The 137129-nt window shown below is 41.6% G+C and overlaps 1 protein-coding gene and 2 long non-coding RNA genes across 3 annotated transcripts; 1 reads left to right on the plus strand and 2 right to left on the minus strand.

Annotated features, from left to right (window-relative positions):
- Nucleotides 1-13670: 13670 nt before the first annotated feature.
- KLHL14 (kelch like family member 14) lies at nucleotides 13671-76028 on the minus strand. Its single transcript, XM_052703937.1, has 9 exons — nucleotides 75906-76028; nucleotides 74208-75180; nucleotides 58758-58879; nucleotides 30839-30928; nucleotides 26337-26415; nucleotides 20294-20484; nucleotides 19824-19982; nucleotides 17021-17178; nucleotides 13671-16355 (listed from the first exon to the last, which is right to left on the minus strand). The coding sequence occupies exons 2-9, from the start codon at nucleotides 75134-75136 to the stop codon at nucleotides 16215-16217; spliced, it is 1869 nt and encodes a 622-aa protein (XP_052559897.1). The 5' UTR covers nucleotides 75137-75180; nucleotides 75906-76028; the 3' UTR covers nucleotides 13671-16214.
- LOC128091045 (uncharacterized) lies at nucleotides 23218-26330 on the minus strand. The gene is made up of 2 exons (XR_008211201.1): nucleotides 23610-26330; nucleotides 23218-23431 (listed from the first exon to the last, which is right to left on the minus strand). It is a non-coding gene; the product is annotated as an uncharacterized LOC128091045 (long non-coding RNA).
- A 373-nt stretch (nucleotides 76029-76401) lies between the features above and the next one.
- LOC128091044 (uncharacterized) lies at nucleotides 76402-77351 on the plus strand. Its single transcript, XR_008211200.1, has 2 exons — nucleotides 76402-76507; nucleotides 77225-77351. It is a non-coding gene; the product is annotated as an uncharacterized LOC128091044 (long non-coding RNA).
- The last annotated feature ends 59778 nt before the right edge of the window (nucleotides 77352-137129 follow it).

Consider the following 137129-nt stretch of genomic DNA (forward strand, 5'->3'; position numbering starts at 1 on the left):
TATGGAGAAGATCTTGAAGTTAAAGATGCATGTTACAGCAAAAAGGTAAACACTGTACCTGTCTGTATATAAAAAAGAGCTCTTTGTCTGCAATATATATGATGTTTTCTCCCTCTGCTCAATGCAGATGTGGTGTCAGCTGGAGAACAGTGTCTGGTGTTGAGCCCACGCAGGTGAAGGGAGCTAGGTCAGCCTTTTTCTTGTTTTTGTTTTTTTTCTTTTTTTTGTCTCTATGTCATGATTAAAGGAACTTGGTTTGTTCTGTCTAAAGAAAAGAGGAACTGAAGCAAGCACATAAACTATCTTTAAAAAGCACATAAACGATTATAACTGGCAAAGAGGGCAGGAAAAAATCTAAAACGGCAAAAATAAAGTCAACAAGCAGTAAGTAGTCTACCTGCATTATGGGAGATTTAGTTTTCATATTAAGAAATATCTGAAAGCAACAGCTATGAGACAGTATCATAGGTCATCTAGGAAGATACTGACTTCTTCATTGTTGGGATTAGGATGTGGTTGGAAAAGATTGCTCAGGAATGATTAGGTGTAGCTGATGAGTGGATTGACGGCCTTTCCAAATCCCTTTCTGTTTATAACAGCGTTAGGACACCAAACCCAGCAAAACAGCCCAATCCTGCTATCTCCTGCTTACTCCTAGAAACTCAGTTTGGAGAGGGCGAGGTAGCTGCACCCAGCTTATGTTGGTTGAAGGACCCTTCCATCGCCTCTGTCCTCTGGAATAAGAGGGCGTAACAGAACCTTGGCTCCAATCCAGCACTGTCCTTTTCTTTCCCTTTCCTATTCCTGAGGCAGGATTAGAAATGTGCTTGTATTATGTTGAGAAGCCTGTGCCATCCTTACAGAAATGAGAGATACTGTTCTTAGTAAACCTTCTGTGATTATCTCAGCAGTACAAATTCAGCAATTCTTTGGCTAGTCATCTTTGTCTAGGGAATACAGACATCTCAAGAGAGAATTTGAGGATGTATAATGAAGTCCTTGTGATCATCTGTTATGAGCCAACTGGATTGTGAATTGAAGATAATTGGATGCACTGATATAATGAGTTGAAAACCCATATGACAATTAATAATTCTATCTAAATAAAGTCCTAATTCAATATTTTTTGTAATGTTATAGTAAATGTAATAGAAGAGAATAATATCTTCCTTCTCAGCTTTTCACAAAGGAGTTAAACTAGCCCTGCAAACTCATGCCTGTGTGCTCATCCTGACTTCTGCCAGGCTGTTGGCAGGTATGTGAGCCTAGGTGGATGAACAGGCATGGAGTTACTGTCAGGTTTCAGTACAGCAAGAAAAACACATGCTCATGTCTTGTAGTGTTTCAACAGTCATATAACTGTAGCCCCTTTGCACTCCCCATTTTGATCAGAGATGCAAGTCCTCATACATACAGTAGACTTGCTTGAAGGCTGGTACCACTGAGCAATCACCCTAGCACCTCTCATCTCTAAACAAGGTGAAGGCTTTTCAACAGACTTCTTTCTTGTCTTGTAGCCACAGATATGGTTCATGTTTGTAATGCAATCATATGGTACTCCTTGTGCCAGAGTATTGCAGTGAAGGATTGAAAAACTGCTGAAGCCTTATGGTTCCTCTGTGTCCCTGGTAGACAAACAAAAAGTTGAAAGCTGGGATTGATTTTAGGTTTCTGAGGGACTTATCTGGTGATTAAAGATTCTAGGTCTTTACTAAAATTTTGGATAATATTTCTAACATCAAAACTCTCTGGGAAAGACTGATTTGTTATGGATCTATAAGAGGAATGACCTTTGCAGTCACATGTTAAAGATGAAGTGGAGATATTTCTATCAAAACATTTCTTTTGAGAAACTCCTTAGTCACTTTGCTGCTGTCCTATCATTAATAATTAAATATAAATAACATAGATGCTTCTCTCATACTGATCCCATCCCTGCACATCCCAACAATATCTCTATATTCTTCCCAGGCCCCTGTTCCTGCTTCCACTGCTTATTCTTTTCCTTTTATATCCTTCACTCTGGCCAGAAGAAGCATTTCAGATCCTGCATTAAGCAGACCTTATTTCCACAAAATACAGTCTACATGTCCCTTTTTTGACCTCTTTTCTAAATTTAGTCAGACTTGAACTTGTGCTAAATGCAGAAGTGGGAAAATTTTCAGTGCTGAGTCAAATTCATAATGAGGAAAATAACAAAAGCTGTAAGAGGAAGAGTCCTCCCTATGGTTCCTTTTGTGGTAAGGCCCTTTACAGTAAGGACAGGGTGTAAATTGTAAGGAGGACGTGACACTGCTGTTCTGTGGTGAGTCTGTATGGGGACTGCAGCTGGTGCACACAGAACTATTTCATTCTGGAGCTGCTTCCACCCCTGTTGTTTGTTCCCTGTGCACTGTTCTGGGTCATAGCACAGAAGCATCAGTTTGTACAGCAAGCTGGTGTCAGAGGAGCCAGGCATTTTCCAAGATGGTGATGGTGCTCAGAAGGCTGTACTCCCTGGGGGCTGCTTTTTTTAGAGCGAAAAGTGTCAGTCTGTGCCCAAAGCAAGGACTTTGCCTTGCACCAGAGCAGTTGCCTCGGCCCTCCTATTATAGGACGCCAAAGTAATATTGCTCTCCGCTGGTCCTGAAACTAGTTTAGCTGCTAATGTAAAATCATTGTCAGTCTCACCAGGGACACTCTGGAAGCCAGGCTGGAGATCCTGAGTTGTACAGGTGCTGCTGTCTCTGCTAGGAGCTCTCACTGCCCAGCAGCACCTACGGCAGGGCCATGGCATGAGAGTGAGCTGAGACCCAACCATGTGCTGCAGAAACCTGCACTCTGCAGGAGGAATTTGGTCACTGAATTTATTGTTCCACTTCTGCCCAGGGCAGGGGGAAGCTTTCCTCAGTGTGAGCTCCATCGTTGACCAGCTAGGTGATTGAGGTCCCTTCCAACCCAAGCTATTCTGTGATTCTATGAACAAAGGCCTCCCTAAGTAATGGAGTGTCTCAGGAAAAACCCGCAGATCTCCTTAACATTTCAGGTCGCTAGAGCCTGCATCATTACATACATCCACGTTTTCATGTATTGTATCTGCGCTGGTAAGGAGGAGGTGGGGAACTTGGGAAACCTTTGGAGCTCACCCCTCCAGCACTGGCTCCAAGACACTGAGTAGGGCCAGCATCAGCCCATCCTTTTGGCTCTGTGCAATTCCTGAGTAATACGAAGCGGAATGTATCCAAATATGAACATCCACCAGTTTCATACTTAGATCAAGGGAGGTTAAATATTTCCCATGTGGAACCTGGGCCTTTCTCTTGCTTGCTGATGACGCTGGGGATATGTGCTAGTTAGGCACTCTTGGAGTACTGCAGTGGAGTGATTAAATGTCCTGGCATTTAGGTGGTCATAATTAGGCTTTCTGAGAACAGCCCTTGCAGATAAATAATAGAAATTCACACCAATCTTGCTCCTGCAGGTTTTTTTTCACCCTGTTTGGAGGCAGGCTTAATGTGAGAGTGGGAAATTAGGTGTGTAAATCTTCTTGAGTGCTTTGAGCAATTGCCAATTGCCTTCAGGAGCTCTGGAAGTGGCTGCCTTGGCTTCCCTATCTCAGTCTTTTAACTTGCTGTTCTCAGCATCACTTCTGGAAATAAAACCATTGCTGGCATGCAGTGCGGCTTCCTGAAGAGTTGTTCATCTAAAGACACAGATCTTAGTCATAGAATCACAGAACCATTAAGGTTGGAAAAGACCTCTAAGATCATCTAGTCCAACTGCCAACCCACCACCATGCCCACTAACTTCCATCCAAGCATGACTGCTCCTGAGTATGGAATATCAGTGGGAAGTAAGTTCAAGACCACAGTGGCTGGCTGAAATGCAAAAGTTTTTAATAGCAATGCTCTTAGTGAAAATCACCCTACATAAGTATAACTTATTTGATTTCCACCATCATTTTTTAATTCAATGAAGTTTGAAGAGATGCATGAGAGCAGCTTGGATTCCAGAGAGCTTTCTTGCAGAGTTAAGGACTTAATTTTAGAATAATTTCCAGTAAGTCACTGGAAAAGATTATGGGCTGTGAGGTTTTGCAGGGTATTAAGAATTATATTGCCCTTTCCAACGTTATCTGCAAATCCTGCGTTGGTGTGATAAATAACCTCGTGGTTAACAGAAGACAGGGAGCAACAAATGTCCTTGCGAAGTAGGAGAGATCTGTTTTCCAGACTGTGAGGTAGTGAGAGCTACAGTTGTTGTTCTAATGCTGTTAATGGGCGACAGTATGCTAATTAGTCAGATTAACTAAGCGGGTGAGTCATGCACTAACCCCTTCTTGAAAGGAAGTGCCCATTTTGAGATGCTAAATGAGAACATAAATGCAATCAGGCATACAATTCTTGAAAGATAAGACGAGTGCAGACCTGCTTGTTAATGTAGCCAGTAAAATTAATGCTGTTCTGAAGCGGGGTGCACTTTTTCTCATTCAGGGTTCATTTTAACAGAAAGGGTAGGAAACCTTCAGATACATGCAGTACATTTCACTTTGGTCTAAGTATCTCGAATGACCTAGCATTTCAAGGTATTTCTGATATTCTTTGCTGGGTATTTCTGATATTCTTTGCACCTTTGGGCAGAATTCTTTTTTTTTTTTTTTTTTTTTTTAATTAGAGGCGTTCAAATGTTTCAAATGAAGACAAAACTATAATATCCTGAAAAGAAAAACAAAAAACAAAAAACAAAAACACCCACAAAGCCTTTCATCTATAATTGAAGAAAAAAAATCTTAGAAATGTTTATTGCAAATGCTCAAGAACTTACACTACATGATTGCCATCTCCTACATTTGAAAATAGAGCTCTGATGTGTGAAGGGACCATAGATGTGGTACTGCCATGGGACAAAGTGCCCTTTTATGGAGGTTGGTGCTGCTTTTTGTGCGAGATACAGCCATAATTGGTGGTCACCTTCTATGTGTGTGTTAGCCTACTGTAGCCTTTCTCTCTTCATCACTCACGGAACCACAGAATCACAGAACCGTGAACTCAGCAAGAGGCCATTAAGCCCAGCCCCTGCTCAGTCAGGGACACTTAGTGCCTAGGTCCTCATCCAGGCAGATCTGAAGATCTCCAAGAAGGAGAATGCACAGCCTCTGGGCAACTTGTTCCAGTGAAGCAGGATTCTGTAAGCTTACTCTTCGCAGTGCCCTACCCTCACTATTACAGTGATAAATGGTCAGAGTCTCTATCAACCCCAGACGTAGCCCATGGTCAAGGTGTGTACCAGCCCTCCCTACAGCTACAGGTAGGGAGACAAAATTGTTTGTCTTATCTGAAGTCCATTTTGTCCAAACGGCCTGCTCAGGCAGCCCTGAGTACAGCGCTCTGGCAAGAGCCTGGCTCCAACCTCTCTGTTCCTCCCTTCAGGTATTCAGGTGTATGGATGGTATCCCCTTGAGCCTCCTCATCTCAAGCTGAGCAGTCCCAGCTCTCAGCCTCTCTGCAAGAAGTATTCCAGGCCCTTTAGCATCTTAATGGCCCTCTGGACTCTCTTCTATGTGACCAGATCAGTCTTGCAGAGGAAAGCCCAGCCCTGGGCCCAGCACTTCAGACGTGGCTTCCTCAGATCTGAGCAGAGGGACAGGATCTGTCCCAGACATGCTGTCAGCACTTGACCTCATGCAACCCAAGACACCATTTGCCTTAGTTTCCAGTTTCTGAGTTTCATTGCTGGCTCAGTTCAATTTGGAGTCCAGTAGGACTGCTAGATCCTTTCCAGCTCAGTAGCCACAGCATGTCATGGTGCCTGGGGTTGTTCCTCCCCAGGTGAAGGAATTTGCCCTTCCCCTCACTGAGGCCTTTGGGGGTTCCTGTCAAAGAAGAAGTACAGGAAGGGTAAGATTTCATTAAAAATCTCTGGCAAACATCTTGAGAATTCACTAAGATCTGCAGGCACCACCACGGAACCTGGATGATGTGTTAATTTCACAAAAATGGTCACCTATCTCACTGGTTTTATGTTGTGTCGCTCTCTTTTGTTCTAATAAAAAATATTTTAAAATAAGCTTTGTTAATTATGTACATTAACTATATTATGTATTTTTCACGAGGCCTAAGACAGTTCCTCTTCATTCAGTGTGGCCCAGGAAAGCCAAAAGGTTGGACGCTCAACCTTCTGATAGAGATGCTTTGGTCCTATACTAAACATGGTGTCCAGTCTGAAATCTGTGCCAGCTTTCCAAATGTCTGACATGGACAATGGTACTTGTGAGGTGTATGTGGCCGTCAGGACTCTGAGAAGAAAATACAGGCCTCCCCACAGCTCACGTGGGTACTGAATTCACGAGGCTGGTTTTCTATGTCTCACACTCGTTTTCAAATCCACTCTGTTAACTCATAATTGGTGTGAACTGGTAATTTTTCTTAACGATTTCCTTCACCTCCAGTCTGATTCCAAGGCAGCTCCTGGGCAGTAGGATTGCAGAAATGTCGACTCCATCAGTCTTCCTTCCCTGCTAACCCAAAAGATTTCCAGTGCTATTGCAGTGGCTGCTGTTTCCACCCTAAAGGTGGCTGCACTTAGGTGACTGGTGAAGTGATCCCCGTATATATTTGCAGTTCTCTGAAGTGCCTCGAGGCTTGCAAAAGGCACTATATAAATCAATTAATAACAATATCAGAGGTCAGTCAGCCAATAAGAATACAATTTAGTTTAATGAGAGATAAATAAGACAGACAGAGTGAGAGGGGAAGGGAACCACAATGCTCCTCGCTCTGTGCCAGGCTCAGAATATGCCAGCTCCTCGCTTTATCACAGTGATCATCAGAAACACGAAAGATAATTGTGTCATTGCCATTTCTTAGTCCAGTGTAATATCTATTACTGGTTTTGATGTCTTACTCAGCGCTGTACCAGTTTGATTTTAGGAAGAGTGTACATTATTTTCATGAAAACAAATATGAGCGTGAGGAAGCATTTTTCCCTTGCGTGCAATTCCTACTAAAGAATTTACATTCTTCTAATTTACTGGTTTACTGCACCACTTAGTGCACTCCTGAGATGTGCAGAATGTCCTCGCCGCTAAGAATGTGCAGATGAAATTTACCCTTTTTGCACTGAATCACTCACTCTTCCCTTGGAAGTCACCATGCTCCTTCCTCCCTCTAAATCTCCTTTAACCATTCTAATAAAAGAGTAGATCATTCTGCACAGTTACAAAATAGATCCCGAACACTGGCTAGCAATTTATATGGATTTTAGGACCTTGGTGTTTTTGTGACCACTCTTGTTTTAAGCAGGTGGATGGAACAACATTGCTTTACATTTGATTCTTCCTATTAGGTGGGACTACAGATGTAGAAATGAAAACTGTCCAATGTAGCCCTGAACAGAAGGCTGGGCTGCTGTCTTCAACAGCAGTATTTGATAGCTTGCCAGAAGATGCAGAGGACATGGGGAGATATCCCTTAATGGATAGGGGAGGGGATGGAGGAGTCCTATGTGGAAAGAAGCAGATGTGTTTTGTGCTTGTGCCCTACACAAGCTGCAATGCCTCTTGTTGTGTCTGTGTCCACATAGACATGGTGGGATGCACTGGGTGATGCTGGAGGTGGCAGCTCCTGCCCACCCCCTGCATGGGCCCTTCCTGGGGTCCCCCAGGGTCTTGATGGAGCATCCTCGTGAATGCAGGGAACTGAGGAAAGTTCCAAGGCTTGGCTTTACAGAAAAAGCCATTAGTAGCAAATCATGAAATATGTATCTGAAGCAGAGTAAAGCAGCATGAATCATTCCCAGCAAGTGAGCTCATAGCTGTACTCGGGTTAAAATCTGACACGGTTTAGTGTAGCACCATTATGTACAAAATCTGCTCACCTGGCTGCTTCCCAACACCTCTGCCCCTCACTGCGTCTGCACACTGTGTCTGGCAGTTGCCTATACCCTGTGCTAGTGAGGTTCTTCAGACCTCAGGCCCTATGGCATGGCTGAAGGATGCGAATGTGGTGGAAGAGATGTTCTTAAATCTCTCTGGCAAAAGCTGAGGCCAAACGGAGCTGACTGTGCACATCGGCACATCCAAGATTGCATCCCCAAAAGTGCCACTTACATTTTTGTGTGCCTTTGAATAATTGCCTGTGCAAATCTGGGACTGTCTGCTTTAAACTTCCTGAATCCACATGCAGCAGCTCGGATCTGGACATGAAAGCATTGCTTCTGCAAGAGGGGCTGTTCTTTGTTCTCTCCTCCATCTCCCCCCAGAAGCCCCAGCCCTGAAAAGCCTAACAAAAGATTAGCTCAGGCTGTGATGTAAATAGCCAGACAGAGAACAGAATGGCTTCTTTTATCAAACTTAACATCCCAAAGCTCTACTGATTTCATTGTCATTATGGTAGTGATTAATTTGACCCAAAGTACTGCCACCCACTGTTAAAGCCTTCGCTGCATCCCTGTTGATAGCTCTCATGACAGAGATTACAGTCTGCCACTGCCTTGTCCATAATTAGTACTTGTCAAAATGAGATTTCCTATGGTAGCCCACTGCCCATGAGAAACCCATTCAAAATTATAACACGCTTTGGAAAATAGAGGACAGTTCATCCTCTAATTGGAACCAATGAGTAGAGGATGTCATCCATCGAGTGTTGCTCCAGATCTAAAAAATGATTCTCGGAGTCCTCTCTGTCAGTACCTGTCCTTTGGCCCAGGGAACACTGGGGTGAGCTGCACACTGCAGACAGTGGAAGAGGGAAGAAAGTGGGAAGCCACACAGTGCTGAGCTGTCTGATTACACTCTATTTACACTCTGAACTATAGAGCCAGTGCATGGCATTTGCCAACATGAAACATGCAACGAGGCAGAAGTATCTGGTCTTGCCATTGCCAGATCAAGAAGTAGCAATGTTAAGGAGGAACAAAGAAGGGGAAACAGGTCTGGGGAAATGAGGTGTTGGCAGCGGCTGTGCTAGGGGCTTTATTTGCACCATGGCAGTACTATCAACCAGTCAATCATAGAATGGCCTGAGCTGAAAAGGACCTCAAAAATTATCTGGTTTCAACCCCCCTGCTGTGGGCAGGGTTACCAACCATTAGACCAGGCTGCCCATTATACATTTCATAGGATGAATTTGGGATGGGCACAGACATGGTAAACACTATCAGAATAAACAACCACACTGGAATCAACCAAGGCTCATCTCTGGTCACATTCCTCACAGGGCAAAGGGAAGAGCTGGTGTTTTCATGATCAGAAGGACAAATTCCTATAGCTCCCAGCTTTATTTTCACTTGAGGCCCATTCTGAAAATAAGAAGAGGGAATCCAGAGAATGGCACCTTTGTTCTAGCCAAAATAAAGCACAGCTGGAAAATCTTCTGTCTTTTCATTTTGGGTACTGACAGTGTTCAGTTGCTTATGAAACTGATGGAGAACATATTGTGGCAAAAGTGTACTGTTGTAGAATAATTCACAAGATGTGGAAGAAGAAGTGTGCCAGGCAGATGTGTTTTTCACAAATGCATTTAATGTCTTTCCACTAAAAGAAGCAAAAGAGCTTAAAAGACAACAGAATTTTTTTGCTGGAGGTACTCAAGAAGTTTGTAGATGTGGCACTGAGGGACATGGATAGTGGGCATGGTGGGAATGGGCTGACGATTGGACTATGTGATCTCAGTGGTCTCTTCCAACCTTAATGATTCTGTGATTCTACTACTTTCCTGCAGTGAGTTGATGAATCTTTTGTGCAGCCTGTAAGTAAAAACTATTCAGTAAAACTTATCATGCTGTACTCTTTACACCCAAATCCTGCATAACCAGATGATGGTTTTCACCCTCCAAATACTGTTAAGAAGAGTACGTTCATCCTGAGCAGTGCCACAATATCAGTTCTATCATATCCTGACTGGGGCAAGGCTTGTTGGTGAAGGGAAAACCCCACTGCAAAGCTTCAACGTATTGCAGCTCTAGGCTGCAGTTCTGTAGGTCTGAAAGAATCACAGAATCACAGAATCACAGAATTGTAGGGGTTGGAAGGGACCTCCAGAGATCATCGAGTCCAACCCCCCTGCCAAAGCAGGTTCCCTATAGCAGGTCGCACAGGTAGGCACCCAGGCAGGTCTTGAACATCTCCAGAGAAGGAGACTCCACCACCTCCCTGGGCAGCCTGTTCCAGTGCTCCGTCACCTCACTGTAAAGAAGTTCTTGTGCACATTTGTGCGGAACTTCCTATGCTGCAGTTTCCAGCCGTTTCCCCTTGTCCTGTCACTTCACTACTCTCTTCACAAGGAGAGTAGTTAGGCCCTGGAACGGGCTGCCCAGGGAGGTTGTGGATGCCCCGTCCTTGGACGTGTTCAAGGCCAGGTTGGACGGGGTCCTGGGCAACCTGATCTGAATGTGTATGTTTGGTGGCCCTGCTAGGCAGGGGGGTTGGAACTACATGATCCTTGAGGTCCCTTCCAACCCAGGTGATTCTGTGATTCTGTGATTCTGTGATTCTGTCTCCACTCACCACTGAAAACAGTCTGGCCTCGCCATTCTGCCCCCCACACCTTGGATATTTATAGACCTGGATCAGGTCCCCTCTCAGTCTCCTTTTCTCAAGGCTGAACAGACCCAGTTCACTCAGCCTTTCCTCATAGCAGAGATGCTCCAGGCCCTTCACCATCTTTGTGGCCCTCCGCTGGACTCTTTCCAAGAGATCCTTGTCTTTTTTGTACTGGGGAGCCCAGAACTGGACACAGTACTCCAGATGAGGCCTTAGCAAGGCAGAGTAGAGGGGGAGGATCACCTCCCTCGACCTGCTGGCCACGCTCTTTTTAATGCACCCCAGGATGCCATTGGCCCTCTTGGCCACAAGGGCACACTGCTGGCTCATGGCCAACCTGTCATCCACCAGGACACCCAGGTCCCTTTCCGCAGGGCTCCCCTCCAGCAGCTCATCCCCCAACCTGTACTGGTGTATGGAATTATTCCTCCCCATCTCCTGATCGTCTCTGTACTGGCAGAGAAGGAAGCTGGAAAGAAGTTGGAAACAGAAGGATTTTGAAGGTGTTTTTCATAGTACAACTTTTGAAATTGCAATGAATGCTTTTAGAAAACACTGCAGTGATTGAAGGATCTTCCAAATGGAAGAAGAGCCTTTTAGATGAAGTGCTGATACCACTTTAAATGAATCCAACTGATTTTCTGTGTGCGTGTGCAGATGCTGAAGGAAAAGAAATACTTGGGAAAAATGCTGCATTTTTGAATCTCCTTCCCTTGTTTTTAATTTCTAAATAGATTCCCTCTTATCTGTTCACTTGTAAGGACAACTAAATTCAAGTACAACTTGAATCAGAACTAAAATGAAATGCTACTTGACCAGGGCTCTGGGCAGAGGGAGCACTCCGTGTGCCAAGAAACTGGGGGAAAATAGCTCCAGTTCTGCCTTTCTTCTCCGGATAAACCCACAGACGTCATTTGGATGCTAATTGGAGTCATTGTAGAACCGTGTTAGATGCTCATCCAATATTGTGGCAGGTAACACAGTACCTGTGTTCTTCAAGAAAAGGATCAATGACACAAAGGTAGTTTTCTGCTGCAGGGAGAAAACAGACAATTAGAAAATCACTATTTGTATTTAATTTCTGTTTACACTGGTTGACCACATCTCTTGTAAAAGCAGATTTCTCTCTAGCTTCAGAAATACACAAATACAGCAGCACCAGAAGTCTCCTCTCGTTTTTTACTTTGCAATTCAGGAATGCTTTATTAATCAACGCAAGATGCATTCATTGAACTGGATTAATCCTGCATAAGTAATTTTGAAATTTCCTGCTGAAGTTATTTTTCATTTCTGGGAACAAATCATTTATTTGGATTTTCATATATCAGGATCACAGAGATTTGCCACAGTCAGATTTTAATTTTAGTTACATATGAGCTGACTTATATATTAGGGCATATAGTTTTGCATGAGAGCATCTTCTAAAATCTGTAATTGGTGTGGAACACTGACATGCACAGAATACATCTGACAAGGTCCAGAGAGTTAGGTTCAGTTTTGCTGATCAACATCTATGCTGCAGATTAACTGAATCTTTTATGGCATTACAAACCCACCAGAATTCATTAGTGTACTTTTCCTTCCTGCTCTGACCTCCAGCACTGCTATCACTCCATCCCTGCCTTGAACACAAGAGACCAAAGCTCTGATGTCTTCCTGCTGCTGCATTAACAACAGAAATGAGAATGTATATCTTTAAGTGCTGCCAGGCATTACTACCTTGCCCTCATCAGCAATCACCTCACTGTGATTTCTGCCTTTGTCTGTACCTGGAAAGCTCCATGTAAATAGGAAGCTGAAACATGGTCTGTTCCTTAAAAACAAAGCAACTACGGTACTTTACTGGTGACAGATTACAATATAAAGAAGGGCATATGAAGAGATTTGGTATGGATTTTTCTCATAAACTGGCTCCCAAATGCAGTTAACCTTACTAAATCACTGTGTTAAAAGCAGGAAGGAGAGCAAATATGACAGAAAACAATGGCAGCTTCAGGGAGAAAGGGGCACAGCACCTTTGAAGACAATGCTATCATCAGTGAAAAGCGATTTCTAAATCTCTGCCCTCCCTAAGGGCAGGCATACGAGTTGCATGTCAGCAGCTATCTGGCCATCTCACACTGCTTGGGTCACGAATGGGGTTCACGGCTGGGAGTGAAGAGATGTCTCCATTCACTGGTCAGTGGGTTATCCGTGCCCAGCTTACAGAAGTGCTTAGGCAAGAGCGTTGTCCTGAGGGGCAAGAGGAGATTCATGCTTGGCAGGAAGGGTGGCAGGGCAAGAGGAGAACAGAGGAGCAGGCTCAGTGCGGAACTCCTGCAGAAGATGCTCATCTATGAACCAGCAACGGAAAAGATGTTCCCTTTGGCCCGATTGGGGCCGGAACCTGAGACACATCTGCTCTGTTTGTGCCTTACTGCCAGCAGGAGTTCTCCTCCACTGTCACAGAGGCGGGCTTCAGCTTGACGCTCATCTCAGCCCACACACCACAGAAATGCAGGGCACTCATGCATTGTAAACCTGAGCACTGTAGCACCCAAGTATTCTCCTGACCTAACCTTTTGGGATCCAAAGAACGCCTGCTTAGGGAGGCGAGGCGAGTGCCCGGAAAGAGCAGACAGCAAGCAGAAAGCCGGTGCAGATCCTCCTGTCATTTCATTCAGTAATAGGATGAGAGGTGATGGCCTTCAGTTGCACCAGGGCTGGATATTAGGAAAAATTTCTTCTCAGAAAGAGCAGTGAGGCAGCGGTGGCACAGGCTGCCCATAGAGGTGGTGCAGTCACTGTCCTTGGAGGTGTTCAAGAAACGTGGAGGTGTGGCACTGAGGGACCTGCTTAGTGGGCATGGTGGGGGTGGGCTGATGGTTGGACATCTTACAGGTCTTTTCCAATGATAACGATGCTAAGACTCTGTGATGAGTCCAACTCCTCCATTACACCCTCAGCCATGCCCCAGCACAGCTCTCACTTGCTCCAAACCAAGGGGCCAGGTCTGCCTTGCCTCTGCTCCGTGTTGAGGCCAAGCACTGCGCTTGGGGGAAGGTGCTGCTTCTCTGTATTGTCACGATGCCATTTAGAAACACTGAGCAACGGCACTTGGAGGCAACAAGACTGTTACGTATGGCCACAAAATAAAGGAAGTTTACACATCTACATGATAAAAAAGTTCCAAAGAATTTAATGTAGTTATTATTTATACATACACTTTATAAGTAGGAATATGGCAGACAGTTGAATTAGTACATAAAGTTTTATTTAAAGTTTTCCCCCTACGAGCAAGCTTCATTTACACAGTCTAATACTGTACAAAATTTACATTCTTTTTGTGACTTATTCAGTTAGCACTTTCCTTGGTCATGCCTTCCTGAAGGATAGAAAGATTTACATAGAGACCTCTTAAATCTTTAAATTATCTTGATAAAAAAAAGAACCACTTAAAAGGACAACAAATGTCCTTTAAGATGGTGCATTTCAGTAGAGACAAGTGACAGTCAGTGTTTAGTGGCAGACCTTAGCGTGATCTTAAATGTTGTTCTAAGTTTCCTCGCTTAGTATCTTGACAGTTTCCTTTTAATATATATTTATATTTATATACTTTCAACAGGAAAAAAAAAGTCATGATTGCACCAAATATATTTTACAAGGGATCCCTTGGATCTGAACAATATAAATAAATACAAAACCAACTAAGATTGCACTATATAGTAGAAATGGATTGAGATTTCAGGATATACACTCCACCTTTACGAGTTCCTTAGTGATGCTCACTGGAAAATTCCCCAACGACACATTCAAATATTAGCATCTTCAGATAATTATTTTGTTTAAACATTTTCCAGGCATGCAGCTACTTCATCAACTGGTTTATTGCATGTGTATGCTTATCAGTCTTCACTGCATTACTCCAATTTTACATCTGTGTAATTCTGCAGGAGTTGTACTGCAATAAAACTGGACTGATGCCAGAAAGAAACAGTCCCGCAGTATTTGCTCTCCATTATTTATATTGCTCTCAAGCTTCAATATATGGTGTAATTTCTGAATACATTCGTCCTCTTTCTATTTTGCAAAGCAAATAATGAGTTCCTCCTCACGTCTATTGCCTCTGCAGTAGAAACCAACCTCCAGCAGTCATCTGCTCCTTGCTTAATGCATTAGCATTACAACCTATCATGAAAGATATGCACAAGCTTGAAAATGCAGCATGTGAGATTGCTTTGCCTCTTACTTGGTGCAGCCAGTTAAAACTAAGCAAATTAAAGGCCAGATTCTTATCTGACACGAGCCAGAAGCACATCAAAGCACACTGGCTTCAGTGGAGCAATATCACTTTATATCAGTGAGGAAGATGGTCTTGAGAGTAATGGATGTAGCATCAGTAAACCACAATAGAAGAATTCCGCATATATTTTGCTGAGGTGTAGATGATTATTTTAAATACCAGACTTCAGATTTTGTCACTGCTTCTGCAATGCCAGGACAGAAAGACATAAGCTTAAAAACATGGACAGTCTGATTTGTGCAAGCAACTAAAAGTTCATAAAGCGAGTCTGAAATAAAGCACTCTGAACTTGCTTTGCATTGTGTAAATGATTACACGAGCTACAAGGCAGTGGAAAGTCCAGCCTCATGTTGCTTTGGATCATTAATACAAATCTTTCATTTAAGACCAGTCACATGGGAGTATTTTAACTACTCAGCAGTCCCCCTCTAAAATTGTGTGCAATCATTTAATAGTCCAAAGTAATACATTTACAGTTAAATGCAGTCTTGTTGTCTTTGGAAGCAACTAGCACATGTGCTCCTAATGGGGGGGTGAGAAAAAGTAAGGAAGGGTTCTGGTGCTTTGTTACTTGGTTATGGAAATAACTTACTTTATGAACCCAGAATTTAAGGTGTAGGACTGAATTTCTGCTATACTAACATGAAAGTCGTCATTCCATGTGATTTCAGTGAAACAACTCTGACTTTACACAAGTGTGACAAGGAGAATTTGACCCTAATCCCCAAATTGGCTACTGAAAGAAGTGCTCTGTAAAGCATGGGTTTCAGTGTAGTCTTGGTTTCCACAACACTTACACATGGGGTCTTTGAAGGCAGAGTGTATTTGATGACAAGCTGTGCAAAAACTGAACGACATTTCTTTACCTTCTATAATCTTCTGATCCTGTGTTGCTTGCAGAGCATGTGTAGTAGCTGTAGGTTAGGATTTCAGGAGGAGACAATTCTGCAATGCAGAGTGAGCTTTTCACTATCTGAATTCTGAAGCATTCATGAAAACAACATCCTCATGACTTCAACACAGATCACATGCAGGTAGATACAATGCACAATACTGATCTTGTCTCTTCAGGCTGTGTCTGAACATTTAGCCTTCATACTTTTAAAGTTAGAGTTGACGTGAGGAATCTTTCTGCAGCAGGAAAAAGTTAAAATCAGTCTGAAATGGCAGTCTGTCAGCATGTAATGTTCGGTGTGTTTTAGCTACTTGCTTCATAAGACACTGGCTTCTATCTGAGATGGGACAACGCTTTCTTTTTGTTCTCTTTTAGTTTGCTCCTAAAGCGTAAATATGGAATAAAGGGTCAATTACAGTAGATTTGTTTAACAGGAATCCTGTTCTAAGAAAATATTTACGTCACCCGTCATTATTTTCCCAAATGCAATCAGTGTCCGTGTCAGTGCTCCTCCACTATCATTTGTTGTACGGCACACAGGCTGGCAATATCACAGTGGAACAAGCAGGACCTGCAAGTGGCTCAGCAACATCTCCTTCTAGCTCTGTCCAAGTCCCCTTCTCAGGGCTATAGCAAATAGTAGAAGATTTGTAGGCGCCCTGAAACAGAACCAAAAGTTGTACTGAAAGTGTCCTAGGTGAAGTCCAAGTTATCTGGGAGCATTAAAGATGCAAAGCTATTTCTTTTTTCAAAAGTGATTCACAGTTTTGGGCCTTAACTTAAGAACCCTTAGGAAGGTTTGGTTTTCCTACAGGCAGAGCATCCAGCTTCTGAAAACCAGGCTCCTTTACAAAGCTCCTTATAAGCAGAGCTAGAGGCATTCAATCCCTACCAAATTACATCTTATTTTTATATTACTACTTATCAGTGAGTATAATTTGGTAATAATTCATTGAAATAGAAAAGCACAGAGGTAAAAAGGCACTACATGTTCTCCACAAGTTGAAAACCAAACCAAAACTTGTCTCTGCAGCTACTTCCACAGAATTATAGAATGTTTTGGGCTGGAAGGGATCTAAAAGATCATCTACTCCCAACTTCTTTCTGCAAGTAGGGTTGCCAACCACTAGTCAGGAACTAGACCAGGCTGCCCAGGGCCCCATCCAACCTTGCCTTCAACACCTCCAGGCATGGGGAATCCACAATTTCTCTAGGCAGCCTGTTCTTCAGCCCTTTCTTTTTCTATGTCCCTTGTGACAAATATACACTCTGGGTGCAATAGCTCAGCAGGAATGAAAGATCACTGCAGAAAGCAAGTACGCACCATGCTCCAGCTGTATCCTCCTACAAGGTAAATACTGTCATCAAGGACTGCACAGCCAGGACCACTGCGGCCCTCCAGAATGGGAGTCTGGAGGATATTCCACTGGTCACCTTTAGGGTCATAGCATTCCACAAGCATTACATCGAGGTGGGAGAAACCTGAGTAGCAGCATTGAGAAAGAAGAACATGAATTACGGCATACTATTTTAGATATATATATTTTTACTGTTAAATATATTAACTTATAGTTGCAATTGCATTGTTACAATATCACTATCCAATTTTCTTCCAGAAAATATTACCATATACACCTAAGCCATCTTCTATAATGATAATATCCCATTACTTCAGTTCAAATGAATCTGTTAAAAGCTTTTACCATTAGTTCCACAGTCTTCTACAAATCACAAGCACACTCAATAAAAATGAACAAAGCAAATTCAAGCAATATTCCTCCTCATCCATCAGTGCTAATGCACGTTTGAGCATGTAGGAAAAGACTATCCAGGCAGTCTTTCCCAAAGGTCAGCAGATATAAACTACTGAAAAATCAACAGGTTAAGTTTTGCTCAGGAATCAATGTCTCCCAAGTGAAGGTGGAGCTTAGACAGTTGATGCCACTTGGTCCAAGAACAACATAGTATTCAGGATCAGTTGCAAGTTGTTTTAAGGTGTACCCTAAGCACGTATCTGTGATGTGACAACATCTTCAAGGCAACAGAAATGTCACCAAAAGAACTGCAGTGCCACTCTTCCATGTCTGAGAGAGAAAATGGCTCCAAGCAACAGCTGCTTTGTAATCACCAAAGGGCAGATACATCTCAAGACTCTCAAGCAGTGATGCTCAGTAACAAATAAGTGAGCTGAATGCAGACATAGAACCCAAGTGTCCAGGTTCCTGCTGTAGTACTTAGACATTTCCCTAGCTCAAACAACCTTTTTTTTTTTTTTTTAATCAGGGTATTGAAAAAAGATTATGGTCTTCTTAACCTGTTAGGATGCTTTACTTGACATTGCTATGTTCTCCATCAAGGCAAAGTAGAAAAGAGAAGTCTGATTTTCTGGAAAAGGGCATCTGGTGTTATTGATATTTCAAAATGAAGTTTCTTGCAGGAGGGAACAAATAGCTGTAATGAAATGATTTTTCTGTCAATGTTTTCTAGGAGCCATAGAAAGGCCACTGCTGTGTGCCAGAATCTGTCAGAGAGCTCTGTAATAAACTGCAGCATATACACACCTAGCTGTGTTGCAGCAAATGCACTGCTGACAGAGGCATGCCAATCCGGCCTTAAAAAGAAGTGCTTGGCCACGGAGCTATCAGAGCCTTGCAGTTCTGACCCAGTGGAGAACTTACTACATTTCATCTGCACTTCAGCCCGCTTCCTCCTCTTTGCTTCACTTTACAGAAGAAGACATATTCCTGAATGGCCCTCCTTCCAGAGACCTTTTCCAAAAGTCTACATGTTAACTGCCTCTCACAACAAACAGCAAGCAATTCGAAGGGCAGCAATGCAGGGCAGCAGCTAAAGAGGCAAAAATGCAATGCTTGTCTTCCCAGAGATGAAACTGGGTGAAGAAGGGAGATGGAAACAATTCAAGCTTGTGCAAATCAAGGTAAGTGTTATACCTATTGGAGGTCTGGGATGTGTTAAATAGGTTAACTGAGTAGGAAACAAAACCAACACTGTGGTGCTCTGCAACCTCTACAAATTTTGCAGATGTTGGCAGATTTTACCCCTGTTACTTTTTGAAGTTCAGCCCACAAAGACCCATTATAACTGAGTGTGGGGAACAGAGGCACATCAGCCCAGCTGCAAGGGATTGTGCCCCAGTACTCTTAATGGGAAACTACGTAGACTTTGTTCTCTGTATGGACATTCAGATCTTGAAAAGCGGCATGAGATGTCACAGTCTCACTGGGACTTGGGTGCCAGAGTCATTCAGGCACATGGCATGGTATCACTGTCTGTTAACATCACCATTCCTACTATTCCTTTTGCATTACAATTTTCTCTTTTAATTTTCTCTTTTGCTGTTTTTGTTGGTTTTTTTTTTCCTAGTTGTTTCTTTTCCTTAAGTAAGAAAGCAAAAGGAAAAAAATAAAGTGATTATACTGTCAAATATTTTCAGAGAACAATGAATAGGAGCTGTGTTTTTTGTTTGAGTGGTTGGATTAAACAGAATAACAGAATCTCTCTACTTTAACAGTAATAGTTACGGCATGTGAGTATTAAGACAAAAGTACCAGGTGCCCAAGCAGTAGTTAGCTTAACATGAAATCTTTTCAGAAGATGAAAACAAGAGATCTCTAAAACGAATCATAATTAACAAGCTATATTTAATACTAAAAAGGGATCTAAAGAGCTTAGTCCTAATATTTAATGGCTGAGTTTTTTTTCTCTCATTAAATCTGGAGCTTGTTTTTTGTATGTTGCTCTGAATAAAGCTCTCTCTAACTGCACAATTTGGAAAATGATTTACAGAGGAAAATATTGCTGGTACTTTCGGGTCAAAGAATAATCTGTTTGTTTCATTGAATTCTTGGTAATGACAAATTGTCCGTGCCTTTGAGTAATGGAAGCTCCCATTTTTATTATCTAAAAGATTCATTACTCATATATTTAATGTACTGTTATAATTTTAAAATAATTTGCATAAAATGTTTTTAAAATTGCTGGCTCAAGTGTCCTGTTAAATTGTGTTGCCTGTATTTTAATGCATTTAACAATGACTGTCTAACAAAAATACTCTTTATCAGGAGATGGGTGACACTGAAATGCTTTTTCACTGTTAGAAATGCGACCTTTCAAATGGTTTCCTCCAATGGCATACAGTCGGTCATTCATTACAGCCAAAGCGTGGATGGCTCGTTTTGTGTTCATGTCCTGTTTTCGGGCCCAGACGTCCATCACAGGGTCATAGCAGTACAGCCAGGGGACATATTCTCCATTGTGAACACCTCCTGCAAAATAAATGCACCTCTGTTGATTATTGTAAATAAAGATGCTGTTCTCCAGCAGGAATTTAGCCCTGGGTTTTGTTTTTTTTAATATCTTCTTATGTATATATGTATATGTATATATATATATATGTATATATATATATATATATATAGGTGTAGATGTAGATGTATCTATCTCAACTTATACATATATATATATATATATAAATATTAGATGTAGATGTAGATGTAGATGTATGTATCTCAACTTATATATGTATATATATATATATAAAAATATTTCTATAGTGGGAACTGTAAAAGATACTGGCCTGAAATGTATATCTTGCCATTGTGAACGGCTCCTGCATGGGCTGCCAAAGGTTGTGGTAAGGAAGACACGTAACGCCACTCATTTGTCTCCAGGTTGTAGCACTCCACACTGGACAAATAGCCAGTTTCATTTCTTCCACCAATTACATATAAGTTCTTGTCCAGGCGGCAGGCATAGAAGCTGGCTCTCCTGGAGGACAGGGCAAAAGAAAACAACATGAGCCAACAACCAATGAGCCACTCCCTCTTTAAAATCCAGCTGACGCCCTCAACAAAGATAGCTGCTATTCCAAATGATACTTTCTGAAGTGCCCAGAAGCTTCTCATGCTTGCATTTATCCTAAAGACTTTGCTAATCAAACACACATTCTACGTCAAATGAATACCTTACACATTATTTTTGGTGTCAAAACAATTAAGCACACATAAGTCTGACAGAAAATTCCTTTTTTTTTAAAGCTGTTTGTTGCTTTTTCACACCCGTAAAAGATAAAAAGGTGCTCATTAATGTTCGGGGCAATACCTTGTAAGAGATATAACAACTCAGTAAGACACAGTGAAAAATGAGGTAGATAATGTAACAATAATAAATTATCTTGACATTCACTTTCTTTATGGTCCTTCAAGGGTCATTGTTCCCAATTTACTAAGAGAACCACATCATCAAAATTTTTCTTCAATTATAATTTTTTTCTTCTTTCTGCAGTATTGCAAATAGAACAACTTTCCTTAACCTGGGCACAGTGTTACATTTCTACCCTTTAAACTCAAAAAAGGTCTGGCTCCATCCAGCTAACTCTGAGAAAAGTTTTAGCCACCTGTTTGGTTTTGCATGCAACTCAGGTATGCAGGGAAATAATTATTTTTTTCTGGTTATGACTACTAGACATATATTAGCTTGTCTTTCTCGTGACTCTAAAGTTAATGGTGTCTGTTACTGAAGGAAAAATAGAGCAGAAGATCATTTTGTGAGACCCTACTTGGTGTAAGCAATGGTCAGGGAACGCTCCCCTGATTATTCAGTGGTAGGTAGTTTTGCCAGGGTAGAGGCCTCTAATTCTAAGTTACAATGATATGAGAAAAAATGGCAAAAAAAAAAGCACAGCACAAAAACTAGATTTGAATCATAGAAGCATTAAGGTTGGAAACAATCCTTAAAATCACCAAATCCAACCATAACCTAATATTACCAAGTCCACCTCTAAACCACGTCACTTAGCACTCCACCTACCTATTTCTTAAACACCTCCAGGGATGGAGACTCCATCACTTCCCTGGTCATCCTATTCCAATGCCCAACCACCCTTTCCATGAAGAAATTCTTCCTGATACACAATGTAATGACCATGAAACTTGTATTGCAACTTGAGGATGTTTCCTTCCTATCACTTGTCACCTGAGAAAAGAGATGGACATCCTCCCTGCTGCAGCCTCGTTTCAGATAGCTGTGGGAATAATGAGGTCTCACTTCAGCCTCCTCTTCTCCAGACTAAACAAATCCAACTCCCCCAGCCCCTCCTCGTAATTCTTGTTTTCTTGTCCTCTCAGCAGCTTTGTTCTTCTCTGCACACGCTCAAGCAACTCTGCATCCTTCTCATAGTGAGGAGCCCCAAACTGAACACAGAATTTGAGCAAATGTTGGTTCCAAACCAGAACCTGGACTAAACAAGTCAGAGTCATAGAATGGCTTGGGTTGGAAGGCACCTTAAAGCACAGCCAGTTCCAGCTTTGCCATAGACGGACACATCCCACCAGCCTAGGCCACCCTGGACCCCATTCAACCTGACCTTGAGCACCTCCAGAGATGGAGAACCCACAGCTTCTCTAGGCAGCTTGTGTCAGTGCCTCACCACCCTTTCACTTTGTGTGAGCCCAGAGCCTTGCAGTCAGGCCAGGCTGGGTCACAAGCCTACCTCTGTAGCTAACATGGTGCTCTCTGGCTTCTGAGTACTTCCTCAAGAATATGCCTAGAGAAAGGAAGGATGCAAACAGGAGGAAGTGAATGTCGCTAAGTGCCTCCAACTACACTGACGAATTAAATAAGACCATTTAATTTATCTGTCAATGGGTAGATAGAAGCTGATGGCATGTATTGCTCTGCATGGTCGGGCAGCAAATTGTGCATCTATGTTTTTAGCCCGATTTTCTATGGAAACAAAGCTTATTTGATTACACTGTACGTGTATCCATGTCTGTCTGAATGTTGTCTCCTCACCAAAAACCTGCTGGCTGATTTCACTCTAATTTGACAGCGGGTAAAAGCGTTAGAGGAAACCAAGTGCCTATATGCTTCCTGAGAGCATATGACAGGCAAGACAGCCCGCATTCCCCCCCAGGGAGCAGGAAAAGCTACAGAGGTCACATCCAGTTAGACATCCTACACAGGCATGTGCTGTGAAATGTGCTGAGAAATGCTCAGCTAGAGCTCACATCTCCTCTGGCCCTGCTGTTGTTGGCAAAAACCTGCAGCGCTACCAGCATCCATACTTGGAGTGCTCTTGTGCCCATCAATCTGTCCTTAGCCATCTCCTTTGACAAACCATGAACAATCTGCTCTTGCAGTTCTTGACATATTTTAGTCAGATTTTCAGTAACAAACCTAATAAAAAGTGCAACAGAATGAATTTTCAAAACCAAACTCTACTGCAATTAGTGGGTATATAGTATTATATAGGAATAGCGGATTCTCTCTCTTTTTTATTATTATTATTTTTTCAGTTCAAATTCAACAAAGGGGTAGGTATTACTGGTAGGCACTACTGTTACAACTGAGATTTTGTGAACATCCCTCTGTAGGTGTACTCCTGGTTTCATCCACACAGTGTCACTATAAGGAGCAAAAATGAGAGCATCAGCATGCTTCACTCTTCTGCTTGGAGGTGAATATTTATTTACCCAGTAGCTCCTGCCACTGATATGTTAAGGTTTTTAACTTCTCAGTAATAGAGCACACGAGGGATGTGCTGTTATGGGAAGGCTATTTAAATTGCTGTAAATTCAGATTAAAACATAATGCAGCAGTCTTCAAAAGACAACTTTTCCTACAAAACTGGGAAGAGACTACCCACTCTAATTAAGTAGCTGGAATGCACCTTAGAATGTGAATATGGACAATAAGACAATTATTTGGGGATTTTCTTCAGAGCTTGCAAGTGTCTGACATTTTCTGGTCTCTGAAATGCTTTTCCTTCCAACCCTCTCCCTCAATAAGCAACCTAAGTAACTTTTCTCATAATGCACAAAAAGGGAAACATTTCTAACACTTCCTTCTAGTTTCTACCAAAAATGAATCCATGCTCTGGAACACAAAATAACGGTCTGAGGTATAAAACTGTGAGTGATCAACAGAACAGGACAGAACATTCACAACAGAATCTGGATCTTACTACATGGTTGCTGTTAGAGTGTTTGGTTTGCTTTTAAAAAGCAAAAGCCATTTTAACAAAGGTTAATGCTATTATTGAAGTCAGAGGCTAAAATAAAACATAAAATTATTTTCTGTCTTTTTCTTGTTTGTTTGGTTGGTTTTTTTTGCAGTTTCTTTTATCACTCCACTCAGCTTAATTAGAGAAGGCAGCCTGGATCAGATCCACTTGTGCTTGCTTCTCCGTGCCCTGGCAGAATACAGTCTTTTTAAATAAAAACTTTAATTGGAATGTAAGAAGAACAGAAAGTTATAAATTTTCTCCACCCCTGCCCTGTCCTGCTCTAGGCTGATTTGGTAGGCTGGAACAGCACTGGATAGAGGTGCTCAGTTGCAACTCACTCTACAAGTTCAGAGATTGGTTCTCCATTAAACTTGTTAGTGTAACCAGACTGCTCTCCAAACTGTATCCCACTCTCATTGCATGCTTGGGCCAATCAGTATTTCAATAACTGATGACTCATTTGCTGCTTTTCTCAGCAACACACACCTGAAAACACTGCACACTTTTCAAAAGCAACTATTTTTGAGATATGCTGCAAATGAAAAGAAGCCAAACGTGGCGTTAAAGCAAAACACGCTGACGGCTCTGAATCCATACAGGGATTAGATTTTTCTTTATAGCTCAAACAGTAAAATCAATCAGATATGGATTTTAGTATATGAAATAAAAGTTTACTCATCAAATATTTCATACAGATTTTCAACTTGAGAATGTACTGCCTGTGAATGAGACCCACATTTACCTGGCAGTCATTTCAAAGGAGTCTATCCAGCCAATTATTCTCAGACTAAAATTCCTAAGTGGGTTTTGACTTGATGGACCATAATGACTCAGAAGAACCCATTAAACAGTCTGTCTTGTCAAGGTGCCTGCATTATAACAGCAGATACAGGGCGTGACCCTGTACTCCTAGAGGGAGAAAAGTAGCCTATTGACTTTAATGAGAACTTTATCTGACTAAGGAGCTGGGAAAGAGACTGCATAAAAGATCCCTGTAGTTTGTATGACCTAAAAACTGTCAGGGCCAGGCCCTACCTCTAAAGGCTGTAACAACTCCGAGAAAGTCATTAATGATAAGCAAATTAACTTTTAAAAGCATTTCAGAAACTTGAAAATCACTGTTTTCCAACAACAGCCCCTATGCCAAGGAGTCTTTATAGAAAAATAACGGACAAATCTACATCCTATGTATCCTGAATAGAAGAGATGACAAAGTACAGTCCGCAGCTGAAGGAACTATGTATGAGTAGGTCGTTACCTTTAATTAAAACTGTAATGTGCCAAACCCCATCCCAGGAAGCGTTCAGGGACAGGCTGGATGGGGCTCTGGGCAGCCTGATGCAGTGAGAAGTGTTCCTGACTCCGGCAGAGGGGCTGGAACTGGATGGTCTTCAAGGTCCCTCCCAACCTAAACCCTTATAGATCGTATGTCTCTTAAGACACTAACATGTTGCAGTTTACTGCTGGGCAGCTGCTAAGCAACCATCAAGCTCAGCAGACTTTCTAAATCTTGGATAAAGGTGGCAGCACCCTGCAGGATATGACACAAGTTGTATTCAGCACCTGGAATTACCAACCACATTTACCAGTACCACACAACTGCCCACTGCGGAGGTGAAAGAACTCCTTTCTTTGCTCTCCAACCTTCAATCACCTACCTGCTTTCTGACCTTTGTCAAACAAACCCAACCCTTCAGCCAGCCACATGAGCTCCTTGGGACTTTGTTTGCAGATACTCAGAGAGCCAGTCACCTGAACACTGTGGACAACTGAAAAATGGTAATACTGATGGCATAGGAAATACGGAGAGCGTCCCAGGAGAGTGATGTGGGATATCTTGTACAGTGGTTCTATGAAAAGACGGGTGCTCATCTGAAAGATGGATGGTCTTTGGAATAGTTTTTCATAAAAACATGATTACTTGTGATCTTCTGCCTTTGATATTCTTCCTATGAAACACACATAATTCAGATCAGGTTTAGGGGACTTTTTTCCTGTTAGGTTAGGATTTGGGATCCAGAGTTAAGTCTATGCCATCTTTACACGCCCTTGCTCAAGTCCACACGCAGCTCTGCTCTTCGGTACACAGCAGGATTAAAATGTATGCTACTCTAATATGCATTGGCTGACAGCAACTTCATTCAAAGACCACCCAGGATTCTGAGTCTTCTGACAAGATAAGTCATGTTGAGGAGAGATCTCCATGGCTGGTGTGGTGAGACGGGATGTGGTCAACATATGAAGGTTTCAGCTCTCTGTACGATATCTGTCTATAATTACTGCTTGTTTACTGCAAACTCATCATAACACTTCAGTCAGGTAACATGACAGGATACTACAGAGACTTCAGCAAAACCCTTCAGACTGCACTCGGACAACCAGTAATTGCACAAAGTTCATGGTTATTTTGCACGAGTTAGCACTGCAGGGTTTGGCATGTGGAGTTTTGAATCTGGAATGTTTAAAAAAATTAGGAGACAAATGGGAAGCAACTGCACGCTGCAGTTTTATCTCAGAATTTGTAAAGTAGGCATCCTTATATCCCCACACTAAGACAAACTTCTGCTGTTCTTAGGATGATAAAACATACATTGAAAAACATGTAGGTTTTTACCTCTCTTGCATGGGTGGAAGTTGTATCCAGCTGTTAAACCTGGGATCGTATCGGCTAACAAAGTTTGTGCTGTGCTTCCCTGTGAAGATAGATTATTTTGACACTCAGCTGTTTGTTTCATGTATTTAACATCATGATTGTATTATAAATTACGTATATTTCACAAGTTGCCAGCTTTTATGAAGGGTTACCCCGTTTACAACAATGTATGATTACACGATGTGTACAGTAATAATTCAACAAATGGGGCACTACAAGGTTTGAATTAGCAATTGTTAGCAGTAAAAGTGGATAGAGATTATTCTTGCTCTCTGTAATAAGATCTTGAAAACATGTATTTAAATTTACTTATAGATGCTGTGGTACTTTCACAGCCACAGTAAATCACAGCACTATACAAAATTACTGCCCAAAAGAGAATATCCCTATAGCATTTTATGGTTAGAGTGTTTTGTGTCAGGTAAAATATCATAGGGAGAACACGTGCGTTTCTTTCTCTTCACCTTTATGTGGAACACAGTAAAAAACAGTGAGCAAATAACTAGAAGGCTCATAAGCCATCAGCATGGGGTATGCAGTATTTGCACTAGATGGCTTATTCTACCATGTACTTTCAGTGTTAAGTTAGGAGTTACACATGTGCATCGAAGGGGGAATATACTCTTAGAATCTCATCCAGATGTGTTAGCAAAAATGTGAAACATGAGCAACATACGCTGGCTAACTAGCTTATCCTTGCTGTCAAACCCAAGAACTGTATGCATGTCTTCACGATACTAAGATTTCATTTTATTTTACATGCAGATTGACATCACAGCGAGAAAACTGAAGCAAGAGAGTGTACGGCAATTTCTTGTAACACCTGAGACTTCAACAGATGAGGACCTTTGAAAAAGAAACCTTTGTTTATGTAAGTGTGACTAAAAAATTGAATTAGAGGCTTCAAAGGACAGCAGAATAACCCAACTGCGTATGTCACAGTTCTATAAATGGTCACTGGGTATTCTACAAGGTGAATATTTTTGCATTGGAAAAGCCTCTGTAGGACTGGTTCACTTTACTTGCTGCATTCTACTCTTAGTTCAGCATATGCAAATAGATCATCAGGAGACTGATGAGAAGAAAAATTATACAGCTAGAATCTGGTTTCATAATCATTTAAGATCACGTTCTACAAGATTACAGATAAAGAAAGCATTGAGTACTCTATCTGGAAGCAAACTCATTCTCTCGCCATGTATCATGTTCCAAATCCAGCATGGTGCCTACTGAGGACCAAACTTGCTGCATGCTGAGCACTGCTCAAATGCATCTCAGAGTATAGGGTGAGAGCCCCATAAGCTAAAGAAAAATGGGATTCTTCCACCGGGTTTAGAAAAGGCAGACTTTGCTCTTGGTCCCTATCTGAATTCCTTTAGTCTACAATGACAATTTAGAAGAATAGATATTGAGAGTTACAAATTCAATGAAGAGTAACATAGCAGGATCTGACCAGCTCGGTCTCACTGTTTAGGACATGCATTCATCTACTTCTACTATGAAAGCGGGATTACAATACAAGGTAAGTATTGATCACAAGTTTCAAGTCCTGTGAGGAGGTTTCTGCTCTTACCGCGTCTTTCAGAGTTGCTTGGGACTTCAGAAGTCATTGGCCATATGGCAGCTTTTTCACTCATGTCTTACAAAGCTCTGATCTGGAGACCTTGGCCTCTTAACATACTGTGTCATGCACATATTCGGTATAAATCCCACATATGTAGAAGATTGTGCAGCACGAAGTAGAATGAGATTTTATTGGGAATAGAGTGGGATGCAGGATACAGATCTGGTCACTTCATAGGAAAGAAGATGAAATCAAACTGGAAGGGGCACAAAGAAGATCCACAAGAATGACAAGAAGAACAAGATGTTTATCTTATGGCAGGAGATAAACTCCAGCAGAACTTGGCTTGTTGCACCCAGCAAAACAAAAGCTGAAAGGGAAGAGGAACGCTGCCTGTAATACATCAGAGGAACAAATCTCCAGGAGGGGAAAAGCTATTAAGCTAAAGGCCAACTCTGGCACGAGAACAAGGTGATTTAGACAGTCAAAGAATACATTTTACTGGAAATTAGAATAAGGCTCCTAGTCATTGAGAGCAATTGGATTCTGTAACAGCTTTCCAACAGGAGTAGAGAAAGCTAAAAATCCAACTGCTTTTCAAATGGAGCTTAGAAAATTTACAAAATGGGACTATATGATGCCTGTGATGGCAGGAAAAGGATTTGATAACCTCCTTAAGCTGCCTGGTATAAATGGTTTCATTCCAATTTAATTTTGGAATTCAGTTTCAAAGACAACTGTATCTATTATTTTTGTCTTGCTCATCAGTCAATAGGGTTGCACATGCCATGAAGCACTTGTCAGAATGCAGAAACTGTGAGAAGTAAACAGAAATCAGGACTAGTAAATTGAGATAATGAGAGAAAAGGAGGCAGATGCTGCTGTGCTCTGTACAGCAAGTTTTCTGCACCCATGCCAAAAGGTGAAGGGCTCTGAAGGTTACAAATGTTTGTCCTAAATCCATGCCATTGCTCTGCAACCTGCTCTCATCAACGTTTACTCAAGCAAAGATCCCTTGTGACCGGAAAGGTGATGCCATAGGAGGATGTAAAAAATGAGAAGAAATATCACCACGCTCCCTAGGTTGTCAGGAAGTCAGAGGAGCAGCACAGAATGTGCATGGTCACTCCTTGGGGTACATCTTGCTTCCCAAGAATTGGCACAGTGCCTAAAGAAATGCATAATGCTCCTTCCATTGCCACTATCCACTGAAACAACACTTGGCACCTTTCCATTTGTATTGGAATCCTTGAAATGCACTGGCAGGAAAGCTCAAGTTAGGTTCATTTGAAGACCCTTCTGTTCTATGAGGATAGCAGTGAAAGGTCTTTATGCAAAAGTGAGTATGTGTGAGCAGTTCTCGTGTAGCTGCATACTTTGAGCAAATCGGTTTCAAAAAAGAACTAGTCCAAAAATATCTCTGAATGTAAATTATGATTTTTAGGTCTACTTTTTGAGACAAATAGGATCCATTTCGCTTGGGGTACGTTTGTAAAGAGATCAGCATCAATAATGTTCCCACTTCCTTCACTGTAACTTCACTACAGACAAATCACAGCTCTGATTCTCACTGATCAAGGAAGCTGTTGGATGTCTGCTGCACGTGCCTTCAGCTCAGGAAATGATCTAGGCAGCCTTAGAATTTGAGTGCTATCTATGTCACAAACCACGTGTTCAAGTCCTGTCTCAGTCACAGGACGTTCACTTCTTCTAACAACTCTCTATTAGCTTGTGACTCAGTTTCCACATCTTTAAATTCTGTACAATTATTCATCTTTTCTTTCGTCCTTCATATGACATGGCTATTTAATTAAAAACTGACTGGTACAAGGTCTGCCTTATGTTATCTGCTTACCACCAAGCACAACAGGGGCCCTCAGTTGTTGGCTGTGGCTGATACTCCTAATAATAATTACCATTAATTATGCCCCTGTACTTCCTGCATAATATAGCATAACACAAAGGAGATTCAAACTGCAGAACTGAAGGGCTCTTCTCCCAAAAGACTTAGTGATATTTTAACTACACCGGAAATATGTTTCTAGGGTGGACTGGATTGTTTGTCTCAGGTTTTAGGAAGTGAACAGATGTAACAATTTTCTATAATTTGGTTTAGTGCAGATGCTGAAATGGGGCATTCACAATAAAATATATGCAGTATATGTAATTTCAGCTGGATCCTCTGGTGTTTTAAAGTAAAAATGTGTACCTGCAAGCTGTTTTATGGTTTCTCAGTCATAATTATCTCTGTTACACAGGCTGCTACAACTACAACTCTTTCTTCATGTGCAAGCTTTTTAACAATGTCTTGACTACTTTGTGAATTTTGCAAGGCATGGTACTCTCCTTTTGCTTTGCTCAGAAGCCTGTTAAATTGTTTAATTTCTCTTTGCAGTAAATTTATGAAGTAATCAAATCAAATAAGGTAGCAGCAGATAATCTATATGAGAAGCTCTTGCACAAGACTAAAAAAGAGCCCAGTTTAAGAATCTCAGTCTAGATAATTAACACATTAACAACTTTAGCTGCGAGTATCTGGTTTGACAATAGAAAGGAAGCATTCATCTACTGCAATTGCATTATTATATTATGACTGGAAGGAGACTGGAAATGAAGGTTAAAATTCTTAACAGCTGCTGCCTGGTGCATGCACTTGAAAGAGTCTGTTCTGCTGCCTGTGGCATTTCTCGAGGGACGTGGGAGCTGATGAATGACAGAGATGCTAATGCTGAAGAACCAGATATTTATTACATCAGTATCTGAAAGTAGCCTTTGGTAGCTCAATAATTTGGCTACAGGTCCTCAAAATAACTTAGTAATGACCACATCAGCTGACCTGACAGACAGACAGACACAGGAAGGCAGATGCTGCCCGTGTCTTTTAATACAGTGTACATACCATTTGGGTTCCATTGGTCTTCTCCTCCGAGTACAAACAAGAAGTTTTCCACTTCCACGACGCAATGATGCGCACTGTTATATGGCATAACTGCAAGCAAAAAGAGAGTTCTTTATCAGCTCGGGGCATGGGTTCCATAAAAACTTCCAAAGGTACAAAATACAACACCATGATGGAATTTGTATATAATTTATGTAACTTGTATAATAGCAGAAGGCATCCACCCCAAGCATGTATGTCTGATGAATTAATAGCAGAAGCAGATGCTTATTAGTAACTTCACATTATTTGATCTTGTAGATAATTGAATAAAGCAGGAATGCTGGCCCTTTGGTTCCTCACCCCCACCCTCTTCCCCCACATATATATGCTGCTCTAAAATGAATCTTGAAATGAGTGAAGTTGTCTGATATTTTCCTGGAATAAGCAGATGTTAGGGATCCTGGTATGCTAGGAAACATTATAAAAACCTCAGCCCAGCTTTGTTCTGTTGGTAATGTTTCCACAAGAAGAGTCAGTGTGTTCAGTAGCTTTCTATTACACAGCAATGAACAAGCTGCATTTCCATACAGTTTTAAGTTTTTAAATTAAGGTCCTGCTGATTTAATGCCTTTTCCAAATGTATACGCTTAATTTCCTGTACAATGTCATTAGCAGCACAATCACACATTTCCTATTCATCTAATCAGGAAGCCCTTTGTTAACAAACATCAAAACTGTGGCATTAGGTTTGCGGCATCCTTTCTTTTTGGAGACACTGGAATTACTGCAGACCAAACACAGTCACAATATTCTATTTTTTTTCAACTTACATTTTCCATTGTAAGTATTAAAACACAAAAATAAGGGCTTATCTATACATAATATGCATATATTATTGTGCTGTGGCATACAGCACCAGTGATTCTATATGGTAAATGAAACTTAGGCAGCATTAGTTATCATACCACATATTGTACTTTTGGCCCAGTGACACCAGTAGGAAAAATGATGTCCTTGTTCAGCTCATCATATGGGTACCTTAAATCTAGGTGAGGACAAATGGGGAGGTGATGTGCATGTACAGGCAGGGAACTTATTGCTTGACACGGATCAACAGAGCACTTAGGAAACCAGTGCAGTGGGAAATCAATATGACTCAGGGCCAGCTCTTACTTTGTGCTCTTTTGCCAATGCCAAAAAAAAAAAAAAAAAAAAAAAAAAAAAAGGCAGCCTATCTCACACTTGGATTATTTTGGTTGATCTATCTCTCATTTCATTTGTTTTATTATCTTTTATTTTTCTCAGAGTGCATTTGTGCAGTACAGCACATGCAAATAAAAATAATAAGAAATGAGCACAGCTTTGTTATTTAGGACACATGCTCTTAAAGATCAAGGGGGCTCATTTAAGCTTCTTCCTGAAGTTTTTGCCAAGGCAATGATGAAAATGTAAGGTTCGTTTTTAGTAAAGGTCAAATATCATTTTCATAGACTGCACTCTTAAAAGTCATGTAAGTGAAGCAATTCTTAAATTGGGCAGCTAAATACAATGGAAGATCATTAACTGTTGTTATTTGTTACATGCAAACTTAACAAAGCTGGAATGTAATCCTATACTAGGCAATGCCAAAGAATTTATACTACCTATAGATTCCCACAGTGGGATAAAGAATGACAGAGATTTTTATTTTCTTAGTACCCATACCGTGCTTTTCCCACTCATTAATCTCAAACATTTTCCCATCTTAAAATCTCTCAAACCCACTGAACTTCCCAGGATTTTGTGGAAGCTTTTACTAAAGAATGAATCTGACTTCCCACAAGAAGTCGATGCCTCTCGGATCACTCCTCTCAAGAAGAGGTTCCCCAAGACCAGTCTGCAGGGTCTTTAGTTCCTACCTATCCCAGTGTGCTACAGTATTTTCAAATCAGGTCCAAGACAGAGGTTGAGTCAGGCTCTTCCTTCAGTCAATCTGACTGAAGAATAGTATTCATCAAAGACATGTGTACAGACAGCACACATGCATATTTTTCGTGTGGTGTATTTCCATTTTTTGAAAATACTTTATTTATCCTCCATATTGACACAAACAGGGCCAGCAGAGGAAGAAATTATATTTTAAGCTCTTCTGCTGTTTCCATGCATATAAACTATGCAATAAGACTTCCACACTTACGATGATAATTAAACCTCAAAAACTAAGGGCTTAATCCCAGCTCCCACTTTACTCAATGGCAACGTTCCCACTGTTGGGGGATTGGGCCCAAATGACCTGAACTAACATCTGCAGCTCACAGAAAAGCCCCAGAGAAGCATTCCCAGGACAGGAGGATGGTATCTGGGCAATGCTGTCAGCACCTGAGGGAGTTTTTGCACTGAAATGGGGAAATCATCAACATCACAGCCTTTCTCCCTGATCATTTCCAGGGTCCCTCACAATCATGAATTGCACACTGAAATTGAAACTAGGGCAATTAACAAGACTGCTATAAAAGGAAAGCGCCTGAAAACTTCTGTCATAAGCTATAATTCCTTATGAACACACATCTGTACAGGAGCTAACTTTCATAGATACAGTCAAAATTACATGCTAGTGATCTTTCTAATTCAGTTTCTGGTAGTGGCAGATCTTCACAAACTCCCTGAACTTGCCAGGATGTAACAGGAAGAATTTGGCCCTTCACACACACTGCCCAGACTGCTGCTTCCATTATTTCTGCATAAGCCTTTGTCTGCTGTTTTGCTTTAATCGTGTGAAAATCACATTCTCTCCTTTTTTCCATTTCCAGCCAGTGGAACACCTGCCTGCCCCGCAGAAAGGGTATTTGAAGAGAAGTTTGTACGCCGTGCTCAAACAGAGCCCAGTGTGAGTTTTTAGCGTGTCAGTCAGTGAGTTAGAGGGAAAGGGTAAGGAGAAGCTAATCAGGATGAAATGAGATTAAAGGCTGTCTAATTTTACAGCAACTGTGATCCATCAGCCACTGTGAAAGTGACAGTGGAAATGAATGATGGAGACAGACAGGTGGGGCTGTACATTTCACTGATTTATCCTCAAATGCACTGGGCCTTATTTTATTGAGTGAACATGACCGCATTTATCATGACTGTCATCTAAACCCACTTCCCTCCATTTAAAAAGGTCACTTTACTTGGAGGGAGTAGGATAGAGGCACTTTCAAAACAGATTTAAAATTTAATAACACATGTTTATAATCCTGTGTGAGAATTCTCAACTTTATTAAAGTAAGATTTTACAAGAAGAAGATAAGGCTATTAAACAGATGAAAAGATGAAAAAAAAAAGCCATGGTCGCCTGAGAAACATGCTCAGCTACCAAGGTGATAGGTGCCAGGGAACGACTTGAGACAGGCGTAAATGGATTAGAAGTAGCAAGCAGAACACACATCTCCTAAGCCCTCACCCCTCACACACTTTCCAAAACTCTGGTAGTTTTGTGCACTCTCAGACCAAGAGAAGAAACAAGTCCAAGTAGTCCTAGATAAGACAGTGCCCCAACCAGCCCTTCTCTCCTGCAATTTAGACCCTCCTTAAGGTGGGAAGGATTTTTTCATGTACATATATGCAACAGGAAACACTTTCCAGGTTGAAATTAACCACTGATCTACACTTAAGAATGATCCAGAAGGCAGAAGAGATGAAAATAATGCTCATGAATCAAAACCCTCTCAATCATAACAGCTATGGTCAGCCAGATGCCAACATGCTCCAAAGGCACCTCCAACTTTTGAATGGTGAGAATTTGAATCATATCTCTCACGTAGCCCACACACAATAATGTGTGCTGCTTGCCTTATCCAGTTTTATTTCGTTTCTACCAAAAATTGCACATAGGTTGCTCCGAAAGTAGTGCCTCCTGTTTAGTTCCATGGAAACGACAACATATACAAGGAGTGCAGTAACTGTATTTGACGGAGCAAATATTCAGCTATAAAAATACCATTTTTCAGCATTGTCACCATCACAAGCTACGCATTTTTGCCAGCAATGAACAAGACTCTGCATGCCAGCTCATACAAGTCTGCATCAGTGGAGGTGACCCACTGTTCTATAGCTGCTATGACAGTGTTGTTGCTAGGAAATTGCTGCCCATGCCATTCATATTTCACCAGCCCAAACAGATGGAAGTCAGAAGATGCCAAGTCTGAACTACACACTGGGTGTGGTAGGACAGTCCAGTCAAGATTGGCAATGTGCTTCGTGATCTTCAAACTGGTATGGGGCCTAGCATCACTGCATTCAAGAGAAAGGTTGCCTTCATCTCTGGATGGACTCTGGAAGTTTGAGCCTTCGGCTTAGTCAGCACCACAGGGTAGTTGTCAGAGCTGATGGTTGGTCTGCGCTCCAGGAAATCCAGAAGGATCACCTCTTTCCTATCCCCAAAGACAGTGCACATTACTTTACCCACTGAGGGCTATGTCTTGAATGGTGAATTCACATGTCACCACTTCATGGGCTGCTGTTTTGACTCCAGCTCACAGTGATGACATCTCCTAATCAGTAACAATGTGATCCAGGAAACTGCCAATTTCAGCCTTGGATTGGTTCAAGAGGTCCTGAAAAACTTGCATATGGTGTTCCTTCTTTGTTCTTTTGTGAGCAGTCATAGGACCTACCTGGCACAAACTCTGCAATATTCTAACATCAACGCAATTGTTTCCAATGTACTGAAGCTGGTATTCAGCTCTGTACGCAGTTCCTTGACTGCAATCTGCTTGATTCACATGGATGAGCTGACTGAGATGCTCTTCATTTTTTGACATGCATAGCTATCTGGAACGAGGTTTGTCTTCAACAATGCTGTCACCACTGCTGAAATGCACCTCCCACCCTTCATTGTGCTCACATCCACTTGTTGGCCTCCATAAACTTTCAATGTGCACTGATGATTGTCAAAGGATGCCATTTTTTGCCAATTCAATGACACATCTTTCCTTCACAAGCACTTCCATGTCTGATGCTGTTCTGTCAGACTGCCCCTCTGCTGCCATCTGTCACATGGCAACAACATGTAGCAGAATATTGGTGGGAAGGTTCAATCTCTATTGCCATACCACCAACCTCTAGTGTTACAGGTCAACACAATAAAAGAGGAGGCATTACTTTCAGAGCAGCCTTTCTACATTTAGGAAATGATATCTGGTTGTTCTCAATACATTATCCAAGGGACACTGATTCCTCACTTCGAAACTAACCAGCAGAGAAAAAGGGAGAACAGGAATGATGACATGTCTAAAGACAGATAGAAAGATAAGCTCAGGTCCCAGGTGATCTGAAAGTTGTGATACAGCCCACAACCATGCCCCTGCTCTGCTAAAAACTCACAGAAACTGCATTGGATTCTTCTATTCAAAGATTAAAAAAAAAAAAAAAATCCATAGATTTTTCACAACCCTGAAACATTCAGCTGCTTGGGATATAGGAGGTACTGTGATGAAAGCTAAGAAATCTCTTCCTAAGATGCTGCATAGCTTGAGCATAGCCCTTTCAAGACTCAGCACACACTGAAAAGTCATGGTTATCATCTCTAATGAACTGTGCAGATGATGTAAGAGAAGAGAGTGCTTCCAGGACCAGGATATCATTACCAGAAAATATAAGGAGGCAATAATGACCTTCCACAATATTAGCTGCCTAACTTGTTGGATGCATAATATTCAACAAATGCTGCTTGAAAACTGAGTCTTTCCCCATCTCTCCAGAGGGCAGAGTAATGTGAGAACATGTTCCATTCCCATACAGAAGGCACCTGCAAACTCACTGCAGGAAAATGTGATTTGCTCATAGCAGAAACATAACATTTCGTTTCCAATCTGCTCCCAGAAATGTTAGCCAGAGGACAGTTGGTTAAATTACTTGCTGTAAGGAGAGCAAGTAATATTGTTTGCCTTTTCTTTGGTTCATAAATCATTTGCATGAAGACCATACATTTCTACTGCATGTTACTTCCTATTACTCACCAAGAGGTTATATAAATAAATGCTAGAATTCCTCTGCGAATTGTTCACTTCAACTGTTAGTTATTTAATAACTGTGGGGAAAGACTGATCACAATAACTACGAAATTCTAGCCTCGTTGAACTGACTTTTGAAGGCATCAGGTTCTCACCCACTGGTATTTTCAGCTCAAAAAATAATGAAAAAAATGTTAAAAGAGGACAACAATGAAGAGTAAAAGGCAAACACCTCTGTTAACATATCTGCAGTCAAACTGCACTTTGTCATCTCAAATTCAAGCAAATAGTTGTTATGCATTTTTCCCAGTAACACGTCAGTGCCAGTCTGGAGCCTGAGCTTAACTCAGTAGAGTCAGCTTGGGACATCCAATCCAACAGCAGTCATCAAGAGCAGAAATCATATGACGTGAGGCTAAAGCACTGTGCCTCAGTCACCTCCTAGGGCAACCACCTAGAATATCTATGGTCCAGCTATACCACAGAGAGCTCCACCAGCTCTGCTAGACATCTCCCAACTTCTTCATATCCACGCTAGTTCTGCATTAACTCCATTCAAACCATTACAGATACAATGGGCAGAGGCCAGAAGAGTTCATCCAGGACAAAGCCTCTACTTAACTGAGATTGCAGGGAACGGAGGTAAAATGAAAACCTAAGTTTAAAATCTACCTTCAGTTGGAAGTATTTACATAAGTACTAAAGAAAAAGTGATCTGAGCAGATGCAGGTTCCTGGAACAATTCACAACATAGCAGAAGATATTTCATACTAATGAAGATATTTCATGTTCTGAATGTATTCCACATCAATGAAAATATTTTTCATTTAAATGTCAGGAGTTATTATTTTGATACATTCTTTAGAATAACATGAGACAGGCTTCTTCAGCAGGGTTCCCACTTTAATTGTTTTGATAGACAAATTTTTTCTTATGTGAGCATCTACAAGAAGACATTTAAACCCATGTTGAAGCACCAGACTAGGCAAATGTAGCATCAGGAACAGCTGGCATGCACAGTTCTCCTCAAAATAAATTGTTTTAAAGTTACTGAGATGCAAGTTCTAAGTACAGACTTGTCTACTTCCATGAGTAAAATTCACCCTATAGCAGAAAGCTTAACTGGGTTTTCAGGAGCATACATATTTGAGTATTTGCAAGAGCAAGTTTTACCCATATATTTTGAAAGCTGCAAGCGCATATTTGCATTTCATTTGAACAATAAAAATAAGGCTGCCCATTTGGATCAACACTGTCTTGATCAAGTAGGAAAATCCTGCATCTGCACATCAGCACCAGTACCAAAGTCCTTGCACAATCCTCACTGTGCACAGCAAACCTATGTACGCTCTGCAGTGCTTCCCCATTCTCATCCCTAATGGAAATAACTCCTTTCAGCTGAGCTGCTGATGCAGTGCTTGAGAAGCTCATCTGAATGAATACACCCAATTTGTCATGAAGCAGAGCAGTGGGATTTAATATACAATCCTATGGGAACATCCTATGGGAACACTGGAAATGACAGTTTTAGGAGCCATGAACAGCTCCTCTTGCTTTGTTATCCCCTACTCACATGCCAACCCACTGCCCACCCGGGTCCTCTCTAGGACTCTCCTGGCCTGGTGTCACACAGCTTATCATGCAACACTTTTTGTCCACTGTGGTGAGTTATGCAGTGTTACCTCAGTGACGGCTGTTTCCCAACAGAATATGCTGTATACCTACTCGGGCCTGGATTTATGGTTTCTAAAGTAGAGCCCGACATATATTACTGGGGAATGACATCTCGTCACATCGTAATAGTTTCAGGATGAAACATTCATATGTGACACTTCACACAACAAAATCTCCTCATGGAGGAAATGATGAACAGTCCCTGATGGGATAAAACCACGGCAGAGTTGCCAGAAAGCTCCAGAAAGAAATACTATTTTGCCCCAAAGGAGACTTTCAGATCCTCTAAGATGGCTAACCCACCACCTCTAAGGGGCGGTGGGTTAAGGCCCGACTGCTTGTGCCCAGTTGCATCCATTTGTGAGTCAGTTTCTGTCTGACCCTAAGACATGCACATTCTTTTACTGGCACTGACCAGCTTGAGGTCTCCACCAGTACAGCTGCCCTGGGCCAAGGAGCCCCATTTTAGCCTGGGCACCCAGTTCTGGACTGTGTTATACAGCAGGTGTGCTCGCTTCCAACCCCACCTCTGGCTCTCACTCCCGGATTGATCTCAGATCTATGCTGCAGGTAGTCAGTGTTCTACCTACTCCCTACTAATAGCATGAAAAAAACAGTACTTAAGAGTTGCCCTGGAAGAAATGAATGCTCTCATCATCAAAATCAGGATGCCAGGAAATCGAGTGTTTTAGTGTTGATGCACTTTCATGTCAAACAGAAATTAATATAATTTATAACATTCATCTTGCTCAGAGTGGACAAAAGAGCCTACTGTAAAATGTACTAAACACAGAAGGACACAATGGAATATGCAGGCAAACTGAGGAGCGTTTTCTCCAAAAGAAATGAGATTTAAAATGTTTTCCTAAACCCCTCCTCACAAATCACACAGAATCACAGAATTGCAGGGGTTGGAAGGGACCTCCAGAGATCATCGAGTCCAACCCCCTGCCAAAGCAGGTTCCCTACAGCAGGTCGCACAGGTAGGCATCCAGGCAGGTCTTGAACATCTCCAGAGAAGGAGACTCCACCACCTCCCTGGGCAGCCTGTTCCAGTGCTCCGTCACCTCACTGTAAAGAAGTGCTGCAGTTTCCGGCCATTTCCCCTTGTCCTGTCTCTACTCACCACTGAAAAGAGTCCGGCCTCGCCATTCTGCCCCCCACACTGTAGATATTTATAGACCTGGATCAGGTCCCCTCTCAGTCTTCTTTTCTCAAGGCTGAACAGACCCAGTTCACTCAGCCTTTCCTCATAGCAGAGATGCTCCAGGTCCTTCACCATCTTCGTGGCCCTCCGCTGGACTCTTTCCAAGAGATCCTTGTCTTTTTTGTACTGGGGAGCCCAGAACTGGACGCAGTACTCCAGATGAGGCCTTAGCAGGGCAGAGTAGAGGGGGAGGATCACCTCCCTCGACCTGCTGGCCACGCTCTTTTTAATGCACCCCAGGATGCCATTGGCCCTCTTGGCCACAAGGGCACACTGCTGGCTCATGGCCAACCTGTCATCCACCAGGACACCCAGGTCCCTTTCCGCAGAGCTCCCCTCCAGCAGCTCATCCCCCAACCTGTACTGGTGCATGCAATTATTCCTCCCCAGATGCAAGACTCTACACTTGCTTTTGTTAAACCTCATCCGGTTTTTTTCTGCCCAGCTCTCCAGCCTGTCCAGGTCTCGCTGAATGGCAACACAGCCTTCAGGCGTGTCAGCCAATCCTCCCAATTTCGTATCATCAGCAAACTTGCTGAGAGTGGCCACCATCCCCTCATCAAGGTCATTGATGAAGATGTTGAACAAGACCGGACCCAGCACAGACCCCTGAGGAACACCGCTGCTTACAGGCCTCCAACCAGACTCTGCACCACCAACGACGACCCTCTGTGCTCTGCCAGTCAGCCAGTTCTCAACCCACCTCACTGTCCACTCATCTATCCCACACTTCCTCAATTTTGTTATAAGGATGTCGTGGGGGACAGTATCAAATGCCTTGCTGAAATCAATCCACTGCTCTCCCCCTATCCACCCAGCCAGAGACAACATCATAGAAGGCTACCAGGTTGGTCAAGCACGACCTCCCCCTTGTGAACCCGTGCTGACTACTCCTGATAACCTCCTCTTCTTCCAGAAGAAATGGAGTCCCAAGGAAGGCAAATAGCAGACCCATGAGTAATTCAGAGAAGGAAATCTGGTGTGTGTAGCAAATTACGTAAAATTGGCTGAGACCACTTATTTTGTACATCTGTACAGAGAAAATGAAATGAGAATGTATACTAAAAAAAAATCCAGGAATAAATCTGGATTAAATTAATATTAGATTTCTTTTTCTTTCTATAATAACAGCACTGCTTTATATTTTCAGGAAAAAAAATGCTGTTAAAAATGTGTTTTAATGCCTAATCATAGGCAAGATAAGGACAATCCACTAAATACGAGCATTCATACCAGATATTTTGTTCTGTCACCTCAAAAAACTCTTTGTGAATTTAGAAATTTTCCAGACAGGAAACAAAAGCAAAACAATGTATCTTGAAGTTAAATACTGAGCTAAATAGCACAAGCAGCTGCTATTCAAATCAAGTGGTGTCAAAATTTACGGAGTGAACCATGTTCACACAGAACCATCTATAATTCACAAATCATATGCATGCGTGGTCGTGGACTGTTGATGAACAGGATGAAAGGTCAGGTTAATTTAAATACTATATTGTTCAGGATTGGACATGTACATTATAGTAAATTAAAAATAATTGTTATAATTAATCACAAATACCTAAAAAATACATAGCTAAGTATTTTCAAGTGTCTTGCAATCTTTGTTGAAGAAGCTCATTTGCAAGCTATTGTTCATGACTTTAACTTAGTCTAGTGTAGGAAAGTGAGGATGAGACAAAAATAAAACCAGGACCCATTGTGCTGGCAGCCATGGCTTAGACAAGGTCCTGGTGGAGCCTAGATGAAATTCAAGAAGAGAATGAAATTGAAAAGAACAGGGATAGGCTGGGTCACATCAGAGGAGATGTGGCAAAAGGGACCAGGACTGGAGGAAGAGGCACATCTACAAATATAGTAACACTTACTGACCCACAGCCCCAAATCTTGGACTTCTGACACCCCTTTGCTGTCAGCAGATCTTAGTGAAAGCTTGTGTTCTCTGCATTCCCTGGTTCCCAGGGCACCTAGCCTCCACTGTCTTCAGTAACTGCCTTAAATAAAAAATCAGAAATGCCTACAGCGTATCTAAAAAAAAAAAAAGCCTAGGCAATGTGCCTGCTTCTCAGCATACCTTGAAAAAGCAAGATCACATTCATATCTACATAAACAATGAGCAGATGCGGGACACTTAGGTTATGGACTACCAGTATGAAAGGCAGCAGTGCACAGTTCCTCTCCAGTACCTCTATATTTATGCTGATACAGCCTAACCCTGATACTTTCCAGTTGCCTATCTTGCTGAGGACTCAGTCATAAACACCAGAGACCCATAGACAAAAGGGTGATGGAGCAAAACATGTGGCCATATGGGAAGGTCTGTTATATCAGCAACAGTGCAAGCCTGCATTAACCACAGCCCCAGCACACATGGTACAAAACCATTTGATTGGACACCATTCAATTTCGTGGGCCTGCCCCTCTCAGAGACCAGGGAATCCAGGGCTCCCTTCATGGCAGCACAGTTCCTCCTTGGCATTCCTCAGTGAGCCCTTTCAAAGCAATAGTCTGGTAGAAAAATAACACAGAAAACAAGAGAGGATAGTTTCATTTTGATTTAATGCCCTAAGCCAGCTCACTTGGGAGTTGAACAAGTTTCAGCAGTAATGTAAAGGAGACAGGAACACGGGATGGGGTTTGGGTACAAAGAAACTTCAAAAAACAGCAGCAGCTTAACACACCATGTAACCATAGCCCCCATAGAGGGGATGGGGCTGCCCTATGAATGAACCACACAGTGCTGAAAAAGACTTCAGATTACAATAGACTGCTTCACTTCTGAGACTTCATCCCTGCCTGTGCCACACTCTTATTGCGGTGCTAGGCAAGTCCCTAAAGCTAGCTGTCTACAGCTACCCACTTCACCTATTCTGAGAACAGCCACTGTGTGTCTGACCCTTGTGTCAGACATGCCAGAGCAGTCTGTGTGTGCTGTTGCAACTGAAGCAGACTGGCATTTAGGAAAGCAAGGTCTGAAAGGGTCCTGAAATGTGCTCCTCGAAGTAAAGGATACCTCTGACTTGGATCTCATTGCACCTCTATTCCTCAACTGCAAAACTCTAACCGCGACTGACTATGCTCTTCACAAAGCGAATGTGGGAAAATACACTAACCGATGCCAGTCAGTCAGACCCTGTTGTTGTGAACACTGGGAAGGAAACCTTGGGGAAAAATTCCGTCTTCGGAAAAAGATTTTAGTCATGTATGATAGACTGGATCTACTTGCTGAACAACACAGAAAGAATACTGTGAGCAGAAATTCAGCACAGTCCCTTTTGTGCACTGACATGACAAAGAATAGCACGCGTTATCAGTAGAGATTGTATCTTAATGCTTAAGCAAACAGAGGCCAAATTAAGGTTGCAGAAGCAGCTTAATTCTCATATTTCCCTATTCAGAGGGCTTGATGTCACCAGCTTTCTAATGTTCTTTTCAAGTGACCTGTGTTCAACGCAACTCATCTGTGTGTGATACGCTCTTGGTTTGACAGACAGCTGAGTGGCTTCTGTACCCCGCAGCTGCTCCAGCATTTCTGGATCACCCATCTCGGGCCTGCGGAGTCCAAAGCACATCGAGTTCATGGCAAGAGTTGCAGGAGTCCTCCTCATCCTGTCGCATCTCTTCCTTGCCCTTCTCCCTTCCAGCCGGTAGTTGTATGCTAAGCCACTAGATGGTGTGCGCTGTTCTCGCCTTCCCCCTCCCCCTGGAAAACCATTTCCATCATATTTTGGCTTTACGTTTCACAGCCAACCAAAAACAAAGAGGTGAAATGCAGCACAAAAAAAGACACAGTCAGCTTCCTCCTAGGCAGTTAACTTCTGTTTGTTCCTCACATTCAGTGTGAAAAGGAGGAAATCACACACAGTACAGACAAAAAAAAAAAAAACAAAAAAAAAACAAAACAACAACAAAAAACAACTCAATAAATGCTTTGTGCATTGATCCTGCTGGACGCTGAGCCCCTCCATCTCCACTAGCTATGATGGGCTCTGAGAATGCTCAGGTTCTGGCACAGTTTTCAGTCATACCTGCTCTGGCTTGTCTTGATTTAGCTCCCCAAAACACAGAAACACACAGAATGCAGTGAGAATCACTCAGCGATTTTGCTGGCAGTCCACACACATCTGCTTTTCTCTTCCACACACCAGTCCCAGTGAAATACAGCAGGCACAGTTCCCTTCCCTGCCAATACACTGCCAAATCTCTCACCCTCTCTCTCTTCTAATAATGATCTGGAAGCAACATGCTTGTTTTTGACAAAGAGTGCTTTCTCATTGTAGGAGTAGGGAAGGGGAAAGAGGTTCTGAGAGACAAAAAAATAACCTACAGAACTTCTCCAAGATAGTTCTTTCTTCTGTGCCAGAGGAAACACAGAGCTGTCTTCAAGGCTAATCCCGAATTGGATTGCATCAAGATAAACCATAATTACAGCTATCGTCTCATCTCCCTAAAGAGGTGATGTACAGAGGTATACAGCATCATTCATCCCAGTAACACTAATTATTACCAAACCTGCAAGTCAAATACAACTGAGCACTCCTTCCCAACATCCAGCTTTCTTCCAGTCTCCCATGAAAGGCAGGTATTCCAGATTACTTCTATAGCACTCTGTCCCAGACCTGCCCTTCAAGCTCCTGCAAACTCCTCACCCTTTTTTAAGTGGTCAGGAGAAGAGGAGCAAAAATCCAGGATCGTTTTGAAGCTGGTCTTTTCTTTTTCATCCTCCTCCCACTCAGCAATGGAAAGCCACTCGTACCAGAGGGCAGCTGCTGGGAATCCCCACCACAGATCTGCACCACAGACTGGAGTAAGCATACCCCCAGTTCTTCTTGCATGCATCACTGTTGGACATTAACGCAGACCGATTTGGTTTCATGTGTTCACCGCCTCCATAAAAATACTAAAGATAGAATATAATCCCAAATAAGTGCATCTGCTCATGTGTATTCATACGGATGTTGTTGGTCCACATCTGGTTAAAATAAACGTGTTTTTACAAAAATGACGCAAAAAATTTTCATCTACATATCAGCTGGGCAGCAGCTACTGCTTATAGCCTCTAAGAGTTGAAAAAAGCCACTGGCTCAACCTACATTAAAACACTGGTTAGAATCGTTCAGAAAAGTACCTTTTACCTCACATTTGTAGCCTCCTAGGAACACGAGCACAAGCACGTGCTATGTCTCAACTGGTGGCTGCTGCCTTGAAGAAAAATAGATGAATTGGATCTCCTGCAATCCTTTCATTATAACAAATTAAAAAGGTTTTAGACTCAAACAAACAAAGAAACAATCCACTGATAACAAACAAGCAGTTTGCAAATACCTACAAAATGAGCTGGTGAAATCAGCCTATTTTTCATGCCAGCATACTTAATTTGCACACTATACGACTGAAATTTTGCACTGACTAAAGAGACCCCACGAAACAGAGTGGTGCAAATAGCTTTACTATCCAAAAAGTTCTTAAAGTTGAACTTCAGACTTTGAGTCTGATAAGACAGTACCATATAATCAGCTATATATAGGCTTTCAAATCATAAGTTCTTTTATTTGCTTCATTTTCAAACATAATAACTTTTTGGTACTCTGCAATAGGTAAAGCCTGTGAGTAATTACAAAAAGACATTCAATTCTATTGCAATACATAGGGTTCATATACACAGTTTCAATGAAGGTACTTCACCGTACTCACGAACACGTATTTATGGTACAAGTTGCTGATAACCCAAAACACTTCTAAAAATTGCAGTCCATATCGCTAACTGCAGGACACTATAGATGCTTGACGTTCCTTCAGTTTACTTTCATTTTACTTTTAATTTTCAACCATGAGATCCAGCCCTCCCATTTCAAAAACAATCAGCCAAATCATGAAGCTTTGTCTTAATACATAAATGCGCAAGATCAGAGATAAAACTCTTGGCAGTGCTGCTAATTTTACTCAGCAGAAACTTCCCTGAAAGAATCATAATCAGGCACTCAGGCTTTCTTTAGGCTCATGACAAAGGGCAGCATTATTGCTGCTCTGAGTGGGAACGCTCCCAGGGTAGAACTGTGAGTACTAAAATTGTTGCAGTACAGTTCAATGATACCTGAAGAAATTCTGTGACTTAGCTCAAACTAGTGCATTCTCAGGTTTTCCTTTGTTTCAGAGGTCCCAGTGGGTCCAGGGCCTGAGTTTAATTAATAGGTGCTGTATCAACATACTACAAAGGCACATAGGAACAATCAACATGGTCAAATCAAATCCTCGTCTCCAGATTTTTAGTGTCTCTGGGCTGCTCCGAATCATTTTTAAGTACATTTCATTCACAGGTTTCACAAAGCAGTATAAATTTGGTGCATGCAGTTCACTTTTCTTATCTCTAAAAGCTCAGACTATCCTGAGCTTGTGCTTTTCCCTGGTAATTTTGCACCAGTCCCTGCTGCCTACCCAGAACAGTTCCAGCTGGGGACTCAGAAGATGGCTCTGGTGTCCACCTTTCTTGGGCAGCGGAAAACCAACCAAGGTCAGTGACTAATTCATCACACCTGCACTCTTAATGCAGATTCCTCATACCCAAAGCATGTGCACTCATGAATCTTGCAGTAGTTTGGCGCTACATTTACAGCTATGTTTCTGTGATGAAGAAGAGACTTTCCAGTCCTTTTCTAAACCAGAAGTGGGATCCCAGCCCACAAGAATCCACGGGCAGCTCCAGCACCCTGCTGAACATCCTGCCCACTGTAGCCTTCTCCCAAGTGCCAGGGATGAACTCAGGGGCTCTAGAGATCAAACTCTGTGGGCTGCAAAAATTAATTAGTGACTTCAGAATCAGAGGCAAATAACTGATGTTATATAGTTAAATGGCCAGCTCTGACAGATTTTTTTTTTTTTTGGTGAAAATCAATAGATGCTGGTAGATCAATAGGAGTTCTCTGTATAAAAACATTTTCTCATGAAACAGCAAGCTTAGCATTATTTAAACAAATTATTTTGTTATTTAAAGATGTATCTTTACGTATGTAGAACACTGCTGTTTCATGTCTGTGTGAATCATAGAATCACAAGGTTGGAAACAACCTATAAGATCACCTAGTCCAACCGTCTTCTCATTACCACTGCTACCACAAGCTACTAAAGCTTGAAGCTAGAGGACTTTAGGGAGCTGGTTATTTTCTCTGAGGACAGCAATTTTTTTCCCAGTATTAAAATTTCCCAGGGAAAGCCCTCAAGTGGCTGAGGCTGCTCCAGGAATACACTGATGGTGCTAGGGGCAAACCCTTTCCATGGCAGTCATCGTCTGCTAGGAGAAGCCAGGCTGTTAAAATGAAGCAGCTGAGGCCAAACCATTGCTCCAGGAGAAGGGTTTTACTGCTATTGTAAATCTTTGCAGTTAAGAAAAATCAAACTTCTGAGTGTTCAAATGATCCCTTCCTTTTGGTTGTGCTGGAGAGAGTACCCATGAGCTAACAAGAGAATAGCGGCTCCAACTTCATTGGGGGAAACTGAACCTGGTACAGAAAGCCCCTGAAACGTGTTAACAAGACCTAGGATGGAGGCCCAAGCACTGCACATAAGCCCTTATACAAGACTCTGCCCTGGACATAGCTTCATTGGAGCAGAAGTTAATGGGAGCCACTAAATGCACAGTTGATTACCACAGTTGTGATCCTGCTGAATAAAACTAAGTGTAAATGAGCCTGTGAAGACATCAGCTTTCCTTCTTGGAGATGAGGGCTGCATGGGGGCTAGCCAGAACACTGGGCTGTGAACACCATGTGTCACCCAGCTCTGTACTGCCTGCCATGGCTCCTAACATGACTTCACTTTTCTGGAGACAGCACACAGATGATCTCTGTCATATGATAATGCACAGTCATATAGAGATGTTTACAGTCAGTACTTTATAAAGTACTTAAGCATGTATTTAAACACACTGCTGAACATCAGTGTGATTGATACTTTGCTGAATTAGAGATATGATACGCATACATTTTTCTGCTGTTGTAATTTTTCATTATATAGCCTTATAAGCTGGCCATAAAGATTTCCTTTCAGTTTTACATCCAGCAAATGAGTAAATTTGGGAGTCAAATTTCACATTAGTTATGCCCACACAATGCCTTACACATGCATGAGGGCAGAAAACCACTCAATGACCTTTAATTGGACTTCTTTTCTGTTACTCTTTAACAATTCATCTAGAAAAAAAAAAACTGTTTCTTTCTCATCCAGTAACTGACATCCTTTTCATGTCACTGCAATCAGAAAAGTATCTCCTACATAAGGTGTATATGCTAGTTAAGCTGTGCACATAGAGCAGCTGTAATTTCCGACCACCAGCAAGATGATGAGTCAAGATCACACCCATACATTCCGCTCTCCTTTTCTCTGAGGAGAAAGACAGGAAGAGTAGAAAGGCAGCTATTACACTATTCATCACGATAATTCCATTAAAATCTATTTTAATGACTTCTATTAATGTCATTTCCTGAGCCTCCCCATCTGAAAGTGATACACACATAGGTCTGACTTTGTCCTTTCCAGTTTAGCCCAAGAAGGAACATTTCCCATCTCCTCGTTTCATATTTTGAAGTCATATCTTCTCTTTTTTTTTTTTTTTTAAATAGAACCTCAAAATATTGGTCTGCCTTTATACACTAAGGTGCTGGTTACTGCCATCGCTTCAAAACAGTCACTTCACCCACATTTATTTTGCTTTTACACACAAGAAAACAAGCTTGATTTCCTTCACAGTTTTATCTGTAGTCATCTCAGAGTTGAATGCTTTTTAAAGTTAAAATTGTGTGCAGCGAGAACAGTATTTAATTGTAACAAAATAGGAACTTTTACATTCAGTCACTGAGAGCTACAGGCTCACATCAGATGCTGTTAGCTATGGGTGTTTGCTGAACCCTTACAGCACCTGGGGTCACAGGTAGCATTCATGCGGCAGAAGGGAAGCCAGCTCCCCCTCACTGTCCCTCTCAGCACTCCCCAGGGGTCTCTCTGGGCTGCCCAGCTCACTCCCCACTCTCAGGCCTCACATGGATCTGGCTGCTGCTGGGCACCTGAAACCAGCTGCCCCTCTGTGCTGAAAATACAGCTCCCACAACACACTGTACTACAGACAAAACCAGCCCATGTTGGACTTTTCCTGCTTGCCCCAGACCAACATCACCTAATTAGGCTGTGCACCCACCCACCCAATTAATTCATTTTCCCTAAAAGGTTAAGGCCAAATCAGGATTTGTGCCTTTCCTAGGACTCAGTCTGGCTTGCAGCAATGGAGTTTCCACCATTTCCCATGGGGGATTATTCCACAACCTAATAGATCTCAATGTCAAGAAGTTTTTTTCTGATACTCAGCCATAATTCATATCCATGAATTATGAGCTACTGTCGACATCACACCCATTGAGGCATTCCTAGAGCCTGCTTCATTTAAAATTATATGCTCTAGTTATGCAGGGTTTCTGTGTACTAGGGCAAAATGCTTTTTCTGCAGGTTAATTCATTACTATTCAATTTGTTAACACCTTTTTTTTTTTTTTCTCCTCAGTATGAACAGTCATTTTGCAGTTGCATACCCTATAGAAGCACAAGCTCCATTTGGGAGTAGAATCACAATATATAAATATGATAGAACAACATAACAAAAACCATCTCTGTAAAGACATATTAGTCTGTTCCTGCAGGTACTTATTCCAGCATTCAGTTAAATGAAAACATTAGCTCATACAACACCTGGTATGAGACAGAAAGCTAAGAAAAAAAAAAATCCAAATCCATAATAAATTTTATTTCTGTCCTTAGCAGAGGATATATGGGTAGGGATGGGAGGAGGGACAGGGAAGGAAAGGAAGAAAGGAAGTTGTGAGAAAATGAGAAAAACTGAGGAGAGAACAGCCTCCTACAAACTGGAGGAGACTACAGTGCAATACAGCACATACAACAGTGAAAATAAACTTGAGGACACAAAATGTGCATCTCTCCCCACTAACAGTAGTAGGAAACTGAGAAAAATAAGGTAGGTTTCTGAAATCTGTATTGCAAGCAATTGGAAACCAAACTTCTTGGAAGGAAACTCTCTTTTGTTTTAGGAAGATTTGAGAGGAGAATATTTATAAAGTGTGTTATCAATTTCTCAAGAAGTCAGAGGATTTCTATGGGAATTGTTTATGATTACATTTTGCCCAGCTAGTGGTGCTTTGCCATCCTGTTTGCATCCCATTTATACATAAATAAAATATCACATTAGATACTAGAAAAGAGATTGCTTTCTGAAGCAAGCAACTAGGAAGATTCCAGATTTCATTTTCATCTCCATACATGCCTGGTTCCCACTAATGCTACATAAATCCTCATGCAACTAGATGATAATAAACACATACATTTTACCTGAAATAATCTCACTAGTAGAAAGCCATGTTTACAGTAAGCATTAAATTCATCCAAAACCATGCGATTTTGCATGGAAGTTATCTATTCCAAAGAGCTCCATTTTTAGAGACACTGGCCAAAGAGCATTTAAGGAACGTACAGAGAGCTGGTGAGAACATTTTTTGGTGATATTTCCTTTTGGTAAAGTCACATGATTTCCAGTGAAAACTATATCTAGCCAAATGGGGCATCTGCTTTGAATGGATGCCAGGCCAACATAGCTTTCAGTCCCCACTCTGCTTGGACAACACACAGTATGTGTGTTTACAGCTGACACAAGATCCTCATAGGCTGAGATAACTTGAAATGCTGAAGATCCTTTAAGGCTACATTAAGTCTAAGCACCTATGTTGCTCACTTGGGTTTGCTGGAAAAAGCAACCTCTTTGGAGCTATGTTGCTTCTGATCCACAACTGGCTTTGCACAAATTGTGGACAAAGCTATGAAACATCCATTGGGACATATATGAGGGATTCAAATTAAAGGAATTATACTCTGACTTGGGGAAAGCAGGGTAATGCAGAAACTTGAACTTCAGTTGTCTGCCTTTTCTCCGCTACAGAAAGTGTTGGTATGAGAAGGGACATTCTAATACAACTACGGTTTCACAAAAACATTTTAGAGAACATTTTCATTTTGCCTTAGAACAAAGCTGTAGAAGTTGCTGCAAAATCAAACTCATTCTCAAGTGATCTGTAAAGATGAACAACTGAAGTTGAAATAGGAGGTAGAAAAAGGTAAGTTCTACAAAACAGGAGGAAGGTTTTGAGTCAAAGGTTCCGATATACTTGCTAGGATACAGCAGAGACAGGCATCTCTAGAAATCAGCAGCTTTCTTTGCAAGATGTCTACAGAGAAGGACAGAATCACATCACAACCACCATGCAAATGACACATTTGATATTTCACCTGTGTTACACATGCCAACTTCTTACCTGGATCAGCCCCACCTCACCTCTGCACTGTTTTGGCCTCTAAGAACATTTAGGAACAGGGTTGTATCCACAGACAGTCCTGGCTGAGCACGAGAACTCAGCAGAACATTCCGATAAGACTTTTTGACTTGAAAGTAACTGCTTGTGGAGCTTCTGAGGATGAAGATGAGTATTTTTCAGGCAGGACCATATATGCAAGAGAAAGATCAACATCCTGAAAGTTATCTTTGTATATGCAAAAGAAAATGAAAAATTTCATACATCCAGGTTTTCAGAAAGGTAGGTAGTGTTCAGAAGTCTGTAACAAATGGCAGAAGGCAGCCAAGAAAACCTGAAAGACTGTTGAGGACTTCAGCACAGACTGAATCTGGCCTTAATAAAGCCTAGAATGTTAGTATGGCTGGTCATTTCAAAGACACTGTGTAGAAAGACATAAAGGAAATGAGAACATAGGAAGAGAAAGGTGTCCACTACCTTTCCACTACCATACCACTATGGTATGATACACCATGCTTATGATTAAAGTGGGGAATATGCACAATAATCTGCTTTATAAGTAGAAATCCTCCATTAAAATTGTTTTTAAAAAATGTGAATAATTTATATTAGCCCCTCATTCTCTGAGGGTTTCAGCTGAAAAAAGGCAAAATGAACTTAACAGGCTGCTTGGTCAAGCCAGGCACAGAGAATGGAAATTATCACAGCATACAAGTCAAATAACACTCGTGTGTAAAAGCAGAAGCTAATAACATTGTAATCAAAAAGAAAAATACACAGAAGGAAGGCTGATATTTCTTGAGAGTTATCTCAAATAGTAATGCACAAGAAAATAATATTTAACAAATACAGTATTCACTGTGAGAACATGCTACATTTTCATTCATTCTTAAAGCTTTGTCTTGCTCTTAGATATGCAAGCATGCATCATTAATAGCACTTGCATGGTTGAATTCCCATGCATCATCCTCGGAACAGAAGTTGTGGCTACCTCTAACACACACAAAAAATACTGTACTATATTGCTGTTTCTCACCACTATATTCTCATTTTTCCACATGTGAAAACATGTAGCTTATTGGCAGTGTGCCTAACTGCATTGAATAGGTCTCCAGAATCCAGTGTTGGATAGCTGCACCAGTCAGTCAACATTTCTTTTTATGACTCCCTTGCCTACTGTGACCTTACTTTCCGGTTTTATAACTCCTTAAAAGGGGTTAAACGTAAGGATAAGAAATACAGATGAAATTTATGTTTGAAATTAGTTTTTAATGCGACCAGAGTGCTTGCCTAAGAAAGAGAATAAATAGGAGCATGTGGATGTGTGTATACATACTTGCACAACTTCCACATATACCTATTACAATTACTGAATTTGCTTAGTAGGTAATATCAAGACTTCTGCCCTAGTAATACACTAATACTTGCTCAAGCTTTTCAATGCAGTGGTGAAACCATCCTTGATACAGCACTAAAGCAGAAACTGCAGCATTCTAGACTGCTGGATAAATGAAGTAAGAGAAGAAATTTATCAGGGCTGCCAAGAGCTGTTCATCAAGAAACATTTTTGATTAACATAAGTATGTACTGTTCTCACAAGTGATGAAAAAGAAACTATAACTGGCACATGTCAAGAGATTTAACTTGTCCATCTGACTCTACTCACTTCTTGCAAGCACCACTTCTTTTATTCAATCTACCAATTGATTAGAGGTAAATTGAAGGAGGAAAGCTTTGCTTCTAACACACTAACATTCTTCTAGAAAGCAAAAGTTCTACACTGAATTCAATTACTTAAAAGAAGTAAAAACATCCAACACCACAGTATCTGCTAGGCATACAGTAGTATTTAAACTGACATTAAAGCCTTTGAAAATTTCTCCTAAGAACTTGTGATGTAAGCATATAGATTGTAATGCCTTTTTTGTAGATAACCAATCTGGGAAAAAATATGGCAGAGTTGGTTGTTTTTTTTTGTTTGTTTGTTTGTTTTTAAAGGGAAAACTGGTTAAGGCACATGAAGCACCAACAAACTGCAGTGCCAAAGCCATTTCAGAAAACAGCGGAGCAAGGGCTTTGTTATTAATTTACCCAGGAAGGACAGAGTACTGTTCTTACAGGAAAGGCTGACACAATTAAGTGCCACAGAACTGCCAGCAGAAACAGAAAAGAAATACCCACTATGCCAGCAGAAAAAAATGCAGGCTGGGACAGAGACTGACCCAGGTTTTCTGATGCTGACACTGACATGAAGCAAACCATTTTGTCTTCTCACATGACTTTCTTTTGGTAAAAATGAATAAATAATACCTGTGTGCTTCTGAAAGGTTTTGTAGAACCACCAAATACATTTAAGTGCAGGTTGACACTCAGAACACTGCTCCTGAAGTTGGAGGGCTGCTGCCCAAGAGGCTACAGTGCCACAAAAAGCACTAAAGGAAAATTTAGAAGTCAGAATGACAGAAATAAAAATATGCTGTATGCTAACCAAGATACCCAAAGTAGAAGTTGCCTCGTGAAAATGAAAACACAGCTGATCTGGGAAAGGAAGATGCACTCACAAAGGAGCACAGAAAGGTTACTGGCTGCTTCTTGTGTCCATCAGACAGAGGCAGGCAAGCAAGCAAGGACAACTCCCTGATATTGTGTGATTGCCGCTGGCATGAAAGAGAGAGATGGAGAAGGATATCAAAGTGTCTGATTCATTATTTATCCTTCCAGACTGATCAAACACAATAGACTGAAGTAGACCTAGAAAAGAGCAGGAAGTTCACAGAAATTCGAGAGTTAAAATCATATTAAGGCTATCTAGGTGACTAGAAAGGACGTGCTGGTTATCCTGGTAAAACTCTTCACTTTGGTGACCTTTCGTGCATTTCTTGTCTTCCCTACCCAAAAATATTGTCTATGTTACACTTTTCATTGGCCAATGGCATTGGCTTTTACATTGATTTCAAATCCAAACCAAGTGCAATACCTAAGCATAAATGCACTACTGCCCATGAATGTATTTGGGATTATTTCTGATTCCTATTCATGGTTTAGACAGACAACATAGATATCTAGGGAGGGAAAGGAATGTTATAGTTAGCATCATCTTAAAAAACAAAGTACCAATATGAAGGAAAGATCTGCAGCAGCTTACTACAGATGGGAAGTGCCCTGTAAGCATTCATTTATGTTTCCTAATATTTACCCCTTTGTGCATTAGACAGGTAGAAAGTCCTGTGTTGAGAGTATACCTCAAAATGTGTAAGATACCTTTTCTCTCCTACTTATCACTTCTAATCAGACAGATGGATACACTGCTGTGAAAAAATACAAAAAAAAACCCACCAAAAATAAAACAAGGACTGCATCATTTTCATTTATTTCTTTCATTCTCTGTTCAGGTAGCAAGAAATTTAATTCCAGTTGGATCAGTCTCTTGTGATTTTTTTTTCTTTCATTTAATATATTTTTTAAATGCTCAGAGGCATTATGACAGAAAAGCATGTATTTTTTTGTCCTGGTTTATACCCATCATCTTTACCATTACAACAAGACAAAAGCATTAAAGTAAAATTAATCATGTCAAAAGATTTTAGCAAAAAACAAGTGAGACCATGCATAAAGCATCGCTTTGTCTAGTGTGAAGTCACGCTCTGATTAAAAACATATAATGAAAGTGAAAGTAATACATCATTGCCTTAGCAGTAGGGTTTTTGGGAAAGCTATGCAATTCTGAACACACAAAAAAGAAAATCTGTACAGGCTTCATTTTTTGAAACTTGCATTGATTACAGAATAATTCTAACAAATAAAACATTATTTCATATCTTTAAAGTTTAATTAATCTTAAGTGTTGCAGATAAAGTGAACAACCAAAATAGTCCTATGATTCCTGGCAGAGCTGTAGCTCATAATTAAAATAGAAGTGGTGGTGGCTGGTCCTGGCCAATGAGGCATAAGGTTGTGTTATGGGGACCCCTGATTGTCCTGCACCCAGTAAGTAGTTACAAGGACAGTAAAACCTCATAGAATAATGAAAAACCCTTCAGAGAGCAGAACACCACTGTTTGTAAGGATTATCAAACACCCATCAGCTTCAGTTTGTGTCAGTGCCAGTAGCAGCCTGGTGCTGTTACATGACATAGGCAGCACTCAGTTAAAAAATGAACCGGGGTTGTGTGTGTGTAAGCAAGGCTGGAAAGAAATCACGCAGTAAAGATCTGTCTGCTGTACTTGGCCATACAGTCTATAAAATCCTCTACTTTGCTCAGGCATGACTATACAGTAAGAAATGTTTCAAATTATACAGAAATCTGCACCTTATGAATCTCAGGTTAGGACTGTGACCCCATCACATAAAATTAGGTGGCAGAAAATGTTTGTGAAATGCCACTTGTTTTCTCTTTTTCTGTCTCTAACCTTTGTTGCCAACACAGGAAAAAAATAACTCTGTAAGAAATACAAGACAGGAAATATACACAGTAATAATAGACTGTGAAAAATCTACAGATCCCTTGAGCCATAGCATTCTTGCCTATAGATGATGACATTAAAAAATTGGAAATGGGTGCACGCTTCCCCTCCTCTTCTGGATCTATGAACAAGGCAAGTTGTTTTCCTGATTCCTTTAGAATTACTCCCATTAGTACTGATGCGTTTGGTGCTTTGGGAAGCCAGGCAGAGAGAGGTGGGCAGTATCCCCTGCCAATAGATCTAGTCTTGTAGTGGGAACAAAATGAGACTGCTACTCTGCTGAGCTGTCATACTCAATAGCTTGTGCTGTTCCACCTGTAACCATCTTCACGGCTCCAAATACAGAGCTATGGCTTACATGGAGGCAGCAGTTCCTGATGGCTGGCGTTTTGTGTTCCCTGTGCATTGCACAAGGCAGGATACAGAACCCTAAGTAAAGGAATAGGTCCAACAGCCACTCCAAAGAGAAAAGAAAGGAAGAAACACAAGAAGCAAGCATCTGTCAGCACATGAGTCCACAGACCCCACCGAATAATTTCTGGAGCTCCTTTCAGTACAGGGTGAGAGGAGACCACATCACCTCTTCAGTGGGTGCACACAGCAGCAGGTTTGCTAGATTGTATCCCTAAGTCCAAATGTCACCGGCATGGACGGCAGAAAACAAGTAATGCAGATGGAAGAGGAAATGTTTGCTACTACAGGAGGAAATTACATACACCTCAGGTGATAATGAGATAGAAGCACCCTGAGGTACCGGATACAAGGACTAACACTGTTTTCACTTAAAAGTCACAGAGCAGGACATGGGTTTTTCCTCTGTCTCTGTTCTCCAGGAACAAGCTCCTCACTTACCCTAATGAGTAGGGGGTAATCTGCAACCTCAGGACCAACAATGCTGTTTGAACAAGTGGGAAAAAAAAAAAAAAAAAAAAGCAGAAATAACCTCCCCCTCCTTCACTGCTGATTGTAAGCTAGAATAGGACAAACAGATCAATTATTTTCCAAAACTGTTGATTGGAATAGAGCTAGCAGCAAAAGGATAAAAAGTGGACAAAACTATACTTCCTAAATTGCAAAAAGTACACCAAAACCAAAGATAGCACAACGTCCTTACATTTCCAGGTACCAGCTAAACATCACAGTATGTTTATTCAACACCGTAAGTGCACTTTACTACCACCATGTTACACTGTGATTAGTTTGTAGTCTTTCCTAGAACAGCACAACAACAGTTTTTAAAACCATTGAGTCCATGTACTCACATGCTATACCAGGGTCATTCAATATTTTTACAAGTGGACAAGACAAAAGCTCTATTCCAATCTGTTCCCACTTCCTACTCTCTTTATATTAAGTTGGAAAACAATGCAGGGGCATAAAACATCTGCTTACTCGAAATGCTTGCTTCAATTTTTCAAAAATAATTATTGTTAATATTTGGCAAGTAGTAATATTCTCTAGTGAACCATTCTTGCTATGGTTAAGTCTTATTCAGTGAGAAAAGATAAGCGTTCTCTTCAGCATATCTAAAACACAAACCCAGACCAACAGGATGGAATGAGATTTTTGTTTACTAGCTGGTACTACTTGTACCAGAAAAGCCTACATTATTTTGATAATAATTACATAAAATAGTTCACAAACATCTTTTTACACCACCATAAATGGCTGTTATTCAAATACTAGCTGTGAAGTCAAGTCAATATTTTTAACCAGAACATTTAGGTATCTTGCCTCCAGGTGCATTTTCCTACAGCTTTGAAGATAGCATCACATTGTAAATAAGCAAGAACTGAATAAATTTCATTCTTACAAAATCTTACATATCTACAGGTATCCGAGATTCAGCATAAAGTTATTTAATGCAGTGGAGGGTTCAGATCTTGACGTGAGGGTTGCATCTCTCTTGCATATCAGGGTGAACCATTGGATTAGACACAACAAATTCAAAAATACAGAATGTATTGGTCCTACATAATATTATTTTTCACTGACCATTTTTAGAATTTTCTTTTTCTTTCAGAGCTGTACCCTATTCCACGGTTATAAAAAATGTGAGGCATCGTATACCCCCTAGCATGGATGCTGTAGACTTCCCCAATATACAGTTCATATTTCCCTTTATAATTTCCATTCTTAAATAATGTCTTCAATTATTAATTCAGGGCACCTAATTCTAAGTCTTCATGCTGCAGCTTTTTGAGAACGGTTCCTAAATTGTTCATAGGATAAGGCAATTTGCAGAGGCGTTGTTTCAATGCATCATAACAGTCATTTTCTTTTTTATTCTATTTCATCCTAATCTGTGCATATAATTTAAACATGAGTGCATCCCATTAAAAAGTTGAACAGATGAAGAACAGAATTCTGTAAAATGTTATTTTATTTTGAAATAAGGATGTATATCAGGAAATCCAGGTTTTACCAGTTGTCCAGTTTTAGAAGTATGTCTTTGATTTATGGATCGAAATTGCTCATTTATTATTTTATCTATACTGCTTTGGGCAATTTTGACAGTTAAAATTTAGTTTTATTGACCAATGCAGCCAGTTTAGCCACAAGGGGACTAATGCACACACAGCCTGCTGCACTCAAGAAGCTATGATTTGATTCCATGACCAAGTTAGACTGGGAATCGCAACCAACAATAAGTTCCGAAGTCCTCAATGCTCCAGGCAAAATACATGCTCTAAAACACAACCAACCTTCAAAAGAAGGTGGGGAGGAATTCTGTGATAGAAGCCACCGTGCACTGTTTACTGCAGCTCACACATTCCACCAATGTTTCTGTCAGCAGTGGATGCAGAACAGTACAAAGGAAACCTTTCTTTAATGACTGCGGACAACAGATAAAGCTGGAAGAAGGAAATGAAAATGCAGAAGAGAACTGGGGGTGTGCTCTAGTTCTATGACTCACCAGGGAACTGAGTGAGAATGCTGACTAAAACATTGTCTTATTTTTTTTTCCTAAACTAGATTTTGTTCACATCTACATAAATATGCATGCATTCATGTCACAGGATGGAAGACTTACAAGTTTACTTAAAAAAACTTACTGGAATGATTTTAAGCCAGTGTTAATTTAGGCCTATCCTATTATAAAATTAGCATCTTCTGCAATCTCAATTTATTGCTCCATTGTGAAGCCCCTTGTGATACATAAACAAATCTCTGAAGAGAAACAAATCAATAAAGTGTCTAATTTGATTAACCATGTTTTTAAACCCATCAAGACAACTGTACAAAAATAAACCACTTACTTGTCAGTATTTTCCATGTCTTCTTTTCATCATCATAGTACTGAACCAAATTGCTGGGTAGCCGGTCAGGTCCAGGAGGCAATCCTCCAACCAATAACAGCATTTTCTTATTGGAGCGAATTCTTCACCCAAAACAAGAAGACAGAGGAACAACCGCATTACTGAAGAGTATTTTTAGTGGCAACAAAATCATAACCATCAAAAAATGTTCACTGCTTGCAGTTTTCCATTTCATTTTTTGTGTTTCTTTCCCCAATCATGTCTCAACAATTTTTTGAACCAAGCAGAAAAATGATCAGAAAAGCTACATATCTCTCTACTCATGGAATAATAAGCTTCTTTTATGCAATTTGTTAGAGGTTCATTCTAGAACGACCTTTTTCTTATATTATCCCTTTAAATCATCACTCTTTACAGCTGAATACACATGAAATGCTCTGGAGTTGTACTAAGGTTAAGCATTAAAGTTGCATGTCAAAAATCGTATTAGTCAAAATCATTATTATAAGCCATTCTACACTCAAAGAACCTTGAAAAAATTAAGGTTATGCAGAGAGTTTGTGAGCCAACTCTTTAATCACACACTGAACTTCAGATATATAGTTTAGCACAATTAGCAGCACTGGGCTAACGGTTATGGGTTAAATACTACTTACAAGCATTTTTTTGTTTGTTTAATTTAGCCCAGGCTCTTGCTTTCCCTCTCCCCCAGCTCTCCCCCCTTCTCCTTGCTCTCCCCCTGTGCACCACTGGCTATAGCAACACCAATTGGTAAAAATGAGACTGTGATGTTGTTGTGAGCCTCCCCAGAGTGGAGCCCTGCCAATGCTTGCCACTGATCCAGCGGCATGAACCTGCTCAACTGTGCAAAGTCACTCTAATTCCCTCCCTCTGTTTTTCTACCTTCTCCCCCAGGGGGCAACCACTGAAAGGAGTGACTACCCACCCATCAACTGCTGGCAATTCGCTGCTATTAACCGTGACCGTGATTCCCAATCTGCCTGGCAGTTCTTAAGAACAGGACTGCAATGTCTCATATGCAGTAAAAGCGGTTATCTGCACCCTGGCCTCCAACACTCTACCTGATGAATGTACGCTTTCTTCACAACATTAAGGGATTTAGCACAACTGGAAGCAAAGAGGGGAGGGAGGGCCCAGACCCCCAGATGAGTCTCAGCGCTTTAACAGTCACTTCACATACAATTGAACTTTCATAGGTAATACTAAGCTAGAGAGTGATAACAATGAAATAAGGTCTATGCTTAAACTGTTCCTGTTAAGGAGGAAGGTGAGGTAGCCTGGAATATCTGCACCAACGTGGACAAATGTGCAGGAGGACCATGTGTTTAATGGAAGGCACCCTTACAAAACACCAATGTTATTACCATCAGAGCAATATCACTGCAGCAATCAATACGTTGGTCTGTAGTAAACTCTCCTGGCAAAGCAAGCTGGGGAATGCTGCTGACCAAAGCCCATCACCACAACCCTGCAAGTGGTGCCCAGGTGCTCCAGGCCCTACAGAACACTCCAAGTCAAGATGCTTTGCCACAGAGACGTGTAAGTGGATTCCCTTCAGTTATGGCCTAAAATAAACAGTGGGGAAAGCCTGACCCCCATTGGTGTCAGGAATGCAACCTCTCTTCAGGAGAATGAGCAAAATGACTTGAGCTGTGCTTTAGATGTGCACAGCCACCCAAAATAAAACCACAAAATCACTGAAGTTGGAAAAGACCACTGAGATAACTTAGCCCAATCATCAATTCCACCATACCCCCTAAACATGTCCCTCAGTGCCACATCTGCACATTCTTCAGCACCTCCAGGGACAGTGACTCCACCACCTCCCTGGGCAGCCTGTGCCACTGCCTTGCCACTCTTTCTGAGTGGAAATTGTTCCTAATGCCCAACCTGAACCACCTTGTCTGCAACAGGCCATTCTCCCTCATTTTATCGCTGCTACTTGGGAGAAAAAGCCAGCTCCCACCTCACCATAATCTACTTTCAGGGAGCAGAGATACCTCTCTTGAACCTCCTTTTCTCCAGGCTGAACAATCCCAGTTCCCTCTGCCACTTGTTTCTCCCAAGACTTACACTTCAGAGCCTCCAGCTTCACAGCCCCAAACTTCATTCAGGAAGGGAGCACAAGCATGAATACCTGATTCAGATACTTACAAAAGAAACCCTTCAAATGGCTACGAAGAGGATGACTACAGATGTTGATTCCTCTGTCACAGTGATGGCCAGGGAATTCTCTGGCAGATGGCCTTGCTTGTTTTTCAAGGAATTGAGGGCTCATGGAAGGTCTTGAATTACCAGCAGGAAAACAGTCGCCCTCCTGGTGTGAACAGGCACTGCACAGTGTGGGCAGTGACACCACAGCTGCCCCACACCACACCATGCTCACAGCTCCAGACAGCCCCCACAGCCTACAGGCTTTCTGAGCAGCCAGCCTTTGACCTTGGCACTAAACCTGCTATTTACTGTCAGATGATGATTGTTACCTGCCCACTAGACTATGTCTATCAGGAGCCATCTCGTGATTGCTGTCAGCACAGACTCAACTCACTGAGACCAAGCTCTGGGGAAAGCTTTCATAAACATTTGCCAGCGTCTTGAAATGTTCAATCTCCCAGTAAGGTTTTTAATGAGAGAACATTTGATAAAAACTATGCAATGCAGGAGCGTGATAAACTATTTTTGGTACGAGTTAGGGATGACTACACATGTAACAAGTGGCGGAGCAAACCAGAGCCATAAGTCAGTTATGCATGGCCATCCCTAACAATAGAGAATAAATTGTTTATTCCAACCCCCTCGTGTTGTATGTTATATCACAATCAACTCCCTGTGTATTCTAAAATACAGAATGCCCTTGCAAGGTTTACTTGATAAAGGAGTTTATTTTGATTTTCATCTTTCATCTGTGAAACTCCCTTCTAACTCCAAAGCACTGTGAAAAACCAATGAATGGCCAAGGCTCAATAGCTAAGGTGAAGAATGAAATGTCAGATGTAACTCAGAGTTTCCAGACTTTGGCAGCTGCAACTATCCTTAACATTACTTTTCCAGCTAAACAATCTGAGTATTTGCTATATCCTGAGAAGAAGTGGAACTGTTACCTGGGAATTTCTAAAAACATCTAATTTTCTTACATACTTAATATAGGAAGCAGTATGAACAGCAACCTTTTGTTGAAGTTTAATATGTATTTAATAGCAAGCATAGTCTCCATCAAAAGCAAAATGAATTCTCATTTGACTACCAAGACATGGGTTACCTCACTCAAGATCATACAATATCTAACTAACCAGTCTAGAGAGCTTTTCTAGTGTAAAGATAATACAGTGACTGAAGATATGTATGCTTTTAAAGAGATGTTTTCTCAGAGTCAATTCTGTTTACTTGAAACTAGTTCTGCTCTTTAAATTCTGGTGTGAATCCCAACATTCAGAGTTCAAAAAAAAAATTTTTTTTTCTTAGCTCCATTACATTACATTAGATCTGTGTTAGGTATCATACTGAGCAGCTCTGTTAAAACTTTCTCATACATCTCACCACATATACTAAAATATGAAACATCTGGAAATGATCACTGCATATATAGAAGCCTTTTCTAAATCTTAATAATGTAATTCAGTAAAACACTAAGATGAATGAAAAAATAAAAAAATATATATAAGACAAAGATTCTCCTCTCCCTGCATTATTATGCATTTGCTATTTAGATAACTCAGTAATATCATGAGTAACACCTGGTATTCTGTGTGAAACACTCTTCATAGTTCTTATTTCACAGTGTAATATACTTCTCAGTCACATTCTGCAGTTTACAGTGTCACTAGCAATGCTACTACAAGCATCTCGTGTTCAATAAACAGTAGCAGGCCTTGGTCAGGAAAGCTAGAATAATGCTTGCCATGAACCAGCAGGCCAATGTCACACAAAAAGCTGACATAAAATTATCAATATCTTATCCCAAAAGCATTTCCTATACCAACAATGCAGAACTCTGGTTCTCACTGATACATATACATGTGCTGTTATCATTCTGCAAACACTTCGCAGTTTCTGTTCTGCAAAGGTTTTAAAACAATTCACCTTAATTAAGATTCTGGGTACTCTATGTGGCCTGAAACTTATTTTGTGTAATTACAAGACTGTAAATCAAAGTATATTTTAAAGTCAACATGTGTTGTTTCATTTAGGCACAGAAAACCTAATGATGCTGAATTTGAGATCTCATAAATGGTTTCACTGTCAGAACTGTTGAATACCTATCACATACTTAAATGCTACTGACCTCCAAGGCTGCAGATGTGCATCAGCTCTGAAATTCAGGGTGCTTATTCTACAGTTTAACTGCGAGCATACTGAGCAAAACACTGAGCTCAGAAGAATTTATCACCTTATGAATAATCAGCAGAAAAGACAGTGAGAGATCTCAATAACCCTTACAGCCACATACACCCAAAACTCCTTTGCAACCACGATAGCCTCATATTAATGGAAAACACATTAATAGGAAATATTTTTCTTGTCTTTTTTTTTTTTTTTTTTAATTAGCTTATCCATCAATCTTGCACTGCTGTATTTTCCCCATCTTGACACTTAATAGAAGTTCATTCGACAAAGACAGGAAAGAAAATAAGCTTCATCAACAGATTTGCTCCAGATTCCTTCAGTTTTTAAACAATGCAGTAAAGCTTCACTTTCTGCATTGGTGAATGCACAGAGAAGAGAACGCAAGAGAATAAAGCAAAGAACGACAATCCTGTGTTTCTTCAGAAAGTCTGTATAGTGTTACATCAGAAAGAAAACTGCATCTTGGACATAAAGGTGATAATGGCAATCCATGGGGAGAAAAAAAAAAAAAAAAAAAAAAAAAAGCTGTTCCAATTCCACTTTCAGAACTCAAGGCTACAACAGCACCAAAACCCTGGACCATTCATTCTCTTACAGTCACTGTCACTCCTATTTGAGTACAGAAGGAGTCAGGTGGCTCTTCAGACCAGGAAACTTGTGGTACATGTGCAATGCCTCACTCCTGCTTGAGCTCTGACCTGACTTGCAGCAGAGCCAAACTAAACCTCAGATGTCTTCTCACCAAACTGAGGCTCAAACACAGCAGGCAAAAGACCAGCTCAGATTTAGCTAGAGCACATGAATGGATGATAAAGCTCAGGAACACCCACAGATTTGAGAAAATAGAGACTGATACACTGTAACACAACCAAAGCAACAAGTAGTAAGAATCCCAGAAAAAGCATACACAAATAATCTGTATCGGTTAGCAGTTCAGATACAGACCTTTCTTTTAACACTAACAACTTGATTTAACCTTCAGAAACCAGAATGGTGCTCCACATTTTTCTTCCAAAGAGGCCTCAGAAGGACTTTTGGGTCCAACAAAAATAAAAGGGAGAATCCAATTGCTGACTGCGAACTTGAACTGATGATGCAGACATGCATCTACCCATGGCTGAAGAATCTGTTTTGTCGTCACAGAACATATTATGAGATCTTTAGCAATTCCCTTTCCCAATTCTGGATAGGCATTTCAGTGCAACATCTTATGAAAACTGCTTATTTTGATACAGTTTGGCTTCCACAGCTGACTGCAATGACAGTCATGATTAGCAACACATGGTTGTTAACAGTGGGAAAAATATCATTAACCAGGAATTTAACTATGAACTTGATGAAAGCCATAATACACAAATCCAAGCTTTACTTTGGACAGAAAAGTGTTGTGAGGCTATGGCAGCACATCAATAAACTAATGAAGACTGCAACCTGTAGGTGACAGGTATCCAGAATCTCTTCCCAGCCCTGCAAGTACTGCCAGGAGAAGGACCTACACTCTCCCCATCATCATATCAAGTCCTGCAGGCAGCAGCTCTGCCACAACTCTAAACTGACAGGAATATCAATCTTGTGGGCAATGTACAAATCTAAATGAATATTTCAGATTTGTCAGAACCCAAAGCATACTGAGGACTTCCTCAATCTCTTCACAAATTGTGACCAAGAAATGGTTTAGTTCTTAGATTCAAACAATGTTCACAAATACACTGAACATACGTTTCTTTATGAATTGACTTTTCTTGCTGTTCTATTCACACATTCTGCTGGAGATCCACCCAAAAGAACAACAAAAAATTTCCCAGTAAAATCATAAGCCTAAAAATCAGTCTGACCATTCACTAGTATCACAAAGATTCTCATTTTCATCTCCTCACTCACTTTATAAAGCCTGCATAACAAAAAAGCCCACAGTACACACTCTCATTACAGCAGAGCTCACAGTGACATTCACTAAATATCTTCAGTGGTGCCCAAAATACAGCTGCTCCCTCACTTTTTCTCCATGCTGTGCAGTCAAGGCACAGTCCTGCTGACCAGTGACAGGCTGTGCCGTGGACACAGAGAGAGATCTGTTATTTTTTTTCCCCCTCTCTGAATCTACTCTTCTTTTTTTTCCCCCAATGTATTTTACTTAAAAAAATAATGGCACTAGAAAGAAGAAGAGTCAGTGGTTGCTTCAACAGCAATTTTTCATTTCTGCCTCCATTTAAAAAGCAAAAGCTCACAAGTGGGGGAACTTTCTGTCTGACAGGCCACATGTAACTGTTGCACATTGACCTGATGTATAATCAATGAACGTACAGATGTTATAGTTACGAAATATACCAGAGAGTTTGGCTATGCAGTTATTATACCAAAACAGAATAGATAGAACGCTTACCCATATCCTCAGCTCACTACGAAACTCTAGAGGAGGGATTCCTTTCCCACTGGTAGCCAGCTCTTAAATGGATCTAGGAGAGGTGCAGCCAGGCTCCAACCCTTCCAGCAGCACAGGTGAATTGCCTTCAGCTATGCTCCCGTGGCTGACTCATGGCTCGCCTCAGGTGATCAATCAGAGGTTCAGGCTGTGATTCCGCAGTTCCCATACACCTGACAAGTTGGGGTTTTCTTTGAATGCTTTATACCTACAGTTGCTAAAAAGTTTCTTTTCTATAATTTAAAATATGTTTGGAGCTCTGAATACCCCATCTTCTCTTTACAAATCCAAACCCATTGCTGCTACTCATTTAGAATAAGTAAACCTCAAAGAGCTATGAAATATTTTTAGCTGGAGGATATTTAAAATGAATGCTTTTTCCTCTGGGGATAAAACCCTCTGAGTGGATGTCTTAGGAGTGGACCACTATCCTGGAAGAGTGGCACCTATCATCAGCTTGTCTTTGGGAGGAACGCACAGGAATGTGCTTTGTCTCCCTGTGTCCAGCCTATTCCTTGTATTGAGAAGAGACTGGTACCACTTCTTCACAAAGTTTCTCAGCAGCGTTTCTAAGTGGAGTTTTGTCAAGGTTGCTTTATCTCTACACAACACTGCTGTACCTTATAGCTTGATATAGGCTTTAATAAATGTGCTGTCTCTGTGATGAGCTCATCTCCCTGAAAATTTCCTTAATCAAAGGTGTCATCTCTTTTGCACCAGTTATGTTGCAACCAAATATTTTTCTGTGGAAGCCTATTACAAAACTGCAGGTCTAATAGCTTTGTGCACTTCCTATAACAATAATACCCATACAAACGGATCATCTGAACACAACTTTACATTTACTGAGATCTGAATGCTGAAGATAACCTTATTAGCAACTCAGTGAATACCTGAAGCATTGTAAGGGATCTATCTGAATCACAGCAATGTTAATAGCAAATCTTATATTCACAGTCAAAAAAATCTCCTGTGTCATAAACCCTATTGGCAAAACTCTGCAAACAACCAATTTACCATATTGCTGGCAGTTTGAATAATCCTACACTTCCTTCATCCTGAATACTAAAAAAAAAAAAAAAAAAAACACGAAGAAAATGTCAAATCTAAATGCTGCTGAAATTTGTTTTCCTCATCTCCTTTTCTTTCCTTTTCTTCTTTGTCTTGGACAGAAGCAGTAAAATGAAATGTTTAGAGAATGCTGCAGGGTGGTCAAGTCTGCATTTTTCCTCTTAGAAAATTTCAATCAGCTCTCCTTACTGACACACACACTGTGAAAAGTCAGAAGTCTTTCTTTTTTTGATTCTATATCAGACATCTATGACTACAGGAGGTCTCCGCACCAGAGGCTGTGCTCTCTCCAGCTGAGCTTCCTTTTCGTTAGAAGCTGTTGAGAAACAGAACCTGCTGCTGCCTCACATAAACCGTGACTGGTTACCTTTCCCACTTCATTTTTCTAAAAGAAGGCAGCAGTCAGGGAAAGATCAGAGGAATCTACTGCAGCATCAACCTATGTTTGCTTCCAGCTTCAGTGTAAGCCGTTTCCACTGAACTTGGCAGCTGGTAACATTTGCTCAAAGTTCATTGTCTGCTTTCCAAGAATACGGCAAGAACAGTCGACTAGTAATGGTACCAGGCACGACAGTCTTTAAAGAAAATTTAAGGAAGCCAACAAATATGAAAAGCAATGCCAGAAAGTATCTAATAATGGATTTTCTCTTCTCATAAAGCTAATTTCTTTAGTAGCTGGGTAAGTTGGTAGGTGGATTGATGCATCTGTAATACCAGGCAGGAGAGCAAAAAAACCAACAACAGAAAGAGAAGTTTACAGAGCAGTGGAGGACAGCCCCAAATTTTTAATCAGGAATCCAATTAACTTGAACGTTTGATCTTTTCAGACCATACTTTGCAAAAGGATATTAACAAACTGTCCTAATCATGAAACTGCTTTGGTTATTTTAAATGAGTAATTTGAAAGGTTAAAATGGTGTCTTTACAGATTATGAGCACTTTTTCCCATTATCTGTTTATCAGAACTGAAAGTTTGTTGGCTTGAGGTTTCTTTTTGCAAAAACAATTTCTCTCAATTCTGTGCTGCTTGCCCGCCTTACTTCTCTCACCCCCCAAAACTCACTGCACATTCTCTTTGAGTGCAAGCTCAAAAAGATTTAATATTTCTCTTTGAGTATAAACTGAAATAATTACACCATTCCTGCTTTGTTTCATTTACTGGTCAGCAGTCACAAATTCAGAACCTCCATATTCTTCCACTAAGGAGAACCTAAGCCTTCAAGGACTAAATGCAGACATGGTCTGCATGACCTTCTCCCTTCATCTCCTCTCTCCATTTGAGGAGGACGTGTGTCAGGAAAAGAGAGGACGTGCAGACAGCTGAGAGACAGGTGTGTGTTCTTCACCTTGATCCTACAGCAGTCAAGTAGCGGAAGGCACACCTAAATCATACTAAGTGGACACTGTTTGCTAGGCAATGTCCTTATTTAGGATTCCCTGCATCATCTGTGGCTTGTGTTTCCCCTTCCACAACAGCCCTGGACTGTGTTTGCAAAACTAAGACAAGATCAGCACAGGATCTCATGAGGGACAACTGCATTCCTTTAGGGATCCATAGTATTTGCAAATGAACTGCACAGATTGCCATAGATGGTTGAAAGAGGCACCTTTTGTTAAAGGAAGCTCCCATTTTTCCCAGCACTCTGTCCTCAGTTTGAGTGGCTTAATTTCTTTGTATTTTTATTTTTTTTATTAACCTCATTTTCCCTCTAAAACAAGAGGGCTGGGCTTTTCCAGTGGAATAAAAGTTTAGACAGGCAGATACATCTATATGCACCTACCTACAAAGACAAGGAGAAGGGTACAAACAACACCACGTCAGGTTTTCTATTTTCTACCACTCTGTCTTCAGTATGCTACTGGAAGAATTTTAACAAACGCAATCTGTGCTCACATGTTCACTCTCTTCAAGAAACAAAAGCAGACTGCACCACTCAGGAGGAGGCAGGTGGATCTGGAGGGAGTCCTACCTGGCAGTGGTGTGAGGGCAACGAGGAGCTGGAGATACTGGGGCTGTGAGCTTCCAGAGGACGCAAATCAGGAGGGGCTGGCAGTTTACAACACTCGCTCCAGCCAGGTACCACTGACCAGAACACTAGTGCACATGGCACTTGGCACCCCCTTCTACAGTTTTCAGAAAGAGGATTGCCCACAACAGACACCATTAAATATTCTATTGGTTATGGCTCTCCCCAGTGTTCCCACAGCCACTGAAGATTTCATGGTCAGGTCATACACAACTTTAAGAAGGCACCAAGGGATGGTCCTAACTCACAGCAGTGGTTTTACAACAACAGTGCTGCCTCTGACCATACCTAGGCTTCAGTTCTCCCTCTTCTTGGATATTCAACCATCTCATTGCTTACACTTCAGCATCAGTCTACAAAGGCAAATGAATGCACACAAGGCAAGTAAGGCAAGTAGGTGAGACTAACTAGGATTAAACTGACTACAGTTCTGTGGTTCGCTTCCTTGCAGCCTCTAATGTGTCAGTCTCTGTTCTGCAGCTCAGCTGAGAGAGTCCTGGCACAGGAACAATTTACTGATATTTATTCAGGCACATAAGACCCGATCCAAAGCCCAACAAAATAAACCTGAGCCTTGTGTTCACTCTGTTCACGTTGTAATGCAAACGTTAATAATTCAAGTTCATCATAAAAAGGATTTTTTTATTCAGATGTTAATTTGGAGTCTGAAACATTTCTCATTCACAATAAACAACAAGTACAACTGTTAGTTAAAAATCCAAATATTGGTGTAATAATCACAAAGGTGAGTCAAAGCAGAGTCAGGTGGCTAGTTTCTAGCATACATGACAATGTATGTCAGTGGAGAAAAAAAAAAAAAGCACTTTTCTTTCAACAACTATCAAACACCTCCAGTGAGACGCTACAAAAATTTTAGCAGGAAAAGAAGTTGAGCTGGAGTAAAAAAGAATGTGCAAATAGTGCATTCAAGAAGGAAATTATTTAATTGCCAAGAGACAGCCAGTTTCTCCACATTTTTAATCTCCTCTGCAGAAAGTAATACAGACTGGATATGTACATCTTCCACATAAATGCTAGAGTCTGACGCTGCTCTTTACTTTACCCCCCTTCACCAACAGTTACTACCTTTCTACTGAGTGAAAACTGGTCATCCTGTTTTAATCCCCTGCCACTTTAATTTCCTGACATTTTCACTAATATTACAAAATACAGAACAGTCTGGATTACACCCTCTCTCTGCTGAAACTAAAGAAAAAGAGAAAACCCTATTATCAGCTTCAGCTGGATCAGAATTCACACTTCTAATCTCTCGAAGGTCCAGTAACTCAGGGAACAAAAGTATAAGAAAACAGCTGGGTCTGTACATTCTGGAACTTCACTGAACCCAGAAAACAGACAGTACAGTCAAGCTTAGCCTTCTTATCTCTTTGTCTTTTTATTTTCCTCCTTTTAATTTCAGTCTCTAATTACGTATTTTCTGCCTAGGACTTGCTCCATCTCAGGTCAGTTGGTTTATCCTTATCCTCGTTTCCTCCCGCACATCTAAAACAGGTTTTCCAGCAACTGAAATGCTCAGTTGTTATTGACAACAGATGCTGTTTCTGCCAAGAATTAGTTTTATTTGTTTTGTTTCAATCACTCTCTTCTCTTGATTTGCCTTTTTTCCCCTCTCTCTCTGCTTGCCTGTTTTCCTATTTTCCTGTTTGGTACCCTATTCTTTCTCTCTTCTTCTTTCAAAACCGTACTTCTCTCCCCCTTTCACTTCCTCACGTGCACTTTCTTGCTTCCATGACTTAGGTCCCATTTCTCCCTCAGGGTATCTTAATTCCTTTCTTTTCTTGCATTTTCTCTCTCACTCAGCTCTACTTTCCTCACTCTCCTCCAGTTACCTGATACAGCCATGCAGACCTCTCACTGCCTGCAAATCCGGAAAGGAGCTGATCAGCCCAAATTCCTATTGATTTTTAACAAGGGTTGTGTGTGTTCTGTCACTGATAAACAACTCCGAGGCTGTACTGTGCTGCCTCTCCCCACTCTCTGCACCTTATCACATCTGTCTGAAACAAATTATTGTAAATAGTTAAAGGCGAGCAAAACCATAGCATCATCACAATGTTCTATAAGAAAGCAAAAATGTTTATGTGAAAGATTTCATGATAAGCCTTGTCATCTAAGTAACCTATATTTCTCCATCTTTTCTCTGCAGCTGTGTTATGCATTAGCACAAACAAAATCAAAGGTAAAAATTTGGCACTACACAGCAGAGAGATGTTTTTGACCATTTTCGTTGTTGCAAGTAAATACTGAAGCAGTAATTTTCACTAGCTCGCTCATCTTCAAAAGTGAAATTCTTTCCAGCAACTCAGTAATGCTCTAACCCAGAACTTTCTAAAAATTGAAAACACATATACCAGGTGTTATATAAAATACATTCATTACACAATAAACCACAAACATTTTAATCTGTGATAATACTCCAGCGAAGTCCCAAGAGTCAAATAAAAAACCTGAAGATGAACATTCTTCTACCGAAACGTATTTTCTTCTCGGACCTCCAGAAAACATAACAGCACAGTTACAAGTCTCAACAACAAAGTTACAGTCTCTTGCAGGCATGGCCAAAATCGTTTAAGTCTAATGTTTGGGGTCATCCTAACAGGCCCAATCCACAATTCTGTGTGGAATGTCTTCAGGTGATGTCAAAGCTGACCATGTCTTGAGAAGCAGGGGTAGCAGCTCATACACTGAGACCCACATTAGGTGAAAGACATGGAAGCAAGACAAACAAGTAGAACTTGTGCACAGTGGGGTGCCTGATTAAATGTGAGCTGACATATCCACCTCCCGTGATAACAGCCTAAACTCAAGCGTGTTCATAAGTTGGGAATGTTATTTCTCAACTTTTTAGACAGCAATCATTTAGCTGCTGTACTTTGAAAAATAATTTTACAAGAATGCATGGGGACATTCAAGCATTTAACTTCTCTCAGGAATCTTCAGGAAAAAAAAAAATGAAAGTGCTCTCCCTGCAGGTAAATACCCTTTCCCCATCTTGGCACAGCCTTGCCCATGTGGCGCAGAAGACAAATGAGGACCTCCCAGCCCAGGCACTGCCAGCACTGCAGGATCTGCCCTGGTAGCACCACGTCTACCAGTAGCTCTGCTCATAGTGCACACACTGGATTGTGACCCAAAATTGCTTGACAGCAGCAAAACCTTGTGTGCTCTCCATTATGCTTACTTTGCTTGAGAAATATAAGTAGGCTAAATTCCAAAATGGTAGTGTGTGTATATGTACACGTACTTCTTACAATGCAGCACATTACAAAAAATTACTGTTTTTAAAAAAGCAGAAAAGTTATTGGCAAATTATGATTCTGAGTGTGATTATTCCAGGACTTCTCCAAATTCCTTCCAAGGGCTGTAAGCAGGTGACTGTGGCTCTGTGCTGCTGCACTTCTCACTAGCACGTGGTATATCACACAATATATATTATGCTGCACAAGAGGAACAATTAATCTCTTCCTAAAGACATGTGAGCCTTTTGTGAATGACCTTTCATTAAACTTTAAATTCTAAATTACCAAGGTCACCATTGCTCACAGAAAAGGTAATCTGGGCTAAAAATTATTACACTGAGAAGGACTTTATCTATTTGCACACATACTTAACTGCTCGGTTACTTTTAAGATCTCTTTCAGCAAATTAGTAACTTAAGAGGCTTTCTGAGGATTTTCTTCCTTGAAACAAAAATTTTCCTGAATGCCAACCTGTTAGAATTGCAGCTATGGAGATGCTATGGGTGACACAAAACCCAAGTTTGGAAATTTCTATAGTGCTGGTAATGTTTTTTGTTTCCTCATTCATGTTTGAGAAGGCACTTCTACATCTAGACACTGATGAAATCTAAGCATGAATAAGATTCAAATAACAGGCCTTCATGATCTTTATAAAGTTCCAAGATTATAACCCAGACCCAAACTAAAATGTACCTGTTGTATTCCCTATCACACAGAGCATTTCAGCATCTCCAGTATTCTGACTAAGTTCTGATGCCTGCTCACAAAGAACAGAAATTTCAATATTTTCACTCCAATTTCAACAACGCCAAAGAACCCAAACAGAAGCCAGTAATAGCACTTCCATTAAAGACATGCTGAAGTTGGATAGGTGACATTGTGTTGCCCCATTACAGTTAAAGGGATCTTAAATTCTACCACTTGCACATCTATGTTGATCTCTTACAGAAATAACAATGGTGTTTAAACTCCCTTCCCCCCATAAGCCATTGAGTGCAACTTTGAATCTAATCTAGGTCTAAAGTAGGATCCTTTAGTGCACGCTCCCGTTTACGTGACAAGCCAGCCTCCAGCACCAGGAGTATCAGATGCTTGCAGCATCCATGACACTTGTAAGCATTCAGTGGTCAGAACACCACTACATATCCTTCAAATGACATGGACCAGTGAAGCTGGAAGGTATCTGCACTGAACCAAGCAGCTGGTATCGCAGCAATCCGCCAGGACATGAGCCCCAGCATGCCCCAGGCGGCACACAGCGGCTAACTCACAACTCCGTGCTGGGTTTGCATTCTGAAAGTCAGCGGCTCTGAATATTGAAATGCAGAAGAGACACAGCAGCTGGAACAGCAGCCTCTCAGAATCACTCTGCCCTGCAAAACGCTGGTGTTTGCCTTTAGTTGTGGGGGTTTAGGAGTGAGATCGATCAGACAGCAAGGTGATGAGCACCACAAAACACTAACAGAGCAGCTAGCAGAGTAATGAGAGAAGGCGAGCATTCCTGAACTCAAATCACCAGGGTACCTCTCAGAGATAAAAAGAACCCTCTGCACTTTTTTTCTGAAGTATTTAGCAATGTATTATTTCTTCTTGCTACTGTTAAGTCATTAACTAGCCTCTTAGTTAGAAGGCTGCATAATACAACCAGTGTGCTCCGATTCCTGCACTACTGTGTCACTGTACCTGGAGGAAGGCATTATCTTCCTGGTTTTGAATGAGATCAGGTCTGAACACATTTCAAAAGGAAAGACAAAACAGCCTTTCATTTCCGGTGTATTTACTCTTCATTAAACTCCGTGCTGTGCTTCCAGTTCCCAAAACCGACCTCACATTGTCAACCTTTGGCATTGTGATTCATCGCATTATTCAAAGAACATAACCATCATGTCACACCTACAGAGAGGGTGAAGGCGCAAGTTTGCAGGCGCAGTGTGGAAATCACCTTAGCATCACCAGTATCGAGGTGTGCAAGAACAACGCTAAATTATAAAAGTAATTCGCCAGATTTAGGGCTGGGTGTTGTTACGCTCTGAAGATTCACCTCCTTGCTAAAAACCGGATACACAATCCAACTTGTGGCCCAGAGCGAGTCATTACAGCAGGCTGCCACCGCGTGACCCCACGCTCACACTCCGGCCCCACAGCTTCAGCACGACGGCAGCTCCTCCAGCGGGAGACCCAGCGGGGAGGGGTCGCGCCACGGCCCGCAGCCCCGTCCCGCCGGGAAACCCGCAGCCGGGAGGCCTCTCCCGGCCCGGCACCGCCTCGCGCCCCGCGGGGACCCCCTCGGGCCCGGCCCCCTCACCTGCTGGCCAGGCTCTGCCGGCAGTGCTGCCTGAAGGGCATCAGGTGGTAGTTCATGGCGTCCAGCAGCAGCTTTTGGCACACGGGGTCGGTGCGCATGAAATCTACCGACTGCACCCGCTCCACCAGCTCCGGCGCCGGGATGAGGGCGAAGCGGAGGCGCTTCATCAGGTCCGGAGCGTACTGCATGCGGGTCTCCCGGTCGTGCTCCAGCCAGAGCACGGACATCTGGAAGAGGGCCAGCTCCGACTCGACGGGGGGGGGCAGCGAGTCGAGCAGGGCGCGCATCTCCTCGAAGTTGAGCAGCAGCACGTCTTCCACCAGGTACTTGTTGGCCAGCTTCTTGGTCTCCTCCAGGCCGTGCAGCGCGGCGATCTTGCACACCTGCTTGTAGTTCTGCACCGAGATCTGGTCGTTGAGGAACTGCACGCACAGCTTGGTGACCTGCGGGATGTGCAGAATCTTGCTGACCGACAGCACCTCCTCCACCGTGTCCAGCGAGAGGGTGACGTTAGCCGTGTAGAGGTACTCTAGCACCAGGCGCAGCCCGATGGACGAGCAGCCCTGCAGCACCAGGTTGTTGATGGCCCGCGGGCTGGCCAGCAGCTTGTCCTCGGGGGAGGAGGACGGCGTGCCCGGCTCCTCCTGCGGCGGCGGCGGCGGCTCCTTCGGGGGGGCTCCCCCGAGCCCGTCCTGGGCGCCGGGCCCCAGCCCCAGGGCGTGGGGGTGGCCGCCGCCGCTGGAAAAGAGGGATCGGAAGTATTGGGAGCAGGAGGCCAGCACAGCCTTGTGGCAGTGGAACTGCTGGCCCTGGGCCGTCAGGGTGACGTCGCAGAAGAGCTGCTTCCTCCACAGCAGGTTGAGGCCGTGCAGCAGGTTGTCGCTGTGGCTGGGGTCGAAGGTGGAGGTCCTGTCCCCGGATCTGGACATGGCGAGCGGCCTCGGGCGCACCTGCCTTTAAACCCTCCTCCGACCTGGGCAGAGGGTGGGGAGGAGAGGGGTGGGGAGGGGGTCGGGGCGGGGGGAACACAACAACAAACAGCTTTAGAGGCCTGCGGGACGCACGGCGGCGGGCGGGCAGCAGCAACTTGGGAGGGCTGCAGGGGGGTCGGGCTGGGGGCTGCCCCCGTGCTCCATACACACGCACACAGCACCCTTTTCTCCTCCCTCCTCCCTGCACGCCGGGCTGCTCTCCAGGGGAGGAGCGAGGAAGCGTAACGTTTTCAAAGCTGAAACCCCCCCCCCTTCCTCCGCCAAAAAAAAAAAAAAAAAAAAAAAAAAAAAAAGCAACAAAAAACCACCACCACCAAAAGCCCAAACGCAACACACACACACAGCACAGCCCCCCCCTCCCCCCAACACTCCCCCGGGCTTCTCTCTGTGCCAGGAGTAACTACCAAGTGGCCGGAACTCCGCCGGGAAGGCGGGCAGCCCCGCCGCCCCCCCGCCCCGGCAACTCCGCAGCGCCCGGAGCCGCTCCATCCCCGGGCCGAGCCCCCGCTCCGCTCCAGCCGGGAGCTGCGGTGCTCCGCGCCCCGTGGAAAGAGGAGGAAGAGAAGACTGCAGCCCCGGGCCGGCGCGAGGCCTCCCGCCCGTCCTGCCCGCCGGCCGCCGCCGTAACTCCGGTAACTACGGGAAGTTCAAGTTGGGGGAAGCACGGGGGGGCCCCGCTCCCCGCAGCCCCGAGCCGTGACCGCACCTGCGGGGACTGCGCAGCCACCGACTCGCGCCGGCCGCATCCCGCTCTTCCTCTTCCTCCTCCTCCTCCTCCTCCTCAGCGGGATCCCGCCGAACCCCGTTCCTGCCATTGCAGCGCGCTCGCTCGCTCCCCGCCAGCGCCGGGCTGCCCGTGCCCGCCTGCCCCCCCCCGCCCCATCGATCGGCGCAGCCGGGGCTCCCCTCGGCTCTGCCCCTGCCCGGCACCGCGCAGCCCCGCTGCCGGCTCCGGAAAGCTCCCGGAGCCTCTCCCTTTAAGCGGACCCGGTCAGTCCCCCCTCCCCAGCGCACACACAGACATACATGCACACACGCACATACATAGACACACACACACACTCCTCCTCTTTCGCCCTCCCCTTCTTTCTTCCTCGTTTTGCCCATTTCTTGCAACCGGAGTTTATTCTGCCAACGCGTTTGTTACACAACTGCCCCCCCCCTCCCCGCGCACACTTCCAGCACACACACAGACACACACACACACACACACACCCCGGCAACAAACACATCGGGAGACGGAGAAAATGCGCCGAGACGGGGAGGCACAAGGCCAGAAACTTACCTGCTCCACGACCGGCTGCCAAAGTAAAGGTTCACTTAAGCTCCCCCCAAAAAAATCAATTGTCCTTCCTTTTTAAAGGTTTGCTCGCTCCTTCAAAAAAAAAAAATAATAAAAAAAAAAATAAAAAAAAAATAGAAAAGAAAAAAAAAAAAGAGGGAGAGAAAAGAAAGAAAGAAAAAAAAAAACCTTCTGGTTTCCAACTCGGAGCAGTCACTCTTTACAATTTATTTTGTCGTACATCATTTGATCACCATGAATTAGCAACAGCAAGAAAATGTACGAGAGAGAGAGAAGGGGAGAGAGAGAAAGAGAGAGAGAGAGAGCGCAGAGCTTTCTGCAAGAGAAGAAGAAGAAAAAATGTACGTGTGACAAATTATGCTACCAAGAAACAACACATCATTATCCTTGGGCCTGGGGCTCAGTGAGTCGTAACGAGAGTAATAGGAAATCCACGGTTGGGGAGAGAAACGGTCGTGCATGGCCAGTGGAGAGAGACCATACAGGGGGATGGATGCTGGAGAGACTCGCAAAATTATGGCTCAAGGCTATTGTAAAAATTGTCGAGCGTAAATGACTGCGATTTCAAACATCTTTGGAAGAAAGAAGGGGAAAAAGCGAGGCCCCCCCCCCCCTCGCTGCTTCCCTCCCTCCCGCTCTCCCTCTCTCTTCTCTCTCTCTATAAAGAACCGTCAAGTTTTAGTGCGCATTGCTAATTAGTCAATTTCTCTCTGCCTTCACAGGCTGGCGACTTTGCTGCTGAGCTGAAACTGCTAATTTCTGTGACCAGCTTTTTTCTTAGCTGTGATCTGGATGAATGAGTAGCTGTCTCACAGAGATGACAAAAATAAACTCTAATCCCCCCAAAAATTTCCACTACATCTTTCTCATGCATAGATTTATGATCTTCAAGTACCCTGTGCAATATGCAAACTTTTTGTGTGTGTGTGTGTGTGTGTGTGTGCTGCTGCTGGGGGGGCAGGCTGTTGTACTCAGGTTGCACAGGGTTTGGTTTGTTTTTCTGCTCCCCCCCCCACCTCGGATGTGATGGAAATAATGTCTAATTTCACTACCCCATATATTGCCCCCTCCACCCCCCAGTATTTATATTATTGCTCTGATGAGATGTGTTCTCCTTTCTAGCAACCAGGGTGAGCCTGAATGGGCGGAGGGTAGAGAGAGAAAGTGAGGCTCCTACATGGTGTTAGTGGCAAAACGTTCCCTTTCCATTTGTTCCCCTGCACTGTTCAAGATTTATGATCTTGTTTGAAGGCATATTTTCTCTATTGTTTTGTCTGGTTAGACAACCGTCTCTGAACTTCACTGTCAGCTCTTCAACAGATAAGGGTTCAGAAGTCACTTCTTTTTTTATTGGAAGATTAGCATATTGTCAGATTTGTCTTTCAGTTTCGAGACTTTGCAATGCAGAAGCCCGAATCATATGGTAGGAAAGCAGCTGCTATTTCACGAATGTAACCTTTCCACTTTCTGCCAGATCTGATACCCTGAAACATGTGCAGCCCATGCTTTTTTGCTCCTTTGTTGCTGGAACAAGCAGAGGGATTTCTCATGGTAGACATCTGGGGCTTTTTCTTTCCACGAAGGGGCATTTTGGTACAGGGCATGTTCTCCAGACTTTATCTCATGATGTATTGCACCCTCACATGTATAGCTGTGTTCCTCTGTTGTCAAACCTGCAATTGTCAAAAAAAAAAAAAAGAGGGAAAAACAAAAAAGGGGAAAAAATGAAAGATGGGATGTGTGCCCTTGAAAGAATTGCACATGAAGGGTGGCTGGAATGAGCACTTAAGGGAAGTTTTACTTGATGTGAAATCCATAAGATCCATCCTATTTCCCAGATTATACACTTTTGTCACTGAGATACACTTCAAGAGTGGGATTTGGAATGCCAGCTCTCATGGCCTTCCTCTTTGGCTTGGCCAAGGATGCCAGTGCATTGACATAGCTGGAGTCAGATTGCGCAGGGATGCAAAGGAATGGAACTGAAAGGCATCGTGACAGGTTTCATTTTTATTTACTTTCTGGTGACTTTAACAAAGAAGTTCTGCCACAATTTGCCATTTTGCATCACCAGACAGCTCCTGGCTTCCTCCTTTGTATGTCAGTTCTTTCTGCAAAACATTTCCAAGAGAAATTAGATAGCTGGTGTTTTAGGGCGTAGTATTCTTTCTGAAAGAATGACACTATTATAATGCTTCTGCTAAAACCATTTTTTGTTGTTTTGTCCCTGCTGTGCCTCCCCTTCCTTCCAACTGTGCTGTTGGACACCCAGATTTGGCCCCACACAGGTGAGTGAATTATAAGATGCTTCTATTCCAATAATAGCTAGTGTTTCTAGTGGTCATAGAATCACAGAATCATTAAGGTTGGAAAAGAGTTCTAAGATTCCCTAGTCCAACCGTCAGCCATCCCCACCATGCTCACTAACCATGTCTCTCAGTGCTGCATTGATACGGTTCTTGAACATCTCATGGGATGGTGACTCCACCACCTCCCTGAGCAGCCTGTGCCACTGCCTCACCATTCCTTCTGTGAATATTTTTTTTCCTAATATTTAACATGAACAGCTTGAGGCCATTACCTCTTGTCACAGTTACCTGAACCCAACCCCATCCATGCCAGGTATCTCCCAGCTGTAGTAGGAAGGAAGATCAATTCTTATATCATGCTTATACTGCTGAACTCTGCTGCTGGGATGTCTATAAATAACCCTCAGGGCATTTTGTATCAGTTTTCAGTGAGTGATATGTTGCATGTTGCCCACTCTCACACCATTGAAAGCTGCTATATATGTCTATGCCAACATGTGGCAGGTGTCTCAGAACAGCATATTAGTGTGTCCTTATCATTAGTGAAAAGACTTGATTAATTTTTGTTTAACTGTGGTATACTAACTGAAGTTAGGATAAAGTTCACTGCTACTTTTTTATGTGATTTGTGGTCAGTATTGAATTACAAATTTTTAACTTTCTGCCTTGAAGCTTTCTGAATTAAATCACATTGAACAAACATTCTCAAAACTCCTGAGTAGGTTGTTTTCTAAATGGACTTGAGCTCTTCTGAAGAAAGAGTTCAAAGCTCCTAGCTCACTTGGGTGCTTTTCAAAGTTCTGCATATTATGGCTGCAAAGTAGAAGATTAAAGTTCACCTCTTACACGCAGCAGCAGCTAGCAAAAAATACTGTGTTTTCTTTCTTCTGTGATTACTCCAGTCCCACATCGTGTAAAATTATCCATTTCTTCTATCAAGCAAAACTACATATACTTGCCACGTGGTTTAAGCAAGACTTTGTGTCTCTACTTTATAAGCTTAACAGCATTTCAGACTTGAGAGAAACTAAGGGAGCATCTCCCCTGAGGCAATGGACACATGCTAAGTCCTGAGCCTTCCTTACTGTAGCTATGAGGTCCTATTCTTAAGCAGAATTCCCACAGACTGGAGGGCGATACCCCTTGTTTTCATATTTCGAAAGTCAGTTGTGAGCAGGAGTCGTGCTTTTGTTTTCCCCCCACTCATCACCTCCCTTCAATGCATGCGCCTCAGCTTGCTGAAGTCTCATTGCAGAGGCTTGCATCAGGGTGGGCAGCCCCACAAGGGGAACTGAATCATGCCGTGTTCTCAAGGAAGAGGTCCTCATGCAGAGGCTTTCATCAAGAGAATGTAAGGCATTGTCTTTAAAATCCAAGGGAAAATACTCAGTAAAGAAGTGAGCAACACTTTTCAGTAAGAGTAATTAGAAAGAAAAAAAAGAGAAGTTTTGAAACGCTCTATAATATCTGTGCTTTAAATATGAAGTGTATCTCCATAAATAATGTGGTCTGGGAGATTTTTTGCATATTTTTTGTTTGTAATATACATTGACATTGGTACTCCAGCACAGCTCCAAAATTATTAAATTATCTGCATAGGATCTTAATCACTAAGTGTGAAAATAAGAGTCAGTTCTGAACACCTGCCCTTTGTCATTGAGACAGCATCTGAGCATGCAGTCCCAACTGTAGTGCAAGTATTTCACAAGTAGACAAGCCGCAGCAGTACTGGGTGTTATCAATAACATTGCTCCTGCCAAAAATTGTTGTACACTGTGAAGTTTCTTGTGTGGAAGTTTATAAGGTTGCTCTTCTGAAGGTAGGCCTGACATCACAGCAGCACGTCCTATTTACAGACAAACCCACTTAATCCATAGCATATTTAGGAACAGGGCAGGAGGGGAAGCTTGGGCTGATGTTAGAGCTCTCAAATCCATATGTTTGAATTCTCTCGCTGACACAGAGGTGGCCAACTCCCACGGGTACCTTGTTTCTTCCTGAGTGGTCTTCTCCCTGAAAACAAAGGCTGGGAGGGAGAGCGTCCTAAAATCAGATGCTATCCTGAGTCTGGTAATATACATGTAACAACCCTGACCCAGGTGCATCCTGTAGTATCTCTGTGCTTCAGTTAATAAATGCTAAAAAGGATTTTCATTAGTGCAATTCAAGGCTCCCCCAGCTTGTAGTCTGCCTCCCCTACTGAGCTCATCTGCCCACCCCCAGCTGGGGCTGTGGAGTGTTTCCCATTCCACCCGCTATGCCTTTGGCTGCAGCAGCTGTGTGGCTCTGAAGGCTGGCACAACTGGCCCCAGAGATGTCACCAGCATTCTGATCACCTGCGTTGTGTCGTGGTTAATCTGTGCTTGCCCAGTGCTTTGAGATTCCTCCACTGACTGTATTTATGCATGCAACCATGTCCTGAAGTATTGTTTCCATGTCTGAATGTATGCGGAGAATTTTGTCTGTAGCAGTGTCATATCACCAGTAGGTATTCAGGCTTTTGCCCTGCTTGTCCAAAGTTCTGGTGAAGAAGATGTGGGAGATGATAAACAGGAGTGATCATAAGAACACTGAAAGACAAAACATTCTTCTTCCTACCCCTGTCCCCAGATAGGCGACAGAGTAAATCATATGAAAAAAAAACCCTAAAAATTCAGCGCAATGCTGTGCAATCGAAAAGACATGAATAAAGTTTGTAGCAAACCGGTAGCTTCTGAAAAATCAGACTATAAGGTATTGCCTCTGAAAGAGTTATTAAAATAACTTTGGGGAGGCAGAACTCACAACTGTTAAAAGAAGCAGCTAAGCTTGGGGAAATTGCAATCTAAAAGCAAGGTGGATTAAGCAAATCCTTCTATACAGAACCATGCTACAAGTAGGAACCCTCTAACCATCACTCGGAAGAGCTTACGCTCTGGGACTTGATATTCAGGCACATAATATGAGCATTAGTGATTGTGTCTGCACCATGGTCCAAATTAAAGAATATTCTCTTTTGCTTAAGTCCATTTCTGCTCAGGAAAGCATTTAAGCATTTGTCAAAGCATATACTTAAGTTCTCTCTTGAAAGGGGATGCTTATTTCCCATCCTGATGCATGCAGGACTCACTGCAAACAGGGAAGAGGATGCACTGGTGGCCACTGGTACCATGACTGCTCCAAAATCATGGCCAGGCTTTGTAAGGAGGTGGGATGTTTCTTCTTCCCAGATGCTGATTTCGTGGGGCAGCATTTTTGGGAAACAGTTGGAAAAGGCAAGCTTCAGAGTCACAGAAGTCGGTTGGATTGCAGTGCCTAGATTTAGAGCTTGTTTTTGTACTGATCTAATTCATAATCCACAGGTTTGACATGGCTCTCACAAGCCCCAGAGGAGCACTAACCATTTTTGAGGGAGAGAAGAGTTGCAAAGAATTTTTAATTCTCTTTCAAGAAAGTCTGCTAACAAAGACTTCTGTTCACCACCACTACTAAGTGCTCTGTGGATGGAAATCTTCCCACAGTGCTTTTTTTCCAATGCCCAAGACTGAATCCTCCTAGCATGTGGCATAGATGAAGGTGGTGGGGAAGTAATGATTTAAAATAAAATGCAGCTTTGACTTTAACTACCAAGATATTTCTTCATTGGCAAGATTTTTAGAAGAAAAATAAACAAAAGCATTAAAAAAAAAAAAAAAAAAAAAAAAAAAAAGTAAAGGAAATGCGACTTGAGGTTTACAGTCTCCCCTTGCTTTACCCCACAGGGCTCTGCCTAAATGGAATGGTCTTATGCTGCAGCATAAGGAGATTTCTCCATGTTGATGATGTATCATCACTTTCCCAGTAACCAGAGCTATTCACCATTGTGAGACAGTCGGTGTTGTTTTCTCCCTGTACTCCTGCCCTGTACTCTGTGCTTTTAGAGTCAGAAACTGCTTGCTGAAGTTAGTTAGTTTGCTGAGAGAAAAAGCAAAGCAAAACCTGGAGACAGGACTATATGAGATTAAAACCAGGTAATCTTTAACTTCATGTGGCCATTGAAGGTCAAATGTTCTTCCCCTAACTGGAGCTGACCCTCTCTAGTTAGGCACTGTACTTTGGGTGAACTCCAGCAGCAGCTGAAGCCTACTCTCACCAGCTACCAGGTACACAGGGATCTCTTTCTTCTCTCCACTGTGAAACAGCAATCCAAGGCAGGCGTACAACTGTGCAAACCTGTTTTCTCATCAGGCAAGACATAACTTCTGTGGCAGATACTCTACCAAAATGAGTAATGAGAAAATGAGAGCAGGAAAATAATCCCTTTCCTTTGCTGGAGAGTTTCTCTGCCACTCAGAGCAGTGGGCAGTTGTGCCTGGCCTCCTGGTTCTCATCTGGCCCGGGCAGTAGAAACCCAAAAGAAGTCATCACAGAATGGCTGGCACAACCCTGCATATCACCAGCCAGCTGCTTCAGTCCAGCATCTATCTCATATAATAGAAACATCCCTCCATTTGGCATGAGTGACAATGCCTTGGAATACAAGCAGATCATCTGTGGTCTGCTTTGGCGCAAAGGAAATACCAGCCAGTCACAGCTGGAAGTTGTTCTCCCTCACCTTTTCAGATATTTCCATGATGACAAATGGAGAATGTGATGAAGTCGGTATGAGCTCTGTTTCTGTTCTGCTGGAGAATTAAGAGGAAGCTTTAGTCTTTCCCGTTATCAACAATCAAACTAATTCATGAGCTGTGTATGAGAGGTAAAAATGTAGGCATTAGGGTAGATATCATTAATTCTGAAAAATGAAAGTGAAATAAAGTGCTGCTTGGTGTCAGAGCCCAGTCACTAGAACTTCATCTCATTTTTTTCCTTTGGCTCAAGTTGCCTGGGTGATTTTCAGGTACCTATTGCTCATGAGATAACATCTCCCTGTCTGCCCAGTGCTTTCTATTCATTTACACTGAGGTATAAATAAACATCTCAGGCTGAGAAGTGATCCTGAAGAGAAATGAGAAAGAGATTCCATTTTAACTTCATTCATGTAGCACTCATCAGCAGGAAAAGGTTCACTGCTGTTATAAGGGGATGGTCCTAGTGGACTCAGCGCTCACTCACACAAGCCATGAATCTGGGCAGTAGTCATTTACTGATGATAAAACAGGGAGATAGGCAAAATGAAGAACATCCCTCTGCTAAGAAATTTCTTTTTTTTTTTTTTTTTTTTAAATTAGATGTATTTTAGCTACAAAAGGCTGTGAAAGTGTTCAAAATAATAAAACTTTAGGATTTCCATTATCCTTATCTCGAGAATAGCGGTGATGATTTAAAACGAATATGATCAGAAGGAAATTTATGTATTGCACCTTGACTTTGGTTTCAGACCTGAACAGCTTTTAACTGCCAAGCGACAAGCCCTTTAAAACGGGATTAACAGTGGAAATTCTGGCTTTTTTTCAGCTTCCATGGTGATACTGTAACATCTGGACTCCTTCACAGCCCTTGGTCCACTGTCAGGAACAGCCAGTGACAGACATTGGGACTAAAGCAACAGCAGTGACCCGAGTTATTTTGGAAGTTACAGCCCAACATATAAGATTTCATGCAGTGGCTCTGATGACAAAAAACAAATTTACCACATGGAATCTCACAACATATTGTGCGGTAACTCAGAAAATAACTTGGGTTACCGTAGCACATATATATATAATACACATTAACGGTATTTATAGACACTGATCTATTAAGTCATTTCCCTACACTACCTTCAGACCTTCTGTATGAAGCTGAAAAGCCGTCATTAAAGCTATGGTTTGCCAGACAATTACTTTGTCAAATCTCAAGAAATTGCATAATAAATTGTATACATGCATCAAACATGAACAGCAGAAGGGTATAACAAGCAGAGAATTTCCAGTCCACTTGTTCGTTCATCTGAACAGTAGCTTTTGTTTTGAAAAGTAATCCTATATTCTTTTCAAGGCACAAAATGTGCATATACATTTATCTATCAAACTAAGTAGAAATAATTGAAACACTTAATATGCACAGTAATAAAGAAACGCACGAACAGCTTCATTATTAATGTCTATTGATTATTTATGTTTTCAAATAGGCAAATGTAGCTACTAATATTTTATTGTGTTAATCTATATGTGCTTTTTGGCTTTACCTGTTTATTGGCAAATTTACTGTCCACATTATGGGTATTTTTATTGCTGTACACTCATTTGCTACATGCAAAACTGAGGTCAGTTTACGAACTGACGGTGTTTACTCAGTTTGATTACTATGTAACATTGCTGAGACTATTCCCCCTTTGGAAAATTAACTGTACAAGGAAGCCCTGTAAATCTTTACTTAAAAATTCCAAACTTTAGATTGATTTCAGCAGTGGGTCTGTATTGATCTAAAAAGCTTTGCGTTCCTAACTAAAAACTAATCTTTATTTCACCCTTTAGTGACTGCAGCCATAAATATGTTCACTCGCACTGGAGTTTAGTGGATTAATGGTTATTGGAGATTGTGGCTTCCAACTGAGGTTGGTAAACCTTAACCTTTGGAGGACAACACGAAGGCATTTACCCCTTGTCATCTATAACAGCCAGGTCCATTTCTGACAGTTACCTGAGTGTTAAAGAGGAGACAGAGTAGGGGACGGGAAATAAAGCACCAGAGGCTCACTTTAGCTATTAATCATTTATTAGTCCGACTTCTGTATCTGGACCTGACACTTTTTCTGATGCAAAGTCATTGAAATGAGACAATTTGTTTCATGTATGATACAAGGACTCTAAAATTTCCAAGCATGACAACTAATCTTGTCTCAAAATTAAAAGGTAGAAGCATGATGCCGCCTGTTCCTTTATTTCACAGTGTTTGTAGGAGATGCTTTATGTGACTCAGGACAGGGAATTTTTGAAGGCAGCAGTCAGGAAACATTAAGTTACATTCCACTACAATGACTTATTACCCAAAATATAATTGTACTAATTGTTATAAAAACCATAATTGCATTAATGTTTTAAAGTAAGGTTTATTCTGGAATGTCATGCTCTGAAATAGATGTCAATTAGCACTTAAGTTATGAACAACCCATCCCTGCAAAACTCTAATTCACTCAACTCGGCTTAAGTTACTCAAGAAAGTAATGTGAGGGTAGAAATTATTCCCACAAGTAAGGGCTGAAAGATCTGCCCTAACTTTTCATTAAAGAGAATAATGATTATTGAGGACATAAAAAAAATTATTTCATTAGCTATACAGAGAAGGTTTCACTGGAACATGGAATATACAAAACGGTAGATGTCAAGCGATTATATTAACAGACACATTTCAATATCCATTGTTCCAGAAAATATACTGAGCTTAAAGGAGAGATTTCTTCTGCAAGAGATATTGACTCGAGCCTGCCTAAATTCAAGGGAGAAATTTATTTTCACAAGCAGGTACCATCTTGTGGCAGTCACATTTATTCCCATTTGAGATCATAAGGGTAATTGTGTCAGAAAGGCACAACCAGCACGGGACACCTGGATTCTGGCAATTGATCTTATTTCAAAACCTTTCTTTCCATTTCTAATAACTTCTTTTATTTTTTGCAAATTAAATTCCTGGAAAGGGAGATTGCTTTTGTAATAACATAGAATCACAGTCGCTGGCAGCTGTTTCAAATGTTTCTAGGCAATTTATGTCCCTCGAGACGTTTCTCCAACATCAAGGTAATCAGGGCCAGTGGGATATGATCTGGGAACAATTTGAACAACAGGTTTCCAGTCCTGGACTGAAAAACACAATCATGGGAGATGCGCAGATTGCTTGCTGTGCCCTGACACTCACTCCTAACAATTTTTGCATCTGTTTTCTTTGTTAAACTGAAAGCATTGATTCAAGCGTTTAACCAAAGGTAACAAGTTGCAGGAGTACAGAACATCTGTTAGGTAGAATGTTCCCCTTATTTTACATTGTCACTTGCCTTACATTTTTCTTCCTCTTTACTTCTCTCTGACTCATCCTCTAGTTTCACTCTGGAACAGATTTCACCCAAGTAGGTCGATGAAGTGCAGCTGCACTGCAGGTGGGACTCTGCTTTTGGATGTTCTCACCAAAGAGAGAAACTGGATTTGTGGGGGTCTTCCACCAGCTTGGGCCAATAGCAACAACCATGAGGACTTTCAAAGATAACCTCAGTTTTATCTTAGAATCATAGAATCATTAAGTTTGGAAAAGACCACTAAGTTCACCAACTCCAACCATCAGCCCATCCCTACCATGTCCACTAACAATGTCTCTCAGTGCCACTTCTCCAAGGTTTTTAACACCTCTGGAGACAGTGACTCCACCACCTCCCTAGGCAGCCTATTTCAATGCCTTACAACTCTTTCTGAGAATAATTTTTTCCTAATATCCAATTGAACCTCCTCTGGCACAACTTAAAGCCATTAGCTCTATTGCCACTATCACTAGTTACACAGGAGAAGGGGCTGACCTCCACCAATAATAACGAAACATCAGCTTTCTTAAATAGATCAGTTTCCAGAAATCTTTGATGATCTGGTCAAAAGTATGTTTCCCCTTTTTCTGCGAATGAAGCCTTAGAAATATGATCTAAGTGGAGAGAGCAGAAAGAATACGAAGTGCTGCTGCTGCAGGAGGACAAAAATCTGCTTCTCTCTCCCTGCTGAGTATACCTAGAGATATATACAGGATGGTGGCAGTTAAGAGTGGTCTGAAATGTGTAGGTTGTTAGCAGTCCCTAAAAACTTTGTGCCACATAAATAAGGTTGTGACAATTGCAGATGTCTTTTGATTGCAGTTGGAGTGGAGACAAGAAGGAAAAATTCCTGTTTGTGACAAAACTCTAAGGCTCATCTCTCTAGTTAACATTTCCAGCCCTTTCTGAATACACACCAGTGATGTTGCAGGAAGGAGAATAAAAGTGGTCATTTTCATCCACTATGAAACAAGAAAAACATGTACTGCTCAGCACACAACAGAAGTTCTTTATGGCATTTAGGAGATACTTTTATCCGTCTGTGTGGAACTGTCAACCTGAGGAACAGAAGGAAAAATGAGTCTGCCTCTAACTGCCTGTCATGATGGCAGAACAGATCTGGTACTTATCTGAGCCACTGCTGAAGAGTCAACATCCACTGGAGAACTCAGTGCCACAGGGGTCAATGGGGCAATGGGGACAAGAGATCACCCAACTCTCTTCTACTCAGTCAGTTTTGAAAAAAACCCACTGGGTGAGGAGATCAACTATGAATGCTACCAGGCTAGGATGAGGAAGTGTGATGGGTCAGTGAGATAATGGTTCAACACAGGGGAAATAGGAGGCGATGAGGGGAGATATGGAACTGAACAGTTCAATTTTTCTGCTGTACCTTAGGTAGGCAGTGTCACACAAGCAGACAAAGGTATCCCAAATGTCATAAAAACCTTCTGTCTTGTGCATGGTAGTCAATGTCTGTAGCATTGGGATGTTTTTTTTGTTGGTTTCTTTTTTTTTTTTTTTTTTGAGAAAGACATTCCCAGAGAGCATCACAGACATCACTTGGTGAACGAGAAAATACTTTTGTGAATCCTTCTTAAACTTGTGGAAGCTCATTACCACCTGCCACTGGGCTGAGATCAAAGTAGGTTCACCTTGGCTAAGACTGCTACTCTCCTCTGAGAATGCCAAGCTGCACAGAATATTATAGAAAAAATACAAAGAAATTTAAAATGACCACATCATTTGACACAGCAGTAAATATGTCATAAGGACTTTTTATCATGTGAATTTGTACAAGCTGGGCAGTAAGAAAATAGAGTTGATCAACAGGAATAGCTGGTTTAAAGCTAATATGATCTATTGAGTCACAAATCCTCTTTTTTGTAGTGTTTAAATAAGGATTCACATGGTAGACCATAACAACTCCAAAAGCATCATTTATGTTTAGCATGTAAATAATGATGAGTTTTCAAATTAGACTGCAGATCAAAATAGCATAGTAGCTATTCAAATGGCTTCTTGGTTCAGAAATTCACTTTTTTAATAGTTAAAAAATAAGAACTGTTTAGACTGTGAGCTGACATTATGTAAACCCATGTGACTAATGTGTGCATATGAGTGGTCCTGCTGAACTCTGTAGGTTCATTTGGTTGCATAAAGTTACTTGTGGTTCTATGTATCTGCAGGAGAGGTGTCTAAGTAAGCTTCCCAGTCTTCTTTTTCTTGTCAACTTCCAAGAACCCTGCTAGATGATGATAAGATCTTATTAACATACACTATTTGCTGCTAGAGAAGTAATTTCTGTGTCCAGAGCATGTGCCATGTTACCGTTAGTTTGCTGGCTGTGCTACCTTTCTACTCTGTACCATGCAGTACTTCAAAAAAATTGCAAGAAGCCTCACCAGTATCCTACTTCACTTCATGTACTTTCAGAAATGCTCTGTTGCCCTCTCAGCTTGTTTTTGCATGCCTCAGCCCTATAATTGCCCTCCAGCTTGTATGTACATGAACAAATGTGGGAATCTATGGAAACTTGGGCAGCTCCTGCATTTGACATTTAAATCTTTAATAGTTAAACAATACATTGTTCTCTGGATTGTCCAGTGTTGCTGAAATACACACTGTCACCTTTGGTATTAGGATATCAGCCAGGATGGCTTCTGCAGTTCTCCAAGGCTTAAAACCTTTTGCACAGTCTTGTGCAAAAGGCCAGTACAAAGGTTTCACAAGTTAAGTCACTCTGTGCCCCTTTGGCCTCCAAAATTTGTCCTGATGCCATTGTCTGTGCCTGAAAACAGGCTTTGGGCTGCCTCTGAGAAGAAAGACGAAGTAAGAAAATGCCCAAAGTCTGAATGGTCAGGAGAAAATAAAAGGCCTGAAGGTTATTTTTTCTGTTCTGTACCCATCTCCCCCTGTACAGTCAGAGACCATCCCCTTCTACTTCCTCTGAGTTAATTATAACTTGCATTGAGTAGTGTCATGGAGAGAGACATAAAAAGCTGCAACACTAATAGTACTCAGGGGGAATTTAGCAGCTCTACAGCAGAACAAAAATCTCCCAGCAAAGAGTTGTGGCAATAAATGAGCCAGTTTGATACCAGTCAAAGTCCACATGCAAATAGATTTATTTGCTCGATATTGGCCGTGCTTTTTCAGCTCCATGAGATACAGATATTCCTGCAGGAAGAATTTCACTTTTAGGCAGAGTGGTAGCATGTTCCTACAACATAAAGCATTCACTGGCCACTACACTGGTGCTGTGATACCGGCATTCAAATGAGCTTTTGAAAATTCGTAAGAGGGATTTGGGTATTGTTTGAGAGGAAATATTTGGACTTACATTTTAGCAGAACTGAGGAGGGTGAGCGGGGGCTCTCACTGCCTCTTCTCCTGCTTGAGATGAGCCAGATCCTATTGGAGACACCAGTATGAGTGCTGTGGTGTGAGGGCTTCTCTGGCCTCACCAGCTGCACAGGTGAGCTGGGAGCATTGGCAGAGAAGAGCATGGAAATGATGCAAGAAGCAAGGCAAGGCATGTCTCTGGTGCCAGTATTCAGCTGTTTGCATTTCCTAAGTTTATTTATTCTTGTTTAGGTGTCACGCAAATTCTCAAGGTCAGAAATGCCTTACCCTATTCATCTGCTAGAGGGGACCGTATGAAGCTGCACACAGTTGAAATCCCAACCAGCACTTCTAGTTTCTTCACCTTCATTACTACTGACTTATTCAAAGTATTGCGTTATTCTGGTTGGAATTCAGCTGCAGCCCTTGCTTTTTCTTCTCCCTCTCCGGTGACCTCTCTGGCTCTTCTCAGTGAATAGTTGTCAGTCTTCTCCTAAACTGTCTCAGCATCCTTCTGCTCCTCTGGTAGATTCCATCTTGCAGGAAGAAAACAGATATTTTTCAATGAGAGGGCCAACTCAATGGCACTATAGCAAGAATTCTATGGGCTTGCTTAACTATGTTTTACTTCAGAGTTCTCATTTATTATGGCTAAAATCATAGAATCATTCAATCATAGAAAATGACAGGCTTTAGTAATTAACTCTTGAATGCTGGAGAAGGTGAAAATGGCTGGAATCCACAGCCTCTGTTTTTCAGGTTGCCTCTTTGTGAAATATACTACTTGGTCAGTGCAGTTGAAGAAGGGGTGATCTGTCTCAAAAATCCATGAACAATTCCTAGATTAGGAAAAAAATGACAGAGTGCTTTGCAAGCCATGAATGTGTGGGGAGTCTGACTTCATATATATTTATTTCCTTTCTTCTGTGCAAAAAAAGATAAAGATTTTCTCTTGCTACTTATAGAGCCAGTTCCTACAACAGTGAAGACATCTGAATGGTTTCTAGAAATTTTGCAGACATTCCATACACTTTCTTCCAGATAGCAAAGACAGATTTATACTACAAACTGTTGAAAACTGTGATGCTAAGGACAAAATGTAAGGAGAAAAAATGTCTTAAATGTTGATTGAACCCCAAGGTGCAGAAGAAATACTGTGACTTCCCATTCGTGTCTTTCAAGTTAATCCGATTTTGTTGTGAACCATTTGTTCCTTTTCAAAGGTTTATGGAAAATAAACGTACTTCCTGTGAAACTGCATTGAACAAGCATCACTCAGAGAACTCCCTTCCCCCGCCACCTTCCTGCACCACTGCAAAGACTTAATGATTTACATTGTTCAAAGAGTCACTCAAGCAGGCAAAGTAGAATTCCACCTAAAGAGTAACATAGGGTGCTTCCTATCTCAGCACTCCTAGCACGTTAAGAGCAGTATGGAAAATGCTAAGGTGACTATACCTTTTGTAAGTAACAATCTATCTTCTATGAGTGTGATTGTGTGAAAAATATGATGGAGAGTGTCATGAAGATGGGGGGTGAAATGAACGTAAGCACTCCAAGACATTACCCAACCTCAATGGCACATGCTACATTGTCTCCATTATCAGACAAAAAACCTCACAAGAGACAGAGATCAAAGGGTTAGCTTTTCAGTGATCTTGTCATGCATCTTCTTAAATGATAATGTAAAGGTTTTAAAAAACATTTACCGTAATTTCTGCTAAGTGTCACAGCCTAGTGAACCATTAAAAGTGAAGCAGCTCACTGAACCGCGCTGGAGTGAACAGATGGAATTCCACCCTCCCTCTGCTCGAGAGCCTCCACGAACAATGCAAAGTCTTCTTGCAAATCTCCTCCTCTGAGCTCATTACCCAGGGCAAATATGTGGCAAGTTTTCCCATCACAAAGGCTGGGGCTCTCTCCTCCTCCCAGACAGACTGTGCAGTAGGATTTGCAAAAAAAAAAATTACTGTTTTCTACACTCCTGCAATCCTTTCTTTGTTCCTTACTTACTATGAGCGCTTAGACAAAAGGAGAGACATCCTGATCTGAGCTTCCCAGGGTTTTATGGATCACCAACAGTCTCATTTTCTACAAATTTCACTTTATAAAACAAGAAGTATGCATTTTCTCTACAAACAGATGATTTTGACTCCATCACTCTGAACTTTCCAGAGTATCTCTACCTAAGTGACAAGTAATTCTGCACAGGTATGTGTGATCTTCTACACTCCATGTTAAATTTTTACGAGCTCATGGAAAATTGGGCCACTATTTCAGGGCTGAAATTTCTGTGGAGTTTTGTGATTTTTGCAAGCACAGTATGAACCATCTTCCCCAGGCCAGCTTGTAGTGCAGGCTAGTAGGGTGTCTGTGAGCTCCAGAGGGCCATGAGAACTAGTGATGCATCAGGCATGGGAAAGGCAGACTGTGGGGACAGCTGGGGGATGCTTAGTGCCTGGTAGGTGCCAAAGTGCCTGAGGGGAGAGGATTCATACAATAAACTTCAGTTCCACTCAGGACCATCCTCTACTTGCAAACAATCTCACTGATGAGTGAAGGGTGGCATGCAAAGGATTGATCCTGCTCATGTTTGGACCTCAGCCTATAATTGCAAGATCTACAAATCTACAATTTGAATCACTTATTAAGCTTAATTTGAACTATGTTCATTTCCACGACTTACAACTGGAAAAAAAATTAACTGCATTTTGTTTTTATCTTTGAAGCCAGAACCACAATTTCTGCCAGTCCATGGGTTAACTCTCTACTTTCTCTGGCCTATTCCATGCTTACTCCTGCATAAAACTGTTGAATATAATATTGTTCATACTTCCCACAGAACCATGACAACATGGTCCAGAAAACAGCCATGATCCTCCATAGTCTGTTTTTGCCTTTGGCCCTCATTGTGGAAATCTAAGTATAGGGCTTACTGTGAAATTCAACCACTGGCAGTTCTTCAGACCATGAAAACCAGAAATCAGCCGTCTCCAAGACTCGTCTGCACGTGGTTTCATCATTTTAGGGAGAGGTTCACCCATGTCAGATCTGGTGTGTTTCCCAAAAAACGCTTACTCTGTTTTCAACAGTCTTGTGTTCAGAAGGTATCTGGTGAAAATGGTGAAATGAACATTTGTAGCTGAATGAAGAATTCATTTAAATTGATCCCTTCCAGGTTCTGCAGCTGTGAATCTTTAGAGAAGAAAGATTCTCCATTTAATCTTTATCTTTTACAAGTTGAAAAATTGGAAGAGTTTTCCTGGAGTTGTTAAGCAAAAGGCTTGCTTTGAAATTTGGTATATGATCTTGAACTCTCCACTTTACAAGGTTGACAGGAAATGAGTAATTCCAGCCTTCGTGGAGTCTGGAGAAGTCTGCAAGCTGACGCTGTTGGTGATGTCGTGGCATATCTATCTGGTAGTCTAGGCTGAGAAGCATGGGGCTGTGGGCAGGAAAGGAGCAAGGCTCTGTCACCTACTTCCGTGGGGAGAGCAGCAGTCTCCATAACAGGCTCAGTGCAGCAGCAGGAGATGCTGCCAGATGAACAACATGTCCCTACGGGAGGATGAACTGCTGTTCAGCCAGGTGTGGCCAGCCCCGTCTGTGCTGGCCAGGCTCGCTGCTGACTGCAGCACGCTCACCAAGGACATCCTGCTTCTTCCCGAGACGACGCAAAGTAACTTCTTCAGCACATTCTCCTTCCCAACCACACTGCCCCTTGCTTTCTCAAGATCCTGCTGCCTGTTCACCTCCCTGAAAAGTCTCTTACTAAGTAATGTCTGGTTTCCTTCCCTGGGTAAGATTCTGCCAGGTGACTTTGGCCCTTTCTGGTGTCACTAATTTGCATTCAGGAGAAGATATCAAGATTTTGCCAGGAAGCGTCAGCTGAAAATGCATGTAAAACACAAGATACTGTGGTAGCTTGCTGGCAGAAGCAAGTCCTCCAGAGCCCCTCTCACTTGGAGGCTGTGGCCATCCCAGGTGAGGCAGAGAACTCCGCTATGTGCATAGGAGGTTCTTTTCAGGGAATTAAAATGGATGGGCTTGATCCACCTCTCTGATCACTTGATTGTGCCGCTGGATTCTTTCGTATAGATCAGTAAGTACAATTTCACATTCATCTCCCAGGTTGTCATGGCAGGTGATAATAACTAGCACGTTGCCAGTGTAGACCCCGCACTCTTACAAGGCCACTTCTAAGTGGTTTTCAACATCACAAAAGTGGGATCAGATTCTTACTGTACAAGAGTTGTTATGCAGGTCCTCATCAGCCATCAACTCCATTAATGGCCTGCTCCTTGAGGAGAACCACACTGTATTGTCCCTCCACTGCTGTGGGAATTGTAGTCTGAGAACTTGTCCTTTGATGTGTGGAAATAGATATGAACAAGTGCTCCGTGTTTCATTATCTTCTTTCTTTTTTTATTCTTCTTTTTTACCATTTACATTGCATGCATACACTTGAGCAACTTGGCTTCAGTCTTGATTGAAATATTTAATGGATATTATTCATCGTTGGTATTCTCACAATGTTTTTCTCATTCATTTTCAAACTGCCAAACCTTCCCATTTTTCAAGGATGCCTGGCCTTTTAAATAAGGAAAGCATTTGATACCTTTATTACATTTTTTGAGGCCACATTAGCTTGTTTTTGCTATCATTTTGACTTCAATTCTAATAAACTGAACAGAAATAGCAGTCTCTCCATTTCTTAAATACTGCATGCTTTTCCATTATTGTCCACAAACAGTTGATTCCAATCAACTTTCTTCAACTCATTCTGTCCTCAAAATTACTGTACTTTTATAACCATTCACAAATATTTTCAGAAGTGCCTGCAATTTGATGATGTTATAACCTGGCCCTAAGGGTTTATTATCTTCTGTGTTATTCATTTCACCTAGTTTCATTTCCTTGGACTAAGTCCAAAATAGCCCCTGGTCTTGTTGATTGCTCCTCAAACCGAAAAAACAGTTTGGTATCACACTTAGAAACGCGCATCCATCCTTAATGACTCCACTACTGCTATGCCCATCAATGTCAGTATAATTGAAATTCCACTGTAGTCACTGCATCTGCCTTTTTACCACTTACCCCATGTCTATGTCAGCATTTCCTGATCTATTTCTTTGTTTTAAGCACTTCCCAATTTTCTTTTTGGACTGTTTCATACCTTTAAGAGGTCCTTATTCATGCTTCACGTTTGTCAGATATTTGACAAGCTGAATGGAAAAGAAATAGCATGTATAAGGAGTGTGTTACCTATTTTTGGATTTCCCCTCAAAGCAGGAGAGGGGCATGTCTTAGAACATTTGCTAGCTATGCCAGGAATGATTACTCAGGTGCAAAAGAAAGTGGAGAAAGTAAATAGAGGGAAAACATTCTTCTCAATACTTAAGTCATATATATTCTTTTCTACATGTAGTTTTTTCTTGGGAAGTTCTGGCAGTAAAATAAAGCAGAACATTTAGAATGCTTCAAATATTATATCCCTCCTCCTGGTGAGCAAACCATGAGGGGGCTTCCTGACCCTAGCAATGTTGCACTGCCAGCAGAGAGAAACTGCTCTTCCGTTGCTTAGGCATACGCTGAGCCTTTGAGAGCCTAATTTGGCTTTTTATATAAGCAGATTTTCCTTAAACAGGATTTCAAGTTAGCAATGAGCCCTTTACAGTATAATTCTGGGAAGGAAGAGCCTTTTCTCTCATTCATTAAAAGAGTAAATTTTACTCTTATATAGCATGCTGAGACCTCACATTACTGGGGTGGGTAGAGTAGCTTCCTTCACAAATTGCATAATTTCATTGATAATATTGGTAAATTGAATGAGATTTTAAAGGGCAACTGGTGCTGATAAGACTTACTTTTGAAACCCTTCCAGAATCTGAGGTCCCCTGTGCACTGACCTCAGAACCAGGGTAGAGCCAGTGGGCCCACAGATTACTTTTGTAAAAGCCAGGCCTCACTGATGAGGAAACACACAAGATAAACACCAAATGGTATTTAAACCACAAGATAAATACCAAACGGTATTTCAAACATTGGTTGAGAAACATTGCCATAAATGCCTGCCCATGAAAAGAAAAGATCTGCTGTATCTCTAAGACACACAGCATTGAAATCATGGCTGTGGGATGGATGTATCCACCCTTCCAAATGCGGTCCTCACTCTGCAAGGTGGTGAGTCCACTGAGCCTTCCCCTCCTCATGGAGTCTAGCAGTGCCATGTAGGACTGAGTTGATGAAAATAACCTTGTTTCTTTTGTCTGGGCACCACAAATGGGACATTGCACTTGGAAGATCTTTCCAGGAAGCAGATGAAGCAGGAGCTTTCTCACTTACTCAGCACCTGTGGAAGTATTTTGTGAAAGAATTACAATGCCCATCCATTTTCCACATTCCTGCCAGCTTAATACTATACCTAGCCTCACATTTAGGAATCTCCCATTCTGTCTCGTGTTTATTTCTGTGTCTGTCAGAGACCCAGGGTTAAAACTATTGGAGGTCCAGATGACATCTGGCTTCTCAGCTCCTCCAGAATATTGGCTGCAGTGTTTATCAGTGCATTATTCATCAAAACTGATGATGCAAAGTACAACATGCTGTCTGCAGCTCAGTGTAAGAGTGGAAAGAAGTTGGCAGAAATGCCTGGTGTTCTGTGAGCAGCATGTAATCAATAGTCTGGGTGCTTGTTCACTTTATGTTGATGACTATTCCCTCTGGTACGTCTTTGTATATTTTTGGGTTCTCTGTATTACCAGCTGTGCTATTTTTTTCTCTCTTTTCTTGATACCAGCCATGATAGAACAGAAGGGGAAGCCTTTTGTGCAATAGGTGTCAAATCAAATAAACTATTTGCACAAAGCTTGCAAATGAGAGTCAGAGAAAAAAAAGATTTTAGTTGAGAATTTCCATGACAGCCTGATATTCTTTCGTTTTCACTCTTTCCATCATTTATTTCTTAATTTGTTTTAAATAAAAGGAAAGAGATGAAACATCGTGGAAGTAAAAACTGCTTTACTGTCATTAAGATTTTGGACTAAATTCTGCCTTCCTGGTAATGTAAATGAAGCAGGACTCCAGAGACTCCAGCGAAGTTACTCCCACTTACACCAGTGTAACAGAGCAGAATGTGAATACTTATCTTTAATGCAAGAACTTGCAAAACAATAATCAGATTCTCAGCTGGGGTAAGTTGGCACGTTTCCATTAAAGTCAATGGACCTAGGCTGAGTTACACCAGCTGACGATCTGCCCCACTATCTGCCATACTACACACAGGCACGTGCACACAGAATAAGTCACTGCTTATTGATTTTCGGTGTTAAACCCTGCATGTGAATTTGGTGCTACAAGTATGAAGAACAGTGGTGGGTAATTCTTATTAAAACAGCATATTGCAGATAAGAACTGCATTGTTCTTCTTACAGGTCTTCCCTTAGCATGTATGTATTGATCTGCAAAGTCTTACTACTCCTCTTCAATGCAAAAATTATAAAGAATGATGAAATGAAAAAAAGCTGTTTCACTTGTGCCTCAAAGCAAAATTGCAACCTTTGGAGTTTGTACTATGGCTTTTCTTAGAAGAGCTGTAAGATTTTTGCTTTTTAAAGGGGTTCATGAATGTGCTGGCTGTGGCAAGAGCTGTGGATCAGCACACGCTGTGGCAGAGGCGGCTGCTGTTCATTAGCTATCTGCCATTCTTCTGAAGCCACTGAAGACTGAATCGTGCGTGGAATGGATATGACCACCAGCGTGTCTGAACATAGGGCCACTCCCAGGGTGCCATTCAGCTAATATGCTATATTTCTGATACCTGACTGAGACTACTGGAAAATAGTTGATATGGTTGTGTAGATAAGAGGAGCTCAGTTCAGAAAACACACGTATCTTACCTACTTGTTCAACAGAGATCTTTTGTTATGCATTTAAGATGGAGAAAAAGGCTGTAGGGTGTGTAAAAATGTAGAAGAGTGATGAATTTAAGGCTTGAGGACATTTAGCAGTAATATTTTTGGACTTGAATTTGAAGACACATTTGTGAAGCTAAAGCGGTAGGTAACATCTGCAGCTGTTCTGCCACAAAATGGGCTGTCCCTGCCTAAGGTAGAGAAGAGACATAAGTGTCAAACCTATTGCCATGGCTAAGAAACCTTCCAAGGATCTCAAACGCAGGCAGTGAGGATTCACATGGAGGAGATGTGAGGAATCTCGTAGACTCTTGTACCTACTCTCTTTTGGGCACTTGGAGACAATTTTTCAGAGGCTATAAAATCCCCATTTTTTGGACAAAATTAAGTAGAGAAAGCGATTAGATAAGAAACATCTCTGCTAAGAAGGAAGGGAAGAGTAGAGATCTTTTACTTTTTAAGGGTTCTTAATGTTAGGTCAAAAGACAAACTGTCCTTGAGGATATGCAAGTCTGAGAGAACGTGGGTTATGCTGGAGTTGGTATCTCTGCCTTGGCTCTATTCCACATGCTTTCTGCAATATGTGGAATATGTCCTGAAAGCATAATCTTTCCTAGAGGAGAGTTCTGATTAGCTCGTCAGACTGACCTGCTCATCTTATTTGTCTCAGTTCAGTAGGCATGCTGCTAAGCTCAGGCTTTTTGGATCTCTCTGAGTCATGGGGTGCTCTGGCACAGCAGATCTTCTAGGTTGGGAGTTAAAAGAGTGACAATGCTAGAGGCAAGTGATTTTTGAGAACCATGGATGAGAGGAGGAAGTAAAGAGTGAAAGTGGGTCACTACTGCTGTATACTGATGTTCAGATCTGATTTTGATCACAGCCTGTTGCCAAATCGTACCACATTTAGCCCTGTCCCTCGGGGGGCTATGGTGCAAGAAGATCTTGCTGTAGGCAAGAGGAAGGGAATAACATTATTGTGATTAGTCATAAAACATACAGCAGGACAGAATTTTATTGCAGTGACTGTTTTGCCTGGATGCAGACAGCAGGGTTGGTCTGCGACAATAAAAGAATTTGTTTACAGTCATAGAACAGGTCAAGAGTTGGGCTGGGTCAATGACCAAGAGCATGTGATGTGATGTACCATCCTGTAATTATTAAGCTGTTTGTCACTGCTCCTGTACTTCTCAGGCTTACAGAGGCCCACCACGTGTTAAATAAAATCAGACCACAAGGAGCCCATCCTGAATCTTAGCCTGTTATAAATGTCCTATTTTTGTATATTCTTCTCCATAGCATTCTTTGCTGTTCAGTGAATTGCTAGATCTGTGTGATGTGATGATCCTCTTTTTCAGGACACATGCATGATAGAGACTACAAAAATAGAGACACAAAAAATATAATTATTTTCCTCCAACTTGGTAATAGAGTGATGCAGGAATGCTTATGTATTCAAAGTACTTCTTACATCAAAGAAAAATGAAAAATCCCAAATGGGAGTGTGGGAGGTTTTTTTTGTGCATTTTTTGAAAGCTCTTTTTGAAAGCTAAGTGCTTTGCAGGTGATTCACCTGCTGGACTGAGGAAATATAGGGAAATGGATAACTTCGGGAGCCTGTGAGTTCACACATTCAGAAACTAAAGTGGAAAAACTGGTAAAGACCACAGGGGTATATTTCACAGAAGGATGCCAACTCATGGAAGTAATACATTCCCATGGAAACATGCTCTGGCAGAAGGTTTTGGTCAGATCCTTTCCAGTATAATTTCTTCCAGGGCTCTTGGGAGACAAATAAGACTTTACCATTGCCAGCTGACTGGCACATCATACATCAGTGTTAAGCTGGCTGGACAGCCCCTCCAACACAGTGTGGAGAGCCAAGATCTAGTCTTTCCTTTTTGTGCATGGCTTTCATAGCCCACCAAGACAAGACCCAACACCTGGCATCCCTCTCCCATCTGGAGTAAATTGGAGCTTCCTCAGCATCACAATACAACATGGATTCCCAAGTCATCTCCCATCCAAGCGTGGACTGGGCCCTCAGCTTGGCTGCTCATCCAAAGGCAGTAGGACAGACTGGCACAGGGACCATCTATACCTCCTAGCAGCTGCACCAGCCTGTCTGCCAGGACCAAGTATCACTGCCTGCTTCAGGTTTAGAACGTATTTCTTTGCAACAGTACAACTCAGGCTCAGAAGAATGACTGAAACATTTGTTTTCATACCTCTGACATCCTACCTAAAGCTCTGTACTTCCCAAAATGCTCTCTTTGCACCACACTCAAGAAAAAAATTTCTTTACTTCACGGATTTTCAGATTTAAGTTAGGTTAGAAGTACTAGGCTGGTGCTTTATGGTAGAGATGGAAGTATAGACTGTTTCACAACACTGCTCACACATGTGCACATATGTATGCAGGCACACAAGTTCCCTGGCTCAATCATATCTTGAGATACTAATAGGGTCACAGCTGTCATCCCAGTGAAAGCAAAGCTGGAGAACAGTTTGAAAAGAGGAGATTTTTCTCTATATAGTTCCTGTTTGAGATGAAATCTGTGATAGCCTGAATTTAGGCTACAGACTAGAGGAATGAGAAAATATTTAGCTTTTCGGGACTTCTCCTTCCACTGAACTTTCTCACAAAGCCAACCACATCACAGTGACTGAGGGGCATGCAGTGTCTTTGCTCCCTGAAGCTCGAGGCCAGAGAGCAACCCTCAAGGTGACAAGCTTCCTTCCCAGTATCCTAAGGTCTGGACTCTAGCAGCCTTTCTATGAGACCTTCTCTTCATCATTTGCATTTTACAACACCTGGTCAACCTCGAAACCATGGTCTGAAGAAGAAGAGAATCAGAAGGTCATTTGGGTCTTTTTACACTTTATTGTATGCAACATCAAGTTATAGTCTGTAGTTCAAGGTAGTCTCTATCTGGTGAGGTACAATTGCCTTGCCACTAATAACAGGCACTGACTAAGATGCAGGTGAGCTAAGCATGTTTCCAAACTGTGGTTATCACATGTTCTCTAAGATAAAACAGGAAAAAAAAAAAAAAAAAAGAAAACTTGCCATTTAAAATATCACAGCCAAATTTTCTGGTAGAAAACGGGTGAAAAAATGCTTCATCCATATCATGGTGCCCACAGTCTTGGACAAAATGTTACAGTGGTATAGGTAGAGACTCCTGTTAACTTCAAATTGAAAATGTAACTCAGTGAATTGAACATACATGGAACAAGGCCCTCATAATATCACCCTTTGGATATCCTTTATTGAAAATAATCTGTTTAATTAAAACTTCTTATAAGTGAACAAATATCATTATATGACTGTTAATGTCAGTAAGACTTACTATCAATAATAACATGAGCATTCCTGATCCTGAGCCAGGTGACATATTAAAAATAGCTGTAGGGAAATGAGGGTGTACATAGAATTTTCCTACAGAACCAAGATTTCTGAGAGGAGTAGTGAATTCAGATGACTCAGATTTGGAAATTTCAGAGCATCTATTCATTAGAAGAAGAAAAAAAAAAACAAACACAAAAAATAATACAACAAAGAGTTTAACTTAAGACAACTGATGATCTAATTATAATTCAGAAAATATTACTCTATTTCTCCCCAAAAAGGATGACACAGATTCCACAGTTACCTGTGACATTTTCAAGAACTTTGCCTATGATTAAAAAGCCTTGTAAAAATATTTCTTTTGCATAGGAGAACAATAAGAACAATTCGCTGAACATGATGAAACCAACCAAACAGAAAACCCAGTCATTTCAAAAGCTTACACTTTCAGTGACATAGACCTGTGATGAATCAGCTCTCAAAAGGAAGAAACCTGAGATCTTCCCTTCCCTTCCCTTCCCTTCCCTTCCCTTCCCTTCCCTTCCCTTCCCTTCCCTTCCCTTCCCTTCCCTTCCCTTCCCTTCCCTTCCCTTCCCTTCCCTTCCCTTCCCTTCCCTTCCCTTCCCTTCCCTTCCCTTCCCTTCCCTTCCCTTCCCCACTCCCTTTAGCTTAGACTTAGCCACTTAAAAAAAAAAAAAAAATGTCTGCACGACAATTATACAAGCAGTTTTGAATGCCATGATCTCATTTTGTGACCAGGGAGTGTAATGCAAATCTCATCCTGCTCCCTTGGTAAATGACATTCAGGTGCATTGTGTTACACGTACTTTATCAAAATCTTCCCAATTTTGTTTTGATTTAAACACAAAAATATGTAATAGAAAACATATAAAGGTTTATTTTATAGATTCATTGGAGAAATAGGTGGGATTGATTTTATCAGAGACTGGAGAAAGATGAAGGGATTTTTAATTCAGTTCAGAACGTTAAGTGTTGCCAGCATAATATTCCACATGCACATGTTTGACACAAGCACTCAGGTAATTTCACCTGCATATCCATAGACACAGCTCTGCATGGGCACAGATGGAGGCTTGTGGAGGCACGGTGGAAAACTTCTCCCTAAAATATTGACTACTTTCCTGGTTGTTAAATCATTATTAAAATAGGTTGAGAACATGTTTGCAATCTCTTCTAATGCTACTAGTGTAGCAAATGACACCACTTTTTAACAAGATGGATGTTTGCAATGCTGAACTCAGAAATGCCAAGTGGAATTAGCAACTTAAAAAGAAATGCATTTCATTGTTTATTCATGGTGACAAGTGCTTCTCGCACTGTACTTTCCTGCTGCTGGCCCTACAATGTGGCCTCAGTTTTCTTTTAACTTGTAGGCAAAGGGCAGCTCCAAGGAGAGCAGCAGAAGAAAGCCTGCAAGGGCACAGGACTGTGGAGCATGCCCGGCGCTGAGCCCAGTCCTCCCATCACTGCAGCCCAGGAACTCGCATCCTTCTGAATGCCCCTTGTGCTATGGCCACTGGGATGTCAATAAAAATATTAGCAAAGTATTGTGGGTTGTATGAAGGATTGCATGCTGAGAAGGTGTTGGGCAGGAACCTTGAAGTATTTAAAAGTATTAGTGGGGTCGAGATGCACACATTCAGAAGCCTCTCTTGTGCTGTAAGGAAGAAAGCAGCAAAAAGATGCAAGGGGTTTGATTCCAGCTACTTGCCTCCAAGGAAACATGTAGAGAGGGACAGAGGCAGACTCTGATCCTTCCTCAAGCCTATCTTACAAAGTGTCCCTCTAAGAAACTGGTGAATAATGTAAGGTAATCCATCTAGTGGGTGGCAATCATGCCTGGAGCAGGGGGTTGGAACTGGATGGTCTTTAAGGTCCTTTCCAACCCAAACCATTCCATGGTTCTGTGATTCTGTGATATATAATGTACTATTATTTCTTACAGAGCACTATGAAACTCTGGGGAATACATGGAATAGAATAGGCCCCTTCTCCAGGAATTATTCTGCACACAGAATGGACCTTTGGTATTGAATGGCCCTGTGGTCCTTCAGTTGCCTGTCAGGCCAACCCTCTTTTGTCAACACTGGCTTTAAAACAACTTCCAATGTGCTTGCAGCAGGAAAAGCATTTGTAGGACGTGGCAGCCAGCTGCTAGCCAGAAGTGTGTACCACAGATTCCTGCACTGCCCCTGAAATGCACATTTTATAGGCCCACCATGCAGAGATGTTTTCTTCTTCATTTGACCCATAGCTTTTACTGTCCTGGAAAACAGCTGCAGCTCTGCTTAGTGTTCTGCGGTTTATCTAAAATCCAACAGAAAGAATTACAAAAAAAACACAGTTAAATTATCAAATGATATGAAAAGGAGCAAAAGCCAAAGGAATATGAGCAAGGTGCTGTTTAGAGGGGCGTTTGCTCATGGATGAAGAGGAAGAGGTGAGAGTTGATGCCTTGGAGCATGTATTATTGCTCTTTATGTGTTGCAGTGGGAAATCAAATTTACAAGAACAGTAGGAAGGGTGGAAACAGTGAAACCCCAAGCAACACTAGCATATGCAGCTGAGCCACAGCACCCAAGAGACAGGAATCTGGGTCACAGCCTTGTCTTACCTTACAACATGATCAAATGGCCTCCGAGGAGCAAAACCAGTGGCCAAAATGCAAGGAGAGAGAAGTCTGGATGCTCAAAAGCCTCAGGAATAAGACTATAGTTTTTCTCTATGTAAAGGACATTTGAAACCTAAAGCAAAGCCCAGAAAGAGGGAAGGTAGTGGCAGGAAACATTTAGATGCCTTCTGTGCCTAGTATAACATTTTTTTAATAACATTTTTATAACATTTTTTTTTCCCATGATGTCATAGTACAAAGACAGCTGGCTGTATTGCTTGCACATTTTTGATATAGAGAACCCGACCTCAACCCAGTTGGAAGCACTACTGGTGCAACAGCTCTCAGGCAGTGTTGGGGTCTGCTGCTCCTGTCCTGCCTGCCAGCCACATGATTCAACCCCACATCAACGTTCAGAGAGTAAGAGGGGTGTGGGAGACATTTAGGCAGACACCTTCAGTACCATATTGCCCCTTTTCTGACCTCCATTCCCTTTAAGGCATTTTTTTTCCCAATATAATCATTCTGCTTTTTGTACTAACTTTCTTTGACAGCTCTCCTGTTACTATTTTTCTTTTTCTTTTCAATACTTTTTTGAGTTTTCATTCTGTCTTGCATCATTTATGAAGCTTCATGCCTTATCCTACTTGCAAATACCTGCATTCTGCCAGTGCATGGGCTGAGACACAGCCTATATCTAAACAACCTTTAATGGTTGTGTTTAATTCAGCAGGCATTTCAGTCAAAAGGCATAGGGCAGTTGTGTCTGTATTGCACTGATGGACAGGGCACACACAAGGGGTGTGATACTGCATGATATTCAAAGTGACTAGATGCCTGAACCTGCTCTAAAATTCCATAGGAACAGAAGTTGCTCAGCACATCTGGAAGAAGAAAGAAGGTGATGCTGTAATGAAGTCTCTGAACAAGCCAGAATAATAACTCTGAATTTCTAAGCAGTTTTTTCTTCATTAATGCTTCTTTCCCTTACCAGTGCAGTGAACATCACAGCTTCCTGGGCACAGCTAGCACTCCTCATTGCCCCAGACAGAGCGTATAAAAAAGGAACAAAACCTAGAATCACATATATGGTGTTTCTAAATAAGCTCAATGTTGACCTATTCCTACAATTCAGCCTTATAACTAACTTATTTAGGAACAATAAAACATCAGCTTTGCAGAAGTCTTCCTGCCTCCTGAATTTCTCCTCTTCTGTGCAAGGCATCCCCTGCTCCCATTGCTGCCTGACCTCAGGGTGATACACTTCACAAGGTGTTCCTGCTGCAGTATGGGAGCAGCTCGGTGATTTTCCAGCAGAGTTTCCAGCCGAAGCTACTGTCAGAGCTCCATCTCCATCCCCTGCAAAGGGCACGAGACAGCAGAGAGATATTCTTTGGAATCCCTGGGCTGATGCCGTGTGCGTCCCTACTGCAGAAGTGTGCAGTATCCTTTCTCTGCTCCCCCATATCCATGCAAGGACCAGTTCTACTCTTTCCCTTTTCAGATACTCCTAAAATCCAGTTCTTTCCTTAATACGCCATTTCTGCTGTTGCAGTAACAAAAAGTTCCCATCCACATTTCCACACAACATTCTGCCTTCTCCCTCTCTCACTTGCCTCTTTATCTTAACTTCAGGTAGGACCATCAGCCCTGCCACCTGCTGCTTTGCCTCCTGCAGGCACACCATCAGCTCTCCTCATTTAGAAACCTCCATGGTTCTCTTTCAACTGAATCTCCAAATCCCATTTTCCCATAGTCCTTTTTGCTGTATTCTTCCCAAAGGACATACTGATGCTTTTCTACCATTCGCCTCTGTGCCATCTCACCATCCACCAGCCCATGCATCTCTGGCAATCCACTCCTTGCTCTTGCAGACTCTCTTATTCTTTCATGGACATTTCTGTCTCATCACTGTGATATAACATACATCACAGGTTTAATTTTCAACATAAGCTGACACTGTAGCAGAAGGAAGATATTATCTTCTCTTCCACTGACTGCTCTTTGAGATGAATTGTGTCTTGCTGTGCATAGAATCATAGAATCACAGACTGGCTTAGTTGGAAGAGACCTCAAAGCCTACCCAGTTCCACCCCATGCTATGCGAAGCACCGCCATCCACCAGCTCAGTTGCCCAGGGCTCCATCCAACCTGGCCTTGAGCATCTCCAGGGATGAGGCAACCAAAGCTTCTCTAGGCCTCACCACCCTCTGAATAAAGAATTTTTTTCCTATTATGGCCTTGGATCACCCTGTGCACTGCTAATGAACAGCTGGGGAACTACTTCATGAGATATATTTCAAGTTTCCAGAGGAAACTTTGCCCAATTGTATCTCACACATTTAGAAGCTGTGGGTGCCCCATCCCTGGAGGCACCCAAGGCCAGGCTGGATGGGGCCCTGAGCAGCCTGGTTTGGTGGGTGGCAGCCTTGCCCATGGCAGGAAGTTGGAGCAGGGTGGGCTTTGAGGCCCCTTCCAACCCAAGCTATTCTGTGATTCTATTATTAAGATCTGGGGTCACATGTAATGCTGTAGTTGAGCCTATAAAATAGCTGTGATTTTAGTTCAAACTTCCATTGAGGAATTCAGGACAGATTGCAATTGCTCTCATCAGACATGTATGAAGAACTCTGCCTCGTCTCAAAAAAATCATGTCTTTTTTTAAATTCTGCTGCCTGTTTGATCCTTACAAAAGGACCAAGCAGCTGTGTTCTGTTCTGGTAGTGGGGCTGGAAAAGGTTAATTTTGCACTGCCCATATTAGATAAACTTCTGAGCAAACTCTGTTCACATCTCATCGCTAGGATTTGTCACAAGTCAAAATAAGATCATATTCATTGTTTTAAGGGCCCTGAAGAAGTGTCACTCATGTCTCTGTGCTTAAAACTGTCTTAGTTTCTATGCTACAAATCTTGTTTCCACAGATTAAGAACATCCACAGAAAGTTCTGTATGCATGACTGAAGCTATTTAAAAACTATGTTTTACAGGAAATGTGAGGACAGTCTAGAGAAATGCAAAGCAACACATGAGAGAGAATAATGACAGTCAAAAAGAATACATTAATGAAAATGTCTCCCAGAAAAAAGAAAGGTCCTCCTTAGGCTGAGGTAGCCACCCCAAAGAATCTATTGCCAAAGGCAAGTTGGGTCTTTTTAATCCCTGTTCCCTTTTGCATCACTGTACTCAGAATACACCGTGGATTTGGGGTGGGGATTGGGGTGGGGCGAGAAAGTGGAGCAAACGAAATGTAGCTTTCTAAAGCCCATTCCCTAGTTCTGTACCTGGACTTCCAATCACAAATGTCATCTGGAAGTGAAAAAGTGAAATAGCTCCAGGCTGTGTTATGACTCTCTGGATACTCTCTGTGACTTCTACAGCACAAAATAAAGAGAGACCAGGACCACTGCTTCTCTTATGAGCTGTTGGGGAGAGAGGCTGTAAACTGAGGGCAAACCTTGCCCTAATAATTTTAATGGCTAGCATTTAAAGCACAATATAAATTTAAGGCAAACAATATCAGCTAAACCAATACAATATAATCTCTGATTTGTAAGTGTTGTTGCTAGTTACTCTTTTTGTGCAACTACTGTAAAATGACAGCCAGCCCAGGCTAAGATAATGCCAAGAGATGGGTTTGTGTTCTGAGCTCTGCTATGCCTGAGCTAATCTTCTGGGTAGGAAAAACATAAATACTACAAGTATCCAAGAATAAGTAACGGTTTGTAAGTTTTCGGCAAGGAGATAATGAAACAAGTTCACCAGTTGGCTCTGTCTTGCTGATGCAGACACAGCAATGACTCCTGGCAGACACAAGGATGAGATACAGGCAGCAAGTCACAGCTTTTAAGGGAATGGGTCAAAAACGCAGGGTTCAAGAGGGCTAAGTCTGGTTTTCAGGTATCCTGCCCCAGGGTAATGTAGGCTGTCCTGACCTACAAAGAGGGTTCAGGTGGAGCCTTCCTGCAAAGGAAGACATCAGCCACGAGGCTGGGAAAGGCTCATTCTGGGAAGACATAAGGTCTTCTTCTCCTCTGACAAACATTAGGATCACCGGGAGAATTCTTGGTCTCTTTTGCTTTTATGACCTGAACCTGAGGCTTGTAATCCTCATTAGGTAGCAGTTGTCAGCTGTGGTGATCTCAATAGGTACCCACAAACTCTGAAAACAAACCGTTGAATGTTTGATTAAGATGTCCCAAAAGGGAGATACATTATATCTGACACTTTCAGCCCCAAGGGAAAAAATGTTGTCTTATAGACCCTTCAGTCAGTCTCACAGCATCCTAAAATTGCATCCCCTGCTCTGTGAGAAGGGTAGATTAATCAGTGCTGTGAACATGCAAGTCAGGTGCAGCACATGCCACTGCCACTAGAGAGGACTAGACTTTCTCATTTGCCATCCCATGAGCTCAGCTGGAGTAAGGGAAGGGGTAACATGGTGCCCAGATGTTGTACGTGTCTTGTGGAAGCAGCATGAAGTCTTCACACAGTTTGGCTTTCAAAGAGGCTGGCAGCCAGTCCAGGAGTTGGGGTGTTGAAAGGCCGTGCCAGAGGGCGTAGAAGAAGATGGAACTTTTTTCTTCTGTTTCATGAGGTCAAGCTTGGCCCAGAGTCACAGACACTAATTGCTATTTGTGGATGATGGGCATTTGTAACACTGCTCAGTGGGCTCAGGTCAGCCCTGGCAGGCAGAAACTTACAGTGAAACAATAGTGTCACTAAAAAACCCTTAGGGATGGTGGGGTCTGCCAGGGTGCTGGGTGCAGGCTGAGCCCTGCTGGGGTGTGCAGGGTGCTGCACATGGCAGACCTGCAGTGGTGAGGCTGTGGGTGGGGAGGATGGTGCACTGCAGCAATGAAGCGCTTGGCTGGTCTGGCTGCTGGGGCACATCTCCTTGGCAGGTGAGTGGGAAAATATGGACTGGTCTTTAAGACAGCTATACTTGGTAAGGTCAGATAGGACGGCAGGAGCAGCCTCCTGCTTTGGGTCACACCAGCCTGCTGCCGATAATTTCACGTGTTAAAAAAAGGCATCCATGATAGTCTTGTAATTTGGGTAGAAAGAATGCACGTAGGTTTATTTTTATTCTCTGTATTTTTTAGGACATTGTAACTAGCAGGACACAGTAAGCTAGCATGGGATGTCAGCCTTTGAATTCACATAGTTATGTCCTTACACATTAAATATTTTTTTACCACTACTGACACCTCAATATATAGCAAAGGACACCCTGAAATGGTCATTACTATTTCAAATGAACGAGTGTCAATACACAACATTGTCAAAAGGAATTACAAAGCGGGGTGCCTGAGACTGAACTTCCCCACAGCTGTGGGATTTTCTGCAGCTGAGGAACTGGTAGCAGTAGGAAATATCTCCATGCAGTGTTTTACATGGGCATGTTTGAATTACACATACAACAGGAGCCTTCCATTGTTCACCTCGCCAGTGTGAGTATATAATTTTCCTGCTGTCTTTTTCCCCCTTTTGTTCTTTTCAGCTATTTTGTGATTAACACTGTCTGGGGAAGAATTTCAGTATTTTCTGTGGTTTAGCAGGATGTGAGTGAGGTGGTGCTGCTGCATGAATCTTTTAAAAGCAGCCTAAGAAATATTTAAGACCTTAGTCTAGGAGGAACAGCTCTCCCAGGCATAATTTTTGGTGCTGGTTGCAGCAGGGAGCGTATGCTGTGAGGAAAGTATTATTTTTCTAAATGGAAGGTGTCAGATGGTCACGCAATGTGACTGCATGTTCGAGATCACTGCCTCCCATCTGCAATTTGTGACGTGTGAAAGATTCTGCCCAAATGTGCTCACCAACTGGAAACCCTCGGCACTTTTTTTTCTTATCAGGAGAGACCAAGATAACCAATGGTTTTACAGATCAGGGATCCTATCAAATTAATATCATTCTAGGATAAAATCTGTTTTAAATACAACCACTAAACTCCAGCAAAGTTAACTAGTACATACAAGTTCATTCAACTGATTAAAAATCCCTACTAGTAAAACAAGAAAATAGACATGGAATTTTTTAAGGATAGGTATTCTGCTCCTGTCTTTTACCCAAAGGCTTGCTATAAGACATGACAGTATTTTCCGGCACTAATTAATGCCACCTAATTATAACACCTACTAGACTCATGCCAGCATTTATATACTGGGGATGGTTTCTCTTTGTCCTTGATCAAGCAAACTGTTTGCTTTTTGCTTCTCTCCATCAGTTAAATGGATGCCACTGTGGCTTGGGCAGAGGCTTGGCAAAGGTTATTGCCTCAAGATGGGTAGGGACTCTGGGTAGGAATGGCCAGCAATGCACCCCTTCCTTCTGCCTGACAGGTAAAGCATAATGGAGGTGATACCTCACCCTCCAGACCACAGGGTCCCACTGCAGCGAGGACAGCCTGTTATCAAGCATCCTGGTTCAGACAGGAGAGAAAACTGGGCACCAAGGGTGCAGTCAGGCAGTCCAGCCTCTGGACATCCCAGCTGGGCACATCACTAGCAACTTTGCCTCAGAGCTATGTGTGTTACAAACATCTGTGATCCTTACCTACCACCGGCTGTGGTGTGACTGCCCCTGGAGCTCGTAAATCTCTGAGTGCCCCACACAGGAGCACTTGGTGGGCTCAAGGGATGAATGCAAGTCTCACCCAGCCACCTGAGCATCCTTCTGTGCTTGCAATCTGAGCTGACAGCCACCAGAGGAGCATTCCCCTCCTGTGAGTTACCAGCTTTAACAGTCAATAAGCTCACTACATTTAATTTCCCTTTTTGGTTCAGACAGGAGGTGGGTATCCCTACCAATACCCCAAGAAGGGCAGATGTGCTCCAGACTCAACACCAAGTGCTTGTTTGAGGAGGGGCCACTGGCCTGGGTTGTGTGCAGCACAGTTGTGGCTGCAGCCACCTGCATGCTAGCTCTGACCTTGCCCTGCACACAGAATGCGGAGCAGGACAAGGAGATGCTCACACAAGCTGATTAAAACCTTTCCAGAAGGCTAGGAGCTTGCTCATATGTCAAGGACTTAGTCATGGTTATTAGCAACTGTTATTGGTACTGGGGTTAATTAGGTTACAGGTATCTAAGCTATCTCTCATTACCATATTGACAGACTTCAGGGACCTGTTCTAATAAAAAAACAGTGAGTACAATGCAGGTGAGAAGCCCTTTGTCTCCTGCAAGGATATAGCAGGGATAGAATCAAAATCAGGTCTGCGTCGCCTCTGCAGAGCCATCCAGCCAATGTGGAAGAGTGGGAAGATTTTGTCTTTCTTCTAGACTTCTTAACTGGGAGAAATGCCAAATGCCAGCTACGGCTGTACACATCTTTATTCAGGGACTGGTGTGGAAGGCCTCCTAGGTCAGGCAGTCTCTTCTTGTGTGAAGCTGTGCCAGATAAACCCATGGAGCTCTGTGTGGCCTTGCTTGCTTCAGCACAAAGGCAGTGGCCTTTATCCAGTGGGTCAGAATGACCTTCCAGTTGGCCAGGAACGCTCTGGACCAGCCTATACCCATGTGTGCTTCTGAATACTGTCCTTTAGGCTAAACAGCCTTTCTCCATCCCAGTGTTTATCTTTTTTTTTTTTTTTTTCTTTTTCCCCACAGTGGATACAGGGATGCTTTGGTTTTTACAGAGATAAATACCTTCTGGTCTCTTATACCACATGATCTGCATTCTCCTGACCAGCCACCCAACCCTGTTCTGGATCTGTCTGGTCTTTGCTCCTTTTTTTGGTATTCGGTTACCTCACTATTTCAGATTATTTCAGAAGACCTTTGCTTTGCACAGCTGTGTGACTGGTTTTCTGTCTGTGCCACAGCTAATAGTTTTGGTATGTTCCAAGCTGCATGGCACCAGCAATCTGTTTATTCATAAACAGCCTCTGGTGTACCAGTATGCAGGATCCTTCTCCTACCAAATCATATCTAATCAATTACTCCCACTTTACAATCAAAGATACAAACAGCAAGACTTTTCTAACCAAGAGAAGTGAAGAAATTGCTAAGGGCACTTAAAAATGAATCTAAAATAGAGGCCAGTTTTCTAAGCTATTTCAGGCACGCAGGAGGATTGAAGCCTTACAGACTTTCAGTACACAACTTCCTGCACTTAGCTTGAAGCCTGTCTCACCCAAGCTCACTTCTTGTCAGCCCATGAACACCAGAGCCCTGCATTGTTTACTGTTAGGAGCGCTTGCAGAGGAGGTCTCTATCTGCCATGCTTAGCTCTCTCTTACCAAATCAATACCTTACCCAAAGTTTTCCATTCATCTTCTTTGCTCTGACCTCATAGGATGTTATGGCAGTTTTTCAGCCACATTTATCCATACCTTCCATATAATTACATTACCTTCCCCCTCATCTCTCCACTGTGGCAGCCAGCCCACAGCCGGTGCTGGCAGTTTCTGCTTAGCAGCTGTAGGGCAGCCATGTCTCTCGGAGATGCTGATCTGAGAACACTGTCAAGTGAGGGAGCAGGGCAGGCCATGCAGAGCTGGGGTGAGATCCCGTGATGACCATTCAACTGGCAGTCAAGGAAGGCAATATAAGCACCATGATAATTCAATTGAGTTGCTTAAGACCAAAGCAACAGAAGTTGTGATTTGCTTTGGCTGCAATCTTTTGGTAAGTGCTACTGCTTTTGTATTGTTTAATGGGGAAATTTATCAGGGAAGAGCGAGAACTCTGATAAACTATTCTTTTGAAAGCACCTTTTGATAGGGAAACCAATGAAGTTGCTTGAATCTTAAAGTGACTTTTTTGACCTTTTCTATGATTTCTCATAAAAGATTGTAGAAACATAATTTGATTCTCACTTGCACTTTAATTTTATGGCAATTTATTTGCTCTCTACATATATGTGAACAACTATTCCCAAGCTCAACATGTCTATGTTTTCAGCTTTAAAGCAGTGGGTGTCATCTGAGAATCCAGATCACCCTGACTGCTGGGAGGTCTTCTGCTACACATTCACAGAAGAGGCGGAAAAGTATAAGGCATATTTCCATCTTAGCCTTTGTTTCGGGTTTCTAAATTAGGACTATGCGAAAAATTATTTTATTTTCCCCCTGACAAAGTAGAAAAACTTGCTTTCAATTTACTAACAATTACAATAAATCCAAAATGTCCTTATTTGCACCTCTTTAATTTCCTTTTATACTTCTTTTCCATTTTTTTCTTGTAATCTTTTCTTTTTTTCTTACATTTATGAAATAAAATTTTTTAGAGCAAATTAAAAAAATCTTTTAAATTTTAACCCTGCTAAAATGAAAAGACTGAATTCCTCCTTAACAGTTACCTATTCAGCAAACATTGAACTTATTTTAAAATCACTTCATTTTAAAAAAGCATCACACTACGCTCCAACTCTAGAAACATTTATTAAAATTTTAATGAAACAACATGAGATGGGGTCAAATATTAAATTCAATGAACATATTTTTTGATGAGGCAATCCAAACTGCTCACAAATTTTTGTAAACATGTTTAAAATATGGGGAATATCCATGCAAAGGTTTTGATGAAATATTTTAGATTAGAAATGACATATTTTTCTCTTTGTTATTTCCCTAAATAGAAACAGTCTTGTAGAAACTGATTAATATAGTAGATAAAAAGCCAATTAAAAGGTTAACAAAAACATGAGGGGAAGTTTGTCATTTGTTTAGCCTGTGAAAAGGAGAGGGCTTGCTGAAAATGGCAAATACACATTGAATATATTTTGCCACTGTTTTGTAGCAGGCAAGTTGAAAGAAGAAATGAAAATAACTTGTATTTTTGGGGCCAGAGCATGGTGAGACATTTTCCAGTAAACAGAGAACATTCTACAGGATTTTATTTTTACATCTGGAACAGAACAGGAACAGTTATAAAAGCTCTAATGAAAAACCCCCAAAATAGATCAATGCTAAGAGTCTGCCGACTGCTCTACCCAAGATGTGGTGAAATGAACTGAAAAGTGATCAGAACATCCCAAAATGTTATGTGTAGGAGACAGGAAGCTTGGTGGAGAGCATTTTGAAAGAAGATTTTGTATTGTTCAGAGAGTCGCCCAAGCATGGCGGGGCTGGAATTCCATCTGTTCAGCTCTGCTCAATGAACTGGGTCACTTTCAATGGTTCACTAAGTCCTGACTATCTAAAAAGTACAGTTATTATGTTTTTAAAATCTTGAGCTGCACAGCAAAATCACTTTGCTGTTTCTTGCCCTTGAGTTTAGAATTTTGGAAAGAGGGTTAAATGTAATTCACATTCACTAAGAGTGAGTCCCATTTCATATATAACATTTAGGTTTTTATAAAAGACTTGTGGGTGAGTCTGCTTATCAATAAACAGTCTTGTGTCAAAACAATCCCTTGTGGGTTTTTGTTTCCCGAAGAACTAACATCTAACATCAGGAAAGGACTGATCTTTGCTGGTTATTCCTCATGGAGGTCTCTCTTCATTCTGGAAATTGGTATTTGGCTTTAGTGAAAGAAAGCAGACATTTGGATGTCCTTTTTGCACAAGCATTTCTGGTTATTGTAACAACAGCTGCAGGAGCACGTGGAAATGCAGTTTCTTTGGAGAGCTGATGAACAATTTGCTAGAGGATGACAAGAGGGATGAGAAAACACCACTGCATGGCTCCTGGATATTCAAGCTCTCATTGGAGGAAATCTCAAAGCAACAAATTCAGAATTCCTCTGAGAATCAAGGCTTTTGCATTATGCCCAAGCTGTGCTTGTGAAAAAAATATTTCCTTTGCCTAAATATGGATCTTTCTCCATGAGCACTAGGGCTTAAGAAGGTGATCTCTGCTCAATAATAAAGACTTCACTTCTTATTTGTATATATATCACAGTATATCTGGGGCAAATCTATGTTAGTTTTTTTAATTTTATACCTTCTTTCTTTTCCATACAAAGGGGTTAACAGTATTTAGCTACGTGTGGTTTGTATTGTTATAAAAAATATGATATCACCAAAATCAGAATTAAAGCATATGAATAGCTCAACTCCAAAACTATATGGACCTCTAAAAAGAATCAACTGAAATCAGCACTTTGGAATTTAATGTGAAGAACACATTATGGAGCCTGCAATTAAAGGCTTTTTTCCCCCTAGATGGTCACATAAATAAATGAACCATTCAAAGTGAATCAGTTCACTGAGGAGCAGGAAAGTGCGCAGCATCAGCTTTCTGATCACCTCCTGACACAAGTATTATAACTTCCACCCCCTGACCTCCTCCATACCAAATCCCACCTCGCTAGGCCATTTGGGTCACTTTTAGATGAGAACCCAGGATGAAATTCCTTGTGGAGATATTTAAAATGCTAAGTACTAATGCACCTATTGAGTCACTGCTGATGCTGTATATTTAAACTTTTTTCTTCCCATCTGGAAGATGGAACTGAGGTTCAGTTTATGTGCAAAGCAATAGTATAAAATGACAGTACCTCTCACCATGGGATGGACAACTTGGTGGAGAAGATGGTATCTCGCCGCTTTGTCAGGAACAGGAGCTCTGTTTGAACTGAGAGAGTCCTAGAGAAATAGCAGAGAAATGATGCAGTATTTTGGTTAGTGTTCTCCTACACAGAAAAAATCTCAGCCATTTTAATTGTGGAGGAAAGAATCCCGACTGCCTACTCTTTGGATTCTCCCTATAAAAACATATGATTTCTGGTATTGCTTTTAAAAGAAAATAAAAAATATTTCTTGAAATGTATCAAGAACAAATGACGCATTCTATCTATGTCTATATATATATATATATTTCAAAGAGATTGTAAGCATTACTGGCAGATCTTCATGTGCTTCTCTTACAAAGATTTGTTTCCATTTCATAACTGATTACATTCTGTTGTCCCCTTTAAAATCTTGCATGTACTTCTGTGGTGTCTGACCCATTTCTGGCACACATAGCCAGGAGCAGAAAAGAAAACAGGAGTTTCACGATTTGCAATATACCTGAAAATCAAACCCTTAGACAAATCCCAAAGAAGTGACCACTACATCTCCTCACTGATTTCATTCCATTTTTCTACTTATGCCTAAACTAACCTTGTATCACTGCCCTACCATTTCAGCCTTTTCCTTGGCTCTTTAGTTTACCTGTGGTTGCTGGTGAGGAGATGGGCTCAGGATACTGTATCAGCACATCAACCTGCTGTTCAGTCTTTCATTTAATGACTACAGTAAGGATGCAAGTCTCAGGTCTGCTTAGTGAGCGCAGTGTCATGAATTTTTCTAATCCAAAACCTGATGCCTTACAGACTACCCTTTTCAACTCCTGTTCAGGAATACAGAAATTATTTTGCTTATTAAAGAACTGTACACTATTTCCTTTTGCTTGTACAGTCGATCTGATCTGTGAGAGGGGGAAACAGGAGATAAAGCTGCTCTTCCCCTTGTATTTGCTTAGATGTCAGGATCTTCCAAAATTTCAGAGCTACCTCAATGAATTCCAAGATTCAGGCAACTGAAAAGGCAGAGGAGGGAGAGATTTTCTTCAGATCTGCAATGGTTAAGATACAGACGTGATTTAAACAGTAGGCAACGGAAAGAAAGAAAAAAGTATATATATATATATATACATACATATATATATATATATATATATATATATATATATATGTAAATATAATGGGCAACAATAGGTTAGCTCCTGGAATGTATTAAGTGATATTGGCTCTCCTAGCTTTCACAGCAGGAGATGACATCACACATTTATCAGAAGGTACGATGTGGCACATGTCAAATACATTACAACTCTTTAAATGATATGTCTCAAAATGTAATTATAAATACCAATTGCCACTGTCTGTGTTTGTTGCTGATAGAGTTCTGCCGGGATTGGTTCTTGGCTGTATATCATTTAACATTATCAGCGACATGGAAGAAAACATAAAATAATTATGATAAAGTTTGCAGATGACATAACGTGACATTTGGGGCCATGTTAAATAATGAGCTGGAGAGATCTCTGCAACAGAAGGGTCTGATTACGAGGACAATGGCACAAACAGCTTCAGTATAGGCAGCATTCAGGTGAAAAATACTTGAAAAGGAGGGGATGTCTCCTTTATAAAACAGGCTCTTAAAAAAATGGTCAGCAGAGCATGAGCTCCAGTGTGACCTGACATCTGCTGCAGTCACTGAGTGTATGAACAGGAGGCTGTGCAGTAACAGAGAAGTTTGGTTTTGTCAGTGTCATCAGAGTGTTTTTGTGCCCATGGCTCAGATAAATTGATATCAAGCTGTATGTGGACCACAAAAGAGTGTAAAAATATGTTAGAAAATACAGCTTAATTAAAAAACAAACAAACAAAACAAAAGCCAGCAACAACAACAACAACAACAAAAAAAGCAACAAGAAACACCCATGGAGGTCTATTTACTTACCTTGCCAGAGTGTGGGAAAAGAAGTTTGTGGAGGATGGAAAACTGATGGTAGATGGGTCCCCCATTCTCTAGTTAGAAATATGGAAGAATCAAACGATGGGGCTGAAGCTAGAGCCTTAACATTTACAGAGTTAAACTGTGAATGGATGGCTTTTCAGTAATCATCAGTTAGGCCAGTCTGTCCCGAATAAAGGTGTTTTTCCTACCTTCTTGAAGTAGAATGCTGTTAATGCTACTGATTAGCACAACAGAGTCGTTGCAAAGCTGTGTCCAGCAGTAAAGGGTAGAAGAGACACTGTTCAGGAGAGGAAGGCTTAACAAGTCCCACTAACATGCCTGTTACTTCTATTTCCTAGGCAGGCTACTGTAGATCTTACTCTGCCTGGGAGCTGGATAAAAACAGCTAGTTAAAGCACTAAAGGTCAAAATTTCAGAAGTGCTCTACAAATGCATTACAACCAACTATTAATAATTCTCTCTTTTTTTAAGGGGTCTGGTCATGTCCAAGGGAATGCCAGCTACATTTTTCTTAATGCATGAGCACAAGTTACACATAACAACCTAACAACACAATGCTGCCTCTTTAATGCTAATCTATTCCTTGCAATCTACTAGATACATGTAGAATCATTGGTGTGTATCAAGAGAGCAAAATCAGATTCTGAAAATATCTGAAAGGATGCACTAGAGTGTACATAATAATGTATTTTAATCTGCCAGGCCTTAAAATTAATCATGAATTCCCACAGAGATTTTAATAATTTTGAGATGATGGTGGTTTTTTTTTTTTTTTTTCATATAGTGATATTCTTGGACAGAGTTCTTGAAATGCTACAAGGAAGTGGGTGGGGGAGGGAAAAATGGGGGCCATTTTTCAATTACCAGGTTAGCTAAGATACAGATATGAGAGCTACTGTTTAATTGGTTGTTTTATTCTTTTTCTTCCACCTAATAGATAATCAGTAAAGTACCTCAAACACAAACTTTTATCACATCATAAAGTTAGCATACAGCATAAAGTTTATCTCTTTGAGCGCATACTTAAGGGAACAACTCTCATCAGCAAAAGTGTGCACTAAAATGCTTTCAACTTCCTGGCAAAGTTTGCAAGCCCACGCCTGGGTGATGAGGTTACAGAGGATCCTTCCCTGAGGGTCAAGATCACACCTTTATGTTCTGATATCATGTTTTTTCCTAAACATTTTTGTCTATTTATTGAAAATGCTACATCATGGTACTTCATGGCTTCAAGTCACTCAGGGCCACAGCTTTGGTCTGAATGCCTGGAGATCCTGCTACTGTCCTACTAGCAGATTGACTTTTCCTGGTCACAACAGAAGTATCATAGTTCCCTCAAAACCAAGCTATTTTATGGTTTTTTGGGTACTTTGACAGGTGATCATGCATAAAGTACAATAAACAGAGTATTGTTTACAGAAGGCCTATGACTTCCAGGGACAAAAGGAAGGTATCATTCCAACACACTACAGAACCTGCTCAAAGTATTTTCAATACATGTGCAATTCAACCAGGAGGAGAGTAACCAACAGTTACTCTATACACCTGTTACTGTTCCTTGGGAGGCCTTTTGTTAGAAAGGGTAAGCAAGATGAACAAAATGTACTCAGCCTTCCAAAAAAAAACAAAAAACAAAAAACAAAAAACAAAAAACAAAAAACAAAAAACAAAAAACAAAAAACAAAAAACAAAAAACAAAAAACAAAAAACAAAAAACAAAAAACAAAAAACAAAAAACAAACCGAAGAACCAACCTTGTAATTTTTTTAATTAAAGTGTATTACTTACATTCCAACATTCACATGAATTTTGCACAGCTGTTTGCACTAATATGCGTTAAAATTGGTAATTACCACAGCAATCATGGTATGATTCAACACTAGCACCATTTTAAATATGTTGCCTTGCTTTCATCTCTCTTCCCTGCAGACACACCTGTTTTGATGCTGCTTGCTTGCTTTGTTCTTTCCAACTTATTGATGCAAACAAATATTTCAGAGGTCGAATATTTGGCACATTCCTGGGTCCTGTATTAGCAGCTTCTGAACTATTTGTTTTGTTTCCCAGTTTAAACGATTACGAGAAAGCAAGAGGCAAAAAGAATAGTGATATTTATGAGAAAAGGGTGGAAGGGGTTGAGGAAAGCTGGGAATAGCTGAAGTGTGTCTGACACAGCAGTTTCTCTTCTGTATCACTATTTTATTTTTATGAGGCTGCAGCAAATTGATAGCTTCTGATACCATAGTCAATAAAACGTTGTGTAAATTCCAACAATGGTCTGGAAAAAGATTGAATTAGAAGGGAGGTATTGGGTCACATCTATATTTCAAGTCATTTCTGTGCTGTGTTATCCCAGCACCTGGGGGAAGCAGTTTCTTCACAACTAACCACCCAATTAGTACCTGCTGAGTATCTGATGCTTGATTTTCTTCTAACTGCCCCCCTCTTCCTATGCAAGCCAATTTCCTAACAGTTTCCATTTCATCCCATAGGAGAACTCTTCTTAGAAGGTTTGCTGAAGTCACAAAAAGGTGCTGTAGAAAGAAAATTATTCTGTAATTTCCTGACCTTGGACAAGTTTTTATAAAAACAATGTGTCTGTTTAGCCACAATTACTAACACAGCTGTGTCATTGCTTCTATGAGGAAGAGGTTTTCTGCACAGCCCACAGGATTGTAGAATAAATTAGAAAGGACCTCAATATGTCTCTAGTCCAATCTTCTTCAGACAGGTTAAGCTGAGATTTTTCTGGTCTACAAATCTTCAAGAATGGTAACTCCACAATCTCTATGGGCAGCCTGCACTATTCTCTCATTCCATGCCCAAGGAAATTTTTGTCCTTATGTCCAGAATGAAGATGCTTGATTTTGACTTATGCCTGTTGCCTTTTCCTTCTCAACATATGCTGTTATAAACAGCCCATCTCTGATTTCTTGGTAACTTCCCCATAGGTAATGGAGGGCCACCGGTGTCCCCTGAATCTGTCTAATCCCCAGGCCAAACGAACTGTGGTCCCACAGCATCTTTTCACAGGACAACTACTCCAACCCTGGCCATTCTGTTGGCTTTGGCTGAACTTGCTCCAGTTTGATAATCTCTCTCCCATTTTCATGGTGACTGTTGCAGGGAATAGGCAGAGTAGAGTCAATGCTTTCACCAGTATATGAAACAGCTGACATATTTAAAGGATGATGAGCACTTATGTAACATCCGAACTCACTGCACATTTGCACAGCTGTTTTTTATTGGAAGAATACTGGAATATTGATGGGAAGATTCAACCTCAAGTGCCATATCACCACCATCTGCCTCTGACATCATGAACCAACATAATAAAATAGAAGGCATTAATTTCAGAGCATTCTTCATGCATACATTCTGTGTATATGTATAATGGTGCAGTGTACAACTAAAGGAAGTCACGCCTTAGTTATTCATATAACACCAACATTACCCTCTGCTCCTCATCTGAATAATTCTGGTACACATTCAATGTGGATCAGCTAGAAGTCTGGCTGTGATTCACAAACCACAAATAACTGTCTCAAAAAGGTGAAAAGTGAGGAAGAAGGTAGGTATTAGAGGCACTACATACCAAGTGAAATCTGAAATATGTTTTTCAGATGTACAGCCTGGGGTGAAATGATTTGAAGGCCAATGGACTATGATGAGAACTACCCCCTGCAAATGAGAGTGCACAAAATACATTTTGCATTTTATACAGCACCTTTTATAGAGAAGGCCTTTGGAGCATTTACAAACAGATAGAAACAGAAACAAATATGACTCTACCAGCCATTCAAATGCAGCCTACAGCTTGAGGTAAGTATTCAGCAGTGAACAGCAGAAGACAAGTTTATAGCAGAACATAAAGAAGAACACTGCACCTACCAGAAACTTCAAGGGGAACTTAGCTGAGCAAAATGAAATTCCCCAACTCAGCATCTGGAAAGGACATCCTACTTTTCCTCCTGTAAAAATATCTAATTTCTGGTTCTTCACACTCAACCCTTTAGAACACACAGACTCACCATGAGCAGTAGAAATCAGAGTAGATAACAGGCATGGAACCAACAGGATTCAGTAGAAATTTCTCTGAATAACGGATGAGATTTACTATGGAATTACTTGAATTCTGAAGAACTGAAGAGCTACTGTATTGAACTGAACAGCACTCATTCTGCATAATACAGAGTGATGTAAATACCTTATAGAAAAGGGCATCACTGCATCAGATTTTCCATGAGTAGCATTAAGAAATCCATATATAATCACCTCACCCTGGCTATGATGCTACTTTTTTTTTGTAATGCCAAGTGAAATAGGTGCATTAATACCTTCACAATCCTGTCCCAGGAAGTCATTAATAGTGCTCCTAACACCTCCTCCATGTGCACTTCTGGAAGCACTAATAACTTAGGATGAGCTACAGGGGTCCTGCAGGCAGGCTGGCAGTATGAGGGATACAATGAGAATCATTATGGATGGAAAAAGTCACTAAGATCACCTACTACAACCATCAACTACCATGTCCATAAGCCACATGACATCCACTATTTTCTTGAATACCTCCAGGGATGGTGACTTCACCAACTTCCTGAGCAGTCTGTGCAAGTGCCTCACCACTCTTTGTAATACCATTATATTTACTGAATTGCTAAGATTTTGTTCTCTTTAACCAAAGCATCCAAATAGAATGGTCAACCCTGAGCAACTCACTTGAAAACTTATACATTCATTAGTGAGCTCCGGTCTCTAATCCTGCAGGCTGCTTGGTTCTGTACCTCATAGGGACACTGTGCCACTGTGGCCAAGAAGAAAAAAGGTGTATGAGTCAGAAAGGGTGTCTATTGGAGAAAAAAAGTTGACAGAAATCTCCAAGAAAGCCTTCTCCAAAGTAACCCACAAATGGAGATCACATCAGGCAGTATTTTGTAGAGCTGCTTTGTAATTTAATATACTATCTATTACTTGAATCAATGTACAGGGCTTAACTTCTCTGTTAGTAGTCCTGCATTCACACCTTCACACTTACATAGTTTTTCTAAGTTTTTTTTCTAACAGGATGCCAGTTTCCTATCTCCATTGAATTCGTCTCCTCTTGTAGGACACCTGCCGTCCCTTTCCTCAAGGAGGCAATGCTAGTGAGGCACAGGCTGTGGAAAGCTGAGAGGGTCATTACAGCTTTTTCTCTTTTACAGTCCAGACTCAAATTCTGCCTGTGGAGACAATGGCAGACAGACATGTAACAAAGTCCTGGCTGTGGGCAGCCAGCAATGATTTCAAAGGCCAGCTTTAGTACCATTCCTGTGCTCTACCCAAAGGGAATATTAAGAAGATACATGGCTGATGGAGCTTGGGGCTGCAAGTCTCCTGTGGGTCTTAGTGCGGACATTTTGGTGGGGATGCAGAGCAGCTGACGAACTGTGAGACCTCTAGCACCAGCCAAGGCTACCCTGACATGACGTGCCCTGTGCTGCCCATGGCTGCACACATGTGCCCATGAGATGCAACTCCCACAGGGATTCTAGCCATGTGCCTCTCTGCTCATGGGGAATGGACACAGAAATGTCAGCAGACTCCATTCCCACCAGCAGCTTAGCACTCTGAGAGAGTGACACGTGTTCTTCCCAACTCAAGGAGGGTTGTTTTCCTCTTTTAGCCTCCTGAAGAGAAAGAACCCATGCTAAGCCTAGAGACAAACCTGAGAAGTTGCAGTACTCAGGTAACAGATGAGACTTAATGTATGACTTCACTTTCATGGCAGAATAAGAGTATCACACACACAAACACACACAAAACCAACATGATAGTGGTATTTTACATGGACAGATCAACTTGGCGCCACAGTATTTGCCCTTCTGCCAGCCAGCAGCCAATCTTCACCTAAAAAAGGAAAGCCCCAGGCTCCTAAGGGGTGGTAGCAGGGGAGAGATGTAGGTAAGCAGTGATTTGATCTTCGCTCTCCTCACCTTTATCCTGCAGTGAGTTAATAAGGGGAGCAGATGATCAGCAGGTGATAGGATGGTTTCCAGGCTAATTGTCAGGAAAACAAAGAGCTCAGCCCAAGCTCTGCTACAACAGGTTCAGTGTGTCCAGCTGCCACCACCAATGCTACCAGAAAAGGGGGGCAGCAGCCAGTCCTGAAAATTTTTTTTTTTTTTTTTTTTTTTTAAAGCTTCAAGAGTATTCTTCACCCCATTCACTGCACAGGAGTGCAGCATTTTTGCCTGATGGGATGCCCTGGATTTGCAAGGAGAAGGAGCACTGTGCTTTGGTGGCATAAAATGCTGCCACGTCCCAGGCACTGAGAGAGCGCCTCAGGCTGTTAATGCACTCTCTAAAGCTCATTGCAAGCACAGGCATAAACATCTCAGTTCTCCAATGGAGACACATCCTGGAGCTCAGGAAAATGGATGTTCTCTCTTGCATGGTGGCAGGTAGCTGAGATTGAGGTGCATGTGGCAGTACTCAGCCCTTCACAGAATCATAGAATTGTTCAGGTTGGAAGAGACCTTAAAGATCAAGTTCAACTCCAATATAACCATACTACCCTAACTCTAACAATCCTCTGCTAAATCATGTCCCTGAGCACCACATTCAAATATTTTTGCCACTGTCTCTCCTTAATGTGGAGAAAGCAACACAGACCAGGTGAGCTGCCCTCCCAAACGCTTCACTGGGGGGATAGGAGAGAGTGGGCTTCTTACTACCTACGTAGTGTTGTCCTTCTATGTGGATATGGAATCAGTGTTTTTGAAACAGGAGAGGCAAAAAGAAGCAGACACATGAATGCTCACGACTTTCTTTGCACATATTCACAGATGCCGCTAATGTGTTGAACCTGTCAGCTGGATCCCAAGCCCTGAATAACACTGCTTTTAGACTCAGTGTTTTTTGGCTTCTCTGGTAGTTCTCCCACACACACTTGGGTGTGCACTTCTTGAGAGTCACTGAGCCTATCTAGTGATAGCCACAGTTGCTCTAAGGCACATCCCTTCTGTCCTCCAGGGTTTCTTTACTCCTCAGTAGAGTCTGACATTCTCTTGCTGGCAACAAGGGATCTGCATCTCATCTAAGCTTGTAAGCATTTCAATATCTGCTAAAAATTAAGTGGACAAGTTTTACCAGCATTAAAAATTCAGGATTCTCTGGAAATTCAAAATCTACTATTAAGTTTTAGCAAAGCACAATGAATGGACTGTTCAAACTGTATATTTAATATTGAATTGTATTCTTTATTCAAATCAACTTAAAAAGCTTGTGGCTTTTCCTTTAAATAATTTCTCTCAAAAACTTTCCTAAATAGCCTGAATACTTTTTAATAAATACCCATGGATATGAGCAATATCCATGCTATTCATATTTAAAAATACACCCTGAAGTCAACCACTTCAAATAATTGATTTGAGGTCATCTCTTAAGTTATTTGTGCCTTAGAGAAGTCAATCCTTTAACAGCATTTTTATTTTCCAAAATCATGAACTCCACCTTGCAATTACTACGGATGGATGCTGAAAATCACTGGTTGATAGTCTTAATAAATGTTATTGTAAGGGAGCAAAAACTTGGCGAGTTATACTTACAAATTCCACCCTGGAAATGGCAATCCAGCCTGTCGAAGCAATTCTTGGCTGTGACAGTGCCATAATCCTTTTGTCTGTGTAACCAACATTTACTGATTTTTGAGATTATTGGATATCATTAATGACTTTCTAGTATTCCTAGTTTGAAGGACTACCTGTGATCTGGTATAGCAGAAGTCCAAGGCTGAGATGAGAGGATTTTTATACAGCACCACAATTACTGCCATTATCTTGATTCTCCAAACCTGTAAGCATGTGCTCAGCTATAAATCCACTAGTGTCATTGCCTCTAATAAGACCATTTGCATGCCTAAAAATCAATCATGTATACACATGCAAAATAGAATCACAATAACAGAAAACAAACGCAATGATTAATTACCCAATTGAAAGCTGATCACAAAAAACTGTGTTTGACAACTCTATAAATCCATTGGAATCTGTGCTAACAACAAATGATCAAAACTTAACTTTAAAGAACATAGCCTAATTGGTTGAATAGAAAGTGATAAATTCAATAGGCATCAATGAAAACTACATTCAGATACTGGGAAAACTTTCCTGTAAACAGGAGCAGTGAACATTGTCACAATTTATTCAAGAAAGTTCTGAAGTTGCCACCAATGAGGACATTTAAGAGGTCAGGAATTTTTTTTTATTTTTTTTTTTCCTTTTTTTTTTTTTCCCCCCCCTCCCCTTTTTAGTTTCACTCCTCTGACTTCTGGCAGAGGAACAGACAAGGTGATCTCTGCAGCTCTTTCACCTGGCATGCTGGTGAATTATTAGTGTGGTGGCCTTACTCTCAGTGCACAGTTTCACATTAATTAACCTTGGATCCACTTAGGAGCAGACACCCAAACTGTACAGATTAGATGTGAAGCAAGCAAATCACAAAACTGCATTCTTATAAACTTGGTTTTAAAGCACAAGACAATGTTGCTCATTTTATATCTTGTTTAATTCTTCTGGCTGTTTTGAGTTTCTAGCTCAGAATAGATCTTCATGCCCTATTCTTCACTTTATCTGATGTTTCCTTAATGATATCTAGCCATCAGTTCAAGAATAAGGCACCTAAACCAGCAATCATAGAGGCTGGAAAAGACCTTAAACCCTGTCTAGTCCAGCAGTCAGTCCACAATCACCCTTAACCCATGTCCAACATGATGTGCAAGCAGACCAAATTAGAGACATATGCCTTGAGTGACACCAGGGGAAGTTTAGGATGGATTTCAGGAAAAACGTCTTTACAGAAAGGGTTGTTAAGCACTGGAATAGGCTGCCCAGGGAGGTGGTTGAGTCACCATCCCTGGATGTGTTTAAAAAACGTTTGGATGTGGTGCTCAGGGGCACGATTTAGCAGAGGGATGTTAGGATAATATGGTCAGGTTGTAGTTGGACTTTGACAATCTTTAAGATCTTTTCCAACCTGAGCAATTCTATGATTCTATGTCCAGGGGAGTAGGAAGAAAATTGAATTATATGGGATACTCCCACGTTTCAATTTATACAAACATGAATTGGATCTTGAGTTGAGTGACTGTAAGTCACAAGGTGTATTTTAATTTTCCTCTTCAAATCTTTCCCTGCTTCCTTTGCTTTAATCTACACCATCATCATCCTGTTTGTCACTAAGGCCTGTGTTCAGCTGTGACTTTGCTCTTTGTAGATCTTCCAGTATCTATGCAATTCAGCAGAATTTGTCTCCCTAACCAGCCTGCAGCATCCCTCATGCTTTTAGCACAGATGATGACAAGGGCGAGGGAGGAGTCAACAACTCCCAGCTACTACACCAAAGCAAGCACATTCTTACTTTCTCTGTTGCTGTTCTTCAAGCTTGGGAAGAGGCTTTTAACAACACGAAGGTCACTTCTTTGTTTTCTTTAACTTTTTCCTCTGGTTGACACCAACTACAGATATCTGCCTTGCTTCCTACCTCCATCTCCCTCCCAATGACACTCCAGCCAGATGCTTCCCCTCTGTTCTTCAGTGTTAATGCTATAATGTGATGGAAAGTACAACAATAATTGCAGGTTAGCAAAGTCCTAGGCTGCAGCAAAAGGGGACAATACCAAATGCAGCAGCAACAATTGCAGAAACAAAGTAAATGCACTCACCTTTAGAAGATCTCAAGTAGGCAAGAATCTCCAGCAAGATACTCTTACCTCCACTACCAATCTATAAATGAGGTCTGGGAAGGGCTAAATCTTGTCTCTACCCCTTCCAGTTACTCAGGCACATTGAGTGCACCTGAGCTCCCATGAGTGGGCCCTGCCTCCCCAGTAGATGCTCAATCACTATGTCAAGCTGTGACTTAGCTTTTCTCCTACATTCAGTTTGTAGGCCATATGGGCTGGGATGCTTGTACAGCATTTGATACAGTGGGTTCAGGACATGCCATGGTAGCCTGTGAGGCTTCAGACCTGCAAAGAATTGATGGTAATGTATGAAGAAAGTAGCAATGCATACAGATGTGATGTAATGTCTGAAACTACCATCTGAGACTTTCTAAGGTTTAAAATGTAAGTTCTTCATAAGGGCATATTTTACAAAGAGCAAACTGTTCAGAGGCATAAATTATGAATTTCTAGAAACTAAGAGTGTTGAACAGCTACTGCTAGTACCTGCTTTCACAACATTTTTATTCTCTTACTAGAGAAATCCTAGCATCATGCCAGAATGGGCAGCATCATCAGGCAGTTTTGTACGGCGTTTCTGGCCAGGCTTTGCATATTGTTCTCTTTGTAGCAGTACCAGAGTTTGCTGATATGAAATATGGATATCCCAGTCCGCACAGAGATATCACAGTCAGAGTACCCCAGAAGTTAAAACTGTATAAATAAATGGGAATTTGAGTTTTGAAGTTTTTACTGAAGTTTATGGAAGTTCTTCATTAATAATTTTGTAGGGAATGGAGTGCAAAGCATTTCTCTCAGTGGCATACATCTCCCTCTAGTCAGAGATGTGCCAGATTGCTGCTTATCTGCGATCTTCCCAGCGATCTATGAAATTTGAAGCCTGTAGTTATGCATATTTAGATCTTGGAATCAAAAATTTCAGTTTAATGCCACTTTCTCATCAACTGTAGAGTATGGTGTACATCTCCAGATGGCCTATACAAATGCTCTGCCGTACTTCACTCACTTTTTGAATGTCAAGCATCTCTGGGATTCAGCACATCACCAATTAGCATCTTATATCCATTTGACAGAAATGATTCTTCATTATTTCATACATTTCTTTTTTAATAATATTTGCACATTGAATTACTCTTCTGATATGGAAATGGGAGATAGCTTTAAGACTTGGGACTGCTTTTGGAACAGTTTTCTTCCGTGCCATTCTGAGTTGCTCACTGTTTTAAGCTAGAAGCTGCCCCCAAATTGGCTCTGTCAGTGAAGGACCATCACTTTTGTCTTACACAGCACTGAGCAAACACTTAACTCTTGCATTTGTAGGTTACTTATTACAGTGTTAAAGGAGGATGTCCCCTAGTAGCACTAACACCCAGCTCCTCTCACCTAGGAAGCAAAAGGAAGCACAGATCTAAATCGTCTGTAGTCTTTACTCCTCTGAAATACACTTTTACCTACAGCTGCAGCTGCTATTTCCACCTGGGCTGCTCTGAAATATGCCTTACTATGTGTTTGAAGGGCTGATGTGGCATCCTTTATACCAACCAGTCTGCCTTACTGACAGTACATCTCCTCTATGCACCCATGAAGATGCACACCTCCTCATGTTGCCTGATAGAAGAGCCATACAGACAAAACTAGGTATATCTGAGTCCTCATAATGTGAGACTAGAGCCTGTAAGTTACACATTTCCAAACCACAAAGCTGGGTGACAGAAACCTGCTTTTGTTTGAAAACCCAAGATGCTCACACTGTCACCTGCCTCCAGGAATAACTGCATCAAGGGAAAGTCCAGAGGAAGGTTTGTGATGAATCTGGCCACATCTGGTGATGGTAACCTTTCAAAATGTAACTGTAGCCTGTGCTGTAGGTGATATTTCCCCACAACCCTTCTCTCTGCCTCAAGGAGCCGCTCCCACTCCAATCTGACCCATTTTGGGAAAACCGCAGGGAATGATCTTATTCAAAAGAGAAATACATCCCCAGTATTTTACATCTGAATTCCTCTCTCTCTCACACCCCCTACCAGCAAAGCTGTGATAACCTGTGGGCACAGGTGGTATCTTACTCCCTCAGCACTTCCTTATCATGTGGGGTGAGTATGTGCAGCTGGTGTCTGGAGGACTGTGAGCAGCGCTGTAAACCAGCAAAGGCCTCACCGTGCTCTGTTAAGATGCAAGTGGATCATTCCTCCCAGCTGTATCTAAAGCAGACATATCCATTCACTATGCTAGAGACATAGAACAAAACCTGCAGGAGGGATATGCAAAGCTGGGGGCACTGGTTTGGACTTCAGGGCAACAGGGAAGCTGGTGATGTCATAGAATAATTTGAATTGGAAGGGAAATTTAAAGGTCACATGGTCCAACTGTCCTGCGATGAATAGGAACACCTACAGCCACATCAGGTTGCTCAGAGCCCCATCCAGCCTGACTTTAAGTGTCTCCAAGGATGAGACATCCACCACCTCTGAGCAGTCTGTGCCAGTGTCTCGCCAGTCTTACTGTAAAAAAACTTTTTCTCTATATCCAGTCTAAATCTCCCCTCTTTTAGTTTGAAACCATGCCATAGTGAGACAAGACAGTGAGCACTTCATCAATTTTCGCTCAAATTTTCGCTTTGTTTTCAAACAAACACATCATGAAAATGTTGGTATGTGACCTAGTGTTCTGCTTCCCAGGTAAAAATGTAAAATGTATGCCAGCAGTTTTTTTAAAATGCATATTATGTTTCTGATAGACCAGAATTGCTGGAGCAGATCAGATCTCTCATTTAAATACGCATTTATACATTTTTAAAAAATGTATAATATTGACTAGATCAGATGTAATGGTTCCTGTTGAGTCGTTAAGGTGCACAGTGCAGGCTCTTTATTTGGTATTGTATCAATTTGTAGAGTGGACTGTCATGGCACTAATACAGATGTATGTTAATGAGTAGGGAAGCAGAGAAAATGCTGCGTGCTAGTATCCAGCATTTAATTCCAGCATTTTTAGTCCCTAAAACTACCTTAAAGCTAAAAATTCTCCCCTCCCTTCTGCCTCGTGAGGAGAGCCTGATGCATGGCCCTGGTCAGACAGTGGGTGGATCAGCAGCCCTGTGCATTGGGATGTATAGTGGGAGATGCAGTACAGGGTGGAGAGAGGAATTTGGCTTGGTAAGATCTCATGGTTCACATCTTCATTGGCAGGGGAAACTACATTGGGTCCGTAAGACAGATGTGTGAAAAGAACAGAAAACAGCTTGATTTGTATGTGCTTTGACATGAGATTAAAAAAAGTCTGATGTAATTTAAGTTAAAATAGGAAAGGAAAAACATATTTACTGAGCTGAGATGTCATGCTGCATGTCTTGAGAATGGGAACAATTTTTTAAAATCAATATATAAATACTTTAAAAATAGGTTTTCTGTAGAAAAACAAACAGCACTAGAGAGAAATAAACAGCATTTCTGTAATAATTCTGTAACTTCAGACCAACATAACCCTCCAGCTCACTGAAGAACCTCTCCATACAAAGGAAAGCAGAGAAAATATAATGATTTTCAGATACAGTTGACAAGAGACCATTTAGTAAACTTTTATTTTTTTAACTAACAGTATGCAGGGATGTTGTATTCCAGGCTGCTACTAATAATCTCATCAGAATGCAAAAGCAGTGACTGTGTTATAAAACCAATGATCTGTTATATTCTGCGAGAATTTACAAAAGCCTAATGTCATTTACTACACCATGAGAACCATACTTGGATTAAAACAACAAAAAACCCCAACAAAAAGCGGAATTCAAGAAACTGATTACAGCTGATGAAAAAAAAAAACAAAACCCAAACTGCTTCCTAAAGCTGAGTTTTAAAGATATGATACACGCTAGGGTTAAAGAAGAACACACCTTGAGTCTGGGAAAGAGAATGGCATTTGTGTATTGGGGTGTATTACCCTACAGTTGATCCACACCAAGTTCACATCACAGGTGGCTGTATTTGGTCAGGCCCCACTGTCCTGCCATAGCTATTGCATAGTAACTGGGCTCTTTGCTCGAGAAGAGTTTGCTTCCTTTTTTCCCCCATGCTTCTGTCAGAAGAGTGAGTGCACCATTCGTGGAAATAGGTTTTCAAATGATTGCAAAGGAAGGACTTTTTTTTTTCTACAGAATAAATGAAGCAAAGCCTAAACAGACCCAAGACCTTGCCATGCACTGAACGCATCATCATCATAATAATGGTTATTCCCTTTCACCAGCAATAAGATGTGTTTTGCAAACATAAACTAATTAAGCCCCACAACCTTGAAAATGAGCCTCTAATTTCCTATAAAAGGGGAAACTTAAGCGAAGGCCAGATTGTGACACACTTACTAAGTGCAAGTGCTCCACAAGTAGCTCCATTGATTTCCACAAGACCCTTTTTGGCGTAATGTGTAGTTCAATGAGAGGTATCACAGCCTGGTGTGAAATGACTTGCCCAGAGGCGCACAGTGAGTCAGAGCAGGGTTGGCACCAGGCTCCGGGACCCAATTCCATCACTCCCAGGGATGTAAATTGCACTGAAGTTGATGGGAACTGCACACACACACCCGGCGGGACCAGAGTGTCCCTGTGGCTCCTACCTGCAAGCCCTGCTCTCAATCCCTCTGTCCAGCCTGGGGAAAACACGAAACTACAAAGATCTCCTTGGAAACAACGCATGATGAGACATGCCAGTTTGGGAAACCCAAAAAGAGTTCTCATGAATAAAGGCTGAAAATGCAAGGCAGCCAGTCTGCCCATGCTGCAATGCCTGGCCACCACAGCCCCAGCTGAGGCAGAGCCATTCCTGGGGTCAGAGAAGATGGGGTGACCCTCCTGCACAGCCCCAGGGCAGCCAGGTGGCATGGTCAATCTGGCTGCAATCGGGTGCTGACACTACAAACAGTGCGAAGTTTGGACAACGAGCATCTGAAAAAGAGAAACAGCTACATATTGAAGAGTAGAGCTCTGACTTGCCTGAGCTGCAGGGCATGGGAAACTTAGAGGTGAATGCCATGACTGTATTTGAATCGTGATCTTAATCACATGCATTAAAGATAGGGGAGACAGACACATGGGGCACAGGAAGGACTAAGTGTCATCCAAGGGAATTGGCCCCTGGATGAATGGGCCTAGGGTACTGACAGCTCATGCAAATATCTCCTGAGCCAGGCACTGGAAATGGCAGCAGTGTAGTCATATAAGTTGGACAAGCAAAGGAAAGCAGTCCTGCCCTTTCCCAACCCATGTGCTTGACGCTGGCATTACCATTAGGAGAACACTGTAAAGGTTCACAGGTACGCAGAGGCTGAGAATTTAGGTCATGCATCTCTACAGAGTACATGTATTATGTTATAAAGACTTACACTTTCAGGCTTTCACATTCTGGACATGCTACAGTGCAGCAAAGAGCTTGTCCTCTGAGATCCTCGTGGCTTTGCTTAATTTCAGAATTAGAACACTAAAGAACAAACAAGGAGACAGAAGATTTGCTTGTTGTTCCTGGCTTTCAGTGCAGCTGTTTCTGCAGTGTCACATGTGTGGGGATGCTTTTATTCATGGTTGGATTTTCTTCATGGCAGTAAAGAAAATAGATTTGAAATTCATGCAAGTGAGCTTCAAAAACCAGGATGAAATAATTTTTAAATAATATATCTATTATATGTATATTTACAGTGGGAGAAGTCCCATACGTTATTTCAGAAAGTCATGTCTTAGCCTAGATTTCTGGATACATTTCCAGTGCTTTTTTTAGACAACAAAACATGAAATTTTCCCTCACAGGACAAAGTGCACATCTTTGTCTTGGTGACAGTAAGTGGAAAGATCAGGGCACAAGCAGCTCTGGAAGGCTACATTTCCCCTTTGCCTTCCGAGACATGCTTGTCCTAATGTCCCTTTCTCCCTCCTCTACTAGTGCTTTTCTTCATTTGCTGACAAGCCCAACGTTAAACATTTGCTGGAGTTTTCATATCGATAGTATGTTATATTGCCATTACTGAACAGTTTGGAGCTTTGTGGGTAGCTACCATGACAATAGATGCACAGCCTGGAACCAGTTTTAGTTAATTAGAGTCAATCAATCCAAACTTTGCTAACTTACTCATGTGAAACAATAGTATAATGAACCAAAGTCTGCAAGATGATTGGGAAACACAAATTATTGCACCCTGATAAATTAAATGTGACTATTGCAAAACCTTCCTTCTAAATGAATACTCAGAGAGGGAATGTATGGGTGAATAAGCATAATTTAGAATACAGAAAAAAATTAAAGAAGCTGTTATAACTCCACTTCCACGTTTTCATTTTTCTTTAAAAGAAATTGCCACATATGTGAGACAAAATAGGCATCATATGTTTAAGACGAAAATTTTTTACACCAAGTGATTTTATAAAATTAAACCCCCATAACTCCTAAGTAAATTTCACAATGTACATGGCATCCAAAGGAGTGGAATCATTCTGTTTTGTGTGTCCTTCACAATGGCTCATGTCTCAAAGCTGTTTGCTAAGTGTCTGACCTTGGCTTTCCCTCGCACCCCTTCCAGGTGGGTAGTGCCGTCAGACAGTCTTTTCTCACAAAGATTTCCCCAAAGCTTGGATTTCAACCAAAAGAGAATTTCTCTTTCCCATCTGTTTTCTCTAGACTTTCTAAAAGTGGTAATTTTAGAATATAAGGATCCAGTTGCAGCGTGATGGTTAAGCTTTCTCATTAAAATTGCATTTGGGGTATGGAGTCAGCATTTAATAAACCACTCCAGTGCTTTAATGGCTTTCACAAGGTTTTGGTTTTGTTCAGTATGTTTCTTGCAATTTTTAATTCGCAGTGCATCTGTCACATGTGCAAAAAGAGACACACAGCAAAAGTCTGAGCCCTTGTGCTACAGAGAGGATCACAGAGATACGCAGTAGATGAAATAGAATACATATATGAACAAACAGAGCCTCAAGTGAGGCTCATGGGATTTAAGGAGCAGGTTCAAGAGAAGGGGTGGGGAAGCAGTCCTATGACTGCATCACAGATCAGCATGAGCTTTGTAAAACTGTAGTTATTGCCTAATATGCTTTTTGTATAAATTCCAAATTGTCTGTTTGATCAACACCACTTTCCAGAAAGCGGCAAATATTTCTGCACATTGATGTAGTGACAGATCTAGGGGGAAGCTAGCTAGGTAGGGCACATGACAGAAATTCACATTTCTAAATAAAAATAAAAATAAAAAAAAAAATAAAAGCCCTTGAAGCTTATGGAACTTGAAAGAGTTCATGCTGAAGACTGCAGCACCTTCCCAGATGTTTCCCCAATGATCAGACCTGAAGTTTTGAACATTTGGATTGTTGGGTAAGAAAAGTTGGGATCTTTTCTGCCCTGTTACAGAAGTGGCCACACTTTTGTCATGCTTACTTATTATTTTTGACCAAACATCCCAAGGCTGTATGTGGTTTTAACCATATGAGGTCATAGTAGGAGATGTTACAGAGGAACAAAGCTTACTGATACCTCCACTTCTGCCTATTTCAGCATTACTTGGCTTCTGTTTCTCATTCATAGGCTAATCTGAATTCAGGTTTGAAGTCTGACTCCCTGTGACAGAAGATAAGGAAGCTAAAAATCTGGGTACTGCATATTGCTGGCACCTGGGCTGCTTGTTTCCCAGCACTTGTTGGAAAAAAAAAGAAAAAAAAGGAAAAAATAGAAAAGAAAAAAAAAAGGAAGAATTGAATCATTTAAGACGCTGCAAATTACAGATTTGGTTAAAAGAAAAACCTGAAATATCATTTTTATGTAGCACAGTTGGATTCCTAAAGCCAAGGCTGCCAGCTGTTAATAATAAATTCAATCAGAAACAGCTGACGCATATTTCTAAAGTAGTTCAAAAGATGTAAAATGATATCTTTGCAATTCAGTGTCAAGTTCAAGAAAGTTAATAGAAAGGTGAATATTAATAGGGAAAACATACTCGCTCCAGAAATAATTTAGTTTAGACTTTTCAAAAATCATCCTGTAAGAATTTTTCTGTGGTAATTCTATTCCCTTTCTTTCCTTTCTTACATGTTCTGAATTGTTCTTCCCATATTCAATTGCAACACACCTGAAATACAGCTGTTTATTAAATGCATGAATTAGAGGAAGTACTCATCTGATATGTTCAAAAAAATGCATGGGCCTGATGCAGAGAACCAATATTTCTTCATGTCTGTTCTACCATGATTATTTATTAGTGAGGCATGGGAAGTGCAGAAAGCGAATTTTTGCTGTTACAGGTATGGGCAGAGAATTTTAAAATGAAACAAAGGAATGAAGTACATGAAAGCCATAAATGAAATGAGGCGATATCTTGCAAAGTAAATGTGGGAAGGTGGACTTCAGAACTTGGGTCAGTTTTTTTTTATAAGAACAAAAATAAGGTCCTTTAGCTGCAGGAGGCTGAGCTTTGGTTTAATATGCAACGTGAGTCGAGACAACGCTGATTTGTACATGTATTTAGAGAAAAGCTGCTTCTTTAAATATCTCTTGGATGGGAACTCATCTGAATCCCGTTACCTTCACTGATATGCCTCTGACTGAATATGCCTCGACATGACCTTGCAAATTTAATTCTTCAGTAGAATAATGATGAGAAATTAAATCATCCATTTTGCTTCGACTTTTCTGCATTCTTTACCCTAAAACGACCACCTGGACTTCATCCCCTCTTCCCTTCCTGTCCCAACCCATATTTCTTTTTGCTTTAAAACTCAGGAATACACAGAGAATTATTGCAGTTTTTCCAGATGGAGAAAACTACAATTTCTGAATACAACTGGCAACTGTACTCTTCATATATCCATTTTTCCTTACCCATCGTTGACTTGACCACATCCTTCTGCAGTTACTTAATAACTGCGAAGTGTTTGCTGATAACATGCTGTTCATGAAATAGGTTTCTCAACCTTAAATATACAATAGAAATATCCTCTGTTTACACTAACCATACCAATGAACACAACTCATATTTGCATCTTAATTTCTATGCAGATGCAAAGTCTAGCCAGCCTCTAGCAAAGTGTGCTAAGAATTGCACCAGTGATTATGCACAATTGTACCACATTTCATAACTATAACCAGGAAATGGGTGAACCTGTTTTACTTTCTATGCATCATACTCATTCTTCTCTTACCTTCACTTTTCTGCTGAAAAACCCAATGAAATGTGGTATAGATTGAAACCAATATAACAGGGTGCCCAACTCTTAGGTAAGTAATTCTTCCATCTCAAGACAACATGTCCTGTCCTGAATAATTACGGTAATGAAATAAAGGGAGCTTAGTTTATTTACAAAAGGTTACTTTGGGGCATAATCCACATCCATTTAAGTAAATAGGCATGCTTAGAGAACTCGTATGGTCTTGGTAACTTCAACAAACTCTTATCCTTCAAAAATTCTGCCATAATCTGATGTAATGTCCACAAAGAATACAGAACAGGATTTTTCAAAATCTTTGTGGAAGTAAATAATCTTTTATTTGGATCTGAATATCTGTCCTGGGGAACGATCTGCCTTCATCTGAATTTGGTCTTTACCTTATAGAGACTGGAAAGTTTAGCTCAGAATGACAACCAGTATTCTTGACTCGACAAAATGATGACTCTAAGGAAGAAGTGCTCTCCATTTCCAAGACTGCTTCTGCAGTCTTTGCAGGAGGTTTGCTATCATGAAAATTCAAGGGATTTGTACTGTCTGTAGGCAGAATGAGCAGTGAAGCTACAGCTCCTCTGATGGGTCCTAGTAACCTCATGAAACATGTCCACCCACGCAAGTCACTGCACCCACTGTACTGTTTTATCCTGCTGACCTTTGACTTCTGGCATTGAATCCCAGTCTTCCCAGGCTTTATTTCTTACAGGGCAGCTTTTCAACATTCACTTCGTCATCATGAATATCGGAACAGTGCAAAAAGCACAGCAGTGTCTTTTTGCTAAGTGGATTCATTTCTCAGATGAATGTAGG

This window comes from Tympanuchus pallidicinctus, unplaced genomic scaffold (assembly GCF_026119805.1).
Source record: "Tympanuchus pallidicinctus isolate F22 unplaced genomic scaffold, pur_lepc_1.0 scaffold5, whole genome shotgun sequence".
NCBI lineage: Eukaryota > Metazoa > Chordata > Aves > Galliformes > Phasianidae > Tympanuchus > Tympanuchus pallidicinctus.

Excerpts from the sequence above, each read along its gene's own strand:
- KLHL14 (XM_052703937.1), bottom strand. The coding sequence starts at position 75,136 with ATGTCCAGATCCGGGGACAGGACCTCCACCTTCGACCCCAGCCACAGC. Across the intron at positions 26,416-30,838 it reads AGACCAATGGAACCCAAATG|GGAAGCACAGCACAAACTTT; the intron begins GTATGTACACTG and ends CTATCTTCACAG. Across the intron at positions 16,356-17,020 it reads GAGGATACAGCTGGAGCATG|GGCGCCTACAAATCTTCTAC; the intron begins GTGCGTACTTGC and ends GTTCTGTTTCAG.